Raw genomic sequence first — 144,179 nt, 5'->3', positions numbered from 1 at the left:
CTTTTATTTTGATATTTTGTAACTTTTGCAAATTCTTCTTGTAAAAGTGTTCTAAATAAATGTTATTATTATGCTATTATTAAAGAGCGCACAAGCTCAAACACTCCACAACATGCATGTTCCTACTGTACGTACAGTACACACAATGTAAGCAGCAGCATGCTAAAATGCTTCGCCAGCAATTTGTCTGTCCCACGCCAGATGCAGCATCGGCTTGGGGCAGACATCAATGGCCCCCTCACAAACACACACACACGCATATGCGCACACACAAATAATTTTGTTCCTCTACACTTTTGAGGACCCCCGTTGACATAATGCATCTCCTAATCCCTAATCCCTAAAGTTGAATTTATTCTAACCTTAACCCTAAAACCAAGTGTGAACCCTCAACTGGCATTTTGAAAAGGTGAAGACCAGACGAATTGTCCTCTCTTTGCAAAATGTACTCACTTTCACAAACATGTTCACTTTCAGAAAATGATGCCGTTTTCCAAAAAGACACGACATGTCTTCATTTACTGAAAATGTTCCAACTTTTCAAATAGGTCTTCACTTTCGGGAACAACTTCCTCTTTTCCAAACAAAAGCAAATCCCCAAAATGTGTCCATGTTTCAAACTTCCAAACATGTCCTCACTTTGCATAAATGTCCACATCTTTCCTTAAAAATGTGGACTTTCGCTACTGAACTTCCAAAAATGTCTCACTTTGCAAAAATGCCCTTGACTTCCAAATGTCCTCACTTAAGGTCCAAAACTCAAAATGGTCCTCACAAAGACACAAGCACAACAACAAACACACACATACACACGCACACGCACACACACACACCTTCCCCAATCCTGCCTCGGTGTGCTGCCCCCCTGAGGGACGCCACAATTAATGACCCGACTGATGACCGCATCAGTGCTGGTGGGATAGGTGGCGTCCTCTGCGTACACGACCAGAGGTAAGCTGTGTGTGTGTGTGTGTGTGTGTGTGTTTGTGTAATCAGGACGGTGCATATGGAGGGAGGCCACTCTGGGCCCAGGTGATGTCACACAGCGCCGTCTGCGGCTGCACATGTATTAGCTCACGCATGTGTGTGTCGTCCACACTTTGCTCGCTCATTTCCCAGCGCCAGGTGACGGGTGTGTATAGACGGCCAGGGTGTGGGTTTTTGCTGAGGTGTGTGTGTGTGTGTGTGTGTGTGTGTGGACGTACTTGTGTGTCAGAGGCAGACGCAGCATTTTAAAGCTCGGGCTTCAGCACAAAGGGAGCTGCGCTAGCTAACCATCAGCGCTTTAGCTGAAGCGTCCACCATTGAGGGGGGTTGTGTGTGTTGGGCTGCCCCCCCCGCCCGGGAGCTCCCTGCCCACCCCCCTGTGGCCCCGTAGCCTGGCAGGGTGATGAAGGAGAAGCTGTCAATAAGAAAACAGGCCACGCAGAGGTTCAAACAAACTGCTGTTAGAGACACAAACTAACAAGCCTCCGGCCAAGGCCTTTTCTTCATCTCTCTTCTTCTCTGTTCTTCTTCTTCTCTGGTTTTCAGCGTCTGCTTTTTCGTTGCTCAAAGGGTCCTTTAATCATGCACGTCACAGATTCCACCCTCTTCAGCACTTTGCCCGTTTGATTACACCTGTTTATGTGCTGGTGATGTTGTTTGCTCAGCCACTCTGTGTGTATGTGTGTGTGTGTGTGTGTGGGCGTTCATGTCGCTGGTGTGAATGCGCGTGTGTTCTCTTAAACCAACCCGCTGACACAAGGTCTGTCCAGTTTAGATACCGAGCTCCGAGGGCATTGCTGAACTTGAAACTCTCCTCCATTTCTTCAAAGTTTACACTGACATAAGTGCTCACATTTACACTCTCGCTCAGCTCCTTCATGTACACGTCGCCTCGGTGTGTGTTTTAGCTGCGGGCTGGACTGACTTTACACATCAGGGCAAAATCTGGATTTTTTTGCAAACAGACAGAAGAGACAAGCTGCCGGGTCAAACTTGTTCTTCTCATTTTACTTTGAGAATGTGGGGGCCAGTAAGGACGGACTATCTGGTCCAATATTTAATAAATATATGGATGCAGATGACTAAAACTGCGCGGTTAACCCAAACAGCATGTTTATTCAGAAACTATCACCCTGTCTTACCTCTATTCCCGCTGTAAGTTCATTCATCCAGCCACCTTCCAGGAATCAACACCTTATCACCTTAAAAGGGGCATGCCATGGCAAACTGGTACGCTGCTATTTCTGCAAATATATTGAAGAATATTTTCCGTTACAACTTGGGTGATGTATTTAATATTTAGGTAATAACACTGTTGTACTAACCAAAGTGCTAGATACAATCTGGGGACACAGTGACATCACATTAGAAGTCAAACAGAGTTAGCAACACAAGCGATCCGACTGTCTGACCTGAAATCTGACCTGATAATTGGTGGTGAGGTTGGTGAAATCAGCAGCAGATATGGTTGACAGAGGAATAACATGCAGGTCACTATTTTCGGTAGTGTAGCCCTGTGGTTTTGGTGGCATCTCTGATATCAGTCTTTGGTGCTGAAGACAGTGACAAACATCAATAAGGTTGGAGTCGGAGTAAATCGGAAGGATGGTGAGGGTTTAGGTGACCCTTTGATGAATCCTGCCAGGCCTCGGGGCCTCGAAGAGCACTAGGTTATGGTGGGTTGGCCCTGGGCTGACTTGGCCCAGAAGCTGCTGCCCTTAAGATTCGGATAAAACATATTGTCCAACAAAGAGAGGAAGAAACTTCAATGTGATGAAAAACAAAAACAAATGAAGATATATTGGATTAAATAAGTACAAGAAGTACCACGGGGCAAAATATGTTAGTATTAAGATTCAAAGTCCTTACTTCTCTTATGTGTGTTTACTGTTTATTTCTCTGTTCTTTCTCCTTGACTATCTTTATTCACATTTGTTATTCCGTGTTGTCCCACTACGAGCTTTATATTTCTCAATCACACGTACATTTTCCTATAGGCTACATATACATTTGCTGGTTTTATAAACAAGCACAATATTTAAAGGGCAGCGGTGTCATGGGCAGTTTCTCCCTACCTGTCTCCAATTAAGAGTTTATTTCCCATGATGCTTATTGTGCTGTGACTCAGAGTCCACAGAGACTGAACACAGATGTTGTGTGTGTGTGTGTGTGTGTGTGTGTGTGTGTGTGTGTGTGTGTGAGATAGCCTTGTGTGTGCGTAGAGTATCAACTCTGATGAGGAAATGCACAGTCAGCAGGCATTAAACACACAGGAGAAAGACGTGATAAGAGGAAAGACAAGGTGGAGGACGGAGGGAGAACGAAACAGATCAGAAAGTAGAAGACAGAAAAATTAAAGTAAACCAGAATAAAGTAGATAAAAAGGAGTAAAGGACAGTTTGCTGTAAAACCTTTTTGCAGATTTACATGCGCTCATGTTCCGAGTGTTGAGCCATTTGAAGTCTCTTTGCAAAAAAAAAAGTTTTTCTGTAAACAAGGGAAACTGAAACTGGGACACAGTCGAGGTTATTACTGAGACAACGGTGCTTTAGCTCTCATTGTGATGATAGATATATCCCATATTAAGAATGTATCTTTGTCTCTGTTTAACCCACTTTTGTCTCCTTCTAATCCCCAGTTGCCCACTCTACAGATGTCACACTTAACCAGAAGGATTCACTACTGGAGTGACTAGGACATGATACCTGACTGGCTTCCCACCCAATAACACGGACAATCGTGTCCGTTGACACACACGACCAAACTGGAGGCACCACTAGTGGGAGTGAAACTTAAGATCTTTGCTTTACCCCATGCACCCAACAGTGACAATACAGCTTGAATGTCAATGAAGACCAAATGAAATAGTTAAACAAAGATGAACACATGTAAACCAAAACTATATAAAAATTGGGCAAAGTAATATTAGTCCAATTACTATCTTTTAGCTTTCAACTGCACCCCGTGTTAGAGTTTGAGGATTTGTTAACACGTGAACTTCTTGTGGTAGTGACATCAGTCCAGGTCCTAAATCATCAATCAGGATTATTCCTTGCTCCCCGAAAAGAGATTCGAGATTATTTTGTCAAACTGCTGTTCGTAACGTCAAAAAATAATAATAATAGTCAAGCTGAAATACTGAGTGACAAAATCTATCAGTCAATAAATAACTAAATGATCTTGTTTATGAAAGGTAAACAAAAAGACAAAGTGAAATAAGTCTTGTTCCTTTAGCTGATGGACAGTTAAAGTACACACCAAATACATTCAAGGTTCCTTAAGTGCTATAATAGTTTCTTTAGGCGAGACACTGCAGGGCACTGATCAATTTTGACATTTTGGGCTATTTTGCTTCCAGAACATGTCTTGCTATTTCCACCATGCTTTAATGCTACACCGGTTACAGGAAATGAGCCAAACTAAATGTTCACTCATCTAGCGAAAGCAATGTGCTTTCCTACGGTGTGACAAGAGTGTGTGGATTTCGCATTAAGTTGTTATATTTTACCCATTTGCTCTCGCTCTCTTCACTTCGTAACATACCTGCTCCGCTGTTCGTTTTAGACGTTACTGAAAACCTCAGGAAGTCTTTCCGTAAGTCAGTTTAGTTCTATATGGTAAAAAGCCCGCAACAACGGCCGCAATGGCAACAGTACGAGTGAAAATGGTCTCCGCTCTGACCATCGTGCTACGTTGATTTGAATGGGAATGTCCATTCTACACCCATTCTATTTCTATGGTCTACCCTTTATATTGCTTTACCTTTAAAAGGCATAATCATGTTTTGGCTGTTTTCGGAATTTCGCCTAAGAAAGAACCTTAAAGGCAAAACTAAGAAATGACAGGCCAGAACACAACAAGATTATGGAAAATAGTACAAATGAACTGATGCTGGTGTTTAAAATGTGAATAAAACCAGTGAACTAAATGAAAATCAGGGGCCAGGTTGAACACAGGAGGATGAAGAGGGAAGTTAAAAGCAGCAGGAGCAGGAAATATGAACAGAGTGATCAACAGAGAGATGAAATCTTGCCAGACCACTCACTGAATTATTCAGGCCTTCCTTTTCCGCACCTGTCATTCCACCTTTACGTTCCTCTCCCTCTCTTTCTTAAGCTCCCAGTTTCTCTTTGGTTTGGTCTCTTTGTAAAACACGTGAGTCACAAACAGCTGGACACAGATTGTAACATTGTGAGTGTTCGTTCTGTGTTTGCAGGTAGAACAGATAGATTTTAATGCTGTTACCTTCAGTCAACGGGAGAGCTACTAATTAATAGATACAGTCAGTGGATTGAACTGTGATGCAGAGTAAATATATGAGAATGCTGTGTGACAGCTCGGTGATGGACAGGTGGCTCTAATGGGGACAGTCCATTTCTAACCTCCATTCTCTTGAATTATTCAAGGCGGGGCTCAGACCAGGTGAATGAATGCCAGCTAACTCACCTGAATAAGTCGGCTTTGAGGTCGTTCATGCATTTTCCACTTATTGCCAAGCACACATGTATTTCTTAAGATTAACTTTAAGTTGAGGCTCATAATTTTCAGTTTTGACCCCAAAATACACAGATTTAGGCTTTTTTAAAAAGAGCAAATGAGTTTAAATTGATTTTGATGTGGCCTTTACGACCCCATAGGCAACAATTGTCATTTGCAATGATTCAAAATTAAACTGACCACTGAGGTTGGGTGGGTTCTAATACAAATTTCTATTTTAGAAACAGTTTCCAGGATAGCAAAATAACAAATTTAGCTCCCACACTTACAAATCTTTGATTCAATGGTATCGGAAATATTACATTTGATACAAATATTGATATTTTTCAAGGTATTGTCAAAGTTAAAATACTGATACTGTTTGCCAACAGATAAAAGGAGTGATGATGATACAGCACATGCTTTGAATTCCTTAGATACAGCTATGAAGTGTGCTGCGCAGATCGGATGGCATGCAGCAGATGACAGAACTGTCATTGCAACCAGAAGAGACTTGAGACTTGGACTTGAAAAAAATGACAAGTGAGGACCTCTGCTTCAATGTCACATTGTCAAACTTATCAGTTTTCCAACACACTTGTTTTGGGTCCCCCTGGGAAGCCAAAAGTAAACATTGAGTTTACACTACTAACGATGAGCACCGTTGCATTGTTACATTAGTATTTCAACACAAAATGTGATCTTTTTGGAGTTTTGTTTCCTAAACCTAATCAATCATTTCACAACCGTAACCATGTGACATTCTGTGTTTCTGCAAGCATGATGGCTTATGCATATGGTTCCTATCATACAACGACAACAAACAACGACAACATGTTTTCTTGCGACTGCGTTGAGCATTTCACATTTCAGTGAAAATGTTAATGTAGTAAATCTCGGCTTCATTTACCTGCTACTTCACTCCTACTGCAGATGACCACTTTCACTTTGACATTACCATGACTTATAATACAGTGTTGCAATGATGTTCGGGCTGAGAAGCACCTCCTCGCCGCCCCCTCTCGTCCCTCTTCAAGCCGACTAATGTGTTAACATGCACGGGTCATAATCAAGCCTTTGTGGAAAGGTGCATGTCAGCAATCCCAGGATCTCATCAATATTAATCAGAGCTGGTCAGAGAATGCATAAGCATTCATTAGTCCTCATAAAACCTAATCATGGGCAGCATCTAAGGTCACAGGACACCCAGGCTTGCATGACAACATGCTGGAGGGGACTCACTGCAGGGGACACTCGTCAGGGTATACATCCAGAGTTCAGGCGGCCAACGCGGTAACGTAGTTACAGTCTCCAGAGGATGAACCATACTGACTCTGGTGATCCTCTGACTTTTCCTCTAATCAGGTCAACCTTTGACTTACTTCGGTTTTTGACCAAATTCCTGCTACGCTCATGAGATTTCCATCAGCTTCAGCTTTACAAGTGTTTAGTACTAAAGAGCTAATGTTACTTTGCTAACATGATGAAATAAGTAATCATGGTAAACATTATTTGCTAATGGTCTGCATGTTAGCATTGCCATTGTAAGTAGCATATAATAAAGCACCAGGGAGACTCTCACTGCTAGCATGGCCCTTTTTTCGGACAGAGACAGACTTTCCATACACTCAGTCTTTATGCGATGCTAGCCTAACTGCATAATAAATGCACGGCCATGAAAGTATATACTGTATTTCCAACAATTTTGAACTCGTTAAAAAGTGGTTTCAATTTGTTTTCAACTTTAGTACTCTTTCTGAAAATATACACAAGTGAAGTTTTTTTGCTTTAACTTATCGTTATGAGGTACATTTTAATTGCACAGTGTAATGGCTATAGAATAATAACACCATCTGCATTTGGACAGGTTCCCTATAAGCCTCGCTTTAACTATGCAATTCTGTCTGCCACCGGACACAATATCCCAGGAAATGAAGGCTTGATTTATGGCTCAAAGAAAGTGCAGCAACCATTGCGAGAACATCGCTGCCAGACAGTGGAAAAACCAAAGTAACTGGAAAACAAAATGCAGTGTGTCCTGTGTTGTTGGTAGTTGCTGGGCTCTTAGTAAAAACGGAAAGTGATCCGGTTGTCTATGTGACGGCGCCGGCAACAATAATATCACTAATACCACTTGGAAACGCTGAGTATACTCTCGGAAAATAAGCCTCAATAAAAAATCTTTGATATCTTACACACTTTTTGGTGGAAAAGTGTGACATCATGACAAACCTAAAGTTGTAGCCTCTTACAGTACAGTGACTTTTCTGCATATCGTTAGAATCAGGGAGAAGCCATCAGGTGTCCAAAGGCCACACCTTAGCACGCAGAATCCTTCCCAGAGGGCACAGCTGAGCTGGGATGATGGTGTGAAGTGTGCCTCTAAACATGGTAACATGTGGCGGTTTATGTGTGTTATGATACTCCCTGAAACACAAGTTATTAATTAAAAAAACATTGTGGATACATGCTCCTAGTATTAATGTGTATGCAGTGTGTATTTCATTCTGCCCGGCTGGAGTGAGAACTATCTCCTTGGTAACTCAGCACCTTTCCCCTTTCTCCCTCCTGAGGTTGACCTCCCACTGAGTGTGCTGACACCCCTGTCGCATCCCATCCACCCCATCAACACACACACACACACACACACGTACACACGCACACACACGCACACGCTGCATGCCTCATGAATATTTAATCAGAACTGGTCTTATGACATGCAGTATCAGACCAGTGCAGCAACATCCCCATCTGAGCCCCACTGAGAGAGATTATTACCCGTCAGAGTGCAGAAGGGACACGCCCTCACACACATACAAATATACTGTGTATGCTTTAAGTATATGTTGAAATGTGCTATTATTGTGTGACTAAATCACCTATATATGGCACAAATAAATAGCATATTTCTATACATTTTTGTATGGAATCATATCCTCTAAAATTCCTCAAATTCTAAAGGTTGTTGTTTTTTTCATTATTTCTTTTTCAGAAATCAAATTGTTTCCCATGTTGGTTTGCATATGACCTTAGAGGCTATTTTACCCATGAGCCTCAGCTGCTGTTGCTATAAGAAGCCAAATTCAAAATGTTTCATGATCGCAAACCAATGCTATTGACTGGATTAAAAATAATCACACGGTTGACTTCCTTGGTTTGCTGAAGCATTTAGTCACTATGGCCTCTTTAGCAGGTGGATTTGCTCCATTGTCTTGGTTTAGTTTTTCTCACAGGACCCAAGCATGAAATGATGGTCATGTGATGTTTTAATCAAACTCTGCACATACATCATTCTGCACAGTTAAGCTTAAACATCCAAGTGACATAACAAGAAGCAAAACACCTTTTTTGAGTGATTGTTAATTACAAAATTGCACCACGGAAGTCGTAGTTGACTTCTCTGCTTTAGCTTTTATGTCTACAGGCTTATAGTTTGAACTTTTTATCAAGGAACCAGATATTTTCTAACACAGTTCTTCATCTTTTGTTCTGATGATTCAACCAGGAGAGCTGCAGGACCGTCTAAGCCTCCAGCTGTTAGTCATCTGACATTGTATGTGCAGAAAATACCTTCTCCCACAGATTCCTCCAGTGGATTTCACACAGCTGTCACTCATTCCTGGTTTTCCTTACCAACATGGTGGTCTGACATGATGTGGAAGATGAATCTGTCTCATCAGGAGCAGGGTGAACTCCCTCTCCAGGGGGGATTCCCAACCGCTGCCCTCCTGACAGGTTTGATGAATCTCCACCTCCCCTCTACGCCGGACGCAAATCTTGAGGTTTTAACCAAACGCACCACTGATCCATCTTTCAGGGGAGCTGGAGACGGACTGTGGGACATTTCACTAATGAGAGACGTGACATTTCAACCTCAACCTCAGTCCAGCTCAACCTGACAGGCTGCAGATGTGGCTCGTCCTTCTGCTCTGTGGTCAAAGTCAACAGAATCCAGTGGTGGACCAAGTATTCAAATCTTTTCTTTTTAAAAGACAACAAGGTGAGGTAATAACACACATGTATGCAATTATAAGTAAATAAGCCTCCTTCAAATTTCTATTTGAATAAAAGTTAATGTTAAGTTAAGGATAAAAAATGTTTAAAAAGATACAGAAGACAGAAGTGAAAGAAAGAAGGGCATAAACAAGGAAGTCAGTCATGAAGGAACAGAAGAAGGATTTTGGAAGAATAAAAAAGAAGTATGTCCTCAGTGAACATTTACGGATCCAGGCGGCATTATGGGGGCTTCGTATATTTGCTATAGTTACCTAGTTGTACATAAACTTGTATTTTTAGCAGACAGGGTAACATCAACATCTTACTTACCGTTAAAGGGACCTAGTCCAACAGTCCAGCGCACCTGCACAGTAACCGCTCCACCCTACACCTCCATAACAACCTACACATCAAGTGTCATATTTTATCTCTAAAGACCATAGAGTGCATATAAGGAGTGGACCATAGTCATTGGCCGTCGCCATCTTGGTTTTCCAGAAGTGACACCAGAGGGTGGAGCTAAATACAAACTAAGGCTGAATAAGACATTTGTAGGCGAACAAAAAGGTTAAAAATAACTCTCATGAATAGAAGTTGTAAGACGAAAACAGGGACAATTCCCAGACTGGACAACGCCATGGTAGCAACCTGTCAATCACAAGGTAGCCATCCCCTAAAGCAAACTGCTTTATGGTCTATTTTATCTAAATGGGACCGTCATTTACTAAATGAACATCATGCTGTATTGAAGAAGACTTCAAAATAGCGATTGAGACCATAAACTTGTGTTTTCAAGTGAGAAGTAGGGTCATTTTATCATAGACTTCTATACAATTGGACTTATTTTTTAACCAGAGGAGTCGGCCCCTGATGGCCATTGAGAAAGAATGCAAGTTTAAGGCACTTCAGCATTGGCTTCACTCTTCAGACACAGAGGTTGCCGCCTGGTAAAGACTGAAGTATCCTTCAAAAGAACTCGTTTAAACAACGTGTCGTTCAGCCTCGTCGGATGGCAAAAGTGACTTTAGCTGTTCCACACGGTCACACTCAAAAGTGGTGTGAAAGGCCTGCCGTCATTGAAAGGGGGGAGATGCAAACATTGTTTACGCAATGGGGTTGAAGGCACACACCTCTGGACAGTCTTTATTCAGACATTGATCGTTGTGTGAAGAATGAAATGAGCAACTCTCACCTCCACACACCGAGCCAATCACCGTGTGAAATGGACACGGCCGTCAAACAGAAATCAGAAATGTGTATTTAAGCACATAAAGTAGCTGGATGATCACCAAAGGTCAAAACAAGGGTGGCTTAGAGAGAGGTTGGCAAGGTTCTAGAACTTTGGAGGTTTCCAGACGTTTGGTGCCAAGCTGCATATTTTGGGTGTCGATAAAAACTGGAGCGTTCCCAGGGTCACTGCTGGTTTCCTCTGTTTGAGTAAATGTGATTGATCACTTCTCCTTTTGGCAGAATCCATGAACTGAAAGTGTTCAAGTAAATGGAAACACTGAAGTTTATGTGACTCAGAAAATGTAATTATAAAAGCCTTAACTGAGCCAACACAAAGTGATACAAGGTATTCTTCTTGTTTCTGGAAACATTGGAACAAATGTCTGTATGTTTTTAACCACGAGTGACTTTTTAACTGCAATGATTGTACCTGTGTCTCGGTGTCCTCGTATTGTATTGTATTGTATATGTTGTTGTTGTATTTGTGTTTGTTGCTATATGGACTCATGAGTCTGAAATAAAAGTTGAATAATTATCCAAATACTTACCACAGAGCGCGACTCTTTAAGTTGAACTCCACCCCCAGACTGTCGTTCTGCCTCCAACCCTAACCTGTCAACAATCCATTCACACTCGACGAACAAACAAGAACCATGATTTAAGACAAAAACACAGATGTAGTTCGGGGTTTGTGTTTTATTCAGACGGTGAGAATGTTTTTGGTCTCCGTCCTTAAATGTTAATAAAGGCCATGCAAATTTAATCCACGTAAACAGGGGCAGGTGAGTGGATGGTGGAGGATGACTTATTCATGGGGGCCTATCTGACCCAGACCCGCTGGCAGTGGGGGCGCGGGAAGGGGGGGGGGGTGTCTGTCCAACCGCTCATCGGGCTGATTGCGTGTGAATGTCCCCATGCTCGATTGCTGATCGACACCACCGAGAATTACAGGTGGTTGAGTCAACATGAAGACATTCTGTGGGAGGAACTGATGCGGTCGAGTGTGTACAGTGCACCAAGATGTGTCAGGTTTCTCTGATCACTTCCGCCTCTCTGCGTTTATCAGGTATATTATCTATTTCAGTTTGTAGTGAAAACCTGTCGAGTATTTATACTCCACACCACATGATTGCCAATACAGTATAATCTGTTCGGTGCATTCTTAAGCAACAGCAGCATCACTACAGTGAACTAGTCTTGAGTTGACCATCGTCCACAGAGTGGATGTGTTGTGACATATTTCTGCCAGCAGACTACATTTTTCTCAGTTAGCATATGATTATTGATCAACAAACTTGGAATCCATACTTTTTGCATTGTAATCAAATAAAATGCATAGTTAAATTAAGTGAGGTGCCCTTCGTTGTGGTCTGATAAACTAAACATGGCTGAATGTTAGGATTTCATGGAGCAGAGAGGTGTGGATTTGATCAAAAAAAGAATTATCTTTTTAAAATGGGCTAGCATTGGTTGAAATGCGTCCACATATGCATGGCCACTTAGCAAACATAATCCACTGATGATAACTGATGATGGTCCGGGCATGTGAGACAGTAAATGGAACTTGAGTGGTGATGGTTTCGTCAACTATAATAAGCTTGTTTCCACAACATTTATACGGCTATATTTCACCAGGCGGCAGGTTGTACAGGATCTCCTCGACACATTATTCATGGAAAACTTAAAAAGAGTTGCATCTTTTTTTGTGCCACAGCTTGTTTACCCGCACCTACTCCCACTACATGTTGTATACGTAGACAATGACTTTGTATTTAAACTTTTCAGAGAACATGACTAAAGTTGTTATTGCCTCCCTGTGCGAACTAGATACCTCGATCAATCTAGAGGGAACATGTGGAGCGAAGGGAAGTGTTTGGCTCTCAGATTTCAAGGAGAATATGAAGGAAAAAAAAGATGGCAGAGCATCTATTACCATTTATTTGACCAAAGAACTGACTAAGAACCTGAACTAACTTGTTCACTGGAGCGAATGAATGTAACTGAAAAAACAGTAAACCGAAACAGAACAATAAGGCCGGTAACGAAAGAAACAACTACCACAACAACGGCAGCAGTGAAGGTGGAGAACATTATCAGTTAGAGACACAAAGAATACAAGCGCTGGCCCCAAACTGCCAACATCTCTCGCCACAAAAAAATACCTCTAAATGAAAAGGCAACATGTCAGACAAGTAGCTCCTCTCTTTCACTAACTCCCTTTAGTTTCTCTCCCGTTTCTTCTTCCTCCTCCTCGTCGTCTCGTCTGTGACGCCTCGCACCTCTCTGTCACCGAGCGAGGGCTGCCATGACAGTTTCAGCACTCCGTCTCTGTCTCCTCCGCACGCCGGCGGCAGCGCTGAGTCTGCACTCCTTCACCACAAACACTTCTTCATTCTGTTTATTTCTCCTCGTCTTTGTCTTCCTGTGCTCGGCATTAAACAGGCTAAATGGGGACATGCTTTTATAAGGCAGGAGCTTTGCGTGTACCCCAGTTTAAGTTAGATCGCAGAAGAAAGAGGACGTTGTACCGTCGCTTTCTGTCACTCCGACAGTCTGTCAGAAACTCGCTTTCTCTGTCTCTCTCTGTGATGCTCTTATTGTACCATTTAATTGAGGGGAAACTTTTAGGAGTTACATCGAGCAAACTTCCAGCAACACATGTAGAACTTTACCAATGCGGGGCATGTCCTCACTAAAGAAACGGTGCTTTGGACATTTGTTCAGATGGTTGAAACAAAGTAGGTCTACGTTTTTGTGACCAGCGACCGGTGCAAGTAGTGTTTGTTCCGTCTTATCCAGACCTCTGATTTGCCATCCGTATCTCAGATTTCATTTCAACAGTCCAAATAGGTCAGGGGCTTGTTGATGGTAGTTTCCCTGATTGGAAAGAAAACATCAAAGCTTTGTTGGAGGAATTTAATAAAAGAACGTCATTCCCATGTGCAGGATATACAACAATGGCAAAAGCAAAGTTGTCACAAAGACGTTGACACACGTGAATGGGGTTGATGCAGAAATAACAGAAATAACTTAAATCGACATGTCATTGATAGGCTTGACAAACGTTAGCTCCCAATAACCTGGAGTGCAAGTGCAATAGGTATCGGCTGATAACTATGTTGACAGGACGCAATAACTCCCTCACAAACAGTGAAAAGCAAACACAAGCATGATATCAGACTTCATAATGACGTTAAAGGAAACGGAAGTTCAGATTCTCGGTCTAGTCCTCTTTGTCCTCGCAAAGGAAGAAATGGGGTGATGTCGGCATTGTATGTTTCTACAAACCAAAGATACGTTGAATGACACGTGGTTGATGTTGTGAAACGATTGGTTAGGTTTAGGCAAAAAAATAAAATAACGCAGTAACGTAACAACGTAACCCAAGATCACAACGTGACAACACAACTACTCTCAGAAAATAACCGCCATTTGCAGACTGTCTAACATAACATTACGTAACAAGCGTAAAGTCAACGTTTACTTTTTGGTTCCACATGCGAACAGCAATCTCCAGGGTGAAAGTCCAGTGTTGGTTTGTTAAAGGGTCATTGAAGGCAATGACAAATGATCTATTTTTGGCCTTTTAAGGCCTAAATTCAGTCTAAACTTTATGTGAACTAAAACTTTAGAAAGATGACTAAAGGGCTGGACATACTCTGAAACAGATGCAGATGACGATCACATGGTAACCCATTGTGGAGCGCACATAGATATTTATTCTGGTCCCTAACAAACTAAATGTAACAACCCATGGACCCTTGTGGCTTTACAGACATGGAAAGTATCATTTGCACTTTGTTATGTCTACAATGTTTGATACATAAAAAGATGAGAACCTTGTTCTGAAAGAGTATCTTGCTGAAGAGGAAACTTGTCCCCTTTAGAGTCCTGCCTGCACGTCCTCCTGCATGACAAACACTTAACAAGCATTACACACACACACATACACACGCATACATACTGTCCCTCTGTCTGTGGGTGGAGTTACCTTTTAGATGTGCATCAGGCCGGACAGTGTGTGTCTGCCTCTGGGTCCTGGTCCCGGGTGTGTGTGTCAGGCTCAGTGACACCTCAGTCACTTCGGCTCTGCAGCTGCACCGTCGTAGCCACCAGGAGTGCCCACGCGGCATTTTGCGGGTGCAGAGGGTGACAGGGTGCATGACAGCGGGCGGCGTGGCGCTCGCACTCTCCCATGTCAGCTGTGAGAGTCCGTTTGGCACCGAGCAAACAGAGATCCACCCTCAGGACTGAAGAGGAGTCACTCAGAGAGATAATCCGATCCTGTGTCACATGTGACAAGACTGTGTTTAAAACCTGGTCCGGCTTCATGTAGTGTGACGTTTATGTATTCATAGTGAGAGTAAAGGACAGACTGAGACACTGAGCAAACCACTGGCTGGGTAGTTATTGGTCTGAGAGTTCAGAGAGTGCTTTAAAGTGTAGTGGAATAAACTTATATAGAATCGTTCCGTATGGCTTGAACTTGTTAGAGACAAACACACTGATGAAGCATTTTCTGCAGAAAGTTTAAAAGTGCTGTGTTTGTAATGTCTCCAGTTGAAGCTATAATGATAAACTAAACAAAGCCCTATATCCTAGGAATTATGTTCATATTGGAAAATTCGGCAAATTCTAGTTTACGTTGAATGTCAACATTCAGTGCCAAAGCAGGAGAGTATTTCTTCATTGAAAAGAAGAGCAAAGAACGGCGCTGAAGGCTTTTCTCGACGGAAAATATGTTTTTGCTCGTTTCCCTATTGACCTTCCGCAAGAGTTTTATTGACAGGTGGTTGATCCAATCACCTGCCGAGTATCTTTTGAAAGTGCCTGCCCTTTTCCAAACTGTTTTTAATAAAGGCTTCTCAGATGGTTCTCTATAACAAACCATCACACCCGTCAGGTTACGTGGGCAGAGCAAGTGAAGCTAGTGAGAGAATTGTTTTGTCTGACAGTGGACTGTGTGGACTCTTGGTATGCATAGTAAGATACTAATATATGAGCGTTTTTAGAAATAAATAGTGGAGACTTAAGCAACGTGAGTGTACAGTGTCTATGATTGTGATTGTGTGTGTGTGTGTGTGTGTGTGTGTGTGTGTGTGTGTGTGTGTGTGTGTGTGTGTGTGTGTTGGTGCAGGAAGTGAGTCTGTGGTATGGCTGCAGGCCAGGCTGAGGGGAATAATTGATTGCTGATTGACCCTCCACTGCCACTGAGGACAGTCCTCTCCACTGCATTACTGCACAGATTCCTCTGGTCAACAACATATGTGCACCGTGTGTGTGTGTGTGTGTGTGTGTGTGTGTGTGTGTGCGCACGTGTGTGTATATATATATATATATATCCATCTGCAAACCACAGCCACAAATCAACAAATATTTGTTATGAAGAAATATGAAGACGTTTGAGAAATAATGACTGGTTGATTCAGAGAAAATGCTGAATCACTCTCTCACACACACACACACACACACACACAGATGGGGAAGTGAAACATGAATGGAAGTGATAGTGGCGGTTAGAGGGATTCAGCAGGAACTCGACCCCTCGTTAAAAGGTTGACTCAGTAAATCGCCTCGAAGCCCACTGTCAACAGGAAGTAAAATAACATGAAGGAAATTCTCTTAAAGTGAATTCCTGGCAAGAAATAAGAAGCGAAAACCACCACTGAGCATAAAAAAGATATAAAAAACTCAAACACAATCTTCAGCACAATAAATACAGAATTATAACACCACCTGTACAGTTATTACATTATTTGTGAGAATGCAAATTACCTTGATAACCGTTATTCTGCTTAAACGCTTTAAAAGAGAATATCTGGAGGTAATATCCCCTTTATGGCACGTTTTTTATCGTCTTTCAGGTAAAATGTAGTCCTCTGTGTGTGTGTGTGTGTGTCACACACCGCCCCTCCGCCTCCTCCTCCTTGTTTAGAGATCAGCACATCATCCCACCAGTCTCATTTATTTGTTTGTTTGCCGGTTAGGTTTGTTTATTGTATTTTCAAAGCACGGGACAAGGTTAGATTTGCTGTTTGGGCATATTTTCTCCTGTGATAGCATGTTTGAATTTGTCTACTCAGCATGCAGCGTGTCAGAGAATGTGTGTGTGTGTGTGTGTGTGTGTGTGTGTGTGTGTGTGTGTGACAGTATGGAGCCGTTGGAGGCAGCGGCATGCGTTCAGGGGTCGCAGCAGCAGTACGCCGCCACTGGTGCCAAATTGCTTTCCTGGGCGCGTTGGGGGGCAGGGACCAGCGGTGAGGTGCCCCCCCCCCCCCCCGGTCCCTCTGCTCTGTGGGGGCTCCTGGCCCTGGGTCACTAACTCAATCACCAGATCAGGAGTAATAATTATTAATACCCCGTGAGCGTTAACAGCACACAGGTGATTTATCAAAAATGTCGATTACATTTTGCGCAGGGTGACAACTTTTTAAAGCCGGACCCCCCCCCCCGGGGGAGCGGGCCTAACTGGAGCACCACAACACTTGTGTGTGGAGCCGTGTGGGTTTCTGCTAAATGAAAAGGCCTGCATGGCATCAGGGAGGATATCATTTATGCAGCCACCAATTCCCTGAAATCAAAGCATCTATCACTTTCACCTTCTGCTGCGAAATGAAACCGTTTTAAGGCTGCATTTACACCAAATCAGGCATTGAGACAAAAACAACAGCATGCGGAACCCTGTCGCGTCCTACTTGCCATTAAACGGGGAGCGTTTTGGCCGTGGCAATGCCTGATTTACATCTAGCGGTCCTACAGAACTCACAGAAATGTATCAACGTACCAGTTCTCATTATATGTCTGGTGTTTCTCTAGTGTAACACAGAGCGGGGATGGAGACGGCTATATCGATGGTTCAGAGGCGGACTTGTCAGAGCTGCTTGCTGAGCAAGGTTTAAGTAGATGCAGCAGAAGGAGTGGACTTGAGACCAGGGCTGGACTGGAGTTCTTGGACCGGATCGGTCGGACAGCCTGGGCCCTGTCATGCTCACTCGGTCTCTCCGTGGCTTCCCCTGTCACACGCCTGCTCCTCTTCCTCCTGCTGCTCTCCTCCTTCAAGTCCCACCTGTTGCTGCACAATGTCGGCCACTGTGGATGTCGAAGCTGCTGCATGGCCTGCAGCAAACACGTCTGTTATGTTTACACATTTGGCGCCAGATTTTATTTTCTCCGACACCCGGCTTGCGCTTTGGTTTCCCCATTTTGACGTCCTTTATCCAGCCAAAGATTGTAGGCTCTGAGCTGCTGCATCTGTATGAGGACAGACAGGTGGGGGCCAAGTACGAGATGTGATTGGGCGAGTCCAGTGTCAGTGTAGAACATCAACCAATGGGCCACCGTCCCTGCTTTATGGAATACAATCATAATGGCCCCAAGGTGTGTCGGTCCACTGGGAAAATGCCCTATTTGCTAGATTACCATTTAGCGCTGGTGGAGAGTGACAGAGGAGGAGATTTGACTGAATTGGACTACTGTTCTCAGTAAATAGTCATTCATTTCTTGACAAAGCTACACAACAAACTCTCCTTACATTTTCCAAAAACGTGGACTTTTAAATAATTATTGCATATATGTGACCGGGCGGTGGAAGGTTTAACGTGATGTTTTCTTTTAGGTCTTACAGGACTGCATTACTTCAAATTCTTTGGAAGAACTTCTGTCCCGGTGAACCCCGTAGACTGGAACCAGAGTCAATGGAGAGTGTGATAAAGTGGCCTTACGTATCATCTACTGACTCAAAAATTAGGGAATTCAGTTTCCTCTAACCCGGAAACCAACCGATACTTCTGACCTGAAGTTCTATCGTGAGGATTTCTGTGTCAGGGATTTGATCAAACACAACTTTATTTAGGAATATGCACCATGGAAGCCAAACGTAAAGTAGCATACCAAGAACTGGATTTTGACACAGGGCCGTCTAGAAGAAAGGGCCACGATGTAGGTAACAATACGGGACCTGACTTTGATATTGCACTTATTGATTTGAGGGAGCCAGGGGGTAACAATCCAGGCTTGACAACAACAACAACAACAACAGGTAGAGAAGGTGGAGGCTGAGGTCGTTAACAGTCTTATTAAAATGATGTGAATCTATCAGCTACGAGCTGCTTCCACAGTGTTTGTCTGGACACTCCGTTTATGAGTGTGTGTGTGCGTCTGTGTGTGTGTGTGTGTGGGTATACTGTAGGTAAGCTGAGCCGAAGAGACGCTGACTGTGTTGAATCTCGGCAGCTCCAGACGCCAGAGACACACTGCACCTCTCTCTGTATGTTATCCTCTCTCTCGCTCTCTCTCTCTGTCCATCCTTCTCGCTGCTTCACTTGTTTTGTTTATCAGATGGGGCTCGGATGGACTCTGCCCTGATTTATGGATAGAAAAGCCCACGGTATGGTCATGGTGATCAGTCTCTCTCTCTCTCTGTCCGTCTCACACACACATCAAAACACATTTATACACAAACACAGGACACGCCTGCTCCTTCATTCCCCTGCATCTCAATCTGTGTGTGTATTATAAGCACACACACACACACACTCTCTCTCTCTCTCTCTCTGACTCTCTGTGAGGTGATGGCTGTCACACTGCTCAACGTTTCCTCTGAGTCAGCAAAAACAGGAAGAGGAGGAGAGTGATGGAGAGGCTGAAAGGAGGGAGAGGAGGAGGGAGAGGAGGAGATGGAGAGCGATATTAAGAGAAAATTTAAATTTGAAGTGAGAGCTGTGTCCCCCCCCCCCCCCAAAAAAAAGTCATCACAGAGAAATTTAATTAGTTTCTGAAGTTGCCGAACAGAAACATTATATGCAGAAATGTAGTCCAACTTTAATGGTAGGATGAGGAAATTGAACGTCCTGCTATGGCAAAGTGCTTTATGTGAATTGCATAGACGAGTGTTTGTACACACGTATGCGCAGGTAATACAGACGAGTGTGTGTAGAAGAGCTGAATGTAAGTGACACAATGTGTGGATAAAGGTTTAATATCTGTACTGTCAAAGTGTCTCATGGGACAGAAATGTTTGATATTACGTGTTTGCAAGGAGACAAATGTGAAATGGAAAATTAAAATAATGATTTTTTTTTTTTTTTTAAAGGAAAAGGTCAAATCTAAAATGCACCTGTCTCTCTGGCTCTTTCACTCACACATGCACACACTTAATTATTCAGAGCACCCTTACCAGACCGTAAACACATTAAACTATCAAATGTGCCAAAAAAAGGCACATATTGAGTGTATTTGAGAGCCTGCAAGAAAGATTGGTTTTTGTGCAACACATTTTTGTGACAACCCAGCTGTTGTTAAAATAAAGTATTTTTAAAGTGAAACAAATAAAAAATACACTTGCTACACAGACATAAACGCGCTTAAATGCACGTATCGACTCTCTTTTACTGACAGTCTACTGGCCTTTGCATGCGTGCCCCCGCAACACACATACACACACGCACGCGTGCGCGCACATACACACACACACACACTCTCAGTTACACACACACATTCTCGGTGAGTTAGCAAATGTGTTTGAAGTGAGCCGCCACCGACCAGAGGGCCTGACGGCGGTGTCACATCAGCACCAACGCGGGGTGGCATCTGTCTCAACCCGGAGAGGAGGAAGGACAGACCGCTTAATGCAGTTAAGGGCGCGTGCACACAAAGTGGACATCGAGGGTATCGTGCAGAGCTGCCCTGTGGACGCACTCAAAACATAGGGCGAGTGAGGGAGAGAGTGAGAGAGAGAGAGTGAGAGTATAGCTCATCTACCTTGTTGTTCCGCGGTGGCAGGAGGAGGCAGAGAGCAGGCCGGCTCCGTCCATCCATCACCGGCTGATGGGGCGCACAGAGGCCCGTTGACAGGCGGCCAAAGCCGGGGCAGCGGCGCTGAAGAGCAGGGCGGCTGATGCCCTTGCACAGACAAATCACAGCCGAGAAATATTAGAGAATACAAATTCGCACGAGTAAAAAACGAAAATAAATTCGGAAAATGGAAAAGCGCAAATTAAGGGACAAATGACGATAGAATATTGTATTATTTGTGCCGCCTTTATTAGCCTATACTCCTAATAAAAATATGACTAACAAAAATATTATTAACAACAACAATACGGATAATATTCATAATAAAGATTCAGTCACATCTTCATTTCATTATGATTTTTTGACACTTTCGTCACTTGTCCTTACAGCTCATGATATAGCTTACTGTCATTAATGTAACGAATTTAAATGGCATATTTATTATTATAACTAGTATTACATTAATAAATCACATTTTAATACGTAATATTTATTTTTATAAACGTACGAATATCTATTGATGCAGGTCGAGTAACTGCGTCAAACATATTTTGGATTTTTCTTTCACGAGTATGAATATAATTATTTATAATACTACTTAATATTATAAATAAAAAGGCTATATTTAACAAACCGTTGGGCTTTAGGTTTTTTAAACCACATTCATAAAGCTGCAACAAAACTCCGCTGGCCTAAAATAAGAAACAAATGTATGACACTCTTACATAAACCCAGAGCTTCAATAATTTAGAGGCAGGAAGCCTTTTCGTTTGTTTGTTTCAAAATAAAACCTTTTTTTTTCCTGTAACAATGACGGCAGCAGCAGTCTGACAGATTTGGGACAGAACTTTTTATTAAACATTATGAAAACAAGATTCTCAACAACGTTCCACTGTAGGTTTTTCACTTGTTGACACGTTAGGACACGTTCATTGAATAAATATAGAAATTATATGTACAGATATACATTAACAGCACTGTGCAGAAGTTTGCTTTCCTTTTTATCTCCTTTTTTATGTCTCGCAGTCTTCTTCAAAATCAAATTAGGATTTTTAGGCTGGAATTGCTTTTGTAAAAAAAAAATGATAACAATAAAATTGGAAATAAAATCAATCACAAATAAATTAAAACAGAGCAAGTTACTAAAGGGAAACCGTTACTGCCTTATTATTTTTAAAATAATCAGATGAGTTGCAAGATCCATTTCGATATTTCTTTGTTCTTATGGCTCACACCAATACAAAATATCAATCTCCCATTTATTTAGCATTTGCTGTTTTTCCCTGTGGCATTTCGATCTAAATGTAACACCAGCCTCTCCTTTCCTGCAAGTTTCCGCCATCCAACAGGTAGCCTATACAGTCTGAGCATCGGACACTTCTGCACAATATTGCACATATATCTAGGCAGCAGAAAACACACGAACCAGGGATTTGTTGTTGACAGAATAAAGGAGTTACTCCGAGAGCAGTGAGCTCTACCGACAGGCAACGTCTCCTCTTTTCAAGCAATCAAGCGTCCTCCAATCAGACACAAGACCTTATTAAGACAGCGGGCTGCAGATTAGAAAACCGCAGGCCCTAAAAAAAAAAAAAAAAAAAAATCTCCTCTACAAATATTCAAAGTAAAAAAAACAACAACAAAACAAACTAAGTCTTTTTAATCATCGGGTTGGTGCATAGAGTTTTAGCAGCGAATGCAGTCCTTGTCCGTCTAATAAATGAAGCTTTCGCTTCGTCAAATTTACATCCAGGTTCTTTTTTTTTTTTAGAGAGTAACAGATCAAAGGTCCTATCAGTAGAAAACAAAACGTTTGTCCAGTTTGATCTCTTCTTAGTGCAGTATAGGCTCGCCTTTGACATTACACATGTTCAGTAGGAGGAGGATACCATAGACGATTTGCATGCTGTAACATACAAACATTTGTATTAAGACATGTCGAATAATCCAAGCAACTTGAAAGCAAGTTTTCTTTAAAAAGAGGGAGAAAAAAAAGGTCAAATAACACAGTTAACTGTTTTTTTCTCTACACATTATGTACAGGTGGAAATAAATACAGTCTAAAATCTGGCTCAGGTAATCTCTTTTTTGTCGTTTTTCCTTTTCTTTTTAAAACAATAGAAAAATTGATTGAAAATAGCAGTTAAAGACGCATCCATTTTTCTTTTTTTTCGCAAGTAGCAGATTGTTTTTTGCATGTTTGTCCGCAGTCCTTGCACCTCTCGGGGTTGTGTGTGTGTGTGTGTGTGTGTGTGTGTGTGTGTGTGTGTTGAGGGGGTGGGGGCCAGTTTGTGGTTCTTGCATACCCAGGCCTTATTGGTGGCAGAGGGGGAGGAGGAGAGAACCGTGGGCCATGCTTTCCATACATCGTGGAAGGATTCTGGGAGATGACTGGAGGTTACCATACATGTCCTGCATGCAGGGTTGCAAATAGGGAAACTATAGACTTGCAATATTATTGAAAGGTCTCGTCTCTGCATCGCAGACCGCCTCGCTCTCACACAAACAGTCTGTTGAGCTTTCTGCAGCCAAAAAAAAGAGAGAGGCGGCGTATTGCTTTTTCTGCTTCTATTTCAGTCCAATCTGATTCTTAAAAAAAAAACACTCTTTCCTCCACTTTTAAGACAAAAGCATCTCCCTCTGTGAATTAAGACAGTCATTAAATGTCAGATTGGTTCAATAAGACTTCTGACTAAGTTCTGCTGCACCAGAGAAAAGTCTGCAGACTATGTGATCCCATGTGCCCACCTGACAGGTTGTAGTGAGCCAAACAGAAGTTTAGCCGAAACATCTTTAAGACTCAAAATGCGCGCAAGGATTACTTTTGTGCGCATCTATTGTGTGTTTGTTTACTTGTGTGTTTTAAGTCTCTTTCACGGGAATAACTGTAAACAAAATACAGACGCGGAGAAATATAAATTAACGTAACGAGGACGCTTAGGCGGGGCTGTAATTCAGAGTCTATGCTACACATCGCCAGTCTCTCACATGAAGAACTCGTTGTTGGCCTGTTTCCCGGACGGATCTCTCGTGTTCGCGGGTCCACCGGCAGAGTAGGTCCGGCTGGCCAGCTTCTCATATTTCTCCTTGTAAAGATCCCTCTCTTTGGCGAGGCGCACCACGTCCTGCTTCAGCTGCTCCACCTGGCTCTGCAGCGTGCACTTCTCGGTCTCCAGCATGTGCCTCTGCTGGACGCGCTTGAAGCGGCAGGACTGCGCGTAGCCCCGGTTCTTTAGGGTGCGCCTCTTCTGCTTCAGGCGGATCACCTCCTCCTTGCTGAAGCCCCGCAGCTGCCGGTTCAGCTCCCGCACCGTCATGCTGACCAGCTGGTCGTCCGAGAAGCGGTCCTCCAGGCGGGCGTGGTGGCCGTGGTGGTGGTGATGGTGGTGGTGGTGGCCCTGGTGATGGTGGGCCGTCGAGGCCGTGGACAGGTCCTCCCCGACGTACTGCTGCCCGCGGAAGCCATCGTAGGCCTGGTGGTGGTGGTGGTGGTGCGCGTTGCCGATGAGGGCCTCCACCGCGTCCTCCGGGGTCAGGTTGAGCGCCTCGGGGTTGATGTGGTGCTGGTAGCTGGGGATCCAGTACAGGTCCTCCAGCTGGGGCTTGCCCGCGTTGCCGTGATTGTTGTTGCCGCCACCGCTGCTGTTGTTGCTGCTGCTGCCGCTGCTGTTGACCCCGCTGGTGAGGCTCTGGTTAGGCTGCGCGCCGGGGCTCGGGGCGCAGAAGCTCGGCGAGGAAGGCACGGAGGAGCAGGGTGTGCTGATCGGGGTGGAGGACAGGGAGCCCGACGGGAGGCGGTGGCAGTAGCGGTCGGCCTCCGGCGGCTCCTTCTTCACCTCGAACTTCATAAGGTCAAAGTCGTTGACGTACTCGATGGCCAGGGGGCTGTTTGGCAGCTCTGCGCTCATGGCGAGGTCGGTAGCCATGTCAGTCCATGCGACGACTCCTGCCCTCACAGCCAAACCGACGGCGGGCAGCCCTCTCCTACACAGATTGCGTGGAGGAATACCAGCCTGTGCGGTGTATATATAGACACGCGCACACGCCCGGTGTACAGAGCTGCTGCAGAGGGCCGGGGCGGGTGGGAGGAGAAACTTATTAAGGCTGCTCGTCCCTAAGACAACTTCTATATATAGTGGCGTGAATATACGTACGCATGTAAATGAACTTGTACACCTGCCAGTTTGCCTCTGCTCTTGTTGACAACTTATCCCAGGTCAAATGCACGCTTAAATACCAGGTGCCCCCGGGGCGGCCGAAACTCGAGCCGGGTGAATTTGGAGACACCAACCTGTCTTGTCCTCGCTTCACCTCTGCAGCCCACTTGCCTCCCTGTGATTAACTGTCCTCGGCTGTGCTCGATCAAGTAACAGACGCGACTTCGTCTCCTCCGCTCGCTGTGTTATAAATATGTTCCGAGCATCCTTCTTCGCCTCCTGCGGTCTAGAACTTGATCGCTTAAGTTCCGGGCTGAAGTCACTGCCGCATGGCCCGGTTCGAAAGTTTTCTCACACGATCAGATCAGGCGTGTGTGTGTGACAGCCACGGGGCGTGCGTAGAAGCAGTGCCAAAAAAGTCCCAGGAATCCCCCCCCCAAAAAAATGAAATGACACGTGCATACGTTTTCAAAGTTAATATGCATCTGAGATTGATCAGGAGTTGCAGGTATAGTGCTCCTACTTTGAGGGGCAGGAGAGTCTGGTCCCCTGTTGTTGTGGTCAGTCCAGATATTGGATTCAAGCAGCGGATTACTGACAGCTTCGGTCCCCACGGTCCTGTCCCTCCAGACAGGGTCGCGCTGTTGACCTTTCGTGTTGACTGCGTGTAATATTATGCAAGAGGTGATAAATTCCAGTTGGTTTTCCTCACTAACGGCCCTCAAATAGTTTCTATAGGCGCTCCACGGTGCAAACCAGCAGTGTCACTGAGACGCTGCGAGGCAATCTGCTCTTATAAAGACAGCGTGGCCCGCGACCCTCCCACACAGAGGTGTGACGGGCCAATGGGAGGAGACCACTGCGGGCATTTGCATTCTCGCTACAGGAAAGCCCAACCCGGGATGGGAAGCCTGCACTCTGGCAGCGGGCCGGCCGAGCGGAGCCGAGCGCAGCCGAAGTGAGCTGGAGCGCGCATGGGAGAACAGGTGCAGCAGATCCCCCCCTCTAGCGACCGAGCAGATGCTACTGCACGGCGGAAGCGCGGAGTAAGACGAGAGCTCCGGTAGTTTCTCAGAGAAAAATGTTTGCTCGGAACAGAGAAACAGTTTTCACCGTTTCAAACCGGCGCTTCAGTTATGGAACAAGGCGGACAGCACGTGTTTGGGTTTCACGAGGAAGAAAAGGACCCCCAGGTCGTTAATTCATGGTATTTGTCAATCAAGCAATTGAAAAAAGTGAATATATATTTAGACTCCTGGACCCGCAACATGAAACCCTTTTGATATTTAAAAAAAAAAAATGGTTGTAAATGGTTTAATCCTCCATCCATACATGTTAGGAACCTATAGCCTACCTGTTACTGTGGTCAACACTTAGTGAAGTGGTAGGCAATATAGTCTCATGCAATATTCAATTTATGTAAGGAAACAATTTCAGCGAGTTACATGAATCCAGGTTGTTGTTGTTTTAGCATTAGCCAAATACATTTCTGGATTATGAGACCAACCAATTAAATCAAATGCACACATTAGATTACGGTTAAATTAAATCATGATCAAGTTAATTGGCCCAATGACACATCAACGGGAATATGACTCTCGTAGGGAAAAGCAGTAAATATGAATCATTTTAACTTGTATAGAAAATGAACTGCAGCTGAAAGACGAAAGTCAACTATTATGTAGCTACAACAAGAAGAGCCAATCAAACGAAGGCCTATATGAACTTATAAAGTATCAAATATAGCTCAAATGCAAAACACATCCTGCCTTACTAGCTTTATTAAAAACAGCTTATTGTATCTACTTTACTCATTTATGTCTCAGGAAGGAATGCCTCTGACACCACAAACTACCAGATCTATCAATACCGGTCGATTTAAGGCCGCGCGCCCCTCTGCCAAAAATCAATCCGCATTTCCGCGAGGCTGCGAGGAGGCCGCGCTGTGGCTGCGCGCGGGTTAAGTATGATTGGATAGTCCTGGCGGTGGTCCGCGGGGTTTTCATTCGCAATTAACCACAAATTGCATCCCGTCTCATCTCCGCGGATCGACGGATAATTAAGCCCCGCCGCGTGCGTCTCCATTCTGGACACATACGTCTTTTATCTTGGAGAGAAAGGGGGGGGGGGCGCTTTGTGGGAGGTGCAAATTCGAGCAGGATGTTGATGGTATCAGGGGAGCATGACTTAAACCCGGACACCGCTGCACCTGACCCGTTTAGCCTCCTCAGCAGCAGCCGCCCCCCCCCGGAGTCCCATCTACCCACCGATTTGTGAGTGATATATCTGCGGAATTAAGTGCCTATCTGCGGGGGGTAAAATAAAAAAAAACAGGTGTCCGTAAGTTTAAACTTGGTCAGATGTGAACAGGAAAACCTTGCGCAGCTGCTGAGCTTAACTTCCAGTCCGAAATGGCCATGAAATACACTCTCCCCCCCACTTCCTCAAATCTGCTGGCGAAGATGAAAAGAAGAGTATGAGATGAAGGGATGGAAATCATATCAAGGTATTTTAAGTTTAGGTGCGCTAAGTCATTAGGAGAGGTTTCTTCTTTTTTTTGATCAAATAAGCAGGACCTGGCCCCTAAACGCCAAGCTAAGCATTCTGCATTGAAATGGCACATTTAAGAAGATCTGCTGTGGTCCATTCATTGTCAGGGGAAGGGGAGCGTCTGCGGCCGAGGGCTTGAGACATAAATTTTTGAAGTCAGGGTTTTCATTGTGCCTTTGCATATTGGTACTTCGCTGCAAGTGCAGTTCTACCGATTTAAGCAAAACGGACATCAGCAAGGTGGAGGATCGACGGTGGGCTTTGAGCCGGCGGCGAGGCGAGCTTTGAGCAAAAGGTAGCCAGCCTCCAGAACCAAAGAGACCGGCTGCAGGAGGTGGCTCGGGGTTATCTGAGGCCCGGAGGTTGTTTTTTTTTTTGTCGCTGCCGTTAAGTCACTAATGCCGCTGTAGAGGAATCAGCTTTAATTGTGCAGGGATGTGACACGCAAGGCGTGCATGTGCACGGACAGTGAAGTTAACAGGGAGGCTTACTTTAGAAATCAGGAGCTCCACCACATGTAGGAGGCCTCGCTTGCATAGAAAGCGCGTTTGTTCACTCGGAGCGATAAAAGGTTTTTTGGTCTCAAAGGAAGAAATGTGACAACACGGAATCTGGGTGGAAAAGAGGGAAATTAGAATCTAATACGCAACTGGTTCGACCACCGTTTGTTTTGGTGACGCCGCTGTAGTCACCAAAGGTCTGGGAACAGGGTGACATCCACAAAGTCTGAAGACAGGCGCAAAGACTATACGCAAGACCTTACAAAGACTGGACGAAGCAAACGTGGGGTCATGTTTCCACCATCGAACACAGACTGTTTAGTTTTGACTGTCGGAAGAAGTTACACACACACACACCGAAACATACCGAGCGAATACAGATACAACACACCAGGAAACTCGTAGGCGATGGGTCGCTGAAACTGGGAGAAGACACGCAAGAGGTCATTCGTTAAAAAAAAGAAAAGGGTTCCCTTTAGGTGAACTGCTGCTCTGAAACTTAAAGAGTGGTCAGTGTAGGTTTTACACATGTCAAATGTCTCAGTTCTAAAATGTTGACCATGCTTCAGATGATCATTTGACAATAGTAGAGGAGTGATAATCGGGGGAGGTTTGGGAGGATTCATGGTGGGTTGGTCTCCTAAAAATGAGCTGGAAATGAAGAGAACAAATGGAAGGGAAACGGCGACACCAATAAAACCCTTCCACACTGTACGACTTCATCTCCCAACAGACGGCCGGTGTTGACTGTTCACCTTGTTCAAGTCATCGTGCCATCAATCACAAGGTGTGTCGCCATCCTAAAAACGGAGTCAGGCAGGCTGTGGCCAGGAAGGTCCGATTACCTCCTGGACCACTTCATTCAGGTCGAACTGAAAAGAGAGAACGGAAAAACAGGGCGAGCACATTTTTCCGAAAATTGTTGAGGCTACAGTCCGGCTTGTGTTTCTTGTGCTCTTGAATTTTTTTCTCCCACAGATTTTGTGGCCGGTGCCTCGTTTCATGCTTGTGCATACGATAGGAAATAGGACGGACGGGCCACGTAATTCATCACACAAGGTTGTTGGGGAAAAGAACCAGGTGCTGAGCCACTCTTTAACACACTTTAAGAGGGACTTTAGTGCACACAGCTTTTGAATGATGGGATGTTTGCATGTTTTCTGTGCTATTGGATGTGTTGTTAGGTTATCTAGCTATCTATCTATCATCCATCCGAGTACAATGTTGCTACAACCAATAGGAACGACGGCCAATGTGCTGAAAATAAATGCGCTGAAAGTTGTAATGAAATGGAATTATACTTCAAAGGAAGCAAAGCTGAAAAGGTGACGCTTCATAGAAAGAAGACAACTTGTAACATGTGTACCATACACACACTTACACACAAACAAACCCGTTTATATCAAGTCTTTCCAATACACACTCACACACTCACTCACTCACACGATGAAGAATCACAGTTGACCTTTCTTTTTGTCTCTCCGAGTCTACGTGGACAGATGATTTCTCTCCCTCCGTCTTCTCTCCGTCTTGTGCGCTTTTACTAAAAATTGAAATATTGATCTTAATTAGAGTTTGCCGAGCTCAGCAGCTCGCGTTGAGGGTTTTAGACACGAGGCAGCAGACATCTGTCTCAGGCACTTACGTCTTCCGCGCAGGAGAGGAGCAACGTGGGTGAGGAGGAGAAGGAAGGGGAAAAAAAAGCGTGTGGTGAGAAGAGAAGAGTGATGGCTCCCTGTCTCCTGCCTTTTCTGAGAAACATGTCGAGCTCTCCATCTCCGCTCGCTGCTGTCAATACATGGGCGAAAATAGAGTTGAACAGTCATGCACGCGCACGCACTCACAACTTAAATATTCACCCTGACTAAATGGAAGCATGGGACAATCTGTACATGAGCTCTCTCTCTCGCTCGTGTTTGAGGCCTGGTCCACAAAAATGACGATACATTTGGGAAATGCAGACACGACCATTTTTAATCTTCAAAATTGGCTTTGTAAAAAAAAAAAAAAAAGGACGGTGAGATTGGATTCTTCCAAAAGCATTGTGATAGAGGGGGAAAAGTGTGTGAGAGAATGTCAAGAGTAACATCTTACGTCAGCTGATCATGCAAGACAGGCGTAGTCACACACTTAAGACTTCACGGTGTCTTTAAAAGAACAGTTCAGCATTCTTGGGAAAGGTACCGATTGCTCTCTTTCCCAGAATAAGATGCGAGGACTGATGTCAATCTTACGTCTGTGCATTTGGTACGGAGCTGGAGTCGGGACATGAATAACCTAGCTTAGCATAACAAATGGAACGCGCTAGCACAAACAGCTAGCCGGGCTTTGTCAACAGTGAGGAAATAATGCACCTTACTAACACCTCAGAAGCTTCCTTATTGACCGTAGAAATGACATTTTGTGGTTTTAGCCGGAGTTATGTGGTGGAACCATTTCTTGACAAAAGGTCAGCTGTGTGCAGCTCCCTTAAGTCATGTCGCCATAGTGATGTCGCCTCTGGTTTTCGTACCATCGTGCCTGAACGGAGACCAAAACCTCACTTACCACAAATTGTAACTATTTTTTCAAACGTAACATTTCTGTGCAGAAACACGGTGGAAAGCTTTCTTGTTGTCGACCAAAAGAGAAGCAAGAAAGAGAAGCGACCCTTTAACACGGGCGGACCCCAGACTGAGACGTGAACTGTGTTCTCACATTTCTATGTGTGGATATCAGTGTGGATTAACAGATGTGTGTTGTGTCCTCCTCGCTGTGTATTAATGCAGTGTTGCTCCCCCCCCCCCCCCCCCCCCCCCGTGTCACGCTGCTTGTTTGTCGCCGTGACAACACCTCAGTTAAATAGCGTGGTAATGCTGTAAATATGAGGCTCCACTCTCTCACTTACACACACACAAACAGCGTATTAATAGTTCTATTAGCAGAGGCCTGAGAGCGGTGGATGAGTTAATTATCCCAGCATCCTCTCTGTTACACTGTACACCGAGAGCCATTCATTTCACATACAGACAGAGATGAAGAGAAGGAAATAAAGGCAGAGGAAGGGTCGAGGGAAGTGTTGTGAGGAATGAAGCCAAGTTCATATGATGTGAATGAATGTTTTAAAAACACTGTTGTACACGTCAAAGGGGATCCGGGCTTCATCTTTGTTTTTTAACTATGGGATCAAAGCGTAGACTAAGTTGCATGGGACCATCGGGCCAAAAGTTACATTCATAAGCATAACAATCCCATCTGGAGCTTCTATTTGGATAAGTTATCACAGCGAACCAACTACGGTAAGGGTTTGGGCTTTTTTTCCTTTTTTGGTCATCACGTAGATGGGAACACGTTAACTCCAACATACAGGCCTATTTGAGCACCAATAAGACGGCAGAGAAGCCATCGGGCTCATCAAATGTGCTGCTGTAATGTCAGCTACAGGTAGCTAGGGACCGGTGTTGTCTTTTGTCGTGCAGAATGTCCACGTCTACTGCAGACACGATTCTGGAACTTTGTGACGGTTAAAATGCTGTTCGGAGCAGTTCACTTAAATTACCTCACTTAGTAACGGTACTACCGTCCGAATGGGGCTTTAGTGTGAATGGAAGCGAGAGGAGAGAAAATGAGCTTCTAAACAACAACGCAAATGACTTTGGGAAGTTTTAATATGAGACTTGTCTCTGTGCGTGCACGCGGCCTCTCAAATCACACGCGCGCACACTCGCAGCATGGTGAGGATGAAGTCACTGTCCGCCCATGTGTCTCGTTCCCTCTAGCCTTTAAAAGTGAGGGGCACTGCTGCTTCTGTCACCACCTTCCAAATGAAAACTCTCACACACACGCTCGGGCCGTGTGACGACATCGCCGCTCCCAAAGGGAAACACACTATAAACACTCTCACGGCCACTGACTTCACATCTAAAAAAAAAAACAACAAAAAAAAGAGTCTGTGAACACAACACATGGTTAAAAGGTGATACTTTATTTGTCTTTATGATAAAATGTACACAACCTGATAAGAAGAAAAATGGTACTGTTAACACCCAGATTGATATGTAAAACAGATGTCTTATAGTAGCATAGATATAGAAAATAAAACCTTCAGGCCCTGAGTGAAGTAATTCAGAGGGAGGAGACACAGATACACCTGTCAGGACAAACCTGGAGCACAGGAATCACGGAGAAGTGTGTTTCACCTCCAGTGCTGCTCTGTAGCCTCACAGCCGAGGCTTGATCTGCAGTTTCTTCTCTGTGAGGGGGAGGAAATGAAAAGAAGAGGGCTGTCAGAAAAGAAATGACAAAAAGACGAGGTGTGTGTCCGAGTGCTCACTCATGTGTGTCTGACTCGGATCTTCTGTGTGTTGGATGCTGCTTAAAACGCTGACTGATGACATCCCAGCTGATGAGTAAATGAGGAAGAGAACAGGACAACGGGGATGGATGGAGGTGTCTGTACATGGTGTGTGTGTGTGTGTGTGTGAGGTCGCAGTCTGGCAGTGATACATTGCGTCGGAGCTAATTTATGCAAAGCGTAGAGGAGCTTCTTTGGCGGAGTTCCACCTTTAATGAGGCTCTGGGCGGGGCAGCGCGTTACTGAAGGACCGGAGCGCCATTAGCAATACTTAAAAGAGCACAGAGCAACCGGACAGGGCGGACGGTGAAATGACCACGTCAAATCAAAAAGGAAACTCACGAGAACACATGAAAACACCTCATGTTATTAGAACTTTGGGCTGTGTGGTCTGTGTTTGTGTGAGTGGAGAAGGTCAGAGGCCAAGATGACTCAGGTCAGGTCAGAGGACACTAAAAATAAACCACGAAAGAGAAGAAGGATTACCTAAAAAGAGAAAAGTAAGAGTGACCGAAAACATCCCGAACAGATCTGTATTTTTGAAAATATGACATTTTGTCTTTGTAATGTATTTGAAAGCTGATTAGTTTTGGGGAATCCTGGGTATGCTAAGTCAGTAATGTTGAGAACGTCCACTATGTGACGGGAGCAGCTCAAGAGGCAGAACTACAATCTACCCGAATCTCAATAACTAACTGCAGTTAAACTGTGTTTGATGATCCATGTCCAGCTTTCTCCACCAAAGGAGATGCTCAGTCGTCTCTCTCGGGACATTTTAAAAACCTCAGTTACTTAAGGACATTTCAATGAACTCGTCAGTTGAGTACCAGGGGAAACAAAACAAGGAGATGATGAAATGAAGTGATGAAAATCTGTCAAAAGAGAGAAATCTGAATAAAGGTGCATGTTAAAACACAAGTGAAGGGGATAATTTGTTGCTTTGCAATGCCAGCCGGTGTGCGTGCGTGTGTGTGTGTGTGCGTGTGTCCAGCACGCAGGGGCAGGTGGATAGCTGGGCCTGGTGGGAGGAGGGAGGAGGAGGCTGGAGGGGGAAGGCAGCCTCTCTCCTAATCCTCTATCTGTCACGTCTGTCAACAGAGAGCTCAGCTGTGCCTCCGTCCAGCCCAAAAGCTAAATATTATTACCTCTGTCCTCTGAGCATTATTACTCCTCCCCTGAGCATCATCACACTCTCAGGGCCCGGCTCTGATCATCATTATCTGTCTGCAGCTTAGACGAATCACCACTCCCCATTCTCATGAACCCCGGAATGATCCTGTGGCTTTCATGACAAACATGATCCTTCCACAAAAAACATCTCCGGACAATATGCCTGACAGTCAGCACTTTTACGCTCCGTTAAAAAAGCGCAGTTAGTCCTCTTAAGGAACATTACATTTTTCTTGACAACCTAAATGTATTTTGTGCAATTTGTCCCCATAATTCCTATCGATTAAAACATGTCGCTTGCCAAACCTGGAGATGTGGAGTCCAACAGGGAGCGGCAGAATTGGCAGCTGCCGGCTCACCAGACGAGGTGTAAACAAAACCCAAAAGTTACCAGATTATCTGAACGGCTTATTTAGAGGTGAAGGTAGAATTAAAAGCTTTCCTAATGTCAGTAATAATCCCCAATGCACAGAAAATAAATATGTGAAAACCCTGTGGTATGTACGGTTGGTTGAACCAGGAAGTTTGCAACATCTAATGGATGTTTACAGACTGTAATAAAAAAATAGGTGAACGTTTGTAATCAGATAACTGTGACACACGACGCTCTGTCTGGTCACGCATTTCGGTTACCTTTAACCTGTGAGCTCTCGGCCGGCAGCGTTTCCGGTGCGTCCGCCTCCTCTGGCGAGCTGGAGAGGGAGATGAAGGACGGCAGCGCCAGAGGACCTTTGGTGGGAGTCCCTGGAGCGGCCTGAGAGCCCTGCGGCATGGCGACAGACAGGCGGGGCCTTGAAGAGAGAAAGAAGAGACAATAAGCCGGAGGTGGAAGGATATTACAAGTGAAAGGGAAATGATTAAGCACAATCTGCTTCCCTGACCTCTTAGCGGGCTCCTTGGTTCGGGCCCTCTTGGCCGGGGTGGTGGAGGTGTTGCTGGCGCTTCGTTTGGCCCGTTGGCGGTGCTGCAGCTTGCAGCGGGCCCCTCGAGGGCAGGATCCCGCCTTGGAGAAGTCTGGACACACCAGAGTGTGTTTCTTCTTACACTGGCGGTCGGGGAAAAGGGGAACACAGACACACAGGTTTTTACATGTTACGGCTAACACGGCGAAATTTAGGACTGGACGTCACAGGCCGCTGAGTGCTGTGAGGCCGTTTTACAGGACCAGGTAGAACAAAACAGTGTTCCCTCGTTATCATGGCTGTATCCAGATAGAAACACATTCTAAGTGGGTTCTATGATAACAAGGGTGGAGTCTAGGGCATTTTACGTCCTCTAAAGTCACAGACGTAAACATGTTCCATTTTTTATTCCCTCAAAGAGATGGGGGTTCTGTCTAGAGTGGCGCTCCAACCATCTCACCACACCAGTTAAGCATTTCATAGGGAGAATATATCCTGATCACCGATGTTTTGTTCCGTTATTCCATCCACTCTAGTTCTAAGTTACTACTTTTAAGAGACACTCTCTCCGTCCCCCCCCCCCCGTCCCCCCTCCGTGAACACGAAAGTTGAGCGCTGTGGGTCACAGTTAGCGTCATTCTGGGCAGCATTGTGCATGAGAGAGCCAGCTTTCACATGCATGTTTGCAGCTGAGTGTGTATGACAGCGTAATACGGGTGTAAATTGGTAGCTTCATTCTCCACGAGATCCGATCCCTCCCACCTGTCAGAAAAGCTAATTATATTCACTCTGGGGTGCAGGCTGCAAGGAGAGAGAGAGTGTGTGCGTGTGTGTGTGTGCGTGTGTGTGTGTGTGTGAAGGGACTGGGGAGCAGATTGGTCCAGAAATAGAGTGTGTATCTGTGTGTGTGTGTGTGTGTAAGCGAGGGGGAGAGGGATCTTGAGATCGATTTTCCAAGAACACTATGGACCCATGGCCAACTCTCTCTGGAGCCCGGCGGCCCTGACCCGCTGCCACCAGAGCTCCTCTCATCGCCCTCACACCCGTGTTCCTGCCCCCCTGGGTGCCAGAGGGGGATCTCGCTGTCAAATGTTTCTCTGGATCATCTTATAGGGCTGCGGTTGACGCAACGTTTCGCTCAACAAATCAGACGTGTGGTGCTGGTGTCGGTCACGGTTTTATATTTGGTGTCTGACATCACTCCTGAACCGGTCAGCTCCACATAGGCCCGAGAAATACGCCAATATATATCATTTATTGTTTTCATTGAACCGATTAGACTTCATATTTCCACCAGGGGTACCAACTGACTGTATGAGAACTGTGCAAACCTAAACGCCTATTATAAAATACTGTATTGCAACATATTTATACTTTATGGCTCATGACTACCTCTGAACCTACTGCAATGCCCAGCATGTTTACTTCAGTGTTCAGAGCGTTGATTTGTCGAAATGTAGTTCTGATCCGGAGATCAAGTGCGACAGGACAACAGGAGTTAACGAAGCTGAAGCACTTTCAGTGTGAAAAACAGAGAGTGTATGAGAAAAGCTACTAAAAGCTCAGGCCACTCCCTTCAGCTCTATACATCCTCATTTTCATAAAAAGACAGAGACAGAGAGAGACAGAGAGAGAGGGAGCTGTCGGAAATGGGAGGAAAAAGCTAAAGTGGACAGAACATCTTTATCCCACACCAAGTTAACAATTTTCCACTTGATTTAAGGAATGCTGGGACGTCTCTGGGGCCTATTAGAGAGCTCTCTGCTGGGCCAAAACCAGGAGGAGTCAGCACATTTACCAAGAGACTGAGAGAATGAGCAAAAGAAGCAAGAAAGAAAGAGAGAGCGAGAGCGAGGGGGGGGGATGGAAAAGACAGTAAAATATAAAAAAGAGACATCATTTACCTCTTGGGCATTAAGCCGACACTCTCGTCGTGAAACAACTCACAGTGAGTAGAACAGAACAATACATGAGCTCAGAGTATTAACATAGAGAGGGTCATGTTAAGACAAAGTTCACACTGTCGCTAGATGACATTAGCACTGCATCAAAAAACAATGCCGCCGCCTCCTCATTCATTTCAATGAGACCGCCTGTGTTGACGCAGTGAGGATGAACCACAGATTGCTCCATTGAAACGATGCAACATTGTCCAGCAACTTTTGCTGCAATGCAAAGCAGGCGTTATCAGGAAACGCATTATAAAAAGGCAAATCAAGCGCGTGCAAGAAACACGTGGCAGGTAGATGATGTAACATGAACGCTGAGAGAAAGTAGTCCAGGTAGTGTAGCCCGGCCCGGGACATGTCGATCCAGGTAACAAATGTGATAGAAGGGCTGCTAATGTCGGCACATGTCAACATGCTAACAGTGTGTGCGTGTCTTTTTTAGTTATGCAGGGTTTTAGAGCACAGGAAGAAAAAAAGTAAAGCTGAACTTGAACTCACGACAAAGAATGGAGCTAACACACTTTGTTCTGCATCTGCATGGCGGGAGTAGCTCTCAGTAGACACGTGCACGTGCGCGTGCATCTCGACAACTATTTGTTTGAACTGTCTGGTCATAGGTTCGGAATACCAATTGAGAATATATCTGTGTACGACACTGTAAAGTTGAGGAGATAAATAAAGACAAACTGCTTTAAAAAGGGTGAAACCACGGATTCATTTGGCTAAACGGCCGATCAGATAGCTCTCTATTATCCACTGCCGCTGACAAGGTTTCAGGCTGAATCAGCCGAATGGCCACATTGATAAGAGCCAATAAGAGATGACTATAGCCAACCGCGCAAAAACTATGGATGACAGTTGGCCACAGATGGCCGACTGTTGGCCTATCGTGTCAGGAACCTGGGAGAGAATGGACGCGATACAGGAGCCACATTTGAGGTAATAAAAAAAAAAAAAAAGGGGGAAATAATTAAAAACGGCTAAAAAATTGATTTTTGGGGAGTAAAGAAACGAGAGGGACAATTAGGAAGGCAGAGACGGATCCTGCGAGGTGGAGGGTGAGTGTGAGACAAAGCCAGGATGAGGCGGGAGGAGGATGGAGGCGAGGAGCAGACTTAACCCCTGAGCTGCTGGAGTGTCTGCCTGCCTGGCCCATAGTGCCATCCTCAGCAGTTTTCCCATCTATAATTACTGCCTGCTATCCATCATAGAGCCACCAGAGCCTCACAGCACCGCGCTCCATAAACACACACACAAACACACACACACACACACACACACACACACACAAGGGGGAAAATCACAGACCTAAGCACTTCAGCTAATAGAATAAATATTAATATCCCTTTTGTTTTCTATATCCTCATTTCCCCATGCACTATTTAAATGAGGTCTGACAGTGTGAAAAAGCATCTGTTTCACACTCGATGCTGGAAAACAAGCAGAGGAAGGAGGAGAGAGGAAGAGCGGGGGGAGACAAAGGGAGGTAAATACGCAAGAGGGGGAAGGGGGTGAGGTTTTTATTTTTGAGGTGGAGTGTTTGTGTGTGTGTGTATGTGGGTGGGGGGCGGGGAGTGAGTGCGGTGGGGGGGGGGGGGGCGCGATGTGTCACTCAGACACTACAGTTATGCCATTATGGACCACCACCCTCTGCAGCTGTTGCTGCCTGTGTGTCACTGTGTGCGTGTGTGCGCGTGTGTGCAGGAAAGATTGGTTACCATACTACTTGTTTACCTAAGCCCCAGTTTAACTTCAGTAGAACTGTATTCATGTTGTACAAAATAATTATACGTTGAAATGAACAACCCGGCTTAGACAAAGCTGTTACAAGAGCCGAGACTGTGACATCCATTGCTTTAATCATTCCTCTCCAGCCAGATTGACACAGTGATACAAGTGTCCTCGGAGAGAGAGAGAAAGAGAAAGAGCGAGAGAGAGAGAGAGCAAGCAGGAGAGCGAGAGAGCAAGCAGGAGAGCGAGAGCAGGAGAGAGAGAAAGCAGGAGAGCGAGAGAGCAGGAGAGAGAGAGAGAGAGCAGGAGAGAGAGAGCGAGAAGGACAACATGACCACAGGCGAGGACAAGACAGAAAGAAGTGGAAGTGAAACATTTTGAACTTTTGTGTAAATTCTTGTGTTTATACAGTGTGGTCAGAATGAGCGTGTCTCGGACTGGATTTCTTTGGTGTGTTTGTGTGGTACCTTCTCTCCTTCAGGACAGTAGCCTTTGACAAAGTCCTCACACACTTCAGCTTTGCGGGACACGTAGACGTGACTGTAGGGACAGTCGCTGTTGTTACAGATTCCCTTCAGGAAGTAGGAGCACACCGGCATCTAGAGAGAGCGAGAGAGAGAGACACACACACATATGGCAGCCATCTGAAACAGGGACATTTTTCATAGCACTTGACAAAGACGGGGTAAAAACTACATTTTACAATATGAAAATCTGAACAAAGAGCCCTACTTGGGGGATTTAAATAGAATCTCAATTTGTTAAGTCAGAATATAATGATTCCTCTGACTTGTGTTGGATGGGCTGAAGTTGCCCAAAACATTGGGATTATTGGCAGAATTTCCAAAACATACTGAATTGATCTTGGGAATCAATCTGACTCTGACTGAATCAAGCACTTTTGATTCTTCCTGAAAACACATCAGACAATAAGTTGAGAGCAAAAAAAAAAAAGTCTGCTGGTTAAAACTGCAACTTCCAAATATTGTGCAGAAACGGTGAACTGGGTTTAAGTCAGAGAAGATGACACCGATACATCACTTAGTTTTATTTTCTACTTTATTTCTGTCCTCCCATCAAGATCGTCTCCCCATGAGTAGACCAATAAATAAGATGACAGAAGAGTTTGTTAACAGACATGCGGTTCTAAACCCACTGTCATGTACAGTTCAGACATGTCCCGTGTGCCGAGCAATCCGTCACACCGAGCAGTTAAATGACCTTAATTGCAGTTGACAGCGGCAGAGTGAGAGTGAATGTGCGTTTTGACAGCATGTGTGTGTGTGTGTGATCTACGGTTTGGTGTGTGTGTGAGCCTGGTGGATGCCGGTCTAAATATACTTCTGAGGGGGTTCTGTGAAGAAAGAGGGGGGGGGGGGGGGGTGAGAGTGACTCCACCTTGTCGGGATGAGTTCAGTTTGATCTAATTAACTGCTACAGAAATATTTATCCAGGCTGCAGCTCGTCCAGCTCTCATGATGTGTTTATGTGTCCTGGATGTGTGCACAGACCGGGCCAGTGGTGGAGGGAGAGGGGAGAAAGGGGGGGGGGGGGGCCACCCCCGCTTCACCCCGCATACAGTCCTGTTTAAGGGGTCCACGTGAAATAAGAGCGGGAGTATTCTGTGGAGGGATGGGCCAACGGTTTGGGGGTGAGGGGGGACTGTTGGAGAGGTGGCATTACAAACAGACAGCTGGGCTCTCAGCACTTACAGGCAGCAGGGTGACCAACACAGGTGCAGGGCATTGTGTGCGTGTATGTGTGTGTGTGTGTGTGTGTGTGTGTGTGTGTGCTTGGTGGGTGAGGCAGAGCACCTGTTGTAGGGTTGTTTGTCTTAAGGGAAAGAAAGGAGAAAAACTAGAGCAGCTTTCCCTTTATGAGTGGTTACACTTCACCCTACTCACTAAAACACACACAACGTGATACGAGTTAAAACAAATAATATATCCAAATCTGTCATATATATATATATATTTGTCCTGTTTACGTAAGATGAATTAATTAACTAAGAGCACTGGGCTGTTGGGTGACGGGTGAACTTGTGCTCATATTTATGCGATTGGTTGTTGAGATTTTCATACTATTGGTCTGAAATAAACTGAGATGAGTTTGGGCTGTGATCTCTCAGTGGAATCATATTGTCACAAAATAATATTAGTATAGAATATTAAACGAATGATTTCAGGAAATTGTACATTAAAACCAACAAATATATAGTTTTTGAATACACAGAAGGTGCGTGGTTCATTCAACTGGACGGCTTCAGATGTACTGTTGCATATATTTGTCACAATGTGATTCGTTGATACTGAAAAAATATACATCTGTATGATTATTTTTAGGGCTTCAACTAATTATTCTTTAATCTGACAACTATTTTCTAGCCGTTATAGTCGTTTGAAGGGGGAAACAAGCATTCAACATTTAATCAACTATCAAAATTGTTGTCCATTGCCTAAATATTATAATAATATCAGCCATATCTTGGATCTTGTTCCATGTGGCTGTGTGTGTGTTAACCAGAGGAAAACACACACTCACATGGAAGCAGGTGATGAGGAAGGAGAAAGCAACACACAAATACCCAGATTCATCCTGCTGGTCTGTAGATCGAACAGGTGACCCTCAGTCACAAGCTCTAACCTTTAGGCTGCTCGCCTACCCATAAGCCCCGCCCTGAACCCCCCAATCGGGTGAAGTCTTCCTCACTCCTTCATGTGTCATGGAAAATGGAGCCGTGCCCAGAACGCAAATTCGATCCACGATGACTGTACCCAATAGTGTGTCATCTTATACCTACACTCTGTACCCAACCCTGGCCTTTGCAATGAAAACCCATAGAACACAGTGTTGTCGAACGCCCGTTACCTTCTCCTTGGCCACCTTATGGGAGAACGGGCAGGTCCCGTCCGCCTGATGGCACGTCCCTCGCAGAAACCTGCACAGCGCAAAACGTGTCAGATGCTGATAGAAATGCAAAGTGGGAGGAGCTGCTGGTCCTGGTTTGGCCCTCTCTAAATACCACCACAGGTGCTGATCAGAGCTAAAGCCAATTCAATCACTTTGTTGGTGCAATTGGGAACAAAAAACAGTGTGATAGTTGCTGAATTTATTCAAAAATGTATTCCCCTGAGTATCAGAAAATGATCAGACGTTCAGTCCCTGAACCCATGATGCCCAACATAACACCTCGCACTTTACAACTCTCTTGGGTAGAGAGGCAATGGAGGAACATCCATCTTTACAGAGGACCAAAGGACACGATGGCATGTTCTCGTGTGCTTCCCGTACGCTACCTGGTGCAGACGGCGACCTTGTCCGGGTCGTGGATGTAGGGACAGCTGTTGCCGCGGTTACACTTGCCGAAGCGGTTGTAGTACATGCAGTACTGCTTCTGCTGCTTCTTCTGATGAGCCTGTCGGATTATGGCAAGGCTGCGCTGGACTGCGCGGCTGGTTTCAGAAAAACACAGACAAAACCCACAGGTATCCACACGTCAATAACAAGCAGCTCGCGGTAACTAAAGAGGACACAAATTGGAACAGGGTTGACATTTCCAGCTCGGGGTGAAGGCATCTACCATATGCTAATTGTATTTCTAAATGATACCTTCTGGATTTACAGCCCTCGGTTGAGAGTGACGAAAGGTAGTTAATGTTAGGAGGGGGGGAGAGGGGGATCAAATGCAAAAGTCTTGGCAGGATTGGATGTCTTGGCGGCGCTGCCGTATGAAGAGAGCCAGCAGGATGGCCCACATATAAGTGTAAGAGTAAGTAAAAAGTTGTCGGATTTGCACGCAGCAATGTTTGCACCACTTGCGCTCGAGTGCCTCTGATGAGAAGAGGTGAAACAGGTGAAACAGGTGGGCGGTGTGAAGAGCTTACCTGGCTAAATGACGAGGGCTGAAGGGCCGGTTGAAAGCAGGACTCAAGGGCGAGACCTGGGAGGTGCTGGAAGGCCTTCCTAAATGTGGAGAATAAGGACATGCGAGCAATGTTAATTGAAATTTAAAAAAACATCCTGTGTTTCTGTTTAATCGAGCGTATAATCTCCAGAGTAAATCAACACAAAGGGTGGAGTGTTGAACTCCTAATCCACTATTTGGGTCTGTCGTCCCGTGGCGGCAGCAAAATGTTTCTTTTTCTTCTTATAATAAATATAAAAACTCTCTCGGATACTGGCAGTCCCTACTCACTACTATACCTCATGTAGATGTCCAGTTTTAGTCGCAAAACAATGCAAAATAACAAACATTACAACCGTACAAACATATTTCGTTTTTTTACAACTGCCATTTTGCTCTATGAGAGCACAAGTACAGACGCACACCACCTTTTTTTGCGTCAACAACACGAGTAAAATCATACATTTGTGCTCAACTAACACTGAAATGCAGCCGTTCATGTTTTCACTCTTCGCTTATATTTCCAGTGCTAACATGACACGTTGTCCAGGAGCAATGTTTGTGAAAGTCCCACAATGCATTAACTCCTCCTAACTGACTTGTGTTGTGAAATGTTACCACAGTATTTAAAGTAATTAGTTTGACATAATTAAAAAAGACTTTTTAAATAAAATGTATTCATCTGGCATGTCCAGATGGTGTTATCTTACAAAAGGCGTATCCTAAATACATCATTTTTAAATAAATACCATTGTAACTATTCCCATATGACAGAAGTGAAGCTGTGCCCTCCTGTGTGTTTGTGCAGCCAGATGCAATAACAACCTGATATGTGCCTGGTTATTTATACGGTGGTGGTTTGACGCATTGGTGCCAAAGCCAAACGTGACGTCCAGCTCTGTCTGAGAACATCATAAACACTGTGTACCCATTGCACTCCACACACACAGGAGGGAAAGGCGAGAGGAGCGGAGGAGGAGGAGGAGGAGGAGGAGGAGGAGGAGGAGGAGGAGGAGGAGGAGGAGGAGGAGGAGGAGAAGAAGGCTGAAGTTACAGATGGCAGTTGATCTTATTCCTCTAATTTTGGAACCTTTTTTTTGGCTCTCATCTGATGTGATTCAAGCAGAGCAGAATTACAGGCTGGTGGCTGAAGAGCAAATGTGAAGCTCTATGGGGGGGAAGATGTGAAATCATAAGTACTGCTGGGAGGACACTGGAGGTGTGTTTCTGGGGGGGGGATGCAGGAATGTGAGTGTTGGGATGCCGGTCACGAGTTCGACAGAATGGAGCTCTCTTCAATTTCACCTGCAGGTGTAGTTGCTACAGAATGTGCAGAAGAGGGAAGTGTGAAGGAGGCTGAGGCGGATCCGGGCTTTAATCTGCACCGTCCAGTTCTCCAGACCCTCCCCCTACTCTGCTCTGACAGATGACAACTTTATTATTTCAGATGGCAAATCCAGCCTGCTCCTGTAAGTCCATTAGAGAGCATGTGGGCAGAGCTGCAGCCACAAACATGAATAAACACTCCTTTATCACCTCGGGGTGCACGCACACACACACACACGAAATGTGCCTGAAATCCATGTGCAGAATAGGGCCGGGTATCAAACCTCAGTACGTTTTTGGTAGAGACTTAAAAATGTGTCTGCAACACCACCGCCTTTGTTCAAGGAAATATGTAGAAAAACATTTTTAGTTTTTCCTTTTGCTGTCGTACCGGGTATCATATTGGCCAAACAGTTCAAATGATACCCAGCCACAGTCTTGGGTGAACAAACGTGTAATGTAGCACCCAATAACCTCTGACCCCTTTGATCTGATGTGCTTTCAACAACCAATAAATTGATATTTGAATTGAAATTTGATGCCTTAATTGCCACAAGCCAACCGTGGGGTCGCACAAATTCTGTACGTCGTCAGCGTGTTGCCAGAGGCCGGGACAGTGACGGGCAGAGTACCTGTTCGGTTGATCGACATGCTGGACGCCACGGTGCGAGACAGCTTATTGGCCGACACCCGGTACAGGGACCCACGGATCCAGCACATGCTGCTTCCTCTCCAGTGCGGGCTGGACGACGGGTGTCTGTCGTGGGGAGATCGCATACGGCTCTGGAGGAAACTCCTGCGAGGAAGAGGGACAGAAGAAGAAGAAGAAGATGGAGTGCAATAATGGATAGGAATACGTGTGGAAATGACCATTAAGTTATTCACTTGAAAGGATCATTTAAATTATTACAACTTGTTGGAATTACCCTTTGAACTCAGTTTACAAACTGTGACATTTTCAGTCATGCCATTCTCTGAGGGATCTGCTCATCCCCCCCTTAGTTCCACCCCTCTTTTCTCCGTCTTCTCCCTCAAGCCCTTTCACTTTATCTCCCCTCCTCACTTTATGTTTCCAATCCTCCGGTCTCCCCTCCCTCCCTCCCTCCCTCCCTCCCTCTCTCTCTCTCTTTCCCTCCCATGTCACAGCACTCTGTTAAATTGCTCCTCTAATGGAAAGGACGGCAGTGTGGAAATGGAGAGAATTGAAAAGAGGAGAGGAGGAAATCAATGAGATAATAGGCAGGGCAGGGGGCCAGAGCAGCGAGGTTGGCCCCTACACTGGAGCGAAGAGACCACACACACACACACACACAGTATCACAACACACTCATTCCACAGTATGTACAGTACACACAATCACAGGCCTCTACACACACATGCTCACCATTCAGAAGTCATTCAGAAGCACTTGTGTGTGTGTGTGTGTGTGTGTGTGTGTGTGTGTGTGTGTGTGTGTGTGTGTGTGTGTGTGTGTGTGTGTGTAGGAGGGGCTGTACGTGCGAGCCTGCAGTGTGTACGGGGCTGCTGGGTGGTGTTGAGGCGGTGCAGGGGTTATGGCGATAAATTGCGCTGTCCTGTCACTTCTATTTGGGGCGGATTGGGGCTGGTGTGCAGGGTGCCGCTGGAGGTAATTTGCTGCCGTATTTCAGATGGGCTGGAAATGGGTTTAGAGCGAGAGTTCATGCCTCCCATTACAGAGAAGAGAGAGGGTTACCCCGAATGCACGCAGCGCACCAAACAACTGACACGGACGCTTAACACGCTGCGGCCCGGCGGGGAGCTGCTGCAACGCTGTGAATAAGAAAAGAAAGAAAAAAGGAAAAAACGGTGGAAATATCAGCCGTCAACTGCGTTCACGTAGACGGTCTACCTGACTGCGCGCCATAACTCAGCCGCACAGACACTCAGTTCCACTGATGCAAGATCAGTGGCTGCCCTACACAGGGCAACTGCAGCCAGGGGAGCTGTAATGGAGGCTAATGCCGGAGCGCTGACTGCCACCCAGGGAGGCTTAAACAAGGACCAGGCGGCCTGGGGAGCCACAATGGAGGTTAATGGGGATATGACATGAACAGTTAACACAGACGGTAGTTAACCCTGACACAGGGCCGCAGTCAGGGGGGGTGTGGGGGGGGTGGGGGGTGGGGTTGAGAACCAGTTTGAGAATTAGAACCAGCTCCTAAATTCAGAGATTTTGTCTTGTCTCGGCACTTTGGGAAGATAAGTAAGAGCAAATGAGTCGTGGACCGCAGGTGATCGCCAACACCTGTTTACTGTCAGCGCAGCCACGGTCTCTCGCTCGCTCACCCATACACTTGAAACACACACACACACACACACACACACACACACACACACACACACACACACACACACACACACACACACACACACACACACACACACACACACACACACACACACACACACACACACACACACACACACACACACACACACACACACAGAGTACCGGTTCCATAAACTGTATAGAGTGAACTGTGAATCAGAACTGTGTAGAAGTTCGGTTTTTCTTTCCTTGTTAAATAAGCGTGTGCAATATTTTCATCCCGCCGCTCAAAGAATCCGAATCGAGAGTCGTTAGGAATTTTGTGCACAAATGAAGTCCTGAGACTTCCGTGCACAGCCATGTGAACGAGTTTCACCCTCGGGCCGAAACACCATTAGCAAAAACCGCCTCTGTAGGAGCAGATTACCTCTGCAATAAGATAATCTGCCTGTAATGAGAGGGGGGAGGGGAACAGAAGAGGCAAAGAGAGGAAGCAATCAAACCATCAGAAAAGTAATAACCTCATTTAAGACATATATCAGGTGTTTTTATTCTCTCCTTGCAACGCTCCCAGGGACGCCCTTGACCTCCAGAAGGATATCTGTTATCAGAGGCTCCAGGCACATCTGATGCACAAATCTCCCCAAGCTGGACCACCATGGTGGTGGGGGGGGGGCTTTCAATGTTTGAACACATACTGTACTGTCCTTTATGCCGGAGGGACACCTCCATACAGTCATCATACAAACTATTTATATCGGTGTTTTCTATATTAACTGTGGATAAAAGAACGACACAGAATGTGTCACTCTTTAGACACTTTCTTTTGGTTTATGGTACATTTACTGTATGCTTCAGTATACTTATAGTGTTTGCGCTCAAAATAAGTGCAAAAGAAGCTCGTTATTCATGATAAGTCAATCCAAAAGACTTTTGGTTTCTTATATAGCCATTTGGTCTATTAAATGTCAATAAAATGTAACCAAAACCCAAAGTTACGTCTTCAAAATGTCTTATTTTGTCCGAACTAAAAAGGTCAAATAACCCAAAGATATTCAAATTACAGTGAAACATGAAAGACAGGAGAAGACCACCACATTAGAGAAGCTGGAACGGGAGAACGATTGGCATTTTGGCTCGACGAATAACTTGAGCGACAAATCAGTAAAACATTCCGTCAATCCATTAATCCGCTAATTGTGCCCTGAAGTACAATCTCTGTGCTTTAGCTCCATTCAGTCGTGTTGTAAAACATAAAGACAATGACTGGAGGTCGCAGTAAAAGAACATTAACTCACCAAAAAGAAAAAAAATGGTAAAATATGTTGAGAAAAGGAAGAAATGAAGGAGGGGGCAAGGGCATGCAGAAACTCCCCTGTGACTGGTCTGCATGCTCATGCGAGTGTGTGTGTGTGTGTGTGTGTGTGTGTGTGTGTGTGTGTGTGTGTGCGTATACAGGCAGGTGTGTGTACGTGCAGTGCTCTGACCATGCGACGCACAGACAAAAAGGAGAGCGCGATTCAGCACTACCGGTGCCGTTGATGAATGATCCGACTTTTGTTTTAGTGACAGGGAAGAATTTGGAGGGTCGCGCGACTGCTCCGAATAATGCTGCCCTCGTCTATTTGTCTGCAACCCAAGCATTAGTAAGCTCATATTGGGGAAACAGTTACCCTTGAAACAGAGCACAGCAAAAACAGTCATCTGGCTAATTCCAACGGCGAGGGACTGCTGCTCGTCTTCAGGCACTTAACGGAGAAACCAAAGCGGTGTCATTACGCATCACGCGCCCATCAAATCCAACTTAGAAAGGGAGCCGGCTGTAAGTGTGCAGAATGCTCTTTTTCTTTTAAAATATCACTAAGAAGCAACGTAAGAAGCAGTACGCAGTGTGAGGAGGATCACAACACACGGCTGTAGGTGACTGGTAGATGACTAATGTGATAAGTAATGAGCAAATGAATGAATTGGGGGTTATAAAAAAGGGGATGAATGAAGGAGTGAATGCGGGGAAAGGCAGGAGAGAAGTGAAGAAGAGGGAGCGCTGCTTCACTTTATTGCCCAGTCGCTTACATCCTGTGCTGATCGATACCGAAGCACTAAAGGAGATGAGCGCGTGGACAGAGAGACTGTGTGTGAGAGTGTGTGTGTGTGTGTGTGTGTTCAGATGTATATGCTCAAAGGTAGTACACTTATTTGGGGGTGGACGGTCCCGCTTACGTTTTTGGGGGCTTTAACGTTTACGTTAGAAGTAAGTTAGAAAGAGATAAATATGCAAGTATAGAAGCCAAGCAATGAGGAGTACGAATGAGATCAGGCAAACGTGATGTGTCAGATGTGATTCTATCTTATTAGATCGGACAGAAAACTAAAAACAAAGAACAGCAACAGCGCAAACGCATGACTGTGGAACATTTAGAGAAGGGACAGCGGAGAGAAAAATAGGGAGGATGTGAGAGCGATGAAGAGGGGGGTGGGCTGTAATTTATCCCCCAGTGTGCATGCTTTACGGCTTTCTTAATTCAACTCCTGCTACTGTTAATGGAGTTAATGTTGAGATTATATCTATTTTCTGGTGGCAGGGGGGTTGAAATACCGCTGCCGATTCCCTCGCTCCTTCAAGCCGCCGCCCGGCACTAAATCACCCGCCACGCTCGTTATGGCTGAAAACAGGTAAGAGAGCGGCATGCTGGGAGGGGAAGCCTCTCTCTCTCTCTCTCTCTCTCCCTCCGGGCCTGGGGAGCGGGAAACGCCTGGGACCGGCTGGTTCGAGAGGGTAAGTGTGGTGTGAAAATGTACCACTGGTTTTATTTTCCTCTTCAAATGTTTGATCGATATGATCTACGTCTTTAACTCCATGCTCTTAAATGTTCCTCCGGTGCATTTTCTTGTGTGCAGCAGTTTGAATCGTCTCGGTGTTCCTAAAGGTGCAACACGATTCAGACCGATGCTGATAGCAGACAACAGACAGGCGTTAATATAAATTACTGATGTTTAATTAAAAAGTGATACATCCTCTGATGTAACAGTTCATTGTGTTAGACTTCAGATTTACACATTATGCATACTGTTGCCATTAGATATATATATATATATATATATATATAAAATAAATAACAAAAATATTCTAACCCTAAATCATAAAAATGCAAGGCCCTGAGTGAGCAGAGCGTTAGGAGCTGAGAACATATGAGGACAGGGATCAGTGGGTCTGATAGGCCAAAGATGAAGAGCAGCACTCAGTAGTTAAGAGCAGAGAATATGAGCTCATGCTCCACTCAATGGTTTCAAACTGATAAAAGTGGAGGGTGTTTGGAGTTAAACAGATAGATAAGCATGAGAAAGGAGTGCATGGGAGGCCGTGTGTGTGTGTGTGTGTGTGTGTGTGTGTGTGTGTGTGTCGGGGAGGGGGGTAATCCACTATCCCTGGGGACCCGACCTGTCCCCCCCCCCTCCCTCCCTCCCTCCCTCCCTATCTCTTTCCTCACTTCTTACACACTTGGTGATATTTCACAAGATGTCACAGGGCTCAAATTGAAAATCCCTTGATGAATCAATATTTACTGCAGCAGCTAAATGAATAGTAATAAGTCACCAGAGGCTGAGTCCAGGCCCCTGTGTCCCACCAAATCTGGATTACACAAATGAGCCAAACACACACACACATACACGCAAATAAGCACATAAAATGCTTTTATAATAAGAAGCTAGCCAAACATATCCAAACTTAACGACAACTTCAAGAGAAGGTTCACTCCTATCAAGGACAAACATTTGTATTTGCTCAGGTTTTGTGATATCTGCCTTTCAGATGTTTGTGTGGAATTTTGTTTGTTGTGCTCACAACAGGGCTGAGAACCTCTGGGAATATCAGGATTAGATTTAATCTGAACCCTAACCTAGAATGGGGCATAAGTAGGAACTCGTGCTACTTTCAACCCTGTGTGGTTTGGTTGGTGTGTGTGTGTGTGTGTGTGTGTGTGTGTGTAACAGGCTAGTCATACCACAGTCACTTTCCAGGAGGAGCATCCTGTTAATTCTCTACACATTAACAGATCATCAAAGCCAACCACAACAACCTGTTCACAGCTTTCACAACTAACTTCAGTTAATGTACTCCAGACTGTTATTTACAGACTGGTGCTGACATTTGTAAATGTATTGATAGTTGATCACAAATTATGTATATATATATATATATATATATATATATATATATATATATATATATTATTTTGCTTTACAATTTATCATTTTAGTCCAAAATATTAAACATTTTCTGGTTCCAGCTTCTCAAATGTGGATTTGCTGCCGTTTTCTCTTTTATATCATCGTTATATGAACTTCTTTGGATTTTGGCCTATTTGTCAGACAAAACAAGCAATGACACTTTGCGCTTTTGGATATTGTGATTGGGCATTTCCCTATATTATGACATTCTATAGACTACATAAAAAAACAAAAGAAGGAACCAATAATGATAAATAATCATTCGATGCAGTCCTATTTCAGGGACTTTATTCACTGTGAAATCAAGAGCCAGCGGTGGAATAAAGCTCGGGTGAGAATGACTGAGGATTGAAACAGTGGAGATGAAAGTTAGATAAATGAAGAGCGGGAGGATGAGAGTTGTAATGGCGTTAAGAAGCACCCACCCTTCCTCCCCACATCTGTCCTGGGTGAGACGCTTTCCCTGCTGGTGTAAATTAATGTGGGGAGCACGCTGGTGTAAATGGTTTATTCTCTGGGTTATCTACTGTGTAAAAATGAGCGCCATAAATTCCCGACCTCTTCCACTCATGCTGCACATGACAGTGACATTAAAGACAGGGCGCTGCTCTGCCCTGAGGGATATTAGCCATTGAGACACATTAAACCCAGACCTGCAGGAGGTGTGTGTGTGTGTGTGTGTGTGTGTGTGTGTTTGTCTCTGTTAATGTGGATTACCTGGCAGACTGGATCCTCTTGGCTCTCCAAGAGAGGGCGGGGTTGTAGTGGAGGGCGTGTGCGGTGCTGGAGCCCGGCCGGGTCACCATCTTGTAGCGCGACCTGAACACCCGCGGAGAGGCGGGGCTACGGTTGGAGGAGGAGGCGGAGGAGGAGGCGGGACCTGAGGACAGTATGAAAGTCTGCAGGTTAAAATCCGATCACACGCAGAAACAGAGGCAATAGCTAAACGTGCGGTCGGTATGGGAGCAAACACACATGACACGCATCATTGTGAGTGCATAAACCTGTGCAGACACACACAAGTTTGTCTGAGGACTCTGGCAGGTGTGCTCTTTAATAAGCGTCACATATAAAAATGAGAGGGAATAACAAAGGCAGAATTTTTATGAGCCTAATAAATCACATCCTCTGTCTCTTCCCTCGCCGCCTTCATCCCTCCTGCCTGCCCCCCCCGTTCACTTTAAGTCTCATTCGTTATAACATTTTTACAGATCCATCAGAGAAGAGGCGCAAGAGTAGAGCGGAAAAGAAGAAGAAAAAAAAGTGTTTTTATTTATTTATTTCTTCGGCTGTGTATCCATCATGTTGTTTTATGAGGGCCTGTTCCGGCTGACGTACCGGCACAGAGAACAGAATTTGCATCGTGGGCTGTCTCGGCCTCCGTTCAGTTCAAAGACCACACGGGCCGAGAGCCTCTGCACCGAGGTCACAAATGTAGGATTATCGTGAATGATTGCAGAGGTTTCTGTCAAACACAAAATGAAGCTCAATCCAAGTCAATTTAGCCGAGCGAAGCCATTCACACTGTTTAATTCAACCCATCAGAATTTGCCACAACCTCTTTGAGCAATATTCCTGACAGCTCCTGTGAAAATCACGATGGGGTCAAAGACTCAAAACAGATCCCCGTATCTGTTCAGCTTTTCCTATTGTGCTGAAATCATGAAATAAATTCATTTCTCAGAAGTCTTTCAGCCTTTCTATCAAATCAGTCTGACCTGCTGATCACAACCCGTCTGGCTGCTGCTGTTGTTGTTGTTTCTTGACTTGTCTGACTTCTTTTTAAGGGTGTTGTCATGTTCCCAGATTGCAGCAGTTTACTTGTGTGTGTACAATATGATTATTACAGACAGACACAGTGGCCAAACTGAAGTGCTGCAATATACTGCACTTATTAAGCTTTCACAGTCACGGATTAAAAGCGCTGTGAATAATTACAGTAGTTTGTTAAAAGAAAAACCTTGAATAAATCAATTCGCCACAAGCTGCACGTTGCTTCGTGAACAAGGTAAAAACCTTCCACTACTACAGCCTGAAAAGCAAGATTTAATGCAACATGAATCAATTGTTCACTGAATTCATTTACATTATTCCCCCCCCCCCCCCCCTTAAAGAAAACCCTCTTGCATGTCATTATCTGCAGTACGTCTTCCCCCTCTACCAATCATTCACTGTGGTGGTCAGTGACAGCACTCTGTCTTCCTAATGAGTAGAGAAGAGACAGAGTGAAGAGAGGTGTGAAAGAGGGATAAAGAATGAGTTTATGCACTCGACGAGGAGCTCATTTGCCGTCACCTCTTTCACAAGTCTTTAATTGCCAATTGCCAAGATTGTTGCCGTTTTAATTAGCATCCAATAACAAACCGTGACCACGAGGGTCGCGGTGACAAACAATAAAATGATTCGATTTCCACTTCTACACATGCCGGCTTCTCTCTCCATCCCCCCCTCTATACACACACACACACACACACACACACTCTCTCTCTCTCTCTCTCTCTCTCTCTCTTCCTCCCCCCCAGGCGCTACTTTCATTTGTCAGCCGGGATGCAGCTCTGGATCAGCTGGAGAATTCATCTCAGACAAACATTTACTGTTGAACAAATCACTGCGAGCTGGGGGGGCTGCCGAAGTACTGACTGCATGTTTAGGACACACACATACACAGAAACATACACACTCACTCACACACACACACACACACACACACACACACTGTGCCTTGCACATGTACAATCAGGTCGATGACGCACACATCTAATGTTTATAGGAAGGTTCAATATAGAATTGTAGAGTCGAACAGGGCAATAAATACGAGCAATCGGAAGTGTTTGAAACAAACCTCGAGGTTATCTAAACCGATTTGGACGAGAACGCAAAGGCGAACCAGACGTATTTTAAACATCCCTCGCAGTTTACAGGACGTTATCCCGGTTCAACTTCGACTTGTCGTACTTGTTATTATGCACTTACAGGTTTTCCTGTGTAATGAGAGGTTATTAGCAACTAAGGATGCTAATTTAGACTTTTTTTTCCTTTTCCTGACCGATAGCCGACCCTTCGTTAACAGGTCATTAACCGACAAGATTAGTGCTTTGTATGCAGGGGGAAGGGGGGGGCGGCTGTGGTTGAAGTGGCTAACAACAAGCAGCCCAGCTGCAACGATAACCGATGCACAAACAGGTTGAATCCATCATTTATCACCAGCTGCAGTGTATGCGCAAAACAGCCAGCTGAGTCCGGCGTTCACCCGGCCGGGGGACTTTTTAGCAGTCACGATGTCGAGTGCATTGTCGTGGACGCGTGTAGCCACTTTCAAAGAAAGTCTCCACCGAATCAAAGAGGTCGTCAGCGGTGTCTGCAGGTCAACTGCAAGCCTGACTTTACGTTGAGTCCACTTGAGGCTGGTTACAAAAGCAAGTCAATCCCCATAGATTGTGCCCAACTTTACAGCAGAAATAAACATCCGTATAACAAACTTTTAATGCCCATAGGATTTGTGTTTCTTCACCAATCAAAGTGTTTTATTTCATTGTTAAAAGCTTGTTAAAAACCTGTCCAATCGTTCCTTTTAAGGCCCTGACACATAACCAACCGGCGGCTCATTTTGGGTCATCGGTGAGCATCTGTCGCAGTAGGCTTTGCGGTGTATCCCGCGCTGTTAGCACTGGTCTGCACTGCAGCTTTTTTTCTTTTTGGCAGATTCAGGTTGATTTGTCTCTGATTGGCTGATTGCAGCTAAAGTGAATCAGTGCACGGGAAGAGAAGCGGAAGTGATTAAAGGACTTATGTCAAGATGGCACACTCAGAGGGCTCTTCTCATTTTACATATTCATCTCAGTGGATTACTCCAAAACACAAATATTTTTACAACCACATGGCCGTCTGGGATAAGGCTAAGTGGTGAGCGAGAGTGGTGTGACGATGGTCGGCAAATGCTGCTTTGTTCCATGTATGCATCACAACAACAGCTCAGAAAAACTAGCTATCAATACAGTGTTACTGCTTCCAACCATATCGCTGGTTCACTAGTGGGTTAAAAGGGTGTGTATTGGGTTATGAAAGATAAACCAACAAAAATAAATAAATAAATAAATAAATAAATAGAGGCAGCACAATAGAGTATATGGGTGGAGGTGTGTGGAGGTGTTTGTACAGGATTAGTTGCCTGGCTTGTAGTCACTTTTCTTTCCCATAATCCATCGGTATTGCAGTCAGAGCTATTTGGGCGTCCCGGCGGATGACAAATAGGGCTTGTCAAAGGTGCTGCTACGATCCCCACCCTGCAACCTCAGACCCCCCCCCCCCCCCCTCCCAAATCCCCAACCTGCACCTCAATCTGCCGCTAAACCCTGGGTCCAACATCGTGACACCCGCAATGTCCATGGCGCTGTCACACAGCTGTTCCACCTCGGCTACTGTTTAATGACATCTACAGTGAGCTGTACTGTTGGTGCGTTTCCCTTATTGTGTGTATGTGTGTGTGTGTGTGTGTGTGTGTGTGTGTGTGTGTGTGTGTCAGCAGGGATGGATGGACGGTGTTGCTCTGATTGTAAACCACTGCAGGTTGTGTTGGTTGAGTGGCTCTGGGAGCAATGGGGTCTCAATCTTCCACAGTAGGACCATGACCAATGAGCTTGTGAACACACACACACACACACACACACACACACACACACACACACACACACACACACACACACACACACCTGGGGTCTCAATCTTCCCTTAATAGACCTCTGACAGTGGCCTGCCTTGCAATGTGGGGGGAGCGAGCCGAGCGGCGCCCTGTGCTGTGAAGACACCGTTTGCAGACGCATGCAGCTCGCTCGCCGTCCATCCATCTCGCGGCGACTCGCCGCTGTGAACCCACAGATGATCTGCTGGAGTCGCCACACGCTGCAAAGAGTCTGCTCTCCGGCCTCAGCGCCACATTAAAAAGGGTTGGTTCAACATGTTTTATCTCGCCGAATCCATCAATGCAAATAGTTTTCCCCCTTTATTGGTTTTGAGATATCCGCTTCTGAGATTTGGGCCTCCAGTACACTAGGGGGGGAGTGGAATTTGTTTTTGTGACGCTCACGCCAGTGGATGTGCCGCTCCGCTCGGTACGATAAGTATCATTTAAAGAATTTCCCCGTGTGGGATTAATAAAGTCACTATCTATCTATTATAGAAAGATAGATCTATTAATAGGGTATCAGCCACTTGTCCGATCCACAGTAGTGTATTTAATGCTAGGAACACGGCTGGGTAATGTATTGATATTATACCAACATCTTGATAAGAGACTTAATATTGTAAGTGTCATTCTGGTTTTAAAGACCGTATTACATAATTTGATTCAATTTACCAGACTAGATCTATTATTTACCTTTTCCCCACTTAGTAGTTATATCCATAAAATGTAATGTTTTTTTTTTTTTTAAATAAAAAATCTCATTTTGTAAATATTTTGTGAAAGCACCAATGGTCAACCCTACAATATTGTTGGAATATCAATATCGAGGTATTGGGTGAAGAATATCATATTTGATTTTCTGTGCAACGCTCAGCCCTTACTGCCTCTAACCATTCTCTTCATGAACAGTTTATGTTTCAATGTTACACATTTTAGGTGTTTGTATCATGTTCATGGAGTGACTTTGGGCCGCTAACTCACACTTCCGTGTTACAGCATTCCCTTCCCTCACGTTACCTTCCATAGAAAGGAATTCCACCGAGTTGCTTCAATGCTTACAATCTGTCTGATTGTCTGCTGCTCTCTCTTGCTTGTGTTTCCATTCTCTTCCATTGTTAAAAAGGTTGAAGCAGAAGGCAAATAAAACCAACAATGTGTTTGCTAGAAACCACTCATCATTTTTGATGAGCCAGCCCTTCAAAATAAAATGAAAGGTGATTTCCATTCCTCGTTTATCCTCTCTACGATATTTAACAGGTCTGATCCTCTTCTGTTAGTCCAACTGAGGAATCCCCTCAAAACTCATGACAAATCGCTAACGCAGACGCTGCTTTATCAACATGAAGCGGCGGATGTAGCATCGCATAAGTGGATCTGGGAGTGTTGAACTAGAGCCACATCCCTAAGACGACGGAGCCTCATCTAAGTGGCATGGGCTAGACTTTGAGTAAAGTTGGCTTCCACTTCAGAGCTTTCACACTCTATCTCGCTCTCTATCCTCAGCCCTCTGACTGGGGCTACTGACAGGCCACTGCATGCACCTCCCCCCCCCCCCCCCCCCCCCCTCCCCTCCATACCTGACGGCTAATTCCAGGGAACAGCGGTGCCCGTCTGCCCCCTCCCTGGGACGACCCGATGGATAATAAATCTTATTATTGACAGTGCCTGTTCCCCCTGCCATCCCATGTTCCCGTCCCCCTGGGGCTCATCTTCTGACTCCCACTGCTCCAGCGCTCTCACGGAAAGACGGCGGCACCATGCTAACATCAGACTTAACAAGGGGGTTACCACAATCTAATAACCGGCAGTAAGCCAGAGTGGTTATGATAATATGATCTCTGTGTATTTGACACCCAGTGACACTGTCTGACAAACTACCCCGAGCTTGATGCCCCACCCTGGCAAACAAGAGAACCGCGTTCCACGGTCTTAAAAAGACTGCATCAGAGTATATCATGTACTCCTGGAGTATGTCTAGAATGGCCTTTGCGGTCGCATGTGAACGAGCTTGACATCTTGTTGTTGGAGCATTTAGGACAGAGGAGATCGTAAAATGTTCATACACTTTCCATATAGCGCTCCTCAATGCCATAAGCACGGTGATAGACGTGGTCACTGGGTTCACCGCTGCAGGAGGTGGATCCATTTAGAATTCCTGCTCTGCTGCCGGTCAAGATCTGTGCGTGTTTACCGTGTTATGCAGTGGCCTGAAATTATATTTAAATAGTGTATATGTGGACCGTTTGGTCAGAATTACATTGCTATGAAATACCTCAGGTCCCGTTTAGCTGCTGACATTTAACACTGCAATAGGAAATAAACATATTTAAACATTTGTCAACGTTTATATCGGCAGTTTTTAGCTCATAGCAGATATAGTGGTCTGGATGTTTGCGTTGGTCCTTTAGTAACCAAGACATTGCAGTACTAAAAGCTCAGAGATATGTATGAGGTAGTTAGAAAAAAACAGATCATTGTTCCAAAGTTTGACCACCAGAGAGCACTGACAAGTTTATTATTAAATGTAGAATGTCCCGCTCAATACATATCTTAAGCCTCTAACACACACTAACATGTGGCTTTTGTCTCTGGTGGGAGAGGTCACAATCGGCATGCATTCACGCGGACAAATGACTCTGCAGCAGTCACAGGTAATTATCAGCTCCAGCTCCAACCGGCAGTGATGGCAACATGACACCGCTATCTTTTTCCTGCTAACTTGAAGGTACGTTGAAGGTACGGCACATGAATCCTTTAAGAAACACCTGCATATGATCTTTATTGGCTCCTGCAGACTAAAAACAGAACTGCCTTCAGAGGAACTGGTGTAACCGTGAGTGTGATGACAGACAAATGGCTCGACATTAATCAACTGCGCTTCACTTCTGCACCGCGTCGTGACCAAATTAGCACTAGCCTGTAAGTAAGACGGCAGAAAAGAAACAGTATTATATTCTAAAAAAGTATTTCTGTATGATGGACCTGCTGCGTTCTTTTAGGAGGAAGGCCTCGGGGGCTCCATTAATGTGTACGGGGATGAAGAGTTGACACGGACTGACAGGCCGATGGCTGCGAGGGGCCACGCACTGACTCAGGAGGCCCCCGGTGCGTGCCACCAGCTGTCAGCCAGCGTAGCGGTGACGTCACCACAGAGAGGCGTGTTCACTGGGAAGAGTGTGTTTTGGGAGGGAGGGTGGTGGTGCTAGTGATGATGGGTGGGGGTGGGGTAGGGTAGGAGTGGGGGGGGGGGGGGGCACTCCTGGCTTGTAGCCTCGTCCATCATCGCAGTGGAGCCATCAGCTGTAACATATACCAGCTGACCCAGGGAACCGCAGGCTGACCAGGGGAGGGGGGGGGAGATTCTATCACTCAGCCTCACACGGGAGAATGCAACAAACACACACGCATGCTGGTGCGCTGTTGCTATGGTATATAGTGTTCCAACTGGAAAAAAATAAGTGTTTTTCCAATAAAGTTATAAATAGCAAAATGTCAAGAGACAAAAATAAAAAGGGATTTTAGAAGGCTGTAAACTTCTACAAAAACCTATTTTAGAAATAATCAGAAGATCTAAGCGAGTGTGTGCAATTAGGACGTCTTAATACTTGTTGCCAATATGATAATGTGATATGTGTGTTTTGGAAACAGTAACTACACCTAACCCCGAGAAACCCACACACTCTCATATTTACATGTCTTGTTGTGTATGTGCTAAACAAATGAGATACAACGTGCTAATCAGTTTGCTGCTTTTGGCAATAGTGCGCAATCACGGCCCGGACAACTATGCTTGGAGGGTCTGAGTGCCCAGCCCTGCACCACCGTAAAAGATATTAACAACACGGAACGAGCTCGCGCACACACAGCGTTGCAAATGATTGACAGAAGAGGTCCGTTCTGACGAGGACGTTCGCAGACCAAGATGGCCGCGCTGATGGCGAGTATGACTTTTTGATTTTTAGTAGTGGTCGTTTTGAACTCAGCTGGCAAACCGTTTCCCTCGGCTCCCGGTCTTTATGCTAAGCTAATCACCTCCTGGCTTTACCTTGGTACTTCTCTCATATACAAGAGGGGGACATCACTCTTACAACCTCCCGGGGAAAAAAAGGGAAAACAAGTATTTCCCAAATTTCCTGATGTTTAACAAAAGAATCACTCTCAAATAATAAATGTTGAATATCCAGCCCTCGCAATAAGTGTCAGGCCACACATAACCGTGCTTTAACAATGATGAGATAAGCAACTGTTCTCGGCTGTCTAATCAGCGTCGTTTATATCACAACAGTATGGATATAGATCCATACTATCTATAAAAAACTATACCATCATAATAAAAGGTGCACTAATGTCCACATGTTAAGAGCACAATCCATGTCTTAAGTATTTTTCCAATTGTTGAATAATATGCAAGGAGACTTGACAACATCCTTGATGAATAATTAAATGATAATAGCCCCTATGTGTGTGTTTTTCCAGAGTAGCCATAGGCTCCCGTAGCCATAAAGTACATCAATAATGTAAACAAGACATGATGAAAACATGCATTTCCTCTGAACTCAACCTTGACCCTGACCCCAACCCTCAGAGCTGACATCTGAAGCTGGTGATCAGGAATCCGTCAGGTTGAGATTCGCCTCAGACAGTGTCGTGTTTGGCCAAAGGGATGACTGCGGCTGTCAATCAGCCGATCCCATTAGAGGCATCAAGAGGAAGAGCCTGGGGCTTTGTCCACTTAAGGACGGCCATTATTACATACCTTACATGTGCATCTGTTTGTGAGCACAGAAAGTGTACGTGTGTGTGGTTTTTTTGTGAAAAAGCTTGGGAGGCAAGCGTGTCTCATGAAACCTTTTTTGAAGTGTGACACGGCCACTTCAAGGTTAAGTGAGTGCACCCCTTAAGGGCAACACAAGATTCCACAAGGGATGTGAACCTCTGCCCCCAACGATACACGTCAAGACCCCCGAGCAAGCGAGCTGCCCCAGGGGCATGGGGGGGGGGGGGGGGGGGGCCGACTGAGTGAGAGAGCGAAAAGAAAGAAGGAAAATACTTTGTATTAGTTCCTCTTGCGGTACGTTATGCATACACTGGTGCCAAACAGATATTTTAAAACATGCAAGCGCTCTAAATGGCTGAAAATAAACGAGTTAGCTACGCTAACATCTATAGCATGGAGGTCGAGTGGGTGCTCCAAGCCTAGAGCCTCGTCAGTCAGTCAGTGTGTGTGTGTGTGTGTGTGTGTATTAAAGTGGCACTAAGCTAAGACTTTGTACGTTTTTTCATCTTAATTGTGAGAGACTGACACCACAATGTCAGCCTGCTATTGCCTTTTAATAGTATTATTTCTTCTTCAGTTACACGGATATCGAGACATATCGTAGACGATTTTTCTTGCATATCAAGTACCGCAGAATTACTGTGTTGTAATACCATCATTATTGTGGGCAACTTATCACATTGACCTGCTCTGTTATTCAGTCAATATGGTAAGGAGAGGGGATTGACCAGTCATGTTTCAATTTGTAATATTTTTCCTATTTAATGATATCGTCTGTTATGTTACGGTTTATTTTGAATAGTTTAGTTCTTTTTACTTCTTTTCTTACTTTAACATTTCATACTTTGACTAATCTTTCATCTCAATATTTGTATTTACAAGAGCTTCGCCGATATTACCGGCTGCTTTTAGATGTTCACCGCAAAAATGGTCAAAGATACGTTTAAGATTAGTTAGAAACAGCATAGGCATGACACAATGTGTCCACCAGAGAGCACAGACAACTTTATTCTTCAACCGACTGTATACTGTATATTGATTAAATGTTGAAAGATGTTGCAAATTCTCAAATATCGGTTTCGGTTGAGCTCTAGTGTGCACCTGCCATCACACTTGTGCTTCTCTGGACTGTGTTTGAACTTTGTTTTGTTCAGTGTTGCTGTTGTTACAACCAGAAATAGTGTGCGTCTTGGAGGTCTTGGTTAACAACATTCATGCGCTGGAACAAAGTAATATTAGAGGAGCCGGTCGACTTTGTTTCATCGTACTGAGTGATGGTTTGAAGACACATGCAGGACCCTGCAGTACTGTATGTCAGTCACCACACACACACACACAAACACACAGGGAGCAGAGGTGGCTCAGTGGTGTAGATTTAAACCAGGACTGAGGTTGCCAGCATGGTACGCATCCATCATGTTGCTGATTCTTTTGGGCCAGTGAGTGATGGACCCCAGTCAGCCGGTCGAACGCCGGCCCTCAACTTCTGTTTCAGCCACTGAGTGAGAGACAAGGAGGTGATGTACAAGCCCGCCGGGGGACACACAAGCATCATGAATGTGTCAGTGTGTTAAGATAGAGAGGGGGGGAGGGGGGGCACGGGTCGAGGAGAAGGTGGGGGAGCGCGAGTGTGTCGAGAAAGAGAACCACACAAACAGGACAGCGGCTATAAAAGGAGTGTTTAGGTGTTCTTCACACTTCCATCAGGGGAGAGCGGTTGGGCTCAGATTCAGCACGGCCAAAGGTTTGCAATGAAGCTTTTCTGTGTGTCATTCCTCTCATCTAGAGCTGAAATGATTAGTCGATTAACTGATTAGTCTATCGGCAGACAATTATTTTGATAATGCGATCAAAAATGCTGAAGATTTGATGGTTCCAGGTACTCTAATGTGAGGATCTGCTGCTTTCCCCTGTCTTACAAAAACATGCCACAGATTAATCTGGAATAATAATAAGTAAGTTATAGGCAACACGAGGTTCATTACATGTGTTAAGAGCAGTTTACTACATCTACTTGTACACAATATGCATCACAACCTTGGGAGGGAAAACCTTCCTTAAAAAGAGTGGCGGTAGATGAAACGATGTTCAAACAGTGCATTGTCCAGGTGTGCGTGTACTTTAGCACAGTGTATAGATGTAAGTCCTTACATTTGAGATGTCCGTTTTGATAAAAAGAGTTTCCCTCTTATACTTCACATTACTCACTGAGGCGCTTTGATCAGCTCTTTTTTTATTGGTCCGTATCGCCTGTTAGGAAATTGGAAAAAAGAGCTTTTAAGTTTACGGCTTCTTTTGATTTGGAATAATTTACCCGTACATTGTCGATCGTTGTCCTCATTTGGTTAATTTAAGAATGCTTTGTTGTCTTATCTGAAACGCAAATTGATTGTCGTCTCCTTTTATTTCTTGTGCTTCTTTGTGTGGCTATCCCGATGTTGTAATTGTAAAGTTTGTATGCTACCATTATATATTATATATATATATATATATATATATACATATATATATATATATATATATATATATATATATATATATATATATATATATATATATATATATATATATATATATATATATATATATATATATATATATATATATATATATATATATAAATAAAATGGCAGCATTTGACGACAGCATTAGAGTAAAGAGTGTGCTGTAACGGTTGGTGTATCCAATAGTTTATAGTGTCTAGATTTACAGAAGACCCTCTGCAATGACACTGATATCTGACCTTTAGGTCCCCATGTAATGAAGAGTGCCTGCTGGAATAACTACAGAACTTGTGTCTAATGGTTCAATCTGGCCCCGGGCCCATGGTCAGCTCAGTAACAGGAAGGGGGAGGGGGGGGGGGGGGGGAAGAAGACGACGACACGGCACTGCATTTACCGGGGTGAAAAGTGAGGGTTCAGGGGCCAAAGGTCAGGAGGGAGAAAGGGGGGACGACAGCGCGATGAGGGACAGTCAAGTCACTAGTCGGCTTGGGCGCTAATTTGGCGAAGGCGGCGGGGGGCCAAGAGGCTTTCTGATCATTTAGAGGACCAGCAGGTGCTCCGAAGAAGACGGGCTCCAGATAAACACACGGCCCCTCAGACTACCTTCCACCATTCCTCATCTTCATCAACTGCTCTCCGGTAGCTTTCCTTACATCAGACTCAGTGGAGGACTTTCCACCTCTACATGTTTGTCCTCAGCTCCGTCTGCCCTTCTCTTGAGCAGCATCTTCACCCCCCCCCCCCCCCCCCCCCCCCCCCCCCCCCCCTCATTCCACGGTGGCATTCTGGGAGCAGCTGCCAGCGTCTAATTGGTCCCTTTGGGCCGAGGGAAGAGCTGGCAGCCGCCACGCCAAGTTGCTGAACGCGACCAGGGAGAGCGGGCATCTGCTAGGATCGGACGCCGCTGCTGAACCGCTGGCACGGTCCGCTCGCAAACATATACACACACACACACACACACAGAGGCATATGTACTAATAAGGTCCTTCAAAGTCAGAGCGGCTGACGGCCTCGGTTCAATAACTTTTAGCTGAGACCGACAGCAGTCGAGTCAGTCGCCACATGAAGTCACGGTAAGACTGCGCTTACTGTGTTGTCATATGTCGGCTTTAGGCTTGGCTTTGTGTGACTATGATGTCACAGATTACTGAAGTGAAAAAGTGGAACTACTTGAAACTATTTGATGCATTAAGTCATAACATGGCATGACTACAGAGAATATGGAATTTAAAAGTGACAAAAAAATAATAATTGTGTAGTTCTCTGTGATTTCAAGTCCAGCTAGTAGATTCTGATCTGCCAATAATTCACCGAACAGTACGTATTCTAGCATAGGGGAACAAGACAACACTGCCTGCTTGGTGGCGTCGTATCGTTAGCCAGTGAGTAAGCAAACCAAGTGCAACATGTGTCAGTGTGTCATGTCATTTAACACCCGTAGCACATACTGAACGAAACCACACAGGCGGACAAAGGTCAAGGTACCGTAGCAGAGATGTGCCAATCTTAGGAACAAATGTAAAACAATTGTGCGCCTTGAAGATGCACACTGTGCCTTGGTGGATTGATCCAATAATGTGGGACTTTGAACTGTGTAATATTAAAAAAACATTGGAACTTTCTAAGATTGTGGGATTATGTTTTTCAGATCTGGGGGAATTAGTTACACGACCCCCATGGTGGTGACTCAGCGCATTTTACTCCAAAATGATCATACTGCATTTAAAAAAAACTGCATTGTTTTTCCCCAAACTGCAAGGGATTAGTAGAAAGTGGGCATGACGGTAAAGGGGATTTTCATTCAGATATCTTGAGAGTCAAAGGACCCATTTAAAAATGGCCATGCCAGTGTATTTTGGGCCGCTATTTAGCTTTCTTCCCGATAAGCCAGTTTATGACACGGTTGGTACCGATGGATTCCTTGGGTTTAGCTTTGAAACTATTGTTAGCACTGAAGATTTCCCCGTGTTAGAGTTTCCTTTTAAATGTGCGGTTACTTTCTATGGGACATATGGAAGCATTTTTTTTTGCTTTTGAGATTTTGATGTTTAAAGCAGGATGGGTGTATTTAAAGGGTGGACTATGCAAATGTGTCTGCTCTGTGTTGTGTCTGATGGTGGACAACACTGGGAATTATTTCAAAGAGAAAAAGGGGGGGGGGGGCATTAACTTGTTGGCTTCCTCCCTTTCACCAGGTAAAACTGCTTTTGTTATTCTCCGTTTACATTAGAGAGTTTATATTATTAATGGCGGCTATTTGGCAATCAGTCCAGGATTACTGTTATTGAATAAAACGGTCAATGATATCAGTGTGTGTGTCTCCATAGAGACAGAGTGAAGTATTTAACAGCTAAGCCCTCCCGAAGACAGGACACAGATTAACCAGGCACACCACAGGCACAGGCACACACACACACACACACACACACACACACACACACACACACACACACACACACACACACACAGTGAAGCCCCCCAGACAGGAGACAAATTAACCATTTCCCACAGAGCAATTCACAAGGGAGCAGGGGACAGTAAACGGCAAATGATCAATATCGCTTTCTCCAGGAGCGCCCACACAATATTAGCCCCACACGTAGATACATTTACCAGGGATGCATGTGTGAACACATCATCGTACCCTTACATGTGTCCAGGTATGTCGCTCCTGTGCATGGACAGAATATTCGAGGCCAGAATGAGGACAGTTTGATCCAGGTGTGTTCCTGTGTGACCGAGGAAGTCCTTGTGGTCGTGATGCTCTTGTTCCTGTTAAGACATGTGGCTTTTCTTCCCCCCAGCTAGCTTCTTTTTTTTTTTTTTTTACTCCTCTTTAACTCTGAAGCTACAATGACAGGAGACAAACTAGCTATTTCCCCCAGAGCAACTCACCAGGGACAGCAGAAAATGAACTGCCCCAGATCAATAGTGCACTCTCTCTCACGGTCGTTCTCCCCTCTCCTCCACAGTGTGGCCCCCAGGAGAGAGAAAAGAGACACTTTTAGGGCTGGAGTCCGAATTTCAGAATGAGTGTTTGCATGCATTAATTAAAGTGCATGTGTGCAAGTACTTGAAACCCGCAAGTGGGAATCCCGGACACTGATGAAGACGCGGGTATCCCGTGTTAGACTACTGTTGTATGTTTGCATTCATTACACAGCCTGGCTATTTGTCATACGCTGGTTAAGGTCAACCTGCTCACATGCAGCTTTAATACGCTGCAACTCAACATCCCCGCTGCCATGAATAAACAGACTTACCTGGAGCAGCATCCCCACAGATGGAAAGGTCCTCGACGCTCAATGTTCCGTCCATTTATTAGCTTTTGAAATTAAAAAAGTCAAGATTCTGTGTTGCAAAAGATGTTTTGTCTCCGTTTGCTGTATGTCATTTCGATGTACGCTGCCTTAATGCCGTTATAATGTTGTCATATGTTTTTGAAATGTACAGTTTGTGCTTTGCTGTACGATGTTCGCCCTTAGCTGAAGAGTTGATGTTTTAAATTCATCTTAATAATCAAATTTAAGACTTTTTTTGTTGGCTAGGCAGTGATTTCTATCTCATTGAAACAGAACCAGCTGATCAGCCAAAATGAAGGACGCACCGATCTGATTTGTTCAGCCCTGATTCCGAAACACATAACCTGGAATTTGTGTTTCGTCTGAAACAGAGTACCAATCCGATACCAGTGTTTGATTAATACGCTTTTTTTTTTTAACATCAGGCTTTGTAAAACAAAATGTAACTAATAAATACATAAATGTGCTGAATTGTTATTTATTATTAAAAAAATAAATAGGGCACCTGCAACTTGGTAGATTTTTTTAACTAATTTCGTCAAATTCTTCTGCGTTTTCTACTGGAGGTGCTTGATTAAGTTAGTTTTGTTACATTTTGCAGTGCTAGTGCCACTCCTCAAAACACTGGCTTTGCAAACAATGCAAGTAGCCGTACAACTCGTCGGGGTGGAACGCACGACATATGTTCAAACAGCTATTTGTTGTTAGCTCCCTCGGCTACGCGGTCTACCGGCGTGCTGCAGAAACACGACGTAGCAAACATGTAATCAGACACAAACGTAGAATATAAGTGAATGTAAAATCGGCCTCATTGTCACCGATAGCCGGGGGGGGGGGGGTTGCTGAGCCAGCAGTAAACATGTGCAGAGCCCCCTCTGCAGCTCACTGGCCGGAATGCAGCAGCAAGACGCGTGCGTTTGTACATTTGCAGGTGCATGTTATAAATGTGTGTGTGTGTGTCTCTAGAATCTGCCTGTACACCCTGACCCATTCACAGGTGAGTATAAATAGTGTTGGACCCCCCCGACTGTGGACCTTCCTGCCAGGTCTCTGCTGACCCGAGAAGACGTGATGGAATCAGGATCCTGCAGCCTTCTCTGAGCTCAGTGCTGCAGTCTGCTGGTGCCCAATGTGGGATCAGAGTCAAACCATTAGCACTGCCAGCAGACTCTGACCACTGACACCCCCCCACCACCACCAGCCAGGCTGTAAATTAGGAGCACACCAACTAATCATCAAGACATTATCCGACTATCATATTTACTGATATTCAATTGAACTTTTGTCCAGCTATGTCGTGCTGAAACAATTAGTTGATTAAACCGATCATAACGAACTGAATCTGGAAAATTATAGATCAATTAAAAGTAATTTAACTTTGGGGGTTCGACCCAGAACCATCTCGCTGTGAGGCGACTGTGCTGTTGTCGGATTTATACAATTGTAAATTCAACATCATTGGTTTTTGGACAGTTGGCTGGACATTTGAAGAAGTCACCGTTGATACTGGAAAACTTTTTTTTCCTTTTTTTACAATTTTCTCACATTTTATAGACTAACGTTTAAATATATACAATAAAAATGTCCATTACTTGATCACAAGCCCTACAGCTACACTACACTGTAAAAGCCTTGAATTTCCACATTTACTAGTGAAGTATGTTCTCTGAACCACAATTCACAGCATTTTGGTGCCTGGAAATGGATCATTTAAGGGGTTACAGAGGCTAACATGTAATTACGGTCTTGCTGTGCTCAATTGAAAATATCAGAGGGAAAAAAGGTCCCCGGTAGCCATGGTCCCCAATAGAGCACTGTGACTCCATTGGGTCAGAATGCAGGGTCAAAGTGTTGAGCCTCAATTACAACACCAAAGATGATCAACAAATCCCCCATCATTATTTTGGCCTTTGGCAACGGTTAATAATATCACAACTAGAGATCATAGTCTGAGCTCTGCACCTATCACTGCATACCCCCCCCCCCCTCCAAATACCCTGCTGGCAAGACAACTGCTGGAAGGTACCACGGCTTCCAGTGCCGGAGTTGCCATACCAAAACGGTCACACCTCCGCTACCACGGATGCCGATGGCGCTAATGTCGACTCACTGACAGTCCCGCCGAAGCCACCGTAAATCACACGAGAGTGCACGAGGAAGAGAGCCGCGGAACGTGCGACGGATACACACAGACAGACAAAAACACATGCGCGCACACACACACCCACCCACACACAGTCTAGGACTCAATTACTCTGCTTCTGTTCAGAGCAAATCTCACTAATTAAATAGGTTAAGCATTAATTATTCAACCAAAGAGAGAGGGAGAGAGAGACCCTTGAAGATGGGGGGTGGCGAAGGAGAGGGTACCGGAGGAGCAGGGGAAGGGTGATGGACGGGGATGCAGAGCTCTTCTCCGGCTATAAAACAATCCACACCCAGCGCGGATAATCAATACAGCCCGGCTGGAATTAGCAGTTATCTTAAAGCCCTTTAACAAGAGCGTGCTGACTGACAAACACAAACAATCATCCATTATTAAATACCGAAACACAACCGAGGCCCTGTGGAGGAGGAGGAGGAGGAGGAGGAGGAGGAGGAGGAGGAGGAGGAGGAGGAGGAGGAGGAGGAGGAGGAGGAGGAGGAGGAGGAGGAGGGACACATGAAAACACTGTTGGTATGAGTGGAGGAGGATGAGGGAGTTGGGTGTGATTGAGGAACAGGGAGAATTGGATGAATGAAATGGAGAAATTCAACTTTATAGCAAGACCAGGATTTGGTAGCTGATCCGTCGAGAGACAGGAAGCCAGTGGAGGTCTTTTAGGACTGGGAGTGATATGCAGACGCATTCAGTTTATCCACATTATCTACATCACTGTATTTTGAGTAGAAATTCAAAGTTAACTAAACCCAAAATGTGGGTAATAACCCCTCCGTGCACAGGAAAACTGTGTATGCAGAACTTTGAATCCTTTTTTTCCCCCATTCTACCGTTGAATTTCCTGGTTTATTGTTCAAAGAAGTTTGGCTGTCCTGAGGATTTGCTGAACAACGATTGTCTGATTGTTAAAATGTCTGAGTAGCGGTAGTCGTTGTGAGAATTTGCTGCTTTTAAATGTCTTATATGATAATAAATTGAAAACATTTATGTTTTGGACTTTTAGTCTGACAAACTGAATGCAATAACCTTTTTAGGAAGTTTTATCTGCATTTTTCACTACTGTCTGATACAACAGACTAAACAAATAATCAATGAATTGAAAAAATAACTGCTAGATTAATGAAAAATAATTGTAAGCTGCGGCACTACAATATTATGGATAAATATTTCATAAAAAGGCTCAAAGCTCAATGACTAACACCATATCCAGAAGAGCAGCCCTATATTACAACAAACTCTGCCCCCGCCAAGTTGCAGTTTACATGAATTTCAATATCAACTGCATTACCTTTAGGATTTATTGTCATGCTTGTTAGAACAAAACACAATTCACGGGTTGCTGGCTTCAAACTATAAAAAAAAAGCAAGTTGTAATAAACTGGAATTACCCTTTAAAGAGAGGGAGGAAATAGAGCGGCTGACAGGACCAATCTATCATTCAGTTTACACCTGTCCATCACGTCTCTGCCCATGAATCGGATCCACATTTGCTCCGAACGCCGACAACATTATTCCTAATGGTTAAATCTGGGGGAGGGGGAGGGACACCTGTAGGGAGGTTATGGTGGGCTTAAGGAGCTTACCCTCTGTCTGCAAGTAGCGAGGTCAGGGACGTAAGGGAAAGTCTGGGAATTGAGCTCAGAGGTTTGCATGCCGATCATGGCTGGAGGCGCACAGTCAAATACCCAGGGGGGTAGAGTGAGTGAGTGAGTGGACAAAACTTAACTTTCCCCATGGGAGGGACAAAGACGCAAAGGAGAGAAAGGAAAGGGGGTACTTAGATGGGAGGAAAAGGAGCAGTAGGAGCCGGTGTGGTGTGTGTGTGTGTGTGTGTGTGTGTGTGTGTGTGTGTGGGGGGGGGGTCACTGAATAGCTCAACAAGACCAGAATAGACTCGGGGGGGGTTCGGGTGTCCAGGCCGGTATGACTGAAATGGAAAGTTGGAATGGCTGAAAAAAAGAAAAAGGAAAAAGAAGACGATAAAGGGTCAGGTTTCTCCTCAGCCTGGAGTGTGTATGGAGGGGGGGGGGGATTCAAAGTGGGACAGAAAGATGGAGATAAAAAAGATAAGAGCTTACGCTCATAAAACCAGAGTACTGAGCTAGAAGGGATGATCAGTTCACATGGCCACACAGAAATACACCAGCTTTACAGGAATATGGCTCTTGGCCCCGATACTTGGCTCCACCGGCACACTGAGACTTGCAGCCAAGACATTAATTAAAGGGGAATACTTTTAATCCCAGCGGACAGGGAGGAAGAAGAGGAGTAGAGCGATGGTGCGGGCGAGCAATCAGAAGAATGTGGCTGCAGATAGAAGACCACAAAGAGGACGAGGGAAGTGAGGAAAGGGTGGAATGTATTGAGAATAGCTTGTGTGTGTGTGTGTGTGTGTGTGTGTGTGTGTGTGTGTGTGTGTGTGTGTGTGTGTGTGTGTGTGTGTGTGTGTGTGTGTGTGTGTGTGTGTGCCTGGACATCAATGACCCCTTTTCAAGCACACACCCTAAAATTGGGAAAAGAGGATCACAGTAGGGGCAGTTTTGGCAGAGGAAGAGGAGCTGGGTAACATTTCATCCTGAGAGCTACACATTGTCTAAACTTTAATGTACAGCTATTAGTATATATACATATACATATATATATATATATATATATATATATATACACATATATATACATATACATATATATATATACATATATATATATATATATATATATACATATACATATACATGTACATATATATATATATATATATATATATATATATATATATATACATATATATATACACATATATATATATATATATATATATATATATATATACACATATATATATATATATATATACATATATACATATATACATATATACATATATACATATATACATATATATATATATACATATATACATATATATATATATACATATATACATATATACATATATACATATATATATATATATATATATATATATATATATATATATATATACTATAAATAGAGCCGACTTAAAGATTTGAAGCATTTTGCATTCTGCCTGTGTGAGAAGGGCTATTTTATCAGCCGACATGTCTGGTGCTCTTAGGAGAAACAGTTTGAGCTCTCAATGTCGATGAATATTTAAAAAAAAAAAATGTTTGTGTTGGGCCAACAGAACGCATCAGGCTACATGGTCTTTCAAAGCATGCTTTCAATGTCTCTATAACATCAAATATCCACGACGAAATATTCTAAAGTTATGGAGAAAAACATCCTTGTTCCGCTTTATTAGGGCTGTGTGGGTGTGGTCTGGTAAGACTTGATTGACAGCGGTATAATGAAACAGATGACATCACCTGTTTCCCCCCAAACTGAGCCCCCCCCCCCCCCCCCCCCCCCACTTCAAACCAGCGAGAACGGCAAGAAAACGATGTTATCCACAAACCTCCCCTATGGGATAAAAACACAACTCTCAGAAACGTGTGTTGATGTAGGAGCCCATCGCTCAGAGTAAGAAAGTAAAATATACTTTATATAAATAATTGAGCTTTTCACAGCCTTTAAAATGTCTACAAGTGTCCCATTAGACAGCTGGAATGAAAGCACCAGCCAAAAAGATAGTTCTGTTGACTCATTTAGATGAATCCACAGTTCTAAGCTAATATAGCTGTCCTTAAGTCCAACGCTTAAAAGAGATTGTGTTACGCTATTAAACTAAAACAATTTATAAACCTCCTAGAAATCCCCAACAAGACCCTGAGGTCATAAACCACCCCTCATGTCAACAGCAATGCCCGGTGCCCAGATAACCCTGCCTTGGTCATAATGAGCAACCCCCCCCCCCCCACCCCCCAACCAGTCATACAATCCCTGCACTACCATGTGTCTGTGTGCATGTGTGCCTCTGTGTGTGCCTCTGTGTGTGTGTGTGGGGCATAATTAACATGCCAAGCGCTCCTCAGACTCTCATCTCGTCTTCCCACGTAAACGGCAAACACCCAATGATCATTATGGTAACACGTCAGTATGCGCAGACATATGGGGGAGAGCTGGGGGGGGGGGGCCAGATCGGGTTACTGTCATAGGGTCGGGAGTACAGCGGGGTGGTGGGCTGGGCAGCGATACCAGCCTGCTTCTCCAGCTGACAAAAGGTGAAGATTTATGGAGCTGCTCCTAAAGGCCCCCCCCCCCCCCACCAGCGTCCCCGTTACCAGAACACACGTGCTTTATGCAACACGACGAGTCCAAAAGGACTGATAAACATTCATAAATAGAATTTGATTCTGCTCCATGATCGTCGTGCGTTGTTTATTCAAAAATCATTAAAGTCTCCAAAATCACTGAACTCTTCAGCCTGTAGGCAGAAGGCACCATCATGAGGAATTGTGGGCGGCCCCTTTAAATACGGGAACGTTTTTAATTCACATGCCTATAGCTCACACCCCCGGCCAAGCCATTTACCAATAAATGACACTAGCGTTGCCCGTCATGTGTTCTCAAATAATGAGTCAGGCTCGGCCTGCGTCCGGTTAGCTTTCTGATTTATTCACACAGCGCTGGCACATGGGCCACTCCTCTGGGTACCAAGAAACATTGACCTCCTTAACTGGGTACGAGTCACAGTCATCTCAGGCTGAAGTTTATGGACTCGATAGTATTGATAACACATTTCAACACATGCCCCCCCCCCGCCCCCCTCATAGATGCATAGGATAACACCCCCCCCCCCACACGATGGCAAATGGCAATCTGAGCTAATCCTGGACTTCCATCAAAACAACACGGAGGACTGTAGCAACATCTTTAACCATAAGTCTGGCTTCTTGAAGGAAACATTTTTTTACTTTTTCAAGTTAGCTCGTCAATTGACCGAGGTTTGGTGTGTTCGGGAGTCTTTGTGTGTCCTCGAGGCCAGCGAGCTATCAAATGAGTCCGGTCTTTAATTATGGCCAGTTGACAGTTTGACGAGAGCGCGTGGAAGGAGGTGGGGGGTGTCTTACAACACAGATGGGTAGGAGTTACTCATGTGGACATACTGTAGGTACAGGGCTCTGATCACTGGTCTCCCTGGGTCCTGAGAGGTTAATCAAAATGCCAAATGTTACTTTGCACCGCGGTCGGAGAGCTATACTGAGAGAGTCCTGCACAAGACACCATCCGACATGAGAAACTGAATCATTCACGCAACCGAATAGCCGTACCGTTTATAGCAGGCACTGAGATATGAACGCATGCAACGGTTGGAGCTACTTTTTCCGACTTAAAAAAGGACAAAACACACACATAAAAACAATTATAAGTCGTTTGTACCTCGTCTACTCTGCGTGTGCAGTGGCAACAGCAGTTTCTGACTTAATAATTATGGTTACGGCCTAATTCTGGATGCGGGGTTCGATGAATGTGTGTGGGGGCGTGTGTGTGTGTGTGTGTGTGTGTGTGTGTGAGAGAGACAAATGGTGACAGATATAAAGAGAGAGGAAGAGAATGAACGCCACAGACAGAGACACAGACAGAAAGAGAGGACGGGGGTCCACCTGTTTGACACAGAGAGCCTGAGAAAGTGCAGAGGAATGAGCAGAATGCCAGTGTGTGCATGTGTGTGTGTGTGCGTCCATTAGGTTAAGGTCCACACAGTGCATGTGTGTGTGTGTGTGTGTGTGTGTGTGTGTGTGTGTGTGTGTGTGTGTGTGTGTGTGTGTGTGTGTGTGTGTGTGTGTGTGTGTGTGTGTGTGTGTGATCCAACTGATAATACTATGAGAGCACTGGAGAATGGCATTCAGAGAACGGTATGCAGAAAAGCAGCTGATGGGAGAATCATACATGTCACCCACACACACACACAAACACACACACACACACACACACACACACACACACACACACCTTTAAAATCATTTGGCCAATAAAAAGTTCTGAGAAAGACGATCATACACACACACACACACACACACACACACATTAGATATAGAGTGACGCTTTTATGCACATGGCAATACCAGCTGTGTGCTGTGATGTCCAAACAAACAGTGAGTTAATGTCCAAAGGTCCTCTATAAGCTGCTTCTGTGTGCGTGTGTGTGTGTGTGTGTGAGAGAGAGATGAGAGCGTGGCGTGAAGGAAAAGTGGGAGAAACTGGAGCAAGTGTGAACCAGAGAGTGATGCAAAGAAACAAACAAAAATAAACAAGCGTACGTCGTGCCAAGCTCAAGACAAAAAAGGACCGGCTGGTGCAGTGATATTTGGTGATTCATACCAACTGAAATATGCATCATATTCACAATAACTAACGGCATAAACGTTGCTATTCTCTTACTTCCTGGACATTAAACACTGTGGTACACGGTGTAGCCACTAAGAGAGGACTGACACAAGACACATCTGAAAGTCTTCAAAGCAACCTCAGCGGTGCATGTAGTGAATGGCCAGATGGTAATTCAATTTTAGGAATATTTTGAACATGGATAGTAAACTCCTGCTGTAACGGCAGTCCTAATTAGATCGCCGACGTATTTTTGATTTCAATTAGCGCGCGTCAACCTTTGGGAGCGAATGTAAAATATAGCGCTGCTCTGTCTGAAGCGTTTTAAGAGCACCAACGCTGGGAAATAGAGCAGTGGTTCATCCTGATGAGTGCGTGCGCCACGGCGACACTGGATGGATGCGTGTGTTTTGATGCTTCGTTTAGAGAACCTGCAATCAGCGAAATGACGTACACATGGAGGGGTTCGGTCTGTGATCGCGTGTGTCGTGCATGCAGCAGTGCGTACATGCATATCAACCGGAGAAAATGGAAAAGGTCAGAGAGAGCCGGACCCCGATGCAGAGCAGCTCATGTGATTTACGGGGGAAATAAATGGGATCACTGTAGGCACGGTAACAGGATCCATGAAAGGAGGAGGGAGGATTAGTCCGCGGTGGTAATGGGCTCCATGGTATTCTGTTGAGGGGGGGGGGGGGGGGGGGGGGAGCATGTTGGTAAGCTGCCACTGTAAGAGAGCCACTCCTACTACAACACACAAACAATCTGACAAGTGTGTGTGTGTGTGCGTGTTTTATGGCTTACACAAACTGAGCAATAAAACTAGAGTAGCCAATGGACACGTCCACGTCTAAGCACGAACCCCAGAGGAAGAACGGAGAGTGTAGGCGCCTGAATTGGTGACGGCGTCTCGCTGCAGGTACCCGAGAGACGTCCTGTTTTACAGCTACAGTTGGTAACTTTAAGTGAACGCAACTTGTCGTCATTTGTGCTCAGAATGTCACTGTATCCTGACAGTAGTACGGGAGACCGGTTCCTCTGCCTCCCCCCTGGAGATCCTAATGGCATTTGCAAAGAATCCACCGGGCCCAAAAGAGCCCCGCCGGCCGCAGCAAAACCCCTCTCAATACACAGTTAACGGCTAGAATATGTTTCTGGAAACACTTGAGGCGAGACACAGGGAAGACAGAAACAGACTCTTGATCCGTATTGGATGAGCGCCGCCTAGTTTGGCCAGTTTGATCGGCGTTCACGAGCCTCACAAGCAGCGATTGGCAGCTGCGTTAAGACGGTCCTCGGCTCTGATTGGTTGTTTCCTGTTGGCGAAAGGGAAATCTAGGGGGAGGCAGAGGAACCTGATGTTGACAGTTTGAGCAAATATGACAAAAAGTAATTTTTTATTAAAAGTTACCAACTGTAGCTCTAAGAGTGAGTTTTATGATGCACGGGACACCGAACCAGAGACAGGATTGTACATCATTTCACCCTCAGTGAAAACTTGGATGTGTGCGTTTTAATGGACGATTCTTCTTTTAGGGTTTTGTGTCTCACGTGTCGTTTGTGTAAATGCTTGTATAACTTGTCCTGTTTGAAGTAAGCCGTCATGCTACTGGTTACCGGTGTTGTTTGAGTTGTATTTCCAATAATATGTGATGTCAGTTTCATATTTAAGTGTCTTTTGAGGAAAGAAAAAAAAGGCGTAGATCCGCCTTCAGGTGCTGCTAATCCCCGCAGAGTTATTGTATGATGGTTTATTTTTTGCTACATTAACTCTTTACATTCTTCCAGAAAGTACTTTTTACATTCAGATGAACTCGAATGACATTTCGGTTCAGACCAAGAACAAGATTATACGGAAAATGGCTGCAGTCTGCAAAGTGATTCGCACTGCCGGGCTTAAAAAGTCACAAGGCATATTAGCAGAACGGTGAAGACAGCCCCGGAGAGAGAGAGAGAGAGAGAGAGACAGAAAAAAGACTGGATGAGAGACGGTGAGGGAGGAAAGAAACCGGAGCGAGATAGAGACCTAAACCGCTCCGGGAGCCCGTCACATGGGGCCCGAAGCCGCACGGCTCAGCACTCTTCCTCTCTGTGTTCTGTCCGCTGCTGACATTTATCTGCTTTATTAGATTATCTGGGCTACATGGCTTGTCTCCGGACACACATACACACACACACACACAGATGTATTCATTCACACACGCCTCTAGATTCATTACAGCGCTAACTGCTTACTTAGGTTTATGCCCTCTTTAAATTAAACCACAGATAACCGAGCGACTCTGAAAACTCCCGCGCCCCTAACGCGGAGAGGAGAGGCTCGAGCCGGCCATTGAGGAGGAAATTAAGAAACACTGTTTGTGAGCGTATTATCATGCATGTGTGAGTGGTCATAAGGTTGGTTTTCTATAGGGACTCTGCTTCCCGTCATTAGTAATTCAATTTGCTCTTTATTAGCAGCTCTTATCGGAGGCACAGACGGCCACGAGCAGCTTTCCTCACTCCATCTTCCTCTGCACTCACCCCTGCTCCACCTTTCCCGCGCCTCCGATTCTGAGTCCCCCCCGTCTTTAATTAGAGACGCTTGTGTTCCTGCTGCGGGCCATTCAGGGACCCCCCCCCCAAAAAAATGTTAAAAGCACGTGGAGAAATGATGACGGGGGAGGGGGTGGGGGAGAGGACGTAGGTGGTGTGAGAGAGGACACACGGATAAAAAAAAAGTTAAAGAAGCAGAAAAAGAGAGGCGGACTGATGGACGCAGAGCCATTGGGACGAATAAAGCCTAATGTTAATACTGATGGCTTTTCTAATGTCTTCTGACTTCATTGAGTGTGGGAGATTACCCCAAGATGGGCACGAGGCGTGTAGGGTACACGCAGAATGACCGGAGGGTTGGAGGGGCAAGAGGGAGGGAGGAGGGGGAGGGAGGGGGAGGGGGGTGGGGGGAGGCTGTAAAAAAAACAATGATTGCTTTCCATCAGGTTAGGCCTATATTCTACAGTTCGTTAAAACAATCCAATTTGCAAAAGGATAATTATGCATTAGCTCCTCTTTTTATCTACTGGAGGGAGAGCGGTGCCGGGGCTTGATAGCAGCGGCGCTGCCCGCCTCCACCTCCGCAAATTACCCGCTATCGGCACTTGTTCGCCATCACGGCTGAATTGGGCAATCAATTAACCTCCCCCCCTCCTCCCCCACTTAGAGCATGCCTGTGTGCCTCCCTATTGACAGCCAGCAACACAAAGCCCACTCAAGGACCACATGGATGTTAGCTTCTGCCCTCTACTGGACACAGCTGCAACAGCAGCTGTCAAGAGCCGCTTCCTCCCAATTCCATACAACATACCAGTTAGGTGGTGCGTTTCACACTAATGGAAAAAAATTCGGTATGCAGGACTCAAAATCTCAGGTTGATTGAATGCTCAGCACGTGCACTACATTGTACATCAGCACAGACATGTAAAACACAGTGATTTCTCGTGAACTGACTAAAACAATGTACTGCGACAATAAGCAGTGGTACAAACCATACTCTGGTATGTAGCAGAGGCAGCGGTGTGATAGCACTGGGGCACAGGTTGTGCAGAAACTGACGCAAGCACTGAAGGGAGACACAATGCCAAAGTAGAAAGACAATTAAGTCAACAATTTAAAAAATCCACAGAAACCGCTGTTAGCGTGAGACGTGGTGATGTTTTGACGGTGGCAGACGTAAAGAGGTTGACAGAGAGAGTTGCAGCGAAGACATTTAACGCATGTATGGACGGTGAGAGAACGAAAGCGGTGCCTTCTGAGGGCGGCTTCTATGTGTGAGGACGCCACGGCCGATCAGTGAGTCTGTGTTTTCTTTAGGTTGTCAGAGCTTAATGCAAAATCACACACAAACAAATATATATCTATATAGATATATAGATATATATATATATAGATATAATTTGTGACTCATTTGGTTGTGACTTGAGAACTTGAATGCCTGATGGGACAGTTAAAACAAGTTGTCACAGCACCACCAGATGGTCATACGGTGTAGTTCTTATGGACTGAGCAGTGGGTGAGAATTCAAACCTATCTAGACGGTTCAGCTGTGTGGTTGCTCAGATCCACATGCTTGTAAGTGAGGAAGAGGAGGAGTATAAAAAATGTGATTCGTCAGAAATAACTACACGGTTCCATTATTTCTACTATAAGACAGTCGTACCGTCACTAGCCGGGTTAGATATGTTCTCTCTTCACCATGTAACGGTATTTTCCACGGATGAGCATTTGGTTGACAGCTCATTCAGAGCCCTCAGTCGTGAGAGAAGAGCCGTGTGCAGACTACACGCTCTTCGTGAAATGCAGTCTGAAGTGTGAGCTTCTTACTTGTCCTCGATGAGGTGGGAGAAAGACGCCTCAGCTTGTGTCGGCCAAAAGACACCAGCTCCCTGGAGGGTGTCCTCCTCGCTCCGGTGGGACTCCTGCTCGAGCTGTGCACGCGGCCCCGCGGGGAGTACTTCATCTCTGACCCGCTTCCACTGTGGTCACAGGACAGACGGCAGAGGAGAACAGTGCAATGAATAATGCATAAGAAGCTGCTATATAGCAAATGACAATGACAAAAATTGATTTAATCAAAGTATTCTGCAGGTCATGTCCAGGTTTACAATACTTACCCAGTAGGAGACTTCCTGATGATTTTCATCCTGCTGCGGAGCTTGAACCCAGCAGGGGAGGAGGGCGGCATCAGGTAGGTACGTTGGCTTACGGATGGGGAAACTCCTTTCACTCCTTTGTTGCTTCTCTCTGACGTCCAGTGGAAGGCAGACCTACGACGGGCCACCGTGGCCCCGCCTGTCGCTGCCCCAGAGGCACTCTGGCCTCCAGCCTTCCAGCGGTACCGGCTAACCGGTGAGGAGCTGGTCGAGGAACCCGCGGCTCCCTTTTTCATCTTGTCTTCAGCTCTGAGTTTCTTGGGAACCTCTCCCTTCTCCAGAGCTCTTTGGGAAAGGGCCAGGGCTTTGGGCGATATGGACTTTCGAGGTATTTTAGCTTGGGCTCCAGCGGAGATGGAGACCCATCTGTACTTGGAGGTCTTGGGGGCTGCATTGAGTGGGCTTAGCTTCCGAGGGAACTTCTTGCCGGGCGTTCTCTTCCCTGTGAATAAAGGGGAGCTACCGCCGGCAACTCCAGCTTTGGAGACTGATGTCGGGGCAACAGCCGCAGCTTTGCCTGCGGGTGAGGAGCTGGAGCTGGCTTGTTTCTGGCTCTTTACCCAAGTGAACTTCGATTTCTTCAAAACAGATGCGTCGACTTGGCCCTCGCTGGCGGAGTCGATGGAATGTTTTGATACATTAGACAGAGCAGCGAGAGGTGGGACGGTGTTAGCATTGGGAACTGCTGGAGTTGTCTTCGTGACAGCTGGTTTGGTCTCGGTGCTGGTCATGCATGTCTTGGTAGGTTTGATCCGCGCTTGAGGGATGCTCTGCAAACTGGTCGAGGCGTTGGCCTTAACCGAGGACGCCACTTCTGAAGAACTACCGACCTTCTTTTCTGGCAGCACCACACGCCTGCTTTCAGTCCTCTCCTGCAGACCTGGAGTCTGTCTGTTTCTTTTCTCAGCTGCGACTCCCCCTGTGATACTGTTCATATGTCGCTCTCCCTTTTGTTGAGGGATCCCTGATGATATGGTGGCAGTCGCGATTCTCTGCCCCTCCTCTCCTCTGCTGAGGCTGGGCAGTGAGGTGCTGTGAGGTGCACGGTGGGAACCGGACTGATGTACAGTAGAGGAGGCGGAAGCCGAGGGATGTCCAACAGGCGGCTGGGGGTTCTTGTTGCTCAGCGAGTACGTTTTCCTCCAGCTTCCATGGCTCTGAGGAGCGTACAGTCCCCCTGTGGTGCTGTGAGGATGGACCACAGATGTGTTGCGGCCTCTGCCTCTGGCTGACGTCGGAGCTTCCGGATGACTCCGCTCGTCTCCTGCAAACGGGGTGTCGCCATGGACACTCTTGTGTTTATTGATGAGATCTGGGGATTTGAAAATAGGAGTTATTTAGCTGCACCATCGCCACCAAGAGTGATAAACAAGAATAAGGGAACATAATCTATGTAAGAGAGTTCATTTAGCCAACACAACCTATTCCTCCGTTTCATGAGTTTAAAGGTGAAAGGAATTCCGCACAACATGCTGCCAAAGTTTGGCATAAACAGCGACTTAGTTATTCACTTACAACGAAAATTAAATAGACTATATTACCTAACTACCACTACGTATCTTAACATGCAGTACGTTGAGGGTGACGTTAGCTAGATAAAGGTGCCAACGTCTCTTCTTAGACATGTGCGAGTTTAAGCTGGAGGCAAAGCTAACAGTTGTTTTTTTTTAAATACGTTAACGTTACTTCAAAACTCACCACAGCGACACGACCGCCATGAATTTAAAAGGCGGTCCTACAAAACAATACAAAAGAGAGTGTGCAATCCAAAAGAGAGTGTACGTGGAGATTTACTTTGTAGAAGTTCAATTTGCCTCTTCAGCGCTTCTCTCTCCTCCATGTTTACAACCGAAACGTGTCGTCATCGGACTGCGACGAAGTAGGCCTTTGCGGATGATGTATCTTTCAGGGATTTTGCACTCCTCAGTTTTGCCTTGCAGGTCGGCATTTCATTGGCTGAAAAATATAATATGTTAAAGCAAATTGACAATCCATATTAGTTACAGCAACAAGACAATATTAAGTAAACAATCATCAATAATTAGGTGTAAGATATTTGTAACAAAGATAAAAAATAATGAAATAAATAATCGTCAATGATAAGCAACAAAAAAAGAATGTAAATTAATTAAAATAATTCTCCTCCACTCTGTTGGGGTCCTGCAGAAATCACAGTGAAAGATATCGGAACCACACCAAAACTATCTGTATGGATGGATACCACTAGAAAGCTGAAACTTTTGCTTACATTTGAAAGAGCTGTTCTCAATGCAGTACATTGTTATGCAAATACCATTACAAACATAACACAATGATGCTGGTAGACAATGTCATGTCAATTTTAATTCCCAATACCACAAATCACAAATTTGCCTCAATGGGCTTTACAGTCTGTACGGCATACGACGCCCCCTGACCTTAGACCCTTGATTTTGATAAGGTAAATTTAGGGAAAACTGTAGGGAAATTACAGTATGCTCGATCAAGATGACAAAATGATAGCAATGCACCTATTTTTAGCTATAATTAAATACAGAATGAAGTTTGCAGGTAGCAAACGGGAAGATAATCGCTTTTATCAACAGCACATCTCATAAAACCGGATTTCAACGCAGCACTACCCGAATAGACCATCTTACTGGTTGTCTGTAAGACCGTACTGAGGGGCTTAATATCAACCTAACACAATCGAGCGATCCTACCGCTGGCTGTCAACTGATTTCAAAACAGCAACGTCACTTGGGAAATTTTTTCTAACATTAATAACCTCTTTCGCAGAAGTACTTCAAAGTATTGCCAAGAAGTTGTTTCGGCTGTTTACAACAACAACAACAACAGCAGCAGACTGCCATTTGTATCGGAACGAGATGCCGATGACGCCGCTGTGAAATGAAATGAAAGGGGAAGTGAAACTTAAGGCAACTGGTTTGGACACAAGCCGAGAAGCTCGGAGATAACGCAGAAACATAATTAAAAAGTTGCTTAGCTCTCAAAGGTAAGGCTAACTTTGTCACAGATGTTTGGGAGGGAAAGGGAAACAGTCGGAGCGATTCTAGATAGAAGTTGAGACGTCACATCGTCAGGTGAACGTTTGCTCTGTTTCCCTCTGGTAACGACAGCTAGCTTAGTTCAGTCTTGTAGCTAGTTAGCGAGCTAGCACGAATGTTTTCATCAAAATAGACAATATTCGTATTGCTATCGTAGTGACACCGGTGTAAACTGCGTGTGTACCGTGTCTCTGTGTGTTTCCGGTGCAGCACCCTGCTCAGCAACATGGCCTCATCAAACAAACTGTACTTCATCGTAACAAAGAAACCTGAATACCAAGGACTCCTCAATGTTGGCCGCATATGCTACATATCTGAATACAACCACAAATCACGTATGAGAAGATCTTGCACAAAGTTGCCCGTCTTCCTCATTGGCTCACATTCACTTTTAGACCATGAAATAGAGTTGAGTTGCATTGAACAGCTGAGTGCAGAGGAAGCCGAGCTGCTGCAGGCCCTGCCCGAGGACACAGACAGGCTGAAGTGGTTCAGAGAGGGAGATGCTCTTCGAGCAGCACTAGGACTCTCTGTGGGCACTGTGGTGACAGTGGAGGAAAATGGAGAGAGGCTCAGAGGCATCGTACGCTACATCGGAAGACTTACAGCGACATCGTACTCCTGTGCTATACCAGGCACGTTCTTTGGCATTGAACTACAGGTGGGACTCTTTAACAGTGGTCACGCAACACAATCATCCTTTTCTCTTTCCTGCTTTCCCTTACTGGCATATTTCCCTGCACACATCTCTGAAAACCCTGCCTCGACCCCCACACGATGGAATTGGGGTTCACAGAAATGAAAGCGTATGGCTAAATGTGTGCTGCTGCTGCTGTGCTTCTCCCCCCCCCCCCTAGGGTGAAGACAGGGGGAAAGGGAATACCGATGGGATCTACCAGTATAAAACCCTCTTCTCCTGTATGAAAGATTGTGGCATGTTCGCCCCCTTCTCCAGAGTCAGGCCCGTGGCTCCCAGCTCCTTGTCGCCCTCCAACCCCGAGCTCTCTCAGACAGGCGAGCTAGCTCCGGGAGATAGAGTCACTTACTTCATCGGTGATGAATACCGGCATGGAATGGTGTTGCTTGTGCAGGAAAAGGACGGAGAACCTAGTGTTCGGATCTCCACGGTAAGTAATATATCTGTTTATTGGTCTAAAATTTAGCTTGTGTTTTCACCAATGTGACCAATTTTGTTTGCTTTTTCTAATATTTATTCTTGCAATTCTAAATTGAGGTCTTAAACGTCATAAACTGTAAGTCGATGAAACTATCCTGCTTTTTGTTTTACTCACATCTACACAATTGTTGCCTTTTAGCCGTCGATCACCATGCTGTCACACTGTACATGCCTCGATTAGTCACTTCCTTCAGTACCGAGTTAGCGGTGCGTTGATAACTTGTCTTTGTTGGTGTTTTCAGGACACCGATGAGAATGGAAAGCGAGGGGGCGAAGTTGATGTTCCACTACTTGTGGTCGCAAAGGGGGAGGTGCCCGCAGGTCTGAGCAACTCCATACATGATGACGACGACGTGTGAAGCTATTTCCCACAGTTTGTAAGAAATCTGACTCAAATGTTTTCCTTACTGCAGAGCCAGAGAGCATGGACGTTGATGCAACGCCCGTGGAAAAATACAGCGGTGGTCTGAGCGTGAGCTCCATGGTGGAGGTGGACTTGGCTAAGGGCACTTCATATGGGATCATCCGCTGGACCGGCACTCTGCCTGGTTGTCCGGAAACCATGGCTGGCCTGGAGCTGGTAAATCTAAACCATGGCAAATTATTGCTTTTCTCTTCATTGTTTTGTTCCTTTCATTTCATCCTGGATGACATGAATCTTTTGTGTGTATCCGCCTCTAGGACGACGACTATGGAGTGAGTGACGGCACGTTCAAAAGTCTGCGTCTCTTTCAATGTCCCCCAAAGAAAGCTCTGTTCGTGAAGCTTAGAACATGTCGCCCTGACTCGCGATTTCAGAGCGCGTCGGCCGACTGCAGCGAGAAGATGCTAGAAGCGGACGACGCAGGTCAGAGCAGCACTGATGAACTCACTACAGCAACTCCTTTTTCACAGTTTTGTTGTGTTGTTGTTGTGTACTGAAAATCCACGTGTTCTTATAGGGGACAATTTGAAGTCCGTCAGTGACCCCTTGTGGACACACTGGTGCTCTGAATTGTTTTTTAAAGTTACGGTTAATGGATTTTAATATAGTAAAACATCTTCTGGAACAATATGTCCGCTCAGACACATTTTAGAATGTAAAAGAAGAAGAAACATTACCAATAAAGTTTCAAAACACCCCAGCATGAAAAGACGCTCCAGAAACAGAAATACACTTCGGTGTGAAGACGTTGCTGTCCACAAACTTTTAGCGATGCAGTATAAACAGTGCAGAACACTCTTACTGCATGTTAATTGTTCCTCTAATAACTGTACAAGAGACAACGCTGCAGCAGCAATCATCACCAGCTGCGTGTGCGTATTGTGGAGTGTATTGTGTAGTGTTTTATGTGTTCACATGCATAATGATTTCAATATGTGTTGCTGTAGAGAGAGACGCAGGGAAGCTGGGCACTGTTCCTCCGGTCAGCACGGAGCAGGTCAGCCAGATTCTGCTCGGACGAATGAAGGGGATCCAAGGCAACTACAACTCCTGCTACATGGACGCTGCCCTCTTCAGGTCAGGATGGTGGACATGGGACGGAAAATAGTGTGCGTTGTTTATTGCACTTCATAAGAAGTTCAGCTGGTTGTATCCCATTTATTCTACAAATCACATGTCCAAGTCACATCAGTATGTTTTAAGTTGCATCATAGTCGGTGGTAACGGGTCATTTTAGTGTACTTTTTATAGCATTCTAAAAAGGAATAGAAACCAAATGAAAGACTTTTCTACTTTCCTAACTCTTAACTCTTTTTTTCTTTCTTTCTTTCTTTCAGCTTGTTTTCCTGCTCCTCTGTGTTGGACACCATGCTGTTTAAATCAACAGAACCTCAAGATGCCCCGATTCAGAGCACACTGCTCCACGACATTGTTAATCCCCTCCGCAAGTGTGTGCCCTTGTGCATTTTAGCAGGAACCTTTTTTTTCTTATTTTTGTGGTACTTTTAAATAATGCATAAATACTCCGCGTGCGTGTTCTTTGCAGTAAGGGCTTTGTGGAAGGGCGGCACATCATGAAGCTCCGGCAGCAGCTACAGGACCACGGCTACAGTAAATCCTTCACCACAGATGAGAAGGGTCAGTTCACACCTGGAAGCTTTGGGAAAGCGGCTGATTTGTTGTTCGGTTTGAAGTGACCGTCGATGTGGCTCTTTTGTCTTTCAGATCCGGAGGAGTTTCTTACCATCATCATGCACCACATTCTTGCACTGGATCCTCTACTCCAACTGTACAGTTCCACCACAGCTAAAATACTACACCCCCCTCCTCCCTTTACACCGCTTGAATACAACAAATCTTGCGACGGACTTTCTTGCATTCACGCCTCACATTCCTCTCCCTCTCTCTCCCCGCTTTTAGCTCAGCGGCTGGTAAAGTGCAGGAGAGTTACTGCTACCAGATCTTCTTAGAGCAGAACCACAGCCTGGTGCTGCCGACAGTCCAGCAGCTGCTGGAGCACTCCTTCCACACCGCAGGACTCAAGCTGGCAGAGGTGAGGTCACTCTGTCACGCTGTTACATTTACACAACAAGTAATGATGAAATAACCAAATGAATGAACTATTTGTTTTAGTAGCAACATATTCCTAGATCTAATGGCTGAAATGAATTTATCTGATGCTTTCCTTTGATTCTCCAGTAGATGTCTCTGTTGGACAGTTTTCACAGCAGATCTTCTCCTGGAATGAGTTCATTCTGGTGTTTTCTCTCTCCACGGTGTGTGATTCTATTTTTTTATTTCATTGTCTCATAATTGCAGGTGCCATCCTGCCTCATCCTCCAGATGCCTCGCTTTGGGAAGAAATTCAAGATGTTCGACAAGATCATTCCCTCTCTGGAGCTGGACGTCACCGACCTCCTCTCTGAAGGTACCGTTAAAACACGTACACGCACTTGGACTTACATGGTCTAAAGCAAATGTTCACATAGTGAACACAACACGTGGTGTGTGTGTGTCTGTGTGTGTCTGTGTGTGCGCTTCAGGTCCTCAGCAGTGCATGCTGTGTGGAGACTTGGCCCAGACAGAGTGCACCGACTGTTTTAAAGATCCCGTATTCAGCCAGACGGGATTCAAAATCTTCTGCAGGACGTGTTCATCTCAGGTGCGGTTTGTATCATCGTCCGTGTGCCGTGTGAAACCACTTCACCAGCTGTGTGAAACCCGAAAACATGGCTGAATGCTTTGTGAATTTGTTTCTATGGCTCAATCTGTCTGTGCAGAAAGTGTTTCCCACCGAGCAGAACGAGCTTCTTACAGGTTGTTTTTCCTTCCCTATGTGAAAGCACCAGAGCAGATGCTGACTGTTTCATGTTTGCCACTGAGGGGGGAGTGGGAATAGTGGAGACTTTGCATACGGCGACATCACATGTCCTCTTTAGATATATTGCCGGGTTAAGTATGTAGTACTGAAACTCTGGCAATTGGCAGAAAATGTATCAATGACGAGTTTGACAATCAGTTAGCTGTCTGAGGAATTTATCAAGTAAAAATACCAAACATATCTTTAATTTAATATGAAAATAACCATTTGATTTTTTTTTTTTTTTCTCTTCAGGTTCACTCTCATCCTCTACGCCGGTCCCATCAACCAGTTGCTCTGGACATCCCCAAGGGTTACCTGAGTCGCAGCACGCCTCACACTCTAATCAGAGACAAGCTGGAGCTGTTCGCTGTGCTCTGCATCGAGACGAGCCACTACGTGTCCTTCATCAAGTACGGACCCGACAGCCAAGACTGGATCTTCTTTGACAGCATGGCGGACAGAGAAGGTGAGTCTGTTCTTAAATGCATCGTCTCATCACGTGCACTGTTTTATTGCATGCATTCAGTGGCTCATCTGTGCGTTGTGTTCAGGAGAGAGAGGCGGATACAACATCCCAGAGGTTACGGCCTGCCCCGAGGTCGGCATGTACCTGGAAATGTCTCCCGCGGAGCTGGCCAATCAGGTGCCTCGAGACATGAAAGGTGTGGCCAAACGCCTCTTTTGCGACGCCTACATGTACCTGTACCAGAGCACCAGCATGTGTCTCTATCGCTGAGGGGAACACCGCCCCGCAGCTTGTTCATTGCACAAAATGTAAATTGTGAAAAAAATATATTGTTGCCTTCGCTGTTGATGTAATTTCCTTTGGTGGAGTGCTTTTTTTTATTCTTAAAGAATGTGTGGAAGTACACACATGAACATTTAATACTTGTGTATATATCATTTTCTGCACTGGGGCAGGGAGGGAATTTTCAAGCTTGACTAAAAACAATATTGTTTCATGTGTGTTATACTGTATGAAGAAAGAGTACGAACTGAAATCATTTTTGCATTCTCAAAATTGACAATCTCTGACATTGGAATGTGAGAGAAAAGACAAAAGTTGCACTGTAATATTAAGATTTTGTAGTTTATTGTTTCCTCTTGGTGTTTAATAATTATCTTTAAAAGTTATATTTACAATTTTTATACCGAGATGGAATGAGTGTTGCAGATGAAAGAATCCACCAAAGATGACAGCATAGTAATGATTTTAGAGTGGCGTGTTTTAATAAATTAACACAATGATATTATGTTGCTCAGTGAGCTCACCATTGTGCCTTAATGCTTTCTTTCTAATCAGGGTTTAGTTGGCTGCACGAGTTACTTTATAAAGTTCATTAAAACTTGTTCACATTCCTTTGAATGTGAAAATGATCTCTTGTAATCCATCCAGTCCATGGATCATTTCCTTCTTTTCATATTCAGTTGGGAATCGGAAAAGTGATCAGCCGCCTCCATCCATAAATGTACTTGCCAGATTCCAACATGTAAAAGGTGAATCTCTTCTATGTTTCACTCCCATCTTGATGCCGATGCTCAACCTTGCATGAGCACCAGCGGTGGGCGGGGCCAGATCCAGAATCTCTCAATGAGGGGAAAAAGCAGAGATGTGTTTTGTATTTGGGAGGGAAAAAAACATGTTAAACAGAAATATTAATCATAGCAGAGTCATTTTACATACTTTAAAAAGTGTCTGGAGGGGAACTTTAAAATTGATGAATTTGTATTGATGAAGGCCACAGCCTGAAGTTTAGTAAAACATGTGTGAGGGAGTCCTTCATTTACCCAATTTTATGAAGGTTGACTGTATGAGGTGTCCCCCAGGGATCACTTATTGGTCCCCTGTTGTTCAGTTTGTACACGCTTCACTACAACATTTCTACTTGTATTCTCTCCCCTAAAAAGGGAGGCCAACCAAGTCAGCGGTTGAGTGTATTAAAGACATAAATGAACTGGGATGTCTTATAGTTTCCTGCAATGTGATGATGACAAGAGACATTTTTTTTATTGGTGCCTCAGCAGCAGGAAATATGTTCTCATTTATTTGTCTCTGGAAAGTACCTCACAGTTCCCAAACCTTTGGCTTAATTATGATTTGTGACGTAGATATCTAGAGCTTTGCGAGCGGCAGCATTACTTTCACTGACCTTTCTTACCTTTCCGTTTCTGTTTCTTATTGTGTCATGTGACTTGTTGCCGCGAGTCAGTGTTAGAGAGAGGAGTGCCGGTGTTTGCAGGGTTTGTTGTGTACAGAAAGCATAGATTAGTGTTCTCGAAAATTAATTTCATGGCAGAATATTTAGTTAATTCCCTTCTGGGTCCTCACCACGCCCGTTCAATTATCTCTACTTGAAATATTTGCCCCAGGCACATGTTCATGCAATTGCACTACCTCTGTTCAGTCTGAACTCTTTACTTTATGGGTTTGTCTTCATTGATTCTGACTTCCCACAAACACACATCTCACCGCTGACTTTAGTGTTTCCTTTTGAAAGCAAAGCGGTGGAACACAAGACGAAGATGGAAGTGAACTGTTTTGCACACTTCAAAAGGCACACAGTCAGATTCACAACCTTGCCGGGGTGTGAAAACGTCTGTTACACTTAAGGTACAACAAAACGCTGCTTTGTCAGCTTTCAAGTGTGCGCTGTGGTGTCACACCAGCCTCATCTTGATCAGTCCAGCATTTCTCGCACCGCAGCTTGACGTGATGTGAATACACAGCGAGGGTTTGTTTTTTTACATTATAAAGTGTGCATCTCCTCGGCCCTCACTCCGTCTGTCTCATCTTTTTTTTTTTTCAAACGGTGCCTCGGTGGATATTTGTCTTCGTTCCGGATGCTTTTGATCCTGCTGTCCACCGCGTTTCCCCTTCGCCTCGCTGCGGTCAGCTCTGTGGATGACCTCTACGCTAGTTAGGAATGCTGCGCTGTGCTGTGCGCAGTGATGAGGTGGGTTCTTTTATATACCCGAGGGCACGGCTGGATACAGCAAGCGGAGCAGCCTTGTCTTAATATACGGCCCTGCAACTCCTCAGAGCAGCTTTCGCTGTAATCCAACCGGCTCAGCATTTTCAAGCATATTCATCATTATGCAAAAAAAGAAAGTACAGATCCTGCTTGTGTGTGTTTACATGGAGGGGAGAGTTGTGCTTGTCTGAGCCGCATAGTTGAACTTATGTTTTTTTTTTTTTTTAAATAAGATAGCGTCTGCATAATAAAACACACACAGCCCCGCAGCAGCGTTGCTTTTCCACGTCAGAGTCAACAGGACATGTCGCTATGATTTTCTCTAAATCTAAATGAGTCGAGAGTTATGCTGGCCTTGACACAGTAACACACATATCTTGTTGTAGATTGAATATTTACATGCTAACAGTTGGGATGTCCCACTCATATTAACCAGTAATTACAAACAAGAAAAAAACAATATTAAAATGAGTAAAACAACAACAAAAAAGACTATGCACATATATAAAGATACATAAAAGGTTGTGTCATGCAAAGGAGACTAGACAAAGGTCCCCTGGCACACATTGAAAAGCTGCACTCATCTAACACTAATAATACATTCGCCCCTCTGCCGCTCCCTACAAATTAGAAATACTGCTCCGTAATACGTCGTGTGTCCCTGTTATCCATTGCAGATCTGAACACATTCATCCTCACTTGTGTGCGGTCAGGAAGCTTCCAATAGGAAGGGGAACAAATACTATCAGTCTTGATGGACTGGAAGTCACGGTGACGTCTTCCTGCCGTCGTCGACGCAGACTCTTGACAAATCAGCCCAGATCTGAGCTGGATTTCAAAAGGAAACTTTGAGCTTTTCAGTTTAACTGTCTCATCCTGTTTTATCCATTTTGTGGAGTGAAGGGGTCTATGTCATTGTGGTTCATGATCTCCATCAGGCGTATGCCATCAGCCTAATACGTCTTGGGCTCATTTATGACTGATTGATCAAGGACCTCTTGTGGTTGCGGTGATTCATTTGTTATTAACTGGTCTGTACCGTCATTGACCGCTGACTCCTCATGCCTCTTAACCAAGTGCAAGTTATTAACAACTACTTCAGGAGCAAAAAAAAGCATTTCCAGCAATCAGCAAGGCCAAAAAAAAGAAAGCCTTACAAAGCGTGACGCAGGCCGCATTGTGTCCTTTGTCGTGGCTCAAACACTGACATCCATCGAAAAGTTTGGTCTCATTTTGAACTTGCGCATCTGCAGATTCATTTCATAACCGATATGTTATGATCCAGTAAAGTAAGGCGCGATATGAGATGAATAAATCCCCGTTTTTGGATGTTCGCCACTGTTTTGACTGTTAGGGAGCCCTGAGAGACGAGGCTAATACTGGAGTTAGCGTCGCACCAATCCCTCGACAAAAAGCCATTTAGAGTTTTCAAATCAATTCAAGATTATTGCAGAAAATAAACTCTGTGGCAAACACACACATTCATGACTTATGAAACGTACACGTTTTGGTCATGCAGGTTATCTTCACAAATGTATTTTATATCATAGAACAAAACAAACATATCTTAACATATCTTATTTCAGGCATCTATTCAGAAAACCCATCGACTTTGAAACGAGGGGACCGGAAGGGCAACACAGTTCTGACTCATTCCTTGGTTTGGTTGTGGGACTCATTGCTGCAGCACTCTATTGAATGAGATTCAACCTTTCTTTCTTTGGGACGGGAGAAGGAGATACATCTGGTGGAGATCTGCACTCTACCGAGTAGGCAACGCTTTATAGTTAATAATTAGTTTTATTAGGAATGTATTATTTCTGACCGTAATTCGGATTTTCCTTTTTTTCTGAATGGGTCATATTTATATTTATATTATACATTATATATATCCTGCCTCTTTCCTTTTAATAACCCATTTGCATTAAAGATCACACATGAATTAACGCTGTTACGGACATTCTGCTCGGAGTCCACTTTTAATCAATTGCATTAAAAAGTTCCCCTTTTCCCATGAGAGGAAAGGGTTTTATTGCCCCCTCTCCCCCCTGTGAGAATTATGACTTTCATATATATGCTCTTTCAATAACCTATCAGCATTAGTGCTCATAAATGTCATAAAAGCACACAAGCTGGCCTAATACAGTTGTCTTTACAGGTCTCTCTGTGGCTTATCTCTCTGGAATCTGAACCAGGCAGCAGGATGTGGTGATATTTGGATATTAGTTGAGATTTGTATGTCATCAGCTCCTGTGGGACTGTGATCTACATCCATCATGATGAGCTGACTGTCATGGGAAGTATTCACAAAAAGGGGGAAGATGGCCAATGTTAAATCTGCATAATTTAGCACCGTAAAGGTTAACTCTGTCTCATTCAAAAATGTCTCCCAGAGTGGTTTATATTTCCATGTTCTCCTTTATACTGCAGCCAACAACCCCGGACAGCTGAGACGTGTGACGGGAGAGAAAGTGACACATGAATGAGGAAGTGTGTGATTGAAAATGTTAAAGAAGAAGAAGTTGGCACAAAGCCTGATAGTGCTGGATAATAAAGCACGTCTGCCTGTTGTCGTGCTCAGAGAGAGGCTGCCTGAGGGACAGCAGCTGACCCATCACAATAAACAGAGATGAGTTTACTCATAATGGCTCCGTGAGAAACCACTGATCGATTCCCCCACAGGCTGCACGTCTTCTGTTAATCTCCCACTTTATGCATCGCGGATTGTGCAGTCACTGATTTGCAACCTTAATATTGGCACTTTGAGGAACATGCATTCACTTCCCCAAAGCCCGATTCATGTCTCTACAGCAGAACCAAAGCTGCCACAGACATCTCTTCAAATCTACCAGTGAAATAAAAAGTGTGTTAACTTCACATGTAAGAGAGCACAAACGTCTGACTGCAGAATAATCTAAATGTGTTATTGTACGAGGACGTGTTTAGACGTTTGTTTTTGCCACACTAGTGGCGTCTCAATTACAAGATGGATTGGACGGAATTTTGCACATACATTCGTGGTCCCCAGAGGACGAATTCTACATCAAACATCGACGAAGAAACAATTTAGGATGCACTGTGTGATCAATTCTGATTAAGTTTCATCATTTCGTTGTCAGAAGCAGGAGTTGAGGGGAAACCCTCCAAAACTTTCTATTTCATGGCCCAACTTCCCTCCCTTCTGTATTGCGGAGAGCTGTGCAATAGTCTAGTTGAGATATCCAGTTAAAGTTTAGCCTGACTTTTGAATCACTGCCCACGTCACGTGTTCAGTGATCCAATGAATGAATAAAATGGCAATTCAGTCGGATTATCAGGCTCATTTACTGAAAGATGAACCACCATGAGCTCAAAAAATGTGGAGCATAAATGTGAGTGGGGGAGTTACTACCTGGAAACATGAGACGAGGTGCATTCAGTGCGGCTGTAAGGTGAGCTTCCATGCACATTAACATATGGTGACATGCTCTTGAATCTGATGCTGCACATTAAGGAACAAATCACCTTAGTGATTGGCAGCCACACTAATGGAAAGACTGTGAAAAGTGTTTACGTACTTCGGAGATAACGATGACTAATTGGGGGCTTTGCGTGTTCAATTACGGGACATCATCAGAAAGGGAGGAAATGCGCACGCTTCGACTCGCTCATCTGATTAACGAGACCTCTGAAACTCTATAGCAACCAAAGCTCGATTCTTTAGAGAAACAAGATGTAAACATGAGATCAACGAGCCTCTCTGAAAGGCACAAGAGTCAAGCTTTGGATGAGGCTATAATTAGGAGCCAGATGTCTGTCTCCAGCCTGATATGCTCATTAAATCAGCTACTTACAAGTCAGACCGAAGAGAGGCTTACTGTACAACACGGGGGGGGGGGGGCAAAGGTGCAGGTTTCACAGCGACTGGAGTCTTCTCTAACATGCAATTACTGACTGAAAGAATCGGTAAGTTTGTTTTCACTTTTTCATCTTTATTATAGGTATTAAAACAAAGAGTTTATTTGGAATATGAAATAAATTGGTTGCATTTCTTTCTAAAAATATTTTTTTTTTAAATCATTGAAAGAACAAAAAGTAAAAGCCCCTGAAATAAACCAATGTTTTCATACTTTTAATAAAATGCAATATTTTCAAGGTTGGTATATTTTTAAACATCATCCGTTTAGAAATAAACACTTAACAGCTCTCTCTCTCTCTCTCTATATATATGTATATATTTATCTCTCTCTCAGTATGCATGTAAACCTTTTAACTTTGCAGTCAGCTCTTTGAACTAACCTCTTGCGTCGACATGTAGACTAACTTCCTCTCTCCAAACTAACCGGAAGAACAACTTAAGTTTGTTATATAAACTACTGTTGTATACACCAGAATATGCTAATCTAAAATGAACCTCATAAAAGTCATGTCTTTTTTGTGGTGAAAAATATTCAAATATGAAAGACGTGAGTCTAGGTGCAGACATCTTTAATTGGAGTGTGTACCTGCTCGTGAGTTTTCTTTGTTCGTCTTGACTTCGGTTGAGACTATTGCGGGGAGGAGAAAACAGGCTTTTTATTCTGACGGGCTCCTCTCAGTCAGCGGGGACAGACCTGCTGCTGCTGCCGGCCCTTGTAAAGATGATGCTGATCATGTTTCTTTTTTAATGACGCTGCCGTTGTGAGAGCAGCTCCACTGCGGTCAGGGCTTTGAGAACAGATATTGGGAAATCTGTGGAGTATTGTTCGGACTCAACCACACACACAATAAAAACAAAATGAAATGTCTCAGTCCTGCTGAGCAAAGTGATTCTGATCATATTCAAGTTGTGTGTTCCTTCCAAAACAGGAGGGATTCAGCGAGGAGAGGCCTTTCATTTTAAAGAGCAACTTCTGCCCCTTTACACAAAGACAGCTAGCCCGCTGTGGAGTCGGTCATCAAAAATAAATCATTTTTTATCTTTCTTTAATCACTCAAACTAAGTGCATTTAATTTCCTCTTTCATCTAACTCACAAGAACTGACCATCCTGTCTGCAAGATGTAGGGGTGAAATACTCAATAAGCTGCTTACTTATTTCAATTAGCCTCGTGTCCGCAACGTCTTTGACTGTCTGGGTCAGATGTGCAAATACAAAAGCTCTTTCATGCTGGACACTTCTCCCTGGGAATCAATTAAATCTGACCTTCAAATGGCTCTGTGAGATCTTTTGTAAAAAACGCTGCTCACATATCAACGAAACATCAAAATCACACAGCAGCTTAATGCATATCAAAAATGAAGTGACTCGCATTTACATTGACTGTATCCCCTCTGTTCAACACACACACACACACACACACACACACACACACACACACACACACACATATATTGTTGTATATGGACCCAAATGCAACACACAGGATTCCAGGGATCATTGGCTTTTATTATAAACCTGCAGGTACAGAATGATGAGCTGAGTCGTTGACAGAGCAGCAGGTACAGCAGGCAGAATTAATCAGAGTCAGGAACTGAAGGCTGGTGGGTTTACTGGGAGTCAGGCGAAACAGGTAGAACAGGAGATCAGTCCGTGATAGAGTGCTGGCGAGTCTGGCATTGTAAAGCGAAGAACAATCTGCCAATGTGTGTCTGGGAGGCAGGAGTCTATATAGTGGCTTGATCAGTGATCAGAGACAGGTGAGTGAACAGGTGAAGGGAGTTAGACTGATGAGGAGGGAGTGTCTGACAAGTAGAGTGAGGAGGGTGTGGAGCTGAACCGTGACAATATATATATATACAGATTCGTGAAATAAAACAGTAAATTGTAGCCAGAAACATAAAAACAAACCGCAAATAAATAAGAGACGACAAGGAGTAAACTGGAGAAAGGCGAAGATTAGTGAATTGCCTTCCAGTAAAGTCATTTTAGAAGATCATTTAAAAGTCAATCCGGCCTAAAAGCAAGGATATGAAATGTTACATAATAATGACTCCTGGTGTATTAGCATTCAAATCATCTTTACACAATGTCTCCTCATAAATTCCAGCGGGGAGTCTGAAGGTCATCGCGTCCTGTGTGTCAATGAAACGTGCGCCAAAGGGCAGCGGCCCGTCAGTCAGACATCAGGAGGACGGGGACATACCTCCGCTGCACAGGAAAGGACAAAAGGACAACAGGGACACATATAGTGGATCGACTCATGCGGGTAGAAGTTATTTTATGGGCTTTTCTTGTGAAAGAAAGGGAGAAAATGACCCATAGAAAAGAGTAGAGTGGACACTCCCATTTAAATCAACGTAGCAGGATGCACAGAGCGGCAGACTCTGAGCGTGCTAACTTCCGTACAAACTAAACCGACTTAATGCAAAAACCTCACCTCGGTGAGTTCACGACTTGCATAAATGAATAAAACGAGCAGTGGAATAACGTTACGAAGCATAAAGAACCAGTAAATGAGTAAAATGTAACAATTGAATGCTTCCTCCACACAGCTTTCTCACAGCATAGGAACAGCACATTGCTATCGACAGACGAGTGGCAACTTTGTTGAGCCCATTGGCTGCAACCAGTGTAGCATTGAAGCCTGATGGAATTAGCACGCTAGCTAGCTGGATAACGAGCGAACAGGTAGTGTAATGCTGTCATAATACAATTGTTACAGCAAATGAGCTGAACAGCGGGCGGGTGGCCACTGAAGAAGGACAAGCAACCAAGCTGAGCCGCGCTTCATCCGCTCTCTTATCGGCGAGCAGCAACCACACTGTGTGGTCACCATTACAACAAACATCAATTAGCATTTTATTTTGTACTTGTCAAATGACCACAAGTTTCCATAGGCTATATTTTGTTCTTTTAGGATACCCAAGCTGTAAGCCTGCTTCAGTATTGACTCTTTCTGAGGTCATCATGTGGCCACAGCTGGTTGCGCGCTGACATTTGTGGCCTTTTGTCTCAGGCTGAGCAGCATAACATGAGTCCTCCAGAAGACTGCAGTCCATGTGCAGAAGATTTAAGGGATTAAAGAATCTTGAGTAACAAAGGTGACGTTATAATAGAGACAAAGTCTGCATATGAGGAGTAGGTCGAGGTGGATTGATGGGTCAACAAAACTGCTTTGTCATGACAGAATGCAGCTCGCTTTTTCTTTACCATCATCCCCCAAACGACAGGTTTTGTCCTTTAATTGGGATACATCAACTCAAAAACCGTCAAAACATTATCTGTGTGCACTGCAAAGAGAGAAATACAAGACCGTCTTATTTCCTAGGATCATGTGATTTTATCTTTTCTCATTAAAGATACACAATTTTGTCAAGCACCATATGCACTGATCTTGCTTTGTCTTTGTAAGATGTGCTGATAAAATGTCATGAACCAATCATGTAGTGCAATAAAGAAATCGCTGCCGAGGTAATATTTTCGGTTATTGCAGTGCTGCAGATAAGGACAAGACTGAGAGCAGCTAGCTGGCTAAATCTATACCTGATGACTGAAAGTGACACAGAAGAACTTCTCCTCTTCACTGCTCTCGATCAGATAAGGGTAGTGATGGAATCCCAGAGGTGAGCAGTTGATACGTGACACATCTGTTCCATCAATTTCTGTTTGGAGTCCAGAGCCTCACAGCGTCTCTGTGGGATGTCTGGGGTCACGCAGCTGCAAACAGCAGGTGACCAGCAATGACCTCACACACACACACACACACACACTCACATAGACATACACACACACGCACACACAGACATACACACACTGTACGGAGGAAAGCACGTTTGAAAGCCAGCACCAATCCACAAAGGAGCCTATTTGGACAAACAGAGCAGTCAGCAGCAGGGGTCCAGGTCAAAGGTCAGAGATGTCTGTTGACGGCACATCTGATAACTTTGCTTTACTCTTTAATCTTAACTGTCCGCGTCGCACTTTTGATTTATTCCTATTCATCCTGTTCAATCTGACATGCTGAGTCTTCTTTAACCTCTCATATTTGTATTTCCATGTTAAAGGTGCGCTGTGGAGTTTTCTTGTAAACCAACTTTAAAAGTTATGTTTGAATTCCTTACGATAGTGAGTTAAAGGCGCAATAAACGTGTCAAAATTTGCAAAGTGGATTTTTTTTTTTAGTAGTTTACATCCATGTTTACAAGCTTGCAGTCTTCTTCCTCCCAGCCTTCGCTGGTGCATTTCTCATTTCTTGGCACATTACCCTCACCTGTAGATCAGTGGGATAGTGTTTGGCAGGAGTGTGTCTTGCATGCACTGCACGGAACAAAAAAAAAGTAGGACACGCTGCAAAAAAAAAAAGCGATTTAGCACCAGAGGTCAAGACTACACAGGGTACTGTTAAATGATTTAAAAATAAATAAAGATATGTGTTAAACCCCTGATTTGGAGAAGAAACTGTAAGTGACCACACTTGAAATGTCAGTTTTAATCACTAACTGCATATGAATGAGCCTATCTGCTGAAGGTAGAGCGGGTGAAATGAGCCCTGTAATTATGTACTGTACAAGTGTTTCTTTAATTAATTCTTTTTAATTGGATTATTTCCTAAAATATAATTAGATTTTCTTTTTGTGTGAAACAGTTTCATTAACAGTACAATACAACCATTTATAAGAAAAAGTAGATAAAAGAAATCTACTTTAGAGCGAGTGAATTATATATTTTATAAAATGTTCTACCTCAGGTGGTTTCTAATGATACTGCATTTCATAATTGAAAAATTAATTGTTGTGGTTTAAAGAGAAATGAACTGGGACATCAGATGTGGAAAATAACAGAAGGGAGGACAGTTTGTCCCCAAGTCAATGATTCAGATACATCCTTCCGTATATGAACACAAACACACACTGATACTACTATACTCCTGAAGACGCTTCACATTGATTCCCTGGAGGTTTATCCTAACCTTGACCGAATCAAACCTTTAGCTCAAAGGTCCTTTATACGGAATACAGAGAAATGGTATTATTATTCATTGGGCACATGGGTGTTTGTTTCCACGACATGATAAATACACAGCGCACACATAAACACACGTATCCATGCACTATTCTGAGTCTTTGTCAGGCTCCAGAATGTAGCCTGGCAATATTCATGAAGCACAATCGTAAGCTAGCAATATATGCAGCCTAATCCCTGCATTAGAGCCACCCCCACTCTTCTCTGCGCTCACAGGTGCTGCTCGCTGCAGGAGATTCTTTGTTGGTGGTCTGGTGGAAAAGCCAAAGGCACCGTCTGTCATCGATCGACCTCTGCAAGGTGCAAGGTGTCTCCAGCACACACACACACACATTGTCGCTCCGTTGGCTGCTGTCAACCTGCACTGTTTATGTTTATTCTAATTGTTTATATGAAGTGGCCTGACTGCAAGGACAAGGCTACTGTACCAGAGGACAAAACACACACACACAAACACACGCACACTAAAGTAAATATCATCTTATTTGTTTGATATGTGGCCTGCAAACGGCCAGAATGGACTCAGTCCCAGCCATATTTACACTGCACAAGAGAAAACAAAGCCACACTGAGTATCATTCATCAGTTGGTCAACAGACCATCGCATTCTCACTCCCAACTCGTCGAATACTGACGCTTGGCCAGTGGCCCGAAGCGTCAAACTTTGATGCTCTAGGTTCCCCTCTCGTATCAGTTTTTGGACGTGTTGGGACAGCGTGTCGGTTTCTACTCGTTACATGCATGGCGTCTTTTCAAAATAAACTTCCCTCTACACGGGAGGTTGGATTCAGGCAATAAAACCACTTCAGGAAAAGAGTGCGGTTGACGTCCTTTGCTCTGAGCTTTTACATGACGCAGGTTTACATTGAAGTTAGCTGAAAGTGTGGTGCAGCGGAAGGAGACTCAGAGGGGCACCGACCAACCCTCAATAAATGACAGGTTGGGAGTGACATCAGGTTGCAACGTTTGCCACCATACTTGATCATATCACAACACATATTACACCCAGAAGTCTAACTTTTTTGGCTTCATGTGCCACTGACTTTCATAGAACTGAATGAGGCGCTGACTCCAACGCTGTACCCAGTTCACTTTAGGCCATGGGTCATACCAGACCAAGAAACGCTGTACGGCTTTAAAACAACGACGAGTGTTTGATTGAAACATGGTTGTGTTTCATCGCTTATTAAATGACAGTTATGGTATTTACATACACTCACAAAAATGACCTTTTTCAGTTTATTCTTCGTGTAAGTATTACTGGAGTCCTTTTTCATCTTGAATATGAACATTTTGTGAGAGAAATGTCCCACAGGGAGCAACACATATATTTACATGAAACCATATAGTTTTGTCTTTCATCATTAACTTTAGAATCAGAAGTTTGACTCAAGTTCCATCTTCTACAATTCTTCTTCATTGGTTCAGTGGTTCTTATGTCTATTTTAGCCTCTGGTATTTTGATATCAATGCTTTTAAAAAGATGTCGGATAATATGTTGTTATATATTAGAGACAGCCTATCTGTGATATAAAATACTGTTAAGTGGGTCTGTGTATAAGGTGTATGAGTGATTCCAGCAGACTGTGCGCAGGCAAAGTGCGAGTCCACGTCCTGTCCTCTCGCATGTGTGTGCGCGCAGCTCTGCGCCGCTGCAGCGTCTGTGCGCTCCGCTCCGCCTGTGTCTTTTCAGGGAGGAGCGCACCTTGTTTGGCTCAGTCTCCTCCGCGCGTAAGGCGGACCTTCTCCTGCAGCGGACACCGGAGAGACAACCGCCAACACTCACATCGGGAAACGGCCACCAAGCGTCTCACTACATGGATTGTTGGACATTTTAAAAAGGAAATCAATTCTTATTTTCAAAGACTGATATCGTCCTCGGACATATTTCCACTTTTTTTTTTAGTTTTCAAAGTGAACAAGCCTGAAGAATGTTAATGCAGAGTATGTTAATCTCTGGATGTTCGTGGTTGAGATGGACGGCCACATTGCTTCACGTGGTTCTGTTCCTGCAGCTGGTGGTGTGGGAGACGGTGAGTCCACGCGCAACACTCAGGTTAACCTTTTGGGTCTTTATGGGTTGGCGTGATGTGGTGTCGTGTTCAGGTGGAGGTTTGATTTCATTTTTGAAAAATATATATTTATACATATTTTGTTTCCTTTTCTGCACGTGCACAGAACAAATCATTACATTTAGCTGCCAATCATAAAGGTCTGAAATGACATCAAGGTTCTATTAGGCCGACATCTTTCTTTGTCCTCCTTAACATCCATACAAGTTAAAAAATATTCAGCTGGTGAGTAAGTTTGATGAAATAATAATGGCTACATTTAGTGTTGTGTGCTTGTTAGTTAATTTCTGTATTTGTTTATTCACTTGTCATTTTCTTCTTTCTTGTCTTGTATTTGTACTAAGAAACAAGAGTCGCTCCTCAGTCAGTTTGTAAATGTGTGGTCATGTTTCACTGAATACCGAGGGCCATAGAAGGGAGGCACAACATTGCAGACACATTGTATGACTGTTTGAGTGTCATGGGCTGTTTCTAAACCATTTCTGTTTACGTTTAGATTTCAATATTTTATTGCGTTGTTGACCGCACACATTTCGATGGAAAATGAAAGTTATATATAGGTTGTTGCACATTTATGCCAAGAAAAAAAAATGCATATTTTCTCCCAAACACAAGAGAAGCAGTTGAGAAGATATCGACCTGCTCCTGGTGTCTGATGTGTCTGAATAGAATTATGATCAATATTATCTGATTCATTTGTCTCTGGTGGTGATTTAATGATACATTTTCCATTTCCACCTCATAATTGGCTATTCTGTGGTTTGAAATTCTAGATATTATCAACTAGCCTTATCAACTTGACTTTTGATTTTTGCTTCATTTTGGTGTCCTAATAAGGAAAGTCATTGAAATCAAACATACATCTCCGAGAGACAGGAGCAACCATGTAGGCCTACTTCAAACAAGTATTCAATAAATGAAAAGAAAAGATCCAGTGATGTCTCTTGTGACTCTATTAACACTGACTTGACTCTGCTGCCGTTGGCTCCAGACAAACATCAGCAAAGAGAAAGCATTAATATTTTTGTCTGCATGCACACAATGCAGAAAATTCAAGGTAAAGAATTGCATTTTATCCTTATTTGAACTTGGATTTAAAGCCACCAAGGAGGCTTTTCTTCTCCATCTACTGTGAGCTCACCTGAGGCTTCACCAGAGTCTAAACCGAGACGGAGGATTTGGTTTAGGGACGTGTCTTTCCTGACCTTTAATGCTGTCAGTGACCCATTAAAGAGTGCTGCACGTTTTTGTAGGCCAACCAAATGAAGTAAACGTCGCATTGGTTTTTCCCTTGGCTGCTAGATCATTGCAGACTATGTTATGATACTTACATGGTTGTTAAGCAAGATACTCTGTACCAATGAACCACACTTTTATCATTTTTTAAGCATGAATGTAATCGGAGTAAAAAGCAAAAGTTAGGCTACAAACAAACAACACCACGGTCGCAAGAGCACAACGAGGAAGGGGGATTGGCATGATGACGTTTAGCTGTCTCATTTAGCCACTTGTAAGCAAATGCCTCGAAAAAAGCATCATCATTTACACTAGGGGTATTACTTACATAATTGTAGAACAAAACATTAAAATCTCTTCAGCCTGTGTTAACAACAGACCTTATTTCTGACATCTAACCGATGACCTATTCAAAAAACCTATTGGCTTCGAGAAGAGGGGCAAAAATGTGACTCATTTCTGGGCTTTAGGACTCATTCCTGCAGCATTCTAGTAGCTCCGTCCTCCACAGAATGTGCAGGTGCTCACATAATCCTCTCTGCCTTTCCATGATTCAATTCAATTCAATGTATTTAGTATAGCCCAAAATCACAAATCACAAATTTGCCTCAGAGGGCTTTACAATCTGTACACATGCGACATTCTCTGTCCCGGGACCCTCACATCGGTACAGGAAAAACTCCCCCAAAAAGAATCTGAACGGGGAGAAAAAAAGGAAGAAACCTTAGAGGAGGGATCCCTCTCCCAGGATGGACAGAAGTGCAATAGATGTCACGTGTACCGAATGAACAACATGAGAGAGTTACGACACATTCAATGGCACAAATTATTCGTATAATGAGAGTAGTATAATAATGATGGAAACATTACGATTACTAGTAATAACAGCAGAAATGGATATGGTAGAATGGCAATGATAACAGAAGCAGTAATGGTATCGGCAATAGCAAGCAATGTGATTACCAGTAATAAAGACAGTAGCAGTGGGTGTCAGGCAGGACCACAGCAGGAGGCAAGAACATGGTCCAGATATAACCACGATCCACGGAAACCTGCGGTTAGATCATTGTTATACTGGTGACAGCAAAATGGACGTCTAATGTCACTTATTGAACTTCTGGATCACTGTAATTGCATCTAAAGTGATACATTAGCAGAAACAGGTTTGCCAATTGCAAATGTATTACCTTACTAAACATGATTTTCTTGTCCAATGCGGTCCACAGCAGGTGATAACATTTCAAAAACAGATAAAGAAAAATGATGTTGACAAATATATATGAGCTTACTATGTACGGATGTAATAGCAAACAGTTGCCATTTTACTCATCCAGTGACAGAGGGCAACATTAGCCCTCAATTGAAGCTGTGTTTCAGCCAGATGAATGTAAGTCCAATATTCACTCTCATTTCAGCAGCGTTTTGGTCTCTAGCGGCTGTAGCTTACTCTGTCTGTTGTTTGTTGCTCGGCAGGTAGTGCACAGCGAGCTTTTGACGCTCTCTCACTGGAAACAGTTGCTTACTGTGGCTGACGTTAGGGTTGATGAGAGCGCCAAGACTGAACCAAAACGTAACATTGTGGGTCGTAAAACCCAAACGATTAATTTAAAGACACTAAAATGTTGAATAGAGCTGAGAGTCGGGTGCTAATTCAACAATTGCAAATCCAATTAATATTGGATTTGCAATTGTTGCATAAGGAATGGAAGGCATTTTCCATGTTTATTAGAGCTAAAGGACACACACACACACAATGCATTTTGGTGAGTAACACTGAATGTTTTGTTCTTTTACAAGAAAACTCAACCTTTAAGTAAAAGTATGCAATTAACATTCAAAACAATTGCCTTTACTGGCGTCAAACAATATAGTTTTAATATGTGTCAGCAGCATTTCGCTGTTGTCGTTGGTAGAGGTTGAGCTACTTTTTATATCTACTATTGGGTCGTTTAATATATAACAATGCATCATCATTCATAGACTCAGCATATGTTTTGTATGTTAAATCTCAGTAAAGTAACTTGCCCTGACGACAAATGTCTCCCCGTCCTGTCTCCAGCCTGAGGCAAGCCGTGCCTCTACCTTAAAACACAAGTCGTAAAACCTTAAAATAATTTCTAAAGGCCGAAGGTAACCAGCGCAGAGAGGTCAACATGGAGGAAATATGCTCCAGTTAGAGAATGTTATTTTATGTTTGGGGCGAATAACAAGTGACAGTAATCCAGCTGCTGTAATCAAAGGCAGGAAGGATTTGTGTGTCCGGAAATGAAGTGATGCTATTTTAGAGATGCCTGTAAGCTGACAGATGGCTGACTTTGTTATGTTGCTAAAATATTTACAACTTGGGGCCTTTTTTTGATTGAGGCTATAGAGGAGAGGTTTGATGGGCTCAATATACCGCATCATCAGCGTATCATCAGCGTAAAAATGAAAAAGGAATATTGAGAATCACTTGACCTGGAGGTTAGACGTAGATTGAAAACATTAAAGTTCCAATAATAGACACACAAACACTCTCTAATGACATAAGAGACCCGGTGATTACCTGTCCTTTGTATCACTGTGAAACTCAGAATTTAAATGATGGCAGCTCGGTAAAGGTTGCTGGAGGCTATCGGCGCCCTGCGATAATGACCCGGTTAACACAGTGATTGAATTTAAATTACATTGCAGACACATAAACTGTTGCCATTCAGGATCGAAATTTACAATAGTTAAAGTGCATGCGCAAATGGCACTCCGGATTTTCACTCACTCACACACTCATACACACTTTATTTTCTGATTTTAGAATTCTGCGTCTATGAAACTGGGAAACGCTCCATGGCTGAGCACCTCATATGAGTTTCACCAGATTCTCTGCACGTCACTAAATTGTATAAAGACACAATGCGTCGCTATCATGTTGCTATCTTGCGTGTATGAAGGAGGTTTGTTCCGTAAACCCGCGGGCCAGATATGACTGCGCTGTCTTGTGTCACCGTGACGCTGCGCTGCCAGATCGAGCTTCTCAGCTACACAGACTCATTTGTCCCAGCTGCAAGTAAAAGCTATTAATGATGTAGGAGTTTATGGGCCACCCAGTTTGAATAAATCATTGAAGTATTTAACCTTTTCCTAGTCGATTCTGCTCATGTACAGTTGTGTGTTTAGGGTACACCGTGGGTTTATCAGATAATCCTTAAAATAGGAAATAACAGAACTTAACTTAGAGCTGTTGGAAAATGAGGAGGATATTTGACAAGAGGAGCCTCTGCCATCATTCATGTTGCTATTACAGCTTCATCCAAGCATATTAGGTCTGTGTTATGTAACTGATGGGGTTATTTGTCAAACAGTCTAGATTTACTGTATAAGGAAGTATATCCCAACCTGAGAGTCGGAACCTACAAAAAAATTCTCCTCCACAAAATGATGATTATATTTAAGACCTTTCTCTAACTTCTGCTAACTTACCCTTCATTGTTACTGTTTAGTTTAATCATTTTAAATCTTCGGGCTGAGTGTTTTAGAAGCCTGAACCTCACCACACCTGGGCTGCAGGACAAAAACCTCATTCTTTTGTGTCAAAGTCCTGCGCTTTTTATAACTCCTGTGCAAAAAAACAATTTCAATTTCCTTCTGAACCTTTTACGGAGCCAGGTCTCCTGAAAATGAGGTGGGGACAGGGTTGTTTTTACGAGACAGAAATGACATCTTCAAATGTAGGCCATTTCTCTCTCTGAGCAACACAGAGAGACTGACGCACACTTCTATAAGGAGCATGCTGGACTATTGCAACGCTGTTGTTTCTAGTCTACCACAGAATACAATGATCCAGCTACAATAAACTCCACATTCTGCTGCCAGAGTATTAACTAAGACCAAAAGGAGAGCACATATTAAATCTTTACACTGGTAACCTGTTTGTTTTTTTATGTTGATTTTAACACGTCTGTTATTAGTTTATTTTTACATGGCCTTACATGAGAGTACATCTCAGAGATGCTTTTAGTTTATGAGCCAGTAAGGCCACACAGATCCTCTGGCTCTTCTCTTCTACAAAGAAGAACTAAAACATTCGTTGACGCTGCTTTTAGCTATTATGCTCCAAGCCGTGGTAGCATCCTTCCAGAGAATCCAAGAGGAGCTGAAAATACAGACATTCAAACAGAAACAAGAAATCCATCTCTTCAGTCTGGATTTTATGTTGTGTTTCATAATTTTATGTTTTTTATTATTATTATTATTATTAAATCTGATTGTATTCAGGGTCTGTTTTTACGCTATGGGTTTAGTATTTATACATGTTTATTTGAATCCGCTCTAATTTGACTTTATTAACGATTTACCTACTGTTTAGCATTATTATTTAAAAAGAAACTTCAACTTAATTCGGTCAATCATTTCTAACGCAGAGTAGAGACTCCCAAAACAACAACTGATTCATGAAGGAAAAACACATATACACACTGGACACGCACACACACACACACACACACACACACACACACACACACACACACACACACAGATTGACATAAAGGAAACAACAACATGACAGCTGTAGGGTAAGATGTCCTGCATCAGACCAGGAGGTGTTGCCTGTCCGATAGCAGTGAGCGTCTCTTCTCGTGCTAATCCTGGACACTGCAGTGCTGTAAGAGAATGAGGTCAAAGGTCACGCTCACCTGCGTTGTCTCCATCTGTCCAACTGGCAGGCGGTCTACCAGCAATGGTTCACACATTTCAAACGAAAAACATGAATCAGGAAAATCCAATCAGACACATTTAAAGCAATTAAAGGGATTATTTCTTATTTGGCAGCATAATAGATACATTTTGTGACATGATTGCGAATAATTGATTTGGAGATGCTGCCGGAATCTTTATGTTCTTGGCATCTTTTGCAATCTTCTAAGTTTGTTATAGGCCGATTTGGGTCTGCAGGTTTCTGTCCTTCCGCCTCTTCATGTTCAGAAGGCGTGAAAGGCAGAGGAGCCTTGACAGTAGATGTCAAGACTTTAAGAGGAAGTTGTTGAACTCCCACGTTACAGCTGTCAGGGGGGGCTGATTACCGTACAGAGGTTCATCACTCCAAGGTAACCACCAACTTCCACTGGGAAAGATGTAGCGATGTAGAGATGTATTAAACAAGGATCAGGTTCAACTCATATGAGCGTGAAGCGCAAAGATTCATAGATCGATCGCCTCGACTTTCAAACTCTGCTTACATGTCACTGCAGACATGAAATGCACTTTCTGCATTTAAATGGCTCCATGTTTGTGCCATTGAACAATCCTCCATCTGTGTTTAAGGGATCAATATAAAGCTGATATATGTAACTTACCGTGCTCGTATTATGTTTGAATCCCTTTTCTTGTGAAGGTTTACAAGCCAATATTATGTTGATTCAGAGAGATCCTTCTTCAGTAGCTGAATGTGTGAATCAGCTTGAGTAAAAGTTGAATTATTATAAGTGTACACCGTTTTATTAGATTTTTTTCTACATTAGTGTGTTGATTTTAATGTGTAAAGCTACTAAAAATACTAATGGAATAGGTTTAGAGGGTGAGTGTATTGAACATCTTACACTTAGACACAAAGATGAAAAAAAATGTATGAATTTATAAATGTCAGCTTTACATACTGCCTGATTTACACCTGTATTATAAAGATTAAAAAGCTTTTATGGTTTGGTTTTGGTCTTTTAAGTTTCCATCGTTAAGTTTCTATATTGGGTATTTTGGTTTAATTGTAGCAATGTTGTCTCACAGACTTCTGTTAAAGACTGACCTTTTCCAAAGGAATTACTGTCATTGCTATTTGTAGACATGCATGTCATCCTAAATAGTGACTGACGAGTGCGTTCATGTGTAACTCTGGTGCTCTCTCTTCTTAGACGGAGGCCATCCACCCAGACTGCGCCCTGGTGGTTCAGCACATGAAGGCTCAGGAGGACTGTAACCAGATCCTCAAACAGGAGGAGAACAACCACTCCACCAGGACAGGTCCGTGTGTTTTCATCACAGTGTTTTACGCACACACACACTTACATAGTGGGGACTCACGTCCCATCTGGTCCCCACAAGGTTTATTACTGTCTCTATTCCTCAGACTTGGCTTTAGAGGTAAGATTAGACGCTTTGGCTAAGGTTAGGGTATGGTCATAGAGTGTGGGACTCTGGTCTGGTCTTGGTCTTGATTCGATCTCGCTCTGCCGTGGTCTTTGTCCTGACTTGGTCTCAGTTAAGGTGGTTTCACTGACACTGACGTAAGGTAGTTAAGACCGTCCCCAGTACACACTCTTATTACAGGCCCTAGTGCACGCTAAGTACTAATTATGAACTAGTAACTTGTTCACACTCACACTCACACATGCACACAACCACACACACACACACACACACACACACACACACACACACACACACACACCATTTAGTTACAAAGGAATCCAAGCTACAGTCTCCTGCCGTCCTTTTTGCACACATTCTCGTTTGGCTTGCAGATGTGCTCTGCTCTGTCTTGTCAGATTTTGCGCATAAACAAGCTACCTTCTATTTATCTTCTTATCATATGATCAAATAGGTACTTTTGAATATGACAAAAGTACCTAACAAAATGCTTATTCTACATAAACTATAAATAGATTGCTACCGACGATTTTACCCCCCAAAATTAAAACCATGATGGAGATGAGTTTGCCTTTTCAACAGAACACATTCCAGCGCCCACTCTTTCTTTGGGCCCCAACACCGCTCAGGTCTGTACTAACACCTTTGCCTCAAAAGGTGTTAAAAGGAATGAAAGATGTTGGAGCTTTGACAGCAAATCTCATAAGTTGAAGAAATAATCTCTGGGCTCCAACGTTTCTGCTCAGGGAATTGATTATGGAGGCTCCTCATTAAAGCAAAGGACGTTCATTTTTAATATTAAAAAACAGGTGAAATCTTGAATTACCAAATCAAAAACCTGATTCCATGTGCAGGTTTTGAATAACGGATGCATACTATTTTCTTCACCTTTTCTTTCACCTTGAATATACATACTTTGATTATTATTGAACATTTGAGTGGAATTAAGTATGGTGTAGAAGAGATCGATGTACTTATATCTTCACTTTCTGTTACCAGAGGCCTTTTTAGGGTTGTTGCTGTAATGTCAGGACTTTGCTTCCCATTCAACAGTATATGGTCAACAGTCCCTTCTTGCTGCAGGAAAGGTAACTGCCTTTTGGATGTGTGGAGAAATTACATTTTGTTGCAAATCAACTCAAACTTGGTATTCTTTGGTGAGAACATGAGGAGCCTTGCGTTTTTACAAACTATTTATGCAGTAAGAAATAGCCATGACAGTGACACAAAAACAAATGGAGGTGATAAAGATGTTGAGGGAGGAGCGATTCGTGCAGTCTGCGTAGTACAGTGCATCATGTAAGGCTCTTAGGAGTAAACACAGCTGGCTGCTGGATGCCTTTCTCTTAGCTGATGATTGCGTCTCTTTAATCAAGAGCACAGTGAGGGCATTTGCTTCCAGTTTAACCGACCTTGACTTGGCAGAGCAGCCAAAACAATCAAGGGAACTAATCAGGTGTGGAGATGCCTGGATTAAAGGCACTGATTGGTCAACCTGGCCTGGCCCTCTTTCATCTGTGCAGCTCAGGTAGGACGTGAGCCAACTGAATCAGAGGAGATTCATCCATTATCCTCTCTTCAATGCCTCAGAAAGAAACAACAAAAAACTCATCCACAGGAACAGCTTGTCCTTCAGGAGGGACCGTGTTTAATTTTCAAGCCGAGCTGCCGTCTGAAAGCGTGTCGATTCCGCCCGGAATAGGAATTCTCTTTGTTCTAAAGTGTTTTCGAATAATGAGACGGTCATTCTAGGCAGGCAAGCTTCGCTCTCGCCTCGCTCCGTCTCCCCACTTTGAAAAGGTTGCTGTGAAAGCTACGCGCTCGGTGAGGCAGTCGCCTGCTCGCCCAGTGGGACTCACTGTGCTATGACACAGCTGGTGTCGCTCAGAATTAATTGCATTATTTGTCACCCTTTTCCTGTGATCATTCAAAGCAAAGACGTGACAATTAGCATCTGAAGCGGCAGGTATGAGCCGCTTCAAGTCCGGAATGAACACTGACTTAAGTGGACCGAAGCACCGCTTCACTTCTCAAGTCAGCTTGTACGAAAATTGGACGAGGTGGAAACAGTCAAGCTGCCCCCTGAAAAGGCTTGGCTCTTTTGAGGGAGCTCAGGCAAAATCTGAGCAGCCAAAAAGTTCTGCTGGGAGATATAATCACATACATGAACATTGAACCTTTATGAAATCAACAGCGACACAAACTTTGCTCATCTTGACGAGGTTGTTTGAGCTGGTCAAATGACCTCAGTAAACTGTATTACTGTTCCGTTCTACTGTCACTCTATATCTGTGGTCGGCGCTGTACAACTGCATTAAAAGGAAAGAATAAGGCACAATTTGCAGGATTACAGCATCAGAGTGGATAGTGCAACCGAATAAATGAGAGACAAAAGTAGAAAAGCAAGATCAAAACAAGTATAAGAAATAGGTAATCACACAGTAAAGGTATAATAAATCAGTAAAAAAATAACTAAAATATCATATAATTGGACTGAATAGTTGAATTCCATTTTAGTTGGACATCAGCAGCCAAGCACATGAAGAATGAGCCACTGATAGCAAAGCATGAGCGAAGCCGGCAAAAGTGCCGGCAGGATTTTATTTTAAAGTCGCCCGTCTGCTTGTAGACCTTTAGCTAAAGGTCTTTAGGTCAAACATGCCACAGCAATATTTACTCAGCAACTGTCCCGCAATGAACTGCGACAAATAGTAAACAAAGTGCCCTCCTAATCAGTTAACCCAAATATGAAAGTCATCAATACAAGACAATATTCCAACAGTAAGTCAGGACAAAGCTATGTGAACACAATATGCCTCGGCAACATTAATTCAGCACCACATGTCAATGGACAGCGACCAACAATAAACCGAGTGCCCTCCTAATCGGTACGCAGAATAGGAAACAAATAGTTTGAAGCTTCATTCATAATGTTGCAAGTTTTTGCTTTTTTTTTTTGCATGTTTATTTTTTCTTCTTTTGCATAGGTACTGTACATACATACACATTTGGAACCTGCTGAGCCTAGCATGTGTTGTGGACAGAAATGATCACATTAAATACATTTGTTCCCTCCACTTTATTTGTGTGATGCTCTGTGTTTAAGCAGGTCAAGCCAGCTAGAGCTGTTATCAGTTATGTGCACACATAAAGCCTAATGATAACAGCGACGTCACACAGAGACTCTGGTTGCCACTCCCTGCAATTTTTTGGGCCCCAACCCTGTTTGTGCACTCAAAATATCAATGTGAGAGCATCAATGTAATTTATGTATACAAATGATCTCAGTTAGTTTCTACAACAGGGGACCAAATTTGAGATGTGGATGTTGATTAACTGGTAAAATTCTACCAAGCCTTTCTTTCCGTAGGCATACCTAATGCTGCTAGTACCTCAAAGCACGAAAAGAGTGAGAAGTTGTTGGTTTGAATATGAAGCCAAACAAGTGTGTTTAGGGTACACGATTCACCGAATCCATTCAGACTAATTCATCAGGATTCATCAAGACTGAAAGAACCCATCAGATGTGACTAAATGTGGAACGAACAGACGGGTGGAATGAAAAGGGAAGAGTGCAAAGGGCGATACGGCTCATGGAAGAGTGATTGGAAAATGACGAGGCTCTGTGAGGCCAGTGTTACAATAGGCTGCACATGTTGCGGGTGTTAGTGTGGTTCGTTATATTTGCCAGTAATGGATAAAAAAGACAGCACCAAAACAGGTGAAATCCCACTCTCAAATCCACCTTGTTCCCTTTTTCTCTTTCTTGAGCAGTCAACAACTGTCCACTGTATAGAGACAGAGAGAGGGCAGATGTCTCGTCTTACTTTGGGTTAATTACCTTCAAGCCTCCAGTCCCACAGGAGACTCTATCAGAGCAGAAACAAGGGAAGTCAGTGACAGAGAGGAAATAAGGAAGTAACGCAGGAGTGAACAGTGAGAGGGGATTAACAGTCTTGTCCATTTTCAAAGGATACTTGCAATTAGACCCACAGTAAGCAAGAGCCAGCCTCGTGAATTTAAGTGTATGTTTGTGTGCGTGTAGGTGTGTGTGTGTGTGTGTGTGTGTGTGTGTGTGCGCACGGGTCTTTTTCCACATAGCTTTCACGTTCCAGTGTTGACATTTCCACAGATCATTACACACTGTGGCGGTCCTGCCCTCTCTGTCTCTTTGCGATCACTCGCAATTGTCATTTTCATAACTAATTACACGGAGCAAATACCAGAGGTGGGAAGTAACAAAGTACACTTGATTGCAGAAATGATAGGGCTTCAAACACATCAACATTAATCAGCAGTGATATTGATGATGGATGAATCGTTTATCAAATCGAAATGCCACATGTTTGAAGGGTCGAGCTTCTCAAATGTGAAGAGTTGTTGCTTTTCTGTTTCATGTGACTTAACGCAGTGTCCGGTCAAAACACGCTCGGTCTGAACTGACCGATTGTTTGACCTCCGGTAACTTCAAGCTGGAGACTGCTCCTTGGGTCCTGAGCAATAGAACCAATACACATTTGTTGTTACACCGCGGCCTGCAAGTTTTTAATTTTAGCAGTTTGTTCTGCTCAATATAAGTTAGTGTGCGTCTGGTTGGATTAGAAAGTTTGGTTCAGCCAAATTCTCTCGCCCCTCCATAACCGTGATGAAATAGGCAGGACTCTTTTAATGTATGTAATGTATATAGGAGTTTTTAATGTATGTTAAATGTGTTGGGAGAGAAACAATGAGTTGCATTGTTTCAAGCAGACCTGATTGGTGCACAAAAACATGTGAAATCACTTTTGGAGTTTAATTCATTCGTCTCACTTGCGAGGAAGAAGTCGCTGTTCTCTAAAGAGAGGCCTTTCCGTGCATCAAACATGATTTCTTAACTTAAAGATCAGTCTCTGAGAGAATAAAAGGCCCTAGGAGAGAGCAACGTGCACACGTACTGCTTACATGTCAATATTACTCCACTCTGTCTCTCAACAGCAGCAACCAGCTACAGACAATTTGCTTGATAAATATTCTACGCAATGTAGACATTGTCTATAGTTGTCTCATCTTATGAAATCAAGATTCAACATTCAGCTCAGAGTCAGGTGCTAGTGGAAGACTGTACAGTTTGGGTTTGCGAAGCGGGAGGCGGATTAGAGGACTGCTGTCTAAACAGAACATAAAACCATTTTTATGTTTCCATAATCTGTCAGGTAAAACTAAACAAGCACCCTCCTGAATTCCACTCCTTCCTCCTCGTCTTCTTCTGGTTCGCCGTCGACTCCTGCTTCTCCCTTATCATGTAATATTGTTTATTAAAGGGTAGATATTGTCGCACATACATCCCAGTGGAACCTTTGCTCCTGTAATATTTGTAACAATATTACAAGAGCAGCAATGCACATGACAAACAGGAGACAAATGTTTTATTGAACCATGAAAACGCTACAAAGCGCAGTGTGATAGGGAGAGTTGTAGCCAGAGGAGGAATAAAATATTGAGATATGATGACCGTACAGGTGAAGAGGAAAAACAACCGCTTGGATTGACGGTCAATCTATTCTCCTTCCCGAATCTCGTCTGGCCCTTGGAAATGAAAAAAAAAGCTCATAACGTGTTCCTAGTTTTATTATACTGTAGATCACATAAGTGTCAGAGGGGGAAATCCTTGTATAACTGCCACGAAGCAAACACGGCAAAGTTTAAAGACATACCACCAATTTCACCTGCGACAGGAAGATGATCCAATGAGTCACATGTGATGGAAGCCATGCTTCAGGTTCATAAACAGACAATAATATGTACCTCTTTCTAATACTGTCTCGTATACCAGCGACAGCCATTAGTGTGATTCACATTCTAAGCAACTCTCAACGAGGCTGCGTGTGTTTGTCTCACTAACGACGTAGGGACAGCCATAGATGTTTGGGACCTCTGCAGTAATCCAATATGTGTACCAATGCAATCAATGCATCTATTTGTTTGCAATACCTTGGTTAACTATCCTCTACATATAATACAAAAAAAATATAGCGAATTTAGTCTACATGTTCATTTTTATAGTGGTACTACAAGGCTAGCAGTGTGGGTAATTGTATTAGAATGATGTAACTGTAATAAACACAAAATCAACAGAGGAAGTAAAAGAAGGTTGTTTTTTCTTTTGTTTGGTGGGGTTCTAACGCGCCACGGTGCGAGTGAGCAGAATGCCGCTGTTGAAGAACTTAACATAAGCCTGTCACACAGACCACTGATCCAAACAGGATGACTGACACCACGGAGAGGGGATTTAATGAAAGAAAGGGCGTTGTGCTCAAGATGCTTACCGTTAACAGGACTGTACAAACAGCCACAGCTAAATAGCTAATATGCATTGGCAACAATTTCAGTTCAAAGCCACATTTATCCAGAGAGATGTTTGTCTCATCGGAGAACCTCCAGCATAGCCAAAAGCTGTGTTTTATTATGAATGAGCGGTGGTGTGTCTCTGCGCGCTGCCGTTTTAATTGACACGGGGCCAAGCAGCTTTGATGTGCGAGGCGTTGTGGCGGCAGAGAGAGAGACGGGCTCCTCATTACTGCTCCATCTACCTCCCTCGTTGGGAGGCTGCAGGGAGAGCTTGTCAGCCATGTGAGGGGAACAGCAGAGAGGAGGGCGGAGGACGTCACCAAAGTCCCTCATTTTCCCAGACTGGGGGAAAACCCCTTGAAAGATTACACCAGACGCCTGAGTTTCTACACAAATACAATTGTTCCTAATTAGGTGTGTGAATCAGTAGCTAACCTTAGCATGTACTGTTCACCTGTGTTAAGAAAATAAGGTTTTAGTCGACATAGATTTGTTGCAGTTCCAACACAAAATTTCACATAATACTCTAACTTCATCAACTTATACACACCTGGTTGAAAAAAATAAATAATTAAGTTACCTCTCCTGTTTCCAAAAAAATCTATCAATCTGCCATCTATAGAGACTAAATGTGTCCGACCATATTTAATGCAGCACAGTCTCTTTGACGTTGTCCTCCTGAACTGTGAGCTCATCACTCAAACTAACTGGTGAAGTGATGAATACGTGATGAATGTTTTCTTCTTGTCTCAGGTTGTCCGGCAGCGTGGGATGAGATCCGTTGCTGGTATCGTGCTGAGGTGGGACAGCTGGTCAGTGTCTCGTGTGCCAATATCTCCCAGCTGTTTGCTAACAACCAAGGTAAATATCTTCTACTCACCTTTTACATATCTGGGTGACATTTGGCGGCACATTCAGCCCCCTAGACTCCAGCGCTGATGTGGCAGCGCCGTTTTTCCTCTGAAGCGGTGTGTGAGTGGAGAATCAGGGTACGCAGTCGTGTGGTGTGAACTAAGCATTACAAGTCTCCATGGGGCCCTCCAAAGAAATTCAAATCCTTTTTGTCTTTGACGATACATCTTTTATTGTATTATAGCGTTAAAACAACAACAGACAAACATTTTGGCATCAATATATATATATATATTTGGTTTCATATCAAATGTTGTGATTTTTTTGCCTATAAATTGCTGGTTATTTGATGCTTTGAGGAATTCTTACTACATTGAAATATTTTTTGCCATCGACCATTGCGATTGTATGTTTATTTTTTTATTTTTTCGGGGGGGGGGCAGAAATGTTCATAGTAACCCTGTTTGAGGTGCTGTAGAGAAGTTATTGATAATACTGCCAACAGTCAAATCATTTTTTTATCCTCCTGCTTGTGTCTCAGCTGCAATTTTATTCCAATGATGTTGTCAGTCAATAATCCGTCTTAAGGCCATGTTGGCTTGTATTTGCTCAGTTGATTAAAAAAAAAAAAAAAAAAAAGGCAAAGACAGATTTAACTTTTCCAGTATAATGACCTTGAGGTCAGTTCATCCATCTTTCAGTTTACAGCTCAGCAAAGCGACCAGGTTATATTTAGATATCTCTTAGGAGCGGTTTTAGGCTCTCACTGAGTGATTTATTGAGGCTGGACATTTTTTCTACACGGATCATATGGTCTCATCTTCTGCATCTGAACTTATGGCTGCAGAGTATGCTGCTCTCCTCACTGTTTACACAACCCCCCCCCCCCCCCCCCCCCCCACCGTCCCCAGACCAGCTGGCTGGTCTAAAGAAAACAAAATACGCTCAGAATCTCTCATGTACTATCAAATGGTGAACAGAGAGATACAGATGCAACTGAGATGGTGGAAACATTCTGGACATTTGGGAGACGAACGATGACTGAAAAATGTCCGACCCAGTGACAATTTACAGGAGTGGAGTAAAACTTAATTCATCAAGTCAAGTGTACATTTATAGATAGACTGACCACCTGCAGAACTGCAGACTCGATCTGGCAAGTCACTAAAATGTTGGTATACGTATCAGTAAAATATTCAATGGCGTTGTATTTAATTTGTTTTACGCCAAAATGTTTGATCATGCAGACTACATTATTATTCAGCTGTTGATGGTTGTGTTTAGGCTCTCACACTAAGTGTTTAAGGTGAATGAATTAATGAGTTTAATCAGGTGGCAACCTAGTGAAGCCAATGCACAAGTGCCTCAAACTTGCATTTTTTTTTCTAACGGCCATTAGGGGCCAATTCTCTGGTTGCAAATAGAACTCTGATTGTAGAGATATTATACACAAATATCAGGAAATGACTCTACTTCTTACTTGATTTATTACCTCAGTCAAGATTGCAAACATGAGTTTATGGTCTCAATCGCTAGTTTCAACTTTCTGTACTCCCATATATATATTATATGTACTTTTACTCCTTCGGTAAAGCACCCTGATAAAGTCCCTGTGTTGAAACCCAGTGGTTGAAGTCCAGACTCTTCCAACGTGTGAGTCAGTGTTGGTGAATGACTTTTCACAGAAGAGTCAGCAGCGGCGGAGAGTATGGGCAGCATGGACAGTATGTGGGATGCTGGATGTAGAAATGACAGATTTCCAGCAGCAGTGAGGATGAAAGACATGAGCACAAAGCAGAGAAGAAGAAAACACTCACAGCAGTGAAAGTTAAGCGTATACTTCAGGAGGATCGGGAGGCGGAGGTTGCTGTTGATGACCTCATAACTCAGTTTGAGTGGGTTCCTGGACCCCACTGGATTTCCTCCTCCACAGACGCCCGGATAAGTCAAGCGCTCTAGCGGTGCGGTTGGATGCAGCCTATCCAAGGGGAGGCTGCATGCGGAGAAAATAATGAATTGGAAAATCAAATAGTTCACTGTAAGAGCCAAGAGCACGAGGAAGGAATTGGCACTGCTGGTTAAGCAAGGCGGTAGGCGCACCAGCGCCCTCCCCCGAGCCTCGACCTCCATTCACATCCAACCATTCACCCACTGAGGCTGCGGCTGCAGGCCTGCAGGCTCAACGCGCCACGATATACTGAGGCTAATGCAGCTGGATATCGGTAACACCACCCACGACTCAAACACCCACACTCTGCTCGGCTGTGCTGAGCAGCCGGACAGGCACAATTCACATCGTGAAACTGAAATCTGTTATTTCACTGTCAACTTTTCATCCTCCGTCTTGCGAACACGGATTCACGCGGAAAAACCTGATGACCTTGTGTGCGTCATGACCGCCGTGGAGCCCGGTGAGCTGAGTGAGCTCCGTCATTCTAACTTCAGGCCATGGTGGGAGAACATGGCTGCAAATGTGCCTCATTTAAATTCAACAATTTGTGTCAGTGTTACCTGGAGCTTTTTGGAAGGTGAACAAAGTAAATGTCTCAAGCTTCATATTTTTATTATACTTCTAGATACACAGGGAAGTTAATCGCCTCATCAACTCAGCATTGAGATAAGTTGTGTGAAGGATGAAGAAAATATGCACTTATATCTACTCGACTCAGCATGCTACAATTTTAGCATGGCGGCTAGCTTTCCAGGTGCACCATTGCATGTTACAGTATATGCCCAAGTTTTGCAGTAAAACCTGACTGTTACACTTAAAAAGTGCATTCCAACTAAATCCGATTGCCAATATGTCCGTACATTGGATTTACTGATGTCTGTAGAAGATTTAGAGTATTTATCCCAAAAAGCTGTGTGGTGGAAAAATGTATTGTACCCGCTGTTGAGTCTTTTTAAACTGAAATGAAGTCAAACAGAACTTGTCTTTAAAATATTATATTGTATTCTTGCAAGAAGAGGCACAGATGCACAGAGTCACAAAGAGTCTGCAGAAGTGTGCACTACGGATTAAAATTCGTACAGAGTGATAAAGAGAGTGATCAAGGGTGGGGGCCTGTGTACTGGAACATGCTGTTTCATCCCGTGCAGTTAAAAGAAGTATAAGAAGTCCTTTATCTGTATAACAACAGATACATACGTTTTATCATTAAGGCATAGAACATGTGAACATACAATAAGTACTTGTTATCCAACACGAAGAAGAAGAGGACATGTGTGCAGGCAGTCAGCTGCATGGATCACAAGTTACACGATGCAAGCTTATGATAAGTCTGTTACACAACAAGTTATAAAACAGTTCTATTTCATAAGGATATAAAATACACACAAGAATATCCACATTTCCATTAAACAAACAATAAGATACATTTTCCTTTACACCTGCCTTGGCAATGTTGAAGGAGCAGTTCGACAGCAAACAGTGGCCTCCTGAGAGAAGGTGTGCGTTGGCCAAATAAAATAATGGTAATAATGATGAATCAAAACAAAGTGAAATAATATGAACAACACTGAAAACAACCAACGTAAATAACACAAACTAAACATGAGTTACATATAAGTTGACCTTACATATGCACACAAACAAAGGAAGTTGTACACATTAGTCATCAAAAAATGTTCTGTTTATTTTATCTCAATTTAATCATCAATCAATTATCAATTATCTATCCTCTTTAGCATGGGGGGGGGGGGGGGGGGGGGGTCCTTTTTAAGGAGTACATCCGGTTTCATCCCAGGAATTGCTATCAGAGGGTCCATCAACAATTCAACCTCGAACATGGCTGGCCATGGTCTCCACACATTCCTCTGGGTTGCATTGGTTACTATCTTCCATTTATGAATTGGCGTTATTGACTGGGCCTGAGCCTTAGCACAGATCTTTAACAAAACTTCCTTGTTTCATTCTGTACGACTCAGAAATGTAATCTTGTGTTGATTCTTGCGGTCCTTGTGGACAACAGCAGTAGGGTTTCAGAGCACCAGATTCCCATTAACAAACATTTTATTATACTGCAGCAAGGGTCCGACAGCTGCCCCCCGTAGTCCTGGTTCTGGTTCTCCCAGTTAATCAGGGTGGAAAATCTGCTTTCTATTACATGAAGCTGCCGACATTGCTTGCCATCGTTTGTCTAAGCTACAGTGATCAGTGTTATATTGCAGCAGAAATAACATGTTTTGGGGACATAAAATCAGGATGAAAATCAGTTTGGGATGAATTTTAATTAAAAAAAATCAAAAATCAAATCTAACAAAGCCACCTCTCTGTCGTATCTGAATTTCTGACTTTTGGTTGCTTAAATTGTACAGTATGTCAACATACGAGGACCTCAACAAAAAAAGATTCTGTATTTGACTCACACTGTTGTTAAACTGCATGACATTGTAATAATAATCTGATTAAAGCCCCCGAGTGCAACAGACCCTACTTGGTAATCTGACAGTGAAAGCTCATACAGTTTATTGTGCATGTCAGCAATACTGCAACGCACCATACAGAGAGAGTCAGAGAATAGTTTCTTAGTTTTTCAATCTTGAATCTCCAATGGTTTGTATTATTTATACACTTAGAATACATTATACATACCTTCACATAGACTCTTTCAGACATGAGCAGAGGATGAAGCGGTTATGATTTACATTAATGCAGCGATCGCATCCTGATTTATCCAACCACATGGTGACGGTATAGTTGACCCTTTTCTTACTTTCCGTGCTTTTACTTTACCGGCTCCCACGACCTCCCCTCTGTCTGCTGAATGGCAGTATCGCGTTTTAGTGTGTTTTTAGTGTTCAAGTGTTTGTCGTGTGTCCTCTTTATAGGAGGTGCGTCACCCGCCGCTCCCATCATTAACAGGCAGACGGAGATATGGTGCGGCCCATTGAATCCTAATGAAGAGCAGTGGCTACCAAATACCAGAGCGCCTGTGCTCATGATGTATACATGTGATTATAGCTGCGTATGAAGACGAAGGGTGTTCTTATTATTCATCAGTAGTATTATTACTCATCAGTTTCCCAGCAAAACTAATAGACTCCATCAGGAAAGCTGCATATTCATGAATCCAAACAACAAATGGCAACAAATGGAACATTTATCAGTCATCATATTACCCTATTTGCATGTTGTTTGTGACACTGTGGAGCAAACAATGTGTCTGCTGTCTCTTGTTGATAACACATTAAGCCTGACTCTGCAGCATGTAGGATTCAATTGAATGCATTTTGGATATATTGCGTGCCCATAGTAACCTGCACATAACCGTAGGTCCTGCGACCAAAGTCTGTTAGCAATCCTCCAGTCTAGACTGAAAACGAAAGGACATTGTGCGTTTACTGTCAGTGCCCCCTGAACAGCTTTCCTGTTGAAATCCATCTTGCTGCATTAGTGACTTTAAATCTCAAAAAATCTCTCTGTGGCCTGTTTAAGTTCTCCGTTTCCAAATCATTTATTTTCTTTTACTGTTAAAAAGGAAGCTTTCCCCAAACTGTTGACACAAATTTGGACAGCACACTATTGTCTAAAGTATGTTTTTTTGTGCTGTAGAGAACATTTATATTGACTGGAACTCGTGTTTAAGTGTTGTTTCTTTCATTTCCAGATCTTGGTTACATAAATGGTCTTTTGTGTTGAGTGGATTTTGCACCCAAAAGCAGAACTCGTCCAGGGGTTTGCAAATGTTCAATGCAGGGGTGCATGCACTACGGGAGCTTGACGAGTGGATGGGTCACAGGTGTGCAGGTGGATTGGCAGCAGATTGAGAGCCACGCCCCCAGAAAGTAACACACGCAGACAGAGAGAACAAACAGGGGACCAGACAGGAAACACAAAGAAGGGGTGAACAGAAAGCACTATCACCGAAGGAGAGTCACAGCCAGACCATGACATTGTCAACACTGGCTTGAAAACCAGGGAAGACAGGAACAATCAATATTCAATCTCTGTCTCTCCGTTCACATTTCCGTGCCAATTGTCTGAAGTCCCACTGAAGTCTAGACTTTCCCCTCACATTGAAATATTTGTCAGTCTTTTCTCCTCCTGTCTAAGGTGACTCATAAGTGCCAAAACTCTCACTGTTCATCGTTTTTTAAGATTCATACCTGCGTATTAGATTTCTCTCCCTGGTTTTTCCCTCTGTCCTTGCCACTGAGAGGTTTATGTGTCTCCTCAGGTTACATCTACAGGAACTGCACCGAGAACGGATGGTCCGACCTCTACCCCTCCTACGAGGAGGCCTGCGAGTTCACAGAATACGAAGAGACAGAAACAGAGGTATGTTTCAGCCGATTATTTGTGCAGGGAAACAAACTACACAAACTGTACGTTCATTGTCATTGGTGACCATGAATATGTTGAAGATGCAGGAGCATATTTTACATCAATTCCAGCATCTGCTGGTGGATATTTAAGGACTGTAGACCGTCTAGCACACGTTGTTCCATAAGACACCCTCTATTCTCACAAGGGACTTTAATTAGCCTTGCAACTGCAACCTATCATTTTGCTCATTATGTCTAAATAGCAAGGCTAAATGACAGATGCTATTTCAAGCAGGCACATTAATAGATGATTGACATGTCTCTCCTTCACTGAGACATCAAGATGAACCCTCTGAGATTGCCATAACTGGAAAAATGAGAACAAAATCTCCAGTCGTCCAGGGCATCAAATACCAACACCGACCCTTTCAAGTGACTGCAAAGTAAACCCACCCGCGTCAGTATTAGACACTCAGAGAGTGTGCACATCACCTGTCGAACAGTGTACGTCGAATGAAAATTGACTGGAAGCTTTAAAAGATGTATTGCAAAAGCGCATGTGAAGGATGAGACATACAGTACAGACGACAGTATACAGAAACACTCCCAAGAGTCCAGCACATGACATATGTCAGACTCAACTGATTGTGGTTGTTTCAAAGACTCGGCATTAGAAGAACTTGCAGGATGTAGCTCACCGATCCTGCAGCATTGTTCATAGAAAACACATATCAGCCGCTTAAGACAGGCTGCGTGCAACCGGCCTCATAACTTTACAAGTTAAATCTAGCTTTCATGTAAATGCCAACGTTTACTGCCAACGTCGTCCACCAGACAGACATTTTAAAAAGCAGTGGCAGCTCCCGACTGTCGTTAGTCGACACTTGTTGACACATTAATTAACACTTGTATGGATGAGTGGGAAGAGCGTGAGGGGGCAGTTAATGGTAAATACGTACATGCTAACTTTTTTATCTTCTCTTGCATTTCAGACGACATACTTCTCCAACTTCAAACAGGTGTACACTGCTGGCTACGCTACATCCCTCATCTCTCTTATATCGGCTATTTTTGTCTTCACCGTGTTCAGGTAACATTGTTTTTTAGAATGTCAACCCGAGAGCTATACCGCAGCAGCACTCATTTCAGCAAGTGCCCCAAAACGAAAGGCGTTTATATGACATGTGCTCAAGTGACAGTGCCCTCTAGCCATTGTTGTAATTATGAAACAACATGATTAGCCCTTTATCCTAACAAACTACTGTTTCAACCCTGCCCATGATCTTTCCCTGAACCAGAAACCTAACCAAACCTTAAGCACAGCATTGTCACATCACAAAACAGATTTTTTTTTTTCAACAGAATTTGTAATTTGGTTCAGAAAAGCACAGCTAAACTAGAAACTAACTTCCCCCACTTCCTACCCCCGTACTTCCTGCCCGATGGCTCAGACCACACCCATATCCACGAACTCGGCCCTCATTTTGATCTCAACTACACACCTAACGTTTCGTGACTGCATCTCGCATCGCTCAGGAAAGTCTTTCTCTGCTCTACAGGAAGTTTCACTGCACCAGGAACTACATCCACATCAACCTGTTTTTCTCCTTCATCCTGAGAGCGAGCGCTGTCTTCATTAAAGACGGTGTTCTTTTTTCTGATGAAAACCTGGACCACTGCTTCATGTCTACTGTGAGTGTGAAGCCCCACTGCAGCTCCATTAGTGTGTCTATATTTACCAGTGAAGGACTCGTCCTTTACAAAAGAAAAACCACTAATGGTTTTGCTTGTAGCGGAGGTGACAAGCCTCGTCCATCCTAGAAACATGTCGAAGCACTAACATGCACTTGAGTAACAAAAGAAGAGATACGGAGAGTGAAGATGAGAACTGAAAACTTTAGTGAGTGTCGCGCCTTCAGATCAGTTGAAACACTGGAGGGAAGGACAGAAGAACTGACAGAGAAGGATGGAAATTAGGAAAGAAAACAGATTGTGAAGAAGGAGATAAGGAAAGAAAGGTTCAAGTATAAGATCACACTACTATTTAAAGATCTCAATATATGACGTAAAGCAAAAGGACTGACAGGAGAAAGAACAAGAAATGATTTTGAAAGTAAATTACTTCTGTAATGCTGCATTTTTGTTTGTTTTTTTGGACATGAATCTCCCGAAGCTTATCGTCATAGAGAGCAGGTAGGAGTGGGATTAACATGCTGGAAGTGCGTAAGCGGAGCCTCTGGGAGCATTAACGACAAGTGTTTCTCTTCCTGTGCTTGCTGATTAGGCGGCCTAGAGTGAAGGTAAGTGTCCCTCTTGTGTGGCTACGAGGGACCAGCATCAGCACATCACCGTCACTCATTTTGTTGGGAAGGGCCGTGAGAGAGAGAAGATGATGAGGGATACAAAACATGTTTATCCTGACGAAAAGACAGAGAGGGAAACACGCTTTGTGACAGGAAATATGATGATAAATTGATGAGGGGATGGTGTTGTAAAATGGTTTAATTACACTACCTGCCCAGCAGACAGACAAATAGTTATGCATTTTTATATATATATATATGCATTTTAAAGTGCAGCTTAAATGTTGGGGTTGCAACATTAACTATATCTAGATATGGATCTATATCTATCTATGTATATAACCTGCTATAACCTTCTTTGCCCTAAAACTCATCTTTACAGACCTTCCTGTGACCCACATTGATGGGAGAGGCCACAATCCAGTCGTTAGAAAAAATGTTGGCAGTGTATGTTTCTGCAAATGACGGGATACGTTGAATGTCAACGTTTCTGCACCAACAATTCATTCATTTTTTTGTTGAGGTCCTCGTATGTTGACATACTGTACAATTTAAGCAACCAAAAGTCAGAAATTCAGATACGACAGAGAGGTGGCTTAGTTAGATTTTTGTTGATTTTTTTTATTAAAATGTGGATATTCTTGTGTGTATTTTATATCCTTATGAAATAGAACTGTTTTATAACTTGTTGTGTAACAAAACATTTCATATCAGCCTCATATCACGCTTACAGGAATGCACAATGGCATGCGGTTAACGCTGTGAAATACATTTGTGATAGTTTTAATGCAACAAAACAACTTGATTATGGTTAGTAAAAAAGATCATGGCTTGTGTAAAAATGTAAGAAAATAAACAAAAAAACCCCGCCCTTGGCAGTTTCCTTTTGGTTTCACCCAGGAGCGGTCAGTGTTTGCTTGACCCATCCACCTCACCTGCTAACCAGCCTTTGTGGATTTTCTTGCTTACCATTCACGTAACTTTCCCACCACGTTACTTTCAATAACGCTCGCTGTACTACACCACTCGCTTCGACCACATTCAACTCATCTGTGGTTTGCCGAAACACACAATGCCTACATTATTTCCTGGTGACTGGGTCAGAGGCCGTTACCACCACGACCACTCCAGATAAACTCATCTACGGACTCATCTGATGCTTGTGGCTTTTGTTGTTTTTCCCCCACAGACGTCCTGTAAATCAGCCGTGGCCTTCTTCCAGTTCAGTATCCTGGCCAATTACTTCTGGCTGCTGGTGGAGGGCATGTACCTACAGACGCTGCTAGCTCTCACCTTTGTCTTCCAGAAGAAATACTTCTGGTGGTACATAATCATCGGCTGGGGTGGGCGATCCTTCCTTTTTCGCCTGTCTCTGTTTACCTTCATTTTCTTTCCTCGCTCCTCTCTCTGTCTCTCGTTAGAGCTCTGCCTTGACTCATTCCTCTTGACCAGGTCACTCTGTTTGTGCCTCCCAGGTCTCCCAACAACAATCATAACGGCGTGGATCCTCACTAGAAACTTCTACGATAACAAGGGGTGAGCTGCTGCAGTAGAATAACAGAGAATATGCCACATAGAAATGAGGAAAGTTCAACAGGCGCACTCAAGTATCCTCCCAATAAGACCCACTGGCATTAAGTATGTATCCAACAACCACAGTACCTGGTACGCATGTGGCGTTACTTAAATACGTAAGTTACGTAGCAGAGATAAGGTAAAATATGTCAATGTTTACAAGGTTTCACATTAAGACACAATATCCCCAAATTCAGCAGTGGAAAACATTTTCCTAGCACCTTTAATTAGCTCGTTAGCATAGCTTTTTATGTCTACTACACCACAATCTGTTGATGATTGTGAAGTGCATGAGGCACAGTTGCACACAATACTCAGAAGGGACGAACGATGAAAAGTAAAAGCTTCTGCTGGTTCTAACGCAGCCTTCTGGCTGCTGTTAGCGGGTTGTCGTGTTTTTCCGTGATTGGATGAGCAAAATTGCACTTCTGTGACTGTCTTGTTTATCTGATTTCTGTCCGTTGTGCGTCTCAGGTGCTGGGATGACACAGATGTGGCCTTCATCTGGTGGATCATAAAAGCTCCAATAACTGCATCACTACTGGTGAGTACAGAGCAGTTAGAGTGGGAGCTATTTATTAGAGTGCTCAATCTTGGCTCAGACCTGTATGACTCTTTGACTCTGCAAACTATTTTTTTTATTTTGCACACACACACACACACATATATATATATATATATACATACATATATATATACATATATATATATATATATATATATATATATATATATATATATATACATATATATATATACAGAAATATAGTTATTTAAAATCATAATTTGAAATAATCATTTCAATTATGATCCTCGAGAAGTATGGTTACAATTGCCCCTGCAGGTTTTGGTAAATTTTAATAACGGTCATGAGTTCTGTGGCAAACTTCAACTATCAAAGAGTTTGATCTTATTTGAAGTACAAAGTCAAAAGTAAGTGGAGCTTTTGTGTTAAGATCTGTAGTTTTACATTCTCCATTAAGCGGCTCCATAAGTTCCACTGATTGGAAAGGGGACGCAGGCATTGATCGTCAGAACTAATGGCCTCTGCGACCTGAGGTTCTCCGCTATTAACATGAAGGTAAATCACATGCAATTTTGGAGCGAGAAGTTTATTGCCACAAGTTTTCTTCCATAAAACTTCAACTCTTTATGTTATTCAAACTCTTTTTTTACCCCAACGTGGAAGGGTAAATCCCCCTGTCCTGCAGTCCTTGTCACTGCAGGTATGATGTGATAACACAAACAGTAGTAGACTTCCGTTGCATCACATATAGTGTTGTGGTTCTTTCACATTTTTTTTTATTGACAGCTCTTTGACGTTTGTTTCACGTAGGTGAACTTCATCATCTTCATCAATGTAATCCGCATCCTGGTCCAGAAGCTGAGATCACCTGGTGTCGGTGGCAATGACACCAGTCACTTCAAGTGAGAAGAGAACACTTTCTCCACATGATGACATGCTCAAACATTCTGTATGTAGGCATCAAATCTTTTTTTTTTTTTTACAATGTGTGCAGGCGGCTGGCCAAATCCACTCTGCTCCTCATCCCTCTGTTTGGGATGCACTACATGGTGTTTGCCTTTCTGCCAGAAAACACAGGAGCAGAGGCCCGAATATTCATAGAGCTCGGCCTGGGATCCTTTCAGGTAAAACACACAAGACAGATACAATTAAAGTTAGTAGAATATGTAGATTCAAGCGTTACTTCGTATTTTTTTTTTCAACCTGGACCCTATTCACCCATGTTTTTGTGCCCCAGTGACGAAGGGGGACAACAAATGTTCATATTGGTCGAGTATTTATGGTGTACACTGCAGGTGGCAGACGCTAAAGGGGCTGCAATGATATCATAATCAGGCAATTGACAGCCTCAGATTGTTGATCGGGCAAAAGGTAACAAAAAAGTTGCATTTCTCTGTAGGGTCCTTTCCATAACAACCTGAGCGTTTCAATGGCAAAAACAGGCACTTTGGGTTGATGTTAATTGACGGTGAGGAATTACCCTAATTAAACGAATACATTGCAGCCCGTTGTTCAATACTGGACCACTTTCAAAAAATGTTATCTTCATTACTCACCCACATAAAAACAAGGGGAAATAGGGTCCAGGTTAAAAAAATACCAAAATTCCCCTTCAAACAACTCTTGTAATCCAAAATTGGTACATTAAATACATAACATTCCCATTTTTCACGACCTAGTGTCAGACAGGCTTGCTCAGGATGTACACTACATTTTCAATATCTGACAGTTTTGGATAATATATTTCTGCTCTGAAGGGATTCGTTGTGGCTCTGCTCTACTGTTTTCTAAATGGCGAGGTAAGTTGATATTATTTTATATTTGTTGGTTAATTTACTACTTGAATTCTAGTACATATTTGTTGACAGTTAAAGGACCATACAAGTGGATTTACATGTCTCACTCAATCAACCACAAGTTGTTCCTAGTTTACATTTTGTTAATACCCAAAGCATATTGTACTTAGATTAATTTACAAGCTCTGGACAACTATTTCTAGAGACATTGTGCCTGACTTTCAGTGGCGATTTTTGTATGAAAAGTCTGGTGAGGCCACACAATATTCATACAAGAAAATGCAATGATGCAATCCAAACATACCATAGATATATCCCATTGAAACATACTCTAACAACCTGATAAACTGAGCGCGAGTGAGAGAGGGGTGACGCTGCGACCGCTGTGACCAACAGCAGTGATGATGAAATTCCAGCCAAATAATTCCATCATAGACTCACACAATGAAGATCTGACGACATATTTGACCATACCGACATATAGGACCACCAAAGGACAATGTTAGAGATCTCTGGACATCAAATAGCTTACTCGTGACACAAACAACACCAACATGAGGACAATAGAAACGCAAAGCAAAACGCATGCAGTGAACGGTGCACTGGAAATACATTTTAGTCAATACTTGAAGAATAATTTCACAACTTTTGAGTCACCGATGGAGTTCACTTCTTGAAGAGGAATGAGGCTGTCCTTCATGTGTGCAAACCTCTCTATGACCTTGCTATTAAAATCAAACCGTCCGTGGAGGCTGTCCCATTTTAAGATGTGTAAATGTCTTTATTCTTTTCAGAGTGGAGAGGTTTCTCTCGGATTCAGCGCTGGTCATTTGTGTTGTGATGATGATTTGGAGAAGTGTCACGGGTTCAGACGAGGCCTCCTGGAGGCTGTTTGCATGAATGGACTTCGATAGAGAAAGTCAGGTGTTGCCTTCGCTCAGTTCACTGTGCCGGTATAGAGGGAGCTCAACTCGGGTTTCAGTTTCGCCTTATTTGTCAATGGCCGTAGTTTCACAGCACATTCGGGTTCAGTCTCTGGAAATGAATTCTCAAACTTGGGGAAAAATGTGCAATCAATGAGTTTTGACGCAATCAAATGGCCACTTTTGGTGAACCTCTCCTCCTCTTGACTTGACAGGGTGTCGCAGGCCTCTTTCATGATTGAAGCCGTGTCGATTTTCCTCCTCTTATTCCCTTCTGCTCCGCTGTGTTGCACAATCACATCAGCTCGTTCCCTGAGACGCCCTACTCTCTTCTTGAAGGTGTCCATCGCCTGGTTGATGCCAGCCGCATCCATTTTCTGTTTTTGCGCTACATTGTACAGAAGTTCCCCTTCTGCCACGAGCTCAGTAAAAAACTGCAGTAGCTGTAAGAACTTTGATCCCCATAGGTGCATGGACAGACCATAGGCCTCTCTGATGGTCACCCCATCCCATCCCTCTTATGTTGTCCAAACACTTCTTGATCTCCTCGCGGCTTTCCCACACAGCATTAACTGTTCTGCTTTTGAAATTCCTCCATGTAGCTGGAAGCTTTCTAAGCACGAGTCTGAACTCCACGTAAGCTTCCACTCATTACCTGCAGCCCTGTCAAATGTTTGCGCTATGAGCTTGTTGGTTAGGTTCAGGGGCTCAAGAGATGCCAATATGGCATTTGACAGGCCAGTGGTCGTTTCGTCCTCACCTCAATAAATTCCCAAAACCTCTCGGCCACTGTGTTGTTTACCATATAGTGCAGTACAATGTTGTGACTTGCAGGACACAGCAGTGGTCTCATCTGCCAGCACAGCTGTTGAGCAACCTCATCCTTGTGCCCTTAAAAAAAGAGTTGAGCATCGTTCCTTTTCCAGAAGTCTCCCTCGCACATAGGCTCAAATATGCATATCGAAATGCCAGGGTTTAAGTTTTACACAAGTTATAATTAATTAATGAAGAACATACCGGTTTTCTTCTGTACGCACCGTCAGGCTGACAGGCAACGTTCAGAGTAGATACATTTAGTTGGCCATTGTTGTGTCTGAAATAGAGAAAAGCCGATAACTTCTTCTGTACTACGTCGCCCTCCTGTGGGGCCTAATGCAAAAAAAAAAGATACCTAAAGTTGCTCTGATGTCCTTAGAGGACAAAAATGTCTGTCTAAATCTGCCATAAAAGTATTATATATTTATAGAATTTTCCACTTTCACTGAGGTAAATCTTTTAACCAACATCAGTCCTGATCATAACTACCAAATATGTATGTATTTTTACAATTTAAACCCTCCGAATGCCAGTTTATGAAAGTAAATGATAATAATAATAAAATAACTCACCACCTAGAATATCCGTAGTTAAAGATGCTCTGAGGTTTCAGGATGGGCTGCTTAAAAGCAACCTTAATAAAAGACCTGCACACCCACACAGGTGTTTTCACTTTGTCTGCTTAATTAGATCTCTGAAGAGAAGAGGTCTAATCAAGCAAAGCAAGTGAACACACCCGTGTGAGTGTGTGTGTGTGTGTGTGTGTGTGTGCAGGGAAAATATTCCTTTTCTTAGTAAAAAATAAAATAAATGATGATTTTCATATGTCAGGTATGAAATCAAGCTAAACATCTATGGTATGTTTTGGAAAGTCAAAAAGTATTAATGGGCTGAAATCTGCAAATCTAGTCGTGTGGTTCCTTTTCAGACTTCGAGGGGAAAAGCCCAGTGTACCTTTCAGACAAGAAAATAATTAGAGGGGGCATTGGTTTTGTGTGTGTGTGTGTGTGTGTGTGTGTGTGTGTGTGTGTGTGTGTGTGTGTGTGTGTGTGTGTGTGTGTGTGTGTGTGTGTGTGTGTGTGTGTGTGTGTGTGTGTGTGTGTGTGTGTGTGTGTGTGTGTGTGTGTGTGTGTGTGTGTGTGTGTGTTCAGGTGCAGGCTGAAATGAAGAAGAGGTTTTGGAAGTGGCAGACCCAGAGTTACCTGAGCTACAGTAAACGGCGGCGTACGCTGTTCACTGAGAGCAGCACGGTGACTCAGATCTCCGTCCTAGACAAATCCAGCCCCAAAGATCAGCCGGCGTCAGAGACACACACCCTTGCACCCAACAACGTGTCTGGTGTCTGAGTAGACAGTCGCTGGTATTCATGTCCTGCGTTACAACACCACAGAGCCTGATCGTTGAATGTTACGGTACCTCTTAATTAACTTTGTACGGAACAAATCATTTGCAGAATTGTTGATTCGTTGACTTAAGTCTAACATCCGACACACCTTTCACATTTTAACTTTCCCTCATAATATGAGTTATTCTCAAGCTTACAGGCTCTAGTGTGGGCAGACAGGAAGGTCTCATTTTCTATTGCTTTTGTGTTTAACAGCTTTGGGGTTCCTCCTCCTCATCGTACTCACAACCACCAAAGAGATTCTCCCCTTTTAGAAAAGCACCAATGCCAAGTTCACATTGAATGTGGCTTCAAAACATCCGGCTTTATTTTGTCATTAGATATATTAAATACAAATGATACTCTAAATAACAATTATGATTAGTGTATTCTGTCACAGCACCATGCTAAGCCATTCATAATGGAAAGTGTGCATCAACAACAGTTTGCATATGAGACCCTAAAGAGGACATTGTCACAAAAAGACAACAACTAATCACTACTTCTGGATTTTGAAGACAGATTTTGATTTCATCAGCGTTTTGACGTCCATGCTGTCATTGCTCTTACTCATTCAGTGCCACCGGTCTCTTAAGCGTTGGGCAGTACAAAATAACAATTCTTAGAAAATGAATCTTCCTCGGTTTAATGGAACGTGCCCGTATTACCATCAGTGGCTCTGCATGCAACATGTTGCACAGTGCACTAGCGCACATCTGGAGCACTAGACTGTAAAATCTATTTATTTGTCTGATTATTGTTTTTATGTCTTAGTGTGAATGTTTGTGTAAAGTTAATGCTCCTCCAGAAAAAAACCCACATAAATGATAGATAAAAAGGGATTCAAAGACTTGCTTTTAAATAGATAAAATGGTATGTATATTTAACATGTTTTTTTTCTATCATATGTGTAAGTTCGTGTTATTCTTATATACTGTAATATTGCAAAATGTGGAGAAAATTATACCGTGTATTTCCCTGTTTGTTAGCATAGGTTACGTGATGCAGTTGCTGATTGCTGTGCAGATTCTAATGCTAATGCTAATGCTAATCCAGAACCTGTTATCTCTGAGAAATCGTTTTAGGAGACTATAGTTGAGCTGCTTTCACGTTGACGGCTCGTGATGTTTGTGTATCTATCTATCTAATTCATATCTTTCTTCTGTGTTATGACTTGGGAGACAGTTTACAGTACACAAACATATGGACATGTAGATATATAGTATTATTCACGGGAGGAAATATTACTCAGCTACAGACTGCTACAGTGCCTTTATCATGCAGTATGACTCAATGTTTCTCTGCAGTTCAGGTGGATTAAACCTATAGTAGGTTTGCAGTCAAAATCTATGTAACAAAATCATATATTTAAGATTGTGATACGATACCATGTACTTGAATCTTTGCTGTGCAGCATAAAAGATGTGCTTCAGTGTTGTGTCAGATTCAAGATGATGAGAATTGTGCTTATATGAAAAACACAAAGCTTTCATCAAATTTTGAATTGTGCAGCGAGGACGTGGAGGATGATGAGCATGTTTCGATGTGATGTTTCTTAAAGAAAGCTCTCCATGTCGTGTGTGGACTTCGCTTTTTAGATTACATCCATTTGAAGTGTTCTTTCTATTTTCTTACTCGAGAAAGTGACGCGTATGTTTCTTTTACAGGTTCCGGTTTACTACATGATTGCAAGTTTCTCATTTGGCATTTTCGTATTTGGACAGGACAAAGCTGCTTTATATTTTCATCTATATTTTCATGCCTCCGCGCTGATGACAGCCGTGGCCGGAGGCCAATTGTTTTCGGTTTGTCCGTCCGGTCCATTCTCGTGAATGCAATAACTCAGGAACACCTTGAAGGATTTTTTTCAAATGTGGCACAAACGTCCGCCTGGACTCCAGGATGAATTGATTATATTTTGGTGTTAAAAGATTACTGTTGGTTACTATAGGATAAAATGATGAAGTGATGATATTTTGGAGAAACTACATGATTTTCCAAAATGTAAACTGCATCATGACAGTACAACAGGCACTAATTCTAGTTCTTATTGTCAACATCCCATGAAAAGACCAAAACCAACAACGTGTCCATCTGTATTATCCAATACTCTCTAGCTTCCCTCCTCTGTCTGTGGCTCTCATCTACAAGCCCATTGGTTCCTAGAAGAAGTACATCTTTTAAAAACGACTCAGAAACATTTTAAACACTGCTCTTTAATTTCTAAAAACACACTGTAACAAACGTTACTCAAACATGAACAAATAGTCCAATTGTTGGGGACTATTTTCAGCGGTGGTTTAATGCGCATTTTATTACTTTTTGTCCGACAACTGTTCCGTTAACACTGTTGCACAGGGTGACATGTTTCTTCAATACCATTATTTTGACTCAATCCCAAATACACACCGTCCTGCTGCCACAAATACTCACTCGAGCACCAAATGTGGATTAATCCACCGCTGAAAATAGTCCCCAATAAATACCCTATTTGCTCCTTTTTGAGTAACATATCCTAACAACTAAAGTGACCAGCTGTTTAAGGAATTTACTTGGAAAAATATGAAATTTTATTTGTATTTTGTTTTTTAATATTTCAATCTAGGAGGAGTAACAAAGGGCCACAGACAGGGACAAGGCTAACTGGACAGTATTAGAAGTTTGAAGACATTTTTGGCTTTGGTCTCTTCAGAGGATCTGTTTACAATAAAATAAAGAATGACATCAGCCTTTTTCTTTAAGCCAGAAGAACTTGGGAATATTTACCGCACACAGCAACATTGAGCCAACAAGTTAAAAACATTTATTGTCGATATTTCCATAATGTACAAAAACAAAACCTTCTAATGTGCACGACAAATCGAGATCAAATGGTGCACTGTGCAGTGAAAGAGGTCAAATTGGAAAAAGAAGAGCTCATGAGCAGAGTGCTTCAAATTACTTTTACATTCAGCCATCAGAACACAAACGGCTCTTTTTATTTATTTTTTTACCTCTAGCTGATTTAAACAGGCAATTGGTACAATGAAGCAATACAATAAAAAAAACACCATCAAAAAGCTAAAAAAAAGAGTCACATTTGAAATCAATTTTCCTGTCATGCTATGCAGTAGAAATCAGTAAAAACAAAAAGGGTATAGCAATTTTTTATGGCACTTTACTTTTCCTCATGTTTGCAAAGTTAACATTCAAAGGAAAAGTATTCAATGTGTCCTGATGGGACTAGAGCTACAATTCGATAAATCGTTCACAGTTGAAACCCAACACTCATGTTCTAGCTTATTCATTGCCTCGTAAATAAGCACGCAGCTCAGATTCCCTTAATGGGCTGAAAGCTCCACCCTAACTTGTGATTACATCTGCTGGTCAAATGAGATCAAAACGATTTAACAAGCATGCGTCAGCCTATTAGAGAGTACAGAGGCATTACAGGAGGCTTTATACTTTTAGCAAACACGATCATCATTGAGAAAAATCATTTAAAAAAAAAGAAATGAAAACAATCACAGCGTTATTCACATTGAACCACAGAAAACTCCATTTACAAGGTACAGCGTTGGCAGCTTGTTTCTGTCTCGCACATTTATTAAACTGCAGTACATTTAGTCACAAAGGCTGACTACAGACCTTTAGAAGACTTCATCTAACTACTTCATAGTTCAGAGACTGTAATGAATGTTTATCCTTATAATAATAGCAACATCTTTGTCTGACATCAACATAGTACTGGCAATATAAGGCTCCAAACTCCCATATTAACACTAAAGGAAAATAATTAATATATTTATACGTATATCTATATATATATATATATATATATATATATATACCAACAAAATTAGGCTCATGACCCGGTGAGATTGTCAAAATGTCTGTAATGAACTCAACTGAACATTCAACTGAACCAGAGTAGAGGTGGTGATTGTCCAGCCCTTTCCCCAAACATCACAAGATGAACCGGGACCCGTCCTGTGGCTGCTGTTAGACCTGCATTCATTTAGTGCAGGTCGCACTGAATACACACACACAGCAGAACAACAGCACAATACAGTTTCCGGTCAGCCCTTCTTTTCTTTCTCTGCCTTCGCGTGGTCTGGACTTCCAGAAATTAGTCAATTTGGTAGTTTGCAGGTCAAGAGATGTGCTTTTAGAGTAAAAACATAGATGCGACAGAATTTTGTTCAAAAGTGAAAGCTTTTAGAGATGTTTTAGTCCTGATTTAATATCTGCAGTCTATTTCAGTGTCTAGTAAGAATCTTTTGGACATTGCGATATAGTGACTGAAGTGATGTCAAACAACTGTTTAAACCAAATTCAACCCTGTCTCAACCTTCTGTGTGTAGTAATGTCCTGACATGTTTGTGTGAATTTGGACCTTGAACTCATTATTTTTAAACTCCGCTGTTAATCAATTATATTTTATTCAGTTACCGTATTTCAATGTCTATTGAGAACACGAGTCACTAAATTATGGTAATAATGATCACGTTTGAAAGCTCCAGAACAGCTACAAATGGACCTTGTTAAGTTTTAATCTAAAAGTAGGGCTGTCATTTAGGACACAGTGTTCTTTATTTTGATATTTTATATTTAGAATAAAGCTGAAAACAGAGATAATCACTTTCTGGCTATGTGGCAAAGGTTTTGAAACAACATGTAGACCATATTGTACTAAAAGTATAAGAAAACAGTTGAATGAATAATTTAGAAATATAAATGTAAATAATGCAAATAATCTGACAAATTTGGGTAATGTGATTTAAGTGTTTGTTGAAAACAATGGAAAAACAAGTGAAAAAAATAAAATAAAAAATATATTTCCTTCACCACCAATCAGTTGCTAAAATAAATGAATACTGGAGTAATTTTGCACTTTAAAACTAATTATTATCTAACATTTTGACAGTTTCGGGACTCCGTAATTGACGTATTTTTACCTGCAAATTATCCAAAATGTATTTATTGCATGATTTCAAACATCTGATGAGAAAAACTAAACATGTAACCACAGTCTTATATTGAATTTAGCAGATTGACTAACTTTCTAGTATCATCAGTCATAAGTTATGTGTATCCAGAAAAGAAAGAGCAAATATGTGTTGATCAAATAATCTACTAATTGTTTGTTTTGGAGTTCTTCAGTTCCACTTTGTTTTTAAAGACATTTCAGAAATGTTGTTTTGGAAATAATCTCTCTTCTTCAGTCATATTTAGTGGAAATTAAGAATACAGCGCCCTTACAAACACGAGTATGAAATGGTCTCGTATTTTGAAGAATATCATAAAGAAAAATTATTTTGTGGTTCAGGTACATAATACTTTACAGTCCAGTAATTTTCTACTGTTCTGCTGTTGATAACAATTAAGGTTGTGTCAGTAAAATAAGAAAACATATTTATTCTTTCGCGCATGTGATGTACCGTACTGTACATTGACTGAGTTAATATACTGTAGCACTGCTTTGTTTGAAACACTAATCGGTCATATGTTTTGCTCATCTTTAGCAAAGACAAGTACTTTGAAGGCCTCCAGGTTTAAAATACTGATTTAGTCTTAAACATCATAAAAGCACTTTGTTCAATCATTTTCCTGACTTTGCAGTTTCGTTTTGAAATTAAAAAGACAAATCTCTTTTTTTCCCCTCTTTTAAATCATCAACAGAAGTCTAAATGTGTGCTTAAAGGCACTTTTGGAGACACGAAGTAGAGTTGAACGTAAGGATTCAGAGGATAGTTGAGTCAGACCAAAAGAAACATCTGCAGTGACATCAGTTGCAAAGCTAACTCAGCCTTTGCAAACAGATACGGCCGTGCAAAAACCCAGGAAGGATTCGATTACTTGGTAAAAGTCCCACTCCCAAAGTATAACATCTATCTCAATGTGCTTGCTTTCAAGCATAAAGAGAGCAACTGCCACCAGAGACAATAACTGCAGAAAGAGAGAGATACTGCGAGGCGGTCTGAGATTTGTCTGAGCCCTCATTAATCAAAATGCAAACCTTTTTTTTCAAATGATCATTTCTTTCCAAAAACAGTGAAGTGCTGTGATGTTTCCGATGGTCTACACCTTAACCCCAACCAGTACGACGTTGAAACTTCCTGCAGGAGGCTGTTGAAGAGACTCAGCTTTACAAAGTGACAAAGAGAATCAGTATTACAGCGCGTGGCCTCCACAACAGCCCGATAGACGCTGAAAGTTCATGAAGAAAAAGGAAATAAACAACCAATTAAACACTGAATTCTCACCAAAAGAAGTAAACAAAACCACATGGGCAATAAATGCAATTTCATGCAAACAACTGACCTCGTGAGGCTGTAGTCGCGAGTTCATTTTCATTGACATTTTTTGTATTAACGGCTGATTAAAACGCACTGATCTCCAAAGGCGTCTTCTTCTCAGATGTCTACTTCCCAGTGCTGAGATTCAAAAGAGAGGTTTGTGTTTGTGGTCGTAGTCAGCAACCTGCAGCACTGTGCGCACATCCGAAGACCCTCCGAGTCAGCATCTAACCCTGGTATGTTTGTTTTTTTTCCCTTTCTATTTTTTTGGCATTTCACATTAATGTAGAAAATATGTCCTTCTCCTAAACACTGCTTTTCCAAGTTCCACCTGTTGGATCTCAAGATTTAGAAATTTCTCCTCGACATTCCACTGTCTAGTTGTCTTCAACACCCATTATCTTGTTTTGTATATCAGTCACAGTTCACACAGGAAACAATTGTTTGTGCCAGTAGTGGGAAGTAATACTGAGCTTTCTGAATGAGTTTGGGTATGACTTGGGGGTCCGTAATGTATCAGCTGACCCTTGGCACTATCAATAACAGTGATTTGATGGTGAAAAGTTCAATTTCCAACACCGATGTAAGTGTGAACTATCATTCTTTAAATTGTCGACAACGTATTTAACAAAACTACTCATCTAAGGTATTTACTGTACATCAGGGCGATCAGATTCAAAGCAGCAGAGGCCGAGATATTATGAGTTTTAGTCCAGGGTTTGGGGCAAGCTCCACCGACACTGGACACTACATTTCCCATAATGCAGCAAACTGTATCTTTTCCAAAGACCCTGCTTGCCTGGTAAATACCCACGTCTTTCAAACACAATGCCCTCAGTTTGTAACACAGTGTTTTAGTTTAGAATGTGTGGTTTCCAAGCCCTAGCTAAAATCACCTTGATGACATCACTGTGACATCACTGGGGTTATTTTTTTTTTCAACACAAGACATAACATCACAGCCTAATGAATACTCGACAAGCAAACTGATCTCCATGTGCAAAATCAGTTGGAGTGCCCATTTAAGGTATTTACATTGCCCAGTGTCTGAAACTAAGCCTCTTCATTTCATGTCTGTATCTAAAGAGGAATCCAGTGCGTAGTTACTGTCTAAAACACATTTTGAGGAAATTCTGACACTTGAGGACAAATGTAAAAGCTTCCTCAGACAGACTGGAATGATCACCGTGAGAGGGCTGCAGTAATGAACTGGTCCCCTGTGCTATACAGCAGCAGATAAACAGTATATACAGTATATACAGAGAGATAACCACGCTTCTGCTGCATGTTACAGCCTGACAAGACACCAGATATACACTAGAGTTCCTAACCGTGCCCTTTGAAGCTGAGAGGCTGCTCAGGAACAGGTGGACCAAGTTTGTGTTCCACCCCTCAACTAGGTCAGAGGTCGGGACGTGACGAGATTCATCATTTGGCACCGGACATTCGGGTTCGGTCATGTTTCAGGGGGTGGGGCGGGTCAGACTGGAGGCTGTTCTGGGTCACTGGAGTTGAGTTGGGTTTCCATCATGGTTTCGTCCGGGTATGGGTTGGGGTACGGGTTGAGGAACGGGTTGGTGAGGCTGGTCATCGGGACGACGGTGGGTGTGGTAGGTCTGGCGGCGTCAGGTCCGGATGCGGTGTCGCTCAGGTGGCCGGGGTCTCGGCCTGCAGGCTGGACATGCGGATCTGCGAGCTGCTCTTGCTGAGGATGGACAGCTGCGTGCCCCCGTTCACACCACTGCTCGCCAGCGAGGGATGCCGGTGCTTCAGATCCACAGCAAAGTACCTGTTCACCGTCCAGCTGCGCCATTTCCTCTTGATCTCCGATTGCACCTTGAGGGATATACTTCACAAGGTCATTATTAATGGACCTCGCTGGAAAGAGACAAGCTCACTGTCCTTCAGTCTCACTCTAGCTCCGTCTGTACTGTAGCTAAGGCTCAGATTTAGATTCTCATTGAAAAATGTATTTTTCTTAAAAGGGAAGCGTTGGTTTAAACCAATTTTGTTTTTTAAAAAAAGTCGATTTTATGCCCCCACACACCTAAAATCTTTTGAAGTTCCTTTTGCAAAAAGAATCTGAGCTTTGAAAACAGCCCTTATAATAGACAGTGAAGAAATGATGATGTGCCAGATTGCTCAGAACAGTTAAACTACAAATTGCTTGACTAGCAAATTAGCAATATTTTGTTTGAATTGTATTCCATGCGGATACGCTGTAGGTCAGTAATGTTGTTATGTATGTTTAATGAAATTGTGCATCATAAAACTGGTGTAATGGTGTTAGTAACTGTTTTAAAGGATGTTTACCTCTCCATTCAGGAAGCAGTAGAGGACGGCCACGACAAAGCCCTGAGGAGACACAGAGGGTCCAAGCATGAGATAAAAACACTGACACTGTGAAAACACCTGTGTGTATGTGTGAGTGAAAAGAAACACTCCTGTGAATAAAAGCAGTACGATCCATTTTTAAAGTTGTTAACAGCGTTTCTTTACTCTTTTCTTAATATTTTGCTTCCAAGTTTCAAGTCAAGTCTAGTTTCGCAGCAGTAAGGTCTAAAGCCTTCATTTTTGTGATGAAGGCCAGAATCTCAAGTTGACAGTTCTGTTCATATCCTCCATCCTTCCTTCACTGGCTGTGACAGTAAGCCAGCTTTTCCACAGTTTTTGTACATTGGTTGTTCTTTTCTAAATCCAGGCCATGGCGGCGAAACAGTCACCTGGAAGGATCCGAGGCCGAGCTCAAACACCAGACGCTCTCTCTTGCTGACGTTCTCAGGGGAGAAGGCAAACACAGTGTAGTGGATCCCAAACAGAGGAATCAGTAGCAGAGTGGAGCGGGCCAACCTCCTGCGAAACAACACACTCACCATTATGACGAGACTACAGTATGTGTGTCCTCATTATAATTAGCTCACACAGGACTGACAACAGTCCGTCTCAATAAATTCAACAACACTTTTTTAGCGTAATCATTCAGTCATAGAGGTCTTAAAAATGCATCAGGGGATGTCATTGACATGTTGCAGGAAAGCAAACCTGGTCCCATACCATCTGTGTGGTAGTTCACACATTTATGTTAGTTTTCAAACACAGAGAAATGACATCCCTAGTCCTCAACTGCATCTTTTACAAGAGTAATCATTAAGTCTTCCTACCGCCGACCATTACACACCAAACACTTTATGACATGTATGGCTGTCCATTTAAATAGTGCATACAAGCAGTAGAAAACTTCCAAGTGACTCAAAACTGAAATGGCAGAAAGATTTAGCAGAAGTAATAATAGTGGCATTAGTATAAAAAAGTGGCAAAGTATGTGTAAGGAGTAGGTTGTGGTGGATGGATGGGTCAAACTTAGAACTTCTTCAAGTTCCATGAAAAGCCTTTTTTTTACACTTAGTTGACTTATTATTTTCAGTTTGTTCAATTTTAGGCTACAAAACTATCCATAAAAATATGAAAACAATATCCATAGCCTACAGTAGGCTACATATACACATACAGTATCTGATGTGTGTCCAGGTTGAATTGTTGGCTAAGGACACCTGTGTGCTAATGGCATCTGCCTTTAAATAAATGCAGACATTTTGTTTATGTGCTCATGAAGTCAGCTTGAAATAATCAGTGTAAGTCTAGCTATCACAACATATTACGCTATTTTCAGGCAGAAGATTATCAAATAAAAAGTGAATATAAAACAGACTTACAGGTAAATACTGGATTCGTTTCCACCGATATCTGGGGACTGTAACTTCTGGACAAGGATGACGATGATGCCGATGAAGAGCACAAAGTTGATCTGTAGAGGAAAACAACGTAACGTAATGAATATGTCTTTGGTAATGGATGGATTGATTTGATGTCGTCACTCCTGGAGCAGAGCGATGACGCACCATAATGGAAGCCAGCACGGGTCCCTTGATCACCCACCAGATGGCGGCGTTGTCATTCACGTCCCAACACCTGAGCGAGCGGGGCGATACGACAACACATTCAGCGCAGGAACAGACCAACTTCAACATGCAGACACTGACGTCTGGTGTTCATAACCTACCCGCTATCATCGAAGTGCAGCTTCAGCACCGCCCAGATGGTCACACACACTGTGGGGGTTCCTGTTGTAAACATGACACAAACGTGAATTACGATGCGTCCACTTATCAGATATGAACTCGGGTGTGCGTGACGTGGTTGTTGTCTCACCCCAACCAATGATGATGTACCAGTAGAAGTATCTCTTTTCAGGGAAGAAGGTCTCCACCAGCAGAGTGAAGAGATACAGACCCTCGATGAAGAGCCAGAAGTAGTTAGAGAGGACGCAGTAGTGGAAGAATATCATCACTGCTCGACACTCCAGCTTCGAAGAGGTAAAGAGACGAGAACAAAATCCATATGAATGAACAAATCCTCTGCTGCCTGTTTAACATGAGATCAGACGGCGTTGTGGGCGTGTGTGCAGGCGTGTCGGTGTTACTCACGGTGTATATGAAGCAGTGCTCGCTGTCCTCTTTGGCGTACAGCACGCCGTCTTTGATGAAGACGGAAATAGCTCTCAACATGAACGACACAAATAGGTTCATGTGGATGAAGTTCCTGGTGCAGTGCAGCTTCCTGTGAAAACAGACAGGAACACTCTGAGCGCTTTTGTTAAAGAAAAGCACCACATGCAGAAGAACAATACACTGACTTTTGTACTGTTGTAGTTCATCGATACGCATGCTGTTGTTCATTACAGTCACATAGCAATAGTAGTGGCAGAAAGTGGTAATAATTGTAGTAATAGCAGTAGTGGTAGTACTGTAGTAGCTGGAGTCATAATAATTGCAGTAGTAGTATTAGTACTCTAGTGCTGGTAGCAGCAGCAGTATTAGTGATAGTGATAATAATTGATGTAGCGATTCCAGCTGTATTCATACGTCAGTCGTAGTGTAGTACTAACACGTAGAGTGATGATAGTAGTAGTAAAATACAGTACTGGTAGTACCAATAGTAGTATTACTAGAACTAAAAGCTTCTGTATGATATCAAATGACAGGCCTACCAGAGCATTTCTATACATTTGAGCAGGACTTTATCATATGAATCAATGTGTTAACTAAAACTAGAGCAAAACAATGTTCTGTATAATACCAGTCATGTTATGTTATTAACTTTAAAACTTCTAAAATACTTTGATTGCCACCCCAGTAAAAAGGGACGTGGATATCTATAAGGAAGGAAAAACTTCCACCACTTCTTCTGTACTACTTTTTCATGTGTGTCTGCTGAACATCGTGTTTTCCTAGCACCACCCCTCCCAGCTGCTGCAGTACGATCCTCAAACTCCTCACCTGAACCTGCACAGGATGACCATGGCCATGGTGAGGGAGACCAAAGAGGTGCTGTAGCCCACGGTGTACAGAGCCTTCACTGACACATAGTACATGTCCTAAAACACAAGCACAACAGAAACTCAAAAAAAACTGAGCTGAGTGTTTTCTCGTTGACACAGCTGCAGACAGTGATGTACTAACCAGATGGCTGCTGTTCCTTTCCTCATACAGGCAGGCGTCGATGTAATAAGGAAAGGTCTCCGTCCAGCCGAACTCGGTGCAGTTACGACTCACCTTCCCCAGCTCTGTGGACACAGGACACTTGATTGGATTATGGCATAGACAGACTTATTTCTACAGGGAAATCAGGGAGCGAAGCAGACCCTTGTACATTTATTATTTTCCGTTATTATTATTATTTTTCATTTCAGCACAGTTTATCCCAATTTCCCATTTGAGCACCTGCATATTTGAAATAATAGGGTCAAATCACACAAAAACAGGGAGCCTAAAGAAGATGCTAAAGGTAAATGGGAAGTCCTTAGTCACTGACCATCTTCTTCATCCATGAACTGAGAGAAGAGTTCGGGACAGTTGACTTCGACCACCTCACCAATCCTGGCAGGCTGCCAACACGTCAAGTTGTCCCACATCCACGGACAGTCTGAGAACACGAACAGGTGGACAAACACAGTGCGCAGCAGTGAGTGTTTGATTCTTAACAGCCATATGTTCATTTTTTGGGGGGGGGGGAGGCCCACCTGCAGCTCATTTATCATTACTTCAAAATCACAGATCCTTGAAACTCGCATATGGTGGCTGACATGTCAGCGCCCACTATGAACAAATATCTTTCTGTTTTTTCATTCCATAATTCTATTGGTTACTCCCTGCCGGTACAGCCTGTGCATCTTTATTTATTTGTTTCTGCAGCTTTTCATTTCAAATGGAATTTTAGAAAAGCATCTGAGAGAGAGAAAGCTCAAGCCAACAAAGGAAGGACACAGGAGAAAGAGATTGTGTGCCTTTTATGTGCGATGATTGGTTATTGTAACATACAATATAGTGTTTTTGGAGCTAAATCCCCAAATTTTAGAAATCCGTTTAGATGGGACACACTCATGGAGGTTCGCTGGTCAAAATGGCTGCATACGGTATCGGCTTAAATCATGGCTGAGACAATTACGTGGGTTTGCAGTAATGACCGTGCCTGCAATGCAGAAGCTACAAGAATACGGTCTGATTCCCAAATGTAGTATGTGACTTGGTTAACCAGCTCTGCTTTGTAGCCAATACTCCACTAACTTCAGTAGTGTGTGTGTAACTGCAACAAAAATCACATCTTAAAAAAGACAGCACTAGTTTGCTACACACTAACAATCTCTGGTACTCTTGGCACAGTTTCATCGTGTAATCAGCCGTCCTTCGATGCCCTCTTTGGGACTGGAAAATTCAAGCTTCTTGAGATCTTTAAACTGAAAATGTAACCGTCTTTATATATAGTTTCTGCTTCAAATTGCATACAGCATACAGTCTCTTTTCGGAGGACCACTCCAAACCAAAAGAGACTTCTAAACAAGCTTAGGAGAATTGGCACAAAGCCTCTCACTCAGTTTGATCTTCCCTTCATCCGTCATACAGCGAGACGCCCGTCACTTACTGCGTCTCTGATCAACTCTCATTTGAAGAATCATCATCATGAGATGCTGCCAATTAAAGCTTTGGCCCCTCCCTCGCTGTGGATTGAAATATAGGAATTTATTTGCTTTGCCGAATTTCTCTGTTGGCCCTGCATTTGTTAGTTATGCTCAAATATCAAGTCTTTCCAATTATCTCTCTTTGCAGACAAGCAGGTCAGAGTCAAGCCACAATATGTGGAGCTATCTCCCACTCATTAGTATGCCAGCCCTGAAGATGTTCTTGTTATTAATCTCTTGTTTTGAATTTTAATTAGGCCATGTTGAAAGTTGTAACAGCATCAACAAAGTAGTTGTTAGCATGAGGGGAAGGGATTAAAGGCTGCACAATCACTGCCAAAAAGCCTACCAAATTCTGGATCGTTCCCAGTATCGTCCGAGGCTATCATTTCCATGCATTTCTCCTGCTCCCTCTTGATCACACAGTTAGAGGGCACCTGTTGATTCGAACCCTGAAAACAACATAAACACACACACACACACACACAGAGAGAGAGAGAAAGAGAGAGTCAAGTGGCTGGAGATTACATCAGAGCACAGAGGAAGGACCCAAAGGTAAAATGGACGAGGCTGCTTCATTAGCTTCACCATGCAGTTCACGCCACAGTGTGGGAGAGGTCTGAGCTCTGGGACATGTTTAAACACTCAACCAATTAAACAAACCATTTCAGAGCTGTTGGCAATCTCCCCGTGCTAACTGGCCCACAGGAGGGGCATCATTGTCATGAAAACAAGGCCGGGAAGGCTTTTTAGACGGGCACTTTTCACACTGCACCGTGCCAGGACGTTACACCCATCTGTTTTTAAAGCAGACACACAGAGGTGACTGTTCAAACTTGTACCGCTCCAGTGGCTTCAACACAATTCGAGGCCAAAGATTTAGCCAGAGTCCCAGAGCTGCGACTCAAGACATGGAGGTCACGTCCAGAGCCGCTTCCTTCACAGCTCCCCCTGGCAGCTGCACAATGCAGGTCTGACGTCGTGGGGTGGGGGGGGGGGGGGGGGCGATGGTGGGCTGTGTCTGGTAAGAAGATGATCTTGTGTGTTGGCGTCAGTCCGGGAGACGCCACGTCACAGCTTTACGAGGTGGAGCCGAGGAGCAGTCGAGCATTCATCCGCTGACGTCAACAGCACCCACTTGGGATTCACACACAGAGGATTTAGCAGAGTAATAGAGACGCAGTCGATTCGGGGGCACCGTGTGGAACAAGTGTCGACACACTTTCTGTATCCACGAATCTGCCCGAAGATTTATGTGCTGCACTCTCTAGCAACAGCAGCACGTCGGCAGTGGTACAGTTTGAAGCGAGTGCGCTGGCGGTAAAAGCACAGGCGATGACATCCTCTGGATCTTAGATCATTAGTCAATTAGTAAGACATTGGAGACACTAGTCA

General features: G+C 43.5%; 5 protein-coding genes across 5 annotated transcripts in view; 2 read left to right on the top strand and 3 right to left on the bottom strand.

Moving 5' to 3' along the window:
* Positions 1–23,122: 23,122 nt before the first annotated feature.
* On the bottom strand, positions 23,123–24,475 carry mafaa (MAF bZIP transcription factor Aa). Its single transcript, XM_079157746.1, has one exon. The coding sequence runs from the start codon at positions 24,405–24,407 to the stop codon at positions 23,466–23,468; it is 942 nt and encodes a 313-aa protein (XP_079013872.1). The 5' UTR covers positions 24,408–24,475; the 3' UTR covers positions 23,123–23,465.
* A 7,188-nt stretch (positions 24,476–31,663) lies between these two features.
* zc3h3 (zinc finger CCCH-type containing 3) lies at positions 31,664–79,747 on the bottom strand. Its single transcript, XM_079158115.1, has 12 exons — positions 79,687–79,747; positions 77,854–79,204; positions 77,564–77,715; positions 50,241–50,403; positions 43,636–43,799; positions 41,658–41,736; positions 41,070–41,225; positions 40,642–40,711; positions 38,241–38,372; positions 34,073–34,236; positions 33,825–33,982; positions 31,664–31,919 (listed from the first exon to the last, which is right to left on the bottom strand). Exons 1-12 carry the CDS (start codon positions 79,730–79,732, stop codon positions 31,888–31,890), a joined length of 2,667 nt encoding a protein of 888 aa, XP_079014241.1. The 5' UTR covers positions 79,733–79,747; the 3' UTR covers positions 31,664–31,887.
* Positions 79,748–80,613: 866 nt separating this feature from the next.
* On the top strand, positions 80,614–87,265 carry cyldl (cylindromatosis (turban tumor syndrome), like). Its single transcript, XM_079157633.1, has 15 exons — positions 80,614–80,887; positions 81,150–81,600; positions 81,797–82,066; positions 82,359–82,437; positions 82,530–82,696; positions 82,798–82,963; positions 83,488–83,617; positions 83,878–83,988; positions 84,087–84,178; positions 84,266–84,329; positions 84,461–84,593; positions 84,860–84,968; positions 85,084–85,202; positions 85,656–85,869; positions 85,955–87,265. The coding sequence occupies exons 2-15, from the start codon at positions 81,166–81,168 to the stop codon at positions 86,137–86,139; spliced, it is 2,274 nt and encodes a 757-aa protein (XP_079013759.1). The 5' UTR covers positions 80,614–80,887; positions 81,150–81,165; the 3' UTR covers positions 86,140–87,265.
* Positions 87,266–99,232: 11,967 nt separating this feature from the next.
* ghrhrb (growth hormone releasing hormone receptor b) lies at positions 99,233–129,453 on the top strand (the record flags this gene model as incomplete). The annotated part of the gene is made up of 13 exons (XM_079157964.1): positions 99,233–99,330; positions 106,488–106,596; positions 113,803–113,910; positions 120,081–120,181; positions 121,161–121,258; positions 121,728–121,860; positions 123,661–123,814; positions 123,947–124,007; positions 124,521–124,590; positions 125,383–125,474; positions 125,567–125,696; positions 126,330–126,371; positions 129,259–129,453. Exons 1-13 carry the CDS (start codon positions 99,235–99,237, stop codon positions 129,451–129,453), a joined length of 1,389 nt encoding a protein of 462 aa, XP_079014090.1. The 5' UTR covers positions 99,233–99,234.
* Positions 129,454–137,249: 7,796 nt separating this feature from the next.
* LOC306694980 (pituitary adenylate cyclase-activating polypeptide type I receptor-like) overlaps positions 137,250–144,179 on the bottom strand; it is a gene marked incomplete at both ends in the record, with an annotated part of 9,829 nt that continues 2,899 nt past the window's right edge. Inside the window, 12 exons of the mRNA XM_079158059.1 lie at positions 137,250–137,618; positions 138,083–138,124; positions 138,493–138,622; positions 139,483–139,574; positions 139,669–139,738; positions 139,830–139,890; positions 139,979–140,132; positions 140,254–140,386; positions 141,106–141,203; positions 141,289–141,392; positions 141,641–141,751; positions 143,134–143,236. Of these exons, the coding sequence (XP_079014185.1) occupies positions 137,250–137,618; positions 138,083–138,124; positions 138,493–138,622; positions 139,483–139,574; positions 139,669–139,738; positions 139,830–139,890; positions 139,979–140,132; positions 140,254–140,386; positions 141,106–141,203; positions 141,289–141,392; positions 141,641–141,751; positions 143,134–143,236 (1,467 nt within the window). The remainder of the gene's footprint in view (positions 137,619–138,082; positions 138,125–138,492; positions 138,623–139,482; positions 139,575–139,668; positions 139,739–139,829; positions 139,891–139,978; positions 140,133–140,253; positions 140,387–141,105; positions 141,204–141,288; positions 141,393–141,640; positions 141,752–143,133; positions 143,237–144,179) is intronic.

This window comes from Pholis gunnellus (assembly GCF_910591455.1).
Source record: "Pholis gunnellus genome assembly, chromosome: 4".
Taxonomy (NCBI): domain Eukaryota; kingdom Metazoa; phylum Chordata; class Actinopteri; order Perciformes; family Pholidae; genus Pholis; species Pholis gunnellus.
The sequence above is the reverse complement of the archived record's forward strand: the minus strand, read 5'-3'. Positions and strand labels throughout refer to the sequence as shown.

Coding starts and splice junctions, on each gene's coding strand:
- mafaa (XM_079157746.1), bottom strand. CDS start 24,407: ATGGCTACCGACCTCGCCATGAGCGCAGAGCTGCCAAACAGCCCCCTG.
- zc3h3 (XM_079158115.1), bottom strand. CDS start 79,732: ATGGAGGAGAGAGAAGCGCTGAAGAGGCAAATTGAACTTCTACAAA. Junction 41,226..41,657: donor AGCCCTCGTCATTTAGCCAG/GTAAGCTCTTCA, acceptor TTCTGAAACCAG/CCGCGCAGTCCAGCGCAGCC. Junction 31,920..33,824: donor CGAGAGCTCACAGGTTAAAG/GTAACCGAAATG, acceptor TCCCCCTCACAG/AGAAGAAACTGCAGATCAAG.
- cyldl (XM_079157633.1), top strand. CDS start 81,166: ATGGCCTCATCAAACAAACTGTACTTCATCGTAACAAAGAAACCTGAA. Junction 84,330..84,460: donor CTGGATCCTCTACTCCAACT/GTACAGTTCCAC, acceptor CCCCGCTTTTAG/CTCAGCGGCTGGTAAAGTGC. Junction 85,203..85,655: donor GCAGGACGTGTTCATCTCAG/GTGCGGTTTGTA, acceptor TTTTCTCTTCAG/GTTCACTCTCATCCTCTACG.